At 47.0% G+C, this 144,179-nt stretch overlaps 2 protein-coding genes and 1 non-coding gene across 4 annotated transcripts in view; 1 reads left to right on the top strand and 2 right to left on the bottom strand.

The window, feature by feature from the left end:
* FRMD6 (FERM domain containing 6) overlaps positions 1–10,278 on the bottom strand; it is a 193,995-nt gene extending 183,717 nt beyond the window's left edge. For both annotated transcript variants that reach the window (XM_040332677.1, XM_040332678.1), the window contains exon 1: positions 9,918–10,278. The gene's annotated coding sequence lies outside the window, so the exon portion shown is untranslated. The remainder of the gene's footprint in view (positions 1–9,917) is intronic.
* A 77,871-nt stretch (positions 10,279–88,149) lies between these two features.
* Positions 88,150–141,744, bottom strand: TMX1 (thioredoxin related transmembrane protein 1). Its single transcript, XM_040333876.1, has 9 exons — positions 141,492–141,744; positions 138,019–138,134; positions 107,911–107,956; positions 104,755–104,883; positions 100,795–100,840; positions 97,779–97,880; positions 94,954–95,023; positions 92,441–92,611; positions 88,150–88,518 (listed from the first exon to the last, which is right to left on the bottom strand). Exons 1-8 carry the CDS (start codon positions 141,626–141,628, stop codon positions 92,463–92,465), a joined length of 795 nt encoding a protein of 264 aa, XP_040189810.1. The 5' UTR covers positions 141,629–141,744; the 3' UTR covers positions 88,150–88,518; positions 92,441–92,462.
* TRNAG-UCC lies at positions 135,179–135,250 on the top strand. Its single transcript has one exon. It is a non-coding gene; the product is annotated as a tRNA-Gly (tRNA).
* Positions 141,745–144,179: the final 2,435 nt, after the last annotated feature.

Below are 144,179 nucleotides of genomic sequence, written 5' to 3'. Positions count from 1 at the left end.
TCCACACAAGAACCTATCTATGGAGTCTGGCACAGCCTACTGCTGGGTAGACAGTGCTGGTCATACAGCAGAAAAACAATAGCCTTTTGATTTTTATCACACAGAAAAAGCAATCCTCTCCTCACCTCCTCAGAAGACTTTCAGTACTGCTCTCTTTCACTCAGAAAGCCTCAGCATGCAGCAAATCAGTGGTAATCCTCTGGACTACTTATAGAGGCCTTAATTGCCTCATTCTGAACAGCTGAAGTCTTCCAACGCCCTTAGACCATTTCTGGCTACATTTTTGCAGCCGACGCCTAATAACAATTGGTGTATTGTCTAAACAAGGCAGAAATGTATGTCCCGTCTGTGACAACACCCACATATTTACCTGACTTCCTGTCACACCATTCTTCCAGAAGTGCATTTGTGAGGTCATACACTGATGTTGGACAAGAAGGCCTAGCTCTGCTCTAATTCATATCAACCGGGGGTTACCCAGTGACGTGGACGGGTGACCCCATCCCATGACATCCCCTGCCCCGTGATGGAATTTGGGGGGGGGGCCCCCACGCTTTTTTTTTTTGTTCGGGGTTCCCCTTGATATTCATACCAGACCCAAAGGGCCTGGTAATAGACTGTGCCATTTTTTTCGATGACTCTGATCTGTATTGCCGGGACTGACAATTCATGAATAGCCGCGAGTAGTTTTAAATGACTTTTTCCCTTTAGAAATTACATTTTGTGCAGGGACAGTTCTAAATACGTGAAACATGCTCTACTTTACAGGCATACTATACACCCCCCCAGGTACAAAATTTAAAGGAATATTTCACTTTTATTGTTTCACATTAAGCATTATTAAAAAATCACTGCTCCCGAAAAAACTGAAATTTTTAAAACTTTTTTGCATTGATACATGTTCCCTGGGGCAGGACCCGGGTCCCCAAACACTTTTTATGACAATAACTTGCATGTTACCCTTTAAAATAAGCACTTTTGAGTTTTCATGTTTGTGTCCCATAGACTTTAACGGTGTTCGCGTGTTTGAACTAATTTATTGCCTGTTCACATGTCCTGGTGCAAACTGAACCGGGGGGGGGGGGGGGGGGGGGGGCGGGCGTGTTCGGCTCATCCCTATTGACCACCACTGGTTTAAATCCACTGTAACCATTCTTCCTGAACCTCATTACCATGATATTTGTACATCACACCATCAGCATTTTTCTTCCAGGAGTTCCTCGGAAATGCTCCGTAGAGGTAAGGTCAGGTTTGATGCTACGGGGAAGCCTATTTACGCATTAACCTGAACTAAATTCCAATAATTCAAGTAGCAACACAAGTACAAGTCTTTCCCTGGAGGCAGGCAGTTACATGTCGGTGTATTAACAAGAAAAAGCAGTGCTGTCAATATTTAACTCTTTCCTCGCAATCAACCTCTTAACTCGCGCCAAGGGCTGGCTGTTTGGGCTTGTTTCTTGTGTGTGGTGCCTGAATAACCCGACAGCCTAGATAATCCGATTGTTTATTTCATGTTTTCAATAAATTAAAAAGAGATAAGTCATGAGAAAATTACTCCCGACACAGCAATGAACCCACAGAAGAGAATTTGAATTTTTTTATGCCATGTTGGTAATTTTTTACAATGGTGCTTTTGTATATGTAAAGTGATTATGTAAAAAAAAAAAGTTCCAGCACAACAATCCTTAGTTTTCTGGCAAAGTCCAAAATTTGCTGCCTTCAATTGATCCCAAATGATACCCCCATAGGAGACTTCCATGCAACCATCGGCCTTTGGGGCCAAGCCCAATCTGGGATCCACTTCTCCCTTTAACTGGTATCAAAGCCTTGGTCGAACATTACTAGACATTTTATTTCAATAAACTTTATTAACATGAACTGAATTTATTCTCTATTGAAGAGAGAAGAGATATGATCAACGTGTATAAATACATAAGTGATCCATATAGTGAACTCAGTGTTAAGTTAATTACCTTAAGGTCACCACAAAGGACAAGGGGGCACTCTTTACGTCTAGGGGAAAAGAGATTTTATCTCCAAATATGGAAAGGCTTCTTCACAGTAAGAGCTGTGAAAATGTGGAATAGACTCCCTCCAGAGGTGGTTCTGGCCAGCACAGTAGATTGCTTTAAAAAAGGCCTGGATTCTTTCCTAAATGTACATAATATAGCTGGGTACTGACAATGATTAAAGTTGATGCAGGGAATATGTGATTGCCTGTTGGGGGATCAGGAAGGAATTTGTTTCCCCCGGGTGGAGCACATTGGATCATTTTTTGCCTTCCTCTGGATGAACTGTGGGTATAGGATTGTGTTGGTTGAACTGGATGGACTTGTGTCTTTTTGCAACCAGTTTAATTATGTAACTATGTTACATTACTATAGGACCATCATTCTTATCAGGTGTGGCTCCTCCTCTGAGCCCTTAATTAAGCCCTAAATCAGGGCCTAATCAAGGGGATCCTTATGAATAAGGCTGGGTTCACACTACTACACTACTTTCATCCTACTTTGCTCTGCTACATTGGTCCTACATTTATCCTACATTGGTCCTACATCCATCCTACTTTCATGAACAGGATACTACTTTGGTCCGACTTCAATGATATTCAATGGGCCTGAAGTAGGATCAATGTAGGACCAAAAGTAGTACAGGAAGCATTTTCAAAGTCGGACCGACTTGTGTAGGACGCTACAAGACTCTCTCATAGGGAAACATTGAACACAGAGCAAAGTAGGATGAAAGTAGTGAAGTAGTGTGAACCCAGCCTCAAGGAGTTCTATGATCACAGCCAGGGTTTCTTTCAGCGAGAACACGGGGGAAGTTCTGGCACCTCTCCCACTAAGTGTATGTAATGTCAAGGGGTGCTGGGGTGTTCTGCAGGGTATGTTGATGCTTACTGCTGAGGGATCTATTGTCGCTGGAGGTGATCTATTTTTTTCAGGTCAATATAGTGTTACTGGGAAGGTCTTTTGTTGCTGGTGGGGGATCTATTGTCGCTGGAGGTGATCTATTTTTTTTTTTTCGGGTTAATATAGTGTTGCTGGGAAGGTCTTTTGTTGCTGGTGGGGGATCTATTTTTGCTTGGGGTGCAGTGGTGGCAGGTGTCATTTTGTTTGGGGAGGGGCGGCAAACAACCACCCCTCTGCAGCACCTTAAACCCCCTCCCCCCCCCCGCTGTCTGCTAGTCCACAGGCATGTACCGCATGGAAGGGCGGGGTGCCTGACCTTACAAATGGGCTTCTGGAAGAATGGTCAAACATTCCCATATACACACTGCTAAACCTTGTGGACAGCCTTCCCAGAAGAGGTGAAGCTGTTATAGCGGCAAAGGGTGGGCCAACCCAATATTGAACCCTACGGACTAAGACTGGCATGTCATTAAAGTTCATGTGTGTGTAAAGGCAGGCGTCCCAATACTTTTGGTTATATAGGGAATAGGAGGATTATATTTCAGCTGCAAAATATAACTTCAGCTTTGAATAAAGGTAGCTATGGATTCTAGAGAATATTCCACTGATCTGATGGTTGGACCAGGAATTGTTCAGATGTCTCTAGGCCTCCTCCTCCTCCTCCTCCTCCGACACCCTCCAACTGAGCGAAGAGGATCCCGATGTCTTATTAACTACCCTTGATTAGAACATTAATTATTTCTTCATTAAATGACTAAAGCTGCTGACAAATCTCTATGTAGACATTTCTTTACTGGCGCTGGGAGGACTAAAATTGTCTTCCAGCTTTTACACTTAAATTGGTATTGAAGAATGATGCTAATAGCTTTCCTGAGGGTTACATGCCAAAGCTTTTATAAAAGGGAACTCGTCATTTACTTCCAGTGAGTGCTCATTCTGAGTTTTCATTCATTGTGATGTGATCATCAAATTTGTGCCTGGTAGCAAAGGGAGTCTCACTCCTTCTGCTTAAAACACACCGACCCTTTAAAGTAAACTCAACCTGAATGACATTTTTTTCCCCCAAAAATAGAGCTTTATTTTGGTGGTATTCAATCACCTCTGCGGTTTTTATTTTTGCGCTATAAACAAAAGAAGAGTAACAAGTTTGAAAAAAACGCAATTTTTTTTAATAATGTTTTCCTCAGTTTAGGCCGATACGTATTCTTTAACATATTTTTGGTAAAAGAAAAAAAAAATCACAATAAGCGTATATTGATTGGTTTGCGCAAAAGCTATAGCGTCTACAAAATAGGGGTAGATTTATAGCATTTTTTTTTTTTTACTAATAATGGCGGCGATCTGTAATTTTTATTGCGACTTTGACATTGCAGACACATCGGACACTTTTGACACATTTTTGTGACTATTCACATTTATACAGCGATTAGTGCTATAAAAATGCACTGATTACTGTATAAATGTGACTGGCAGGGAAGGGGTTAACACTAGGGGGCAATCAAGGGGTTCATTGTGTTACCTAGGGAGTGATTCTAACTGTAGGGGGAGGGGACTCACAAGTGGAGGAGACCAATCTGTGTTCCTCTGTACTGGGGACACACCATCGGTCTCCTCACCTGACAGGAAGTGGATCTGTTTGTTTACACACACAGATCCACGTCTTTGGCTGTGTTACCGGCAATTGCGGCTGTCCGGCGGACATCGCAGCTGCCGGGCACGTGCACCAGCTCCCGAGTGATGCGGCGGGCGGATGCCCCCTACACGGCAGGAAAGCCCAGGACGTCACATGACGCCCGTCCAGGATGTGAGATCCCTCCTGCGGACATCATTAGCTTGATTCACGTACCTGTGCCTAACGTTAGGCAGGTGTAGCGTATCTCATATACGCTACGCCGCCGTAAGTTAGAGAGGCAAGTGCTGTATTCACAAAGCGTAGCGTAAATCGGCCGGCGTAAGCGCGCCTAATTCAAATTGTGAAGAGGTGGGCGTGTTTTATGCTATTGAATCGTGACCCGACTTGATTGACGTTTTAAACTAACGGCGCATGCGCCGTCCGTGGACGTATCCCAGTGCGCATGCGTCGGATAGAATGCCTAAGATACGTCGAACACTGCCTACGACGTGAACGTAACTTACGCACAGCCCTATTCGCGTACGACTTACGCAAACGACGTAAAAAGATACGCTTGTTCCGACGTCCATACTTTGCATGGGCTGCGCCACCTAGAGACCAGCTTTATCTTTACTCCGGCGTATGTCTTACGTAAACGGCATAACTAATTGCGACGGGTGCACGTACGTTCATGAATCGGCGTATCTTGCTCATTTGCATATTCAACGCGGAAAACTATGGAAGCGCCACCTAGCGGCCAGCGTAAATATGCACCCTAAGATACGACGGCGTAGGAGACTTACGCCGCTCGTATCTTAGCCTAATTTAAGCGTATCTGGTTTCCAGAATACGCTTAAATTTACGACGGCATAGATTCAGAGTTACGACGGCGTATCTACTGATATGCCAACGTAACTCTTTGTGAATCTGCCTACATATGTCTATAGCTGGGATGGGAAGTGGTTAAAATGGCCATTTGTAGTCTCTGTCAGAAGCAGTGGCAGCCCTTATCCATGCGTCCAGCCCCTTGATCTACATGCAGGGACGCCGGTCGCATGGATTCCAATTTGAGGTACGTGATTAGAGCCAGGGGCTCTAATAGGCTTCAAAAAAGGGTGGTCTCGGGGGGCACAGAGCACTGCGCTTGGAGCCCACCCAGTTGTTTTACAATAGCAAATGAATATACGCTATTGTAACACTGAATCTCCTCCCGCCAATCAGGAAGCAGGTCATGAGACCCGTCACCGATATCCCGAAAAAAGGTCAGATCGGACTGGCCGGCTGGAGGAGGAGGGAGGAGAAGCACGGAGGAGAGGAGGGAGAAGAGGGAACTGAGCCAACAAGCAGCCCACAGCCCGCAGCCTGGAGAGAAGCTGACACCGCCCACTGCACATATTTACACTGTTTCTTTAAAAAAAAAAGAGAAAATGGAGAGATCTGGGGTCTTAAGCCCCAGAAGAATTTACCCCCTTCCTGACCAGAGCACTTTTGCGATACGGCGCTGCGTCGATTTTACTGACAATTGCGTGGTCGTGCGACGTGGCACCCAAATAAAATTGGCGTCCTCTTTTTCCCACAAAGAGAGCTTTCTTTTGGTGGTATTTGATCATCTCTGCGGGTTTTTATTTTTTTGTGCTATAAACATCCCCAAAAAAATATATAAAAGTATTTTTTCCTCAGTTTAGGCCGATATGTATTCTACATATTTTTGGTAAAAAAAAAAAAAAAAAAAAATCGCAATAAGTGTTTATTGATTGGTTTGTGCAAAAGTTATAGCGTCTACAAAATAGGGGATAGATTTATGGCATTTCTTTTTATTCTTTTTTTTTATTAGTAATAGCGGCGTTCTGTGATTTTTATCGTGACTGCGACATTATGGCGGACACTTTTGACACTATTTTGCGACCATTGTCATTTATACAGCGATCAGTGCTATAAAAATGCACTGATTACTGTGTAAATGACACTGGCAGGGAAGGGTTTAAACACTAGGGAGCGATCAAGGGGTTAAGTGTGTCCTAGGGAGTGATTCTAACTGTGGGGGGATGGGCTACCACTGACATGACAGCGATCACTGCTCCAGATGACACGGAGCAGTAGATCTCTGTCAGGTCTATAGGCAGAACAGGGAAATGTTTTGATCAATTAAGACGATCAGGGTGTACAATCAATCAATCAATTACCTAAACAAGCATGTATGACCAGCATAACGATGAATTCACATACTGTGCCTTCTATCTCTATCACCAAAAGGAAAGTGAACTGCTATTTTAAATGAGGTCCCCTGCTACATATCACCAGGAATGTGCGAAACGCGCTGACGCTCTCCCGACAATCCCCCAATGTCTCGCCGTTTCTCAGACACCATTGTCAGGCTGCAGAATGCGTTCTGGGGAAGAATTTTCGAAATCATTTTTGTCTCTTCCTGTGAATGTTTAATTCCGGATCTAAAAATAGCTCCCGGCCATAACGCGCTGCCACCTCTTGTTTCCATTTGAAAAGTCCGATCGTTCTGCTTGCCTTTCAGCGCCAGCGCAATTCTCTGGAGCAATTCTCTGCTATGGTGTCAACGTTTCCATCATTGTAAAGAGAAATAATAAATAATCTTAAATATTCTGTGCATCTCAGACCGCAATAATAGCGTGAAATCATAAATAAATCAATTTAAATAAACTGCTACATTGTAGTTCAGTGCCCACGCCCTGTTGGTACAATGAAGTAAAACAAACAGAAAACAATGTATCACTTTTACATCCAAATAAGTAAAACCACCTACAGTGATACTCAAGTAAAAACAAATAGAATCACAGTATGTGATGAGTAAGACCCCATTCACACCTAAGCGACAAAACGCCCAACGCGGGACGCTTCTGTCGCTAGAGGGGAGAATTCCCATTGCCTTCTATGGAGATGGTTCACATCTCATAGACGCGCAACGCCTGTCGCCTGAAAAAAAGTCCCGGACCCTTTTTTTCACGCGACAGGCGCGTTTTCCCATAGACAGCAATGGGAATACTTTAGAAAAAAAAAAAAAATGAAACATTTGTAATCGCGGCAAATCTGCCGCTACACGCGAACGCGGCTGTCGCTTAGGTGTGAATGCAGCCTAACATGCATAGATCTAGTTAAATTAACCCCTTCCTGCCCAACCTGGCATCCTTTTATTTGGGCTACTATTATGCCCAGGGAGCGGGTAGGTCTGCCTAATAATTTCACCGCTGTGATTGGCTGCCACTGTGTCCACATGATCGGAAGCTGGGCTCAGACTGAGAACTTTCTGGGAGTGGGTGGGCAGGGGGGGAAGCTGCCCCAGGCGTAAAGCTGCATTCACACCTGAGCGTCGGTCGTTTTTTTCGGCGTTTTTTTCTGGCGTTTTGTCGCGCGTATTCAGGCTGCATTCACACCTAGGCGTTTTGTCGCCTGAAGCGCGACGCTCAAAGACGCCAGAGGGGAAAAATAACATTATTCTCTATGGAGGTGGTTCACATCTCCACGCCGAACGCCTGTAGCTCAAACAAGTTCCGGACCCTTTTTTGTCGCGCGTATCGGGCGGTTTGGGTGTATTTGAGCGTTTCCATTTCCCATAGAAAGTAATGGAAACACTCGATTCCAGGGACTTGCGCGACAACGAGCGTTTGCTACGGGCGTTTTGTCGCTAATAGAACTTTTCACCCAGGCAGAAGATTAAAAAAATCTACCAACATAGCAACGAGTGATGAAAAGATGATAGTTTTTCCTATTGGCTAAAATAAAAAACGTTGAAGTACAAAAAAACGTCGGATAACGCTGTATGCAAACGCGCAAATAAGCATGAATACGGGCGACAAAACGCCAGAAAAAAATGCCTACAAAAGAAAACGAATACAGCCATCACATCTAAAAATTGGTCAACTGCAATATAATAAATGTTTGCTTTTGGGTTTAATACTGCTTTATACAGTTCTGAGCCCATGCTTTAAGAAAAAAAAAAATCCCTAAAAAATAAATAAATTGGTTTGCACCTTTTAAGGAAGAATTCCCCAAAAATGCAGAGGTGATCATTCACACCTTGGCGACAAAATGCCCGACGCTCGATACGCTGGAGGGGCGAATTTCCATTGCTGTCTATGAGATGGTTCACATCTCACGCCGAACGCCGTACGCCTGCCGCCTGAAAACAAGTCCCGGACCCTTTTTTTCAGGCGGCATTGGCGTTCAGCCATAGACAGCAATGGAAATGATTTGTTAAAAAAAAAAAAAAAAGTTAAACGAATCGCAGCAAAATACGCCGCGTACGCGGCGTTACTTGTCGCCTAGGTGTGAATGCAGCCTTAGGGCCAGATTCTCAGAAGAGTTACGCCGGTGTATCTACTGATACACCGGCGTAATTCGAATTTCCCGCCGGCATATCATTATTCACAAAACAAGATACGCCAGAATTAGGCTAGGATCCGACTGTTGTAAATCACTTACACCGTCGGATCCTAAATGCAATACAACACCGACCACTAGGTGGCGTTTACGTTCAGGTCTCATTTGTTTATGCAAATGAGCCTGATACGCCGATTCCCGAACGAATTTGCGTCGCGTAGCCGTCGCTTACGTCGTTTGCGTAAGCGTAGGGTTACCCCTGCTATATGAGGGGTAACCTTACGCCAGTCCGCCTTATGCCATGTTAAGTATGGCGTCGGGTCCGCGTCGTCTTTTCCCGTCGGGTAGGTCGTTTTCCTAAGTCGTTCTTGAATACGACTGTACGTCAATGACGGACACGTCGGCGTCATTGACGTTTTCCGTCGAGAACTGGAGCATGCGCACTGGGCTATTTTAAGCCCGGCGCATGCGCAGTTTAGATCGGCACGGGGGCGCGCTTAATTTAAATACAAGCCGCCCCCTTTGAATTACGCGGGGTACGCCGGGCCTTTTACACTACGCCGCCGCAAACTACGGAGCAAGTGCTTGAGGAATACGGCACTTGCTCCAGTAAGTTGCGGCGGCGTAGTGTAAATGGCTTACGCTACGCCCGCCGCAAAAGTACGAGAATCTGGCCCTATATGTGGGTGGAAAAAAAGGACATACATTTTGTTTGGGTACAGCGTCGCACAGCCGCGCAATTGTCAGTAAACATAACGCAGTGCCGATTCGCAAAAAATAGCCTGGTCAGGAAGGGGGTAAAATCTTCCAGAGCTGAAGTAGTTAAAGGGGGGCCCCCAAGTGCGGCCCCCGACATCACCAAAGGGACTCATGTAGCATGAGACTAATAGAGATCAATGCTATTACCCTAATCAATGTTTCCCAATACAGACTGCTGGGGTCCGAGGGCCGCACATCATCTACCAAAGGGTCCACAGGTTGGGCACCAGGGGTATAAACCCTAATAATATGATATCAATAACATGGGTAAAAGGGGGACTTACCTTTTCCTGGAGTGGCTCTGTGACAAGATAATATTCCTTGAGGGGTTCACAAACTTAATTCCACGGTTGGGTCCCAGCTGTCAGTATGAGAATAACCCGATGAGAGCTTCGCCTTCCTCTGGAGTGATGTGTAACAGAGGAGTGAAGAGCACCTGTTCAGCAGACAAGTCCAATCCCACTGTGTCAGCGGCCCCCTATGTTCCTATAGGATGGGTACGTTCTATAATACAGGCTGTCCAGAGGTACCGTCCACCATGGAGCATGCTGGATCTTCCACCATGGAGCATGCAGAATCTTCCACCATGGAGCATGCCGGATCTTCCACCACCTCCTACACACTGAATACAAGAGAACTGAGAGTCCTAATTGCTTGTGTAACATATCTGGTCCTTCCAAGCAGAATACATTGTGAGACTCAAGCCGGGACTTGTATTGGTGGAGATGGATTATTGGCAGAACAAGAATGCGGCGTTCCTAATAGGCGCTCCGACATTACATAACCCCAACCAAAGGAGGATCAGCACCTGTCCATGAGGTTAAAGCAGAACCCTAACCTCACCTTCATAGGTGTTGCATTAGGGCGTGGACCCCAAAGCTCAAACACATATGCATGTATGTGCATACTCTATATACTGACGGTGTCAGAAGGGCAGAGATTGGTGTAAGTGGGGCAGTGGGCAGTGTCAGTAATTTTTATTTTTACTATTTTATTTTTTATAATTTTTTTACAATTTAATTTTTATTACATTTTTTATTTTTAGGAGCTCCGTTGGGGGGCTTAGGTGAAATGGCCAGGGTCTAAACAAAGGGAATCTGCACCACACAGAGTGATTAGGGTGTGCCCAGGCGCAGGCCCGTTGCTACAAGGCAGGCAAACCAAGCAATTGCTTGGGGCCCCCGAATTGGCCTGGGGCCCCAAGCAGGGCCCTTGCCTAGGGTGACCGCGTGTCCCGGATTGCCCGGGACAGTCCCGCATTGTGCAGATCTGTCCCGGGCACCTTCATTCCAGGACAATACAGTGTCCCGGAATGAAACTGATACAGCCACCCCCGGGCCAAACGAATGCCCCCCAAAAAGGCCGCCACATCACCGCTTTACTCACTGACAGTACTTATCCTGGCCGGGAATGCCTGGAGGAGCACAGACCCCGCCCCCTGCTTGTGATTGGAGAAATCATAAATCCGGCCTCTTGTGTCCAATCACTGTGCTGTGATCCGTTACAGCACAAGCTGATTTTTGGGAAGAGGGGGGTGTCCCTGAATGGTAGTTTGGAAATGTGGTCACCCTACCCTTGCCGCGCTTCCTATATGCTGCAGCCGCCTGAGCGCTCTATAGAGAGCCTGCAGCACTGCTGCCTTGAGTCGTCACTTCCCCTTCTCTGTAGCGTGGCCGAGCTCCTCTTCCTTCCTCCTATCAGTCCGGACTCCGGCCGGGTACCACGCGGTACAGGAGATTCAGTTTCCTGTTCCCGGCCGGACTGACAGGAAGTGCACACTGAGTGCTCACTTCCTTTCAGTCCGGCTGGGAACAGGAAACTGAATCTCCTGCCACGTGGTACGGACCCGGTAAGGAGGGGGGGCCAGGAGGGGGCGTAAAAAGAACATAGGTAGGGAGGGGGCCTGGGAGGGAGTAAAAAGAACATGGGGGGGGGTTTTGCGTGCGTGCGCGGGGGGGGGGGGGGGTTGGGGGGCCTCTATGTCCATTTTGCTTGGGGCCCCCAAATTCCTTCAAACGGCCCTGCCCAGGCGCACCAGGCAAACCATGTGCACACGCCTAACCTTCAGTAGTCTTGCACAGCTGTGCACAGACTTCTCTGCTGGACTGAAATCACTTACTCTGATTTCACTGCACACTGTGAGCTTCAACCAACCTGACAGCCACCCCCCCCCCAAAAAACAGTTTACTATGTCTCAGTTATGAATGAACACATTGAGTGATCAGTACCGATCACTCAGTGTGTTTATTCAAGAAAGGATGGGGCTGGTAAATGTGACATATTTACCAGACCCCTCCCCCACTTGCCATCCTATTGTGTGCTTGCAGCTGCCAGTTGGAAGGAGAGGAGGAAAGCCAGCAGCACTGCAGGGGTGGGGGGAGAGCCACACAGGGGGGGGGGGGCTGTGCAGCAGGGCAAAGCATATGGTGCACAGGGAGGATGACTGGCGTTTTCATTTTTTGTCCGCGGTGGTGCAAAAACCTACAATGAAAAAATGCCTAAGTGTACAAAAAATGTGCATGTGAACACACAAAAAAAATGAACTTAAGGGTGTGCTTTAGTCCAACCCCCGAAGGAGTAGGACTTCTACCCTGACCCCCGGGGAGCAAGGCTCCTGATGGGGACATGGGTTTACATGGTGTGCCTGGCAGACCCTGTTCTTCTAGGACGGCTGAAGCCATCCTCGAATACTAGGTCAGGGGAGCTATCCCGAAGAAAGACCCCCCCCCCCAGAGAAAAGGGAGGAAGGAGCCGAGGGCCACACATCTTCCCCCTAGACGTCAGGGCAAGCCCTAGGGCTCACACCCTTCATCTGTGAAAAGCACGCACAAAAGTGAAAGGGACAAAACATTGGGAGAGAAATCGATCCCCTGCATGGCTCTCTGTGCAGAAGCTGAAAGCCGGCAGGAGCGAGAGGAGTAGAAGCCAGCTTTCAGCTGCTGCAGATAGAGTTATAGAGAGCGATCTTCTCTGCCGCTTCCGGGTATGGGCTGCGGGACTGGGCGTTCCTATTTGATTGACAGGCTTCCGACAGGCTTCCGACGGTCACATACATCGCGTCACGATTTTCCGAAAGTAGCCGAACGTCGGTGCGCAGGCGCCGTATAGAGCCGCACCGACGTTCGGCTTCTTTCGGCTACTCGTGATGCGATGTATGCGACCGTCGGAAGCCTGTCGGAAGACTGTCAATCAAAATAGGAACGCCCAGTCCCGCAGACCATACCCGGAAGCGGCGGAGAAGATCGCTCTCTAAAACGGTAAGTACTGCTTCGATTTTAAAAAAAACACCCGATTCCCCTTCACAAAATGAGCATCAATCTAATGTTAAAAATAGTTTTTCGGGTGAACTCCCGCTTTAACCTACACGGTTAAGGAGATATTTGCAGACAACTGCGCAGGCACACTGAGCATCCCGGTTTTATGAATGGGAATCATGCCGGGAATCATGCTGGCCCCAAGCGTATGCGCAGGATCTTGCCGGTCCCAAGCGCATGCGCGGGAGTGACGTCATCACTGCTCCAGCAAGTCACAGCACCTGAGCGGCTATACAGGAAAGAGACTATTAGGCAACATGGCGGCGTCTGCGGAGGGGAACGAGGAGCTCTTCAGGGGCTTCGATCTCAGGTAAGTCATTTACAATTAGCTAGAATGCAATGCATGCTAGCTCATTATGCCTTTCTCTTGTAGGGTTTTTTTTGCAGAAAAAAAAATGTTCCTGGACAGTTTTTGTGCCAGAATGAACCTGATTTAATCTTATAATTTAATGGAATAATTAACTAAAATAAAATAATGTTACACAAATAGTAATATACTAAATACAATGGCCCAGATTCAGCATAGCTTGCGCTTTATTTGCGCGGGCACAGGGCAACGATTTTGCCCTGCGCCCACGCAAATATTTTGCGCTGCCTTCGATTCACGGAGCAGTAGCTCCGTGACTTGCGAGGGCGCGCCGGCAAAATTTAAATCATTTAAATTAGGCGCGCTCCCGCACCGAGCGTACAGCGCATGCTCCGTCGGGAAACTTTCCCGACGTGCATTGCGGCAAATGACGTCGCAAGGACGTCATTTGCTTCAAAGTGAACGTGAATGGCATCCAGCCCCATTCACGAAGCACTTACGCAAACAACGTAACATTTGAACGTCGCGATGCGGAAGCGGCGGTATACTTTAGCACAGGCTGCCCCTGCTATTAGAAAGGGCAGCCTTGCGCTAAAGTAGCCGTACGGAAAGTCCGTACCTGGCTTGCGCGGGGCCCGCGCAAGATTGTGAATCAGTGGTAGTATGCAATTTGCATACTACACGCTGATACACAATGGGAGCGCCCCCTAGCGGCCCCCGCAAGAATGCAGCCTAAAATCTGCGAGGCATAAGAGCCTTATGCCGCGCAGATCTTAGGCTGCAGCCGGTGTAACGAGGTTCCTGAATCAGGAGCACTCGTTACACCGGAGCAAGTAAGCAATTGCGCCGTGTAACTTATGGTTACACGGGCGCAATTTCTTCTTGAATCTGGGCCAATGGACACTCACATGGTATGAATAAAATAAATAAATCAGTAAATAATAAAGGGGGAGGGGGGGTGAACAAGGAAAGGTAAAATATAATTCAGCTTTTAGGATGTCCTTTGGTGGTCAGAAATTTGCTTTCATTCGATGTGACTGTCAAATGACCTGTAACAATGTTAATCCAGAAATATCTTTTGTGTTAGACTGACTCATGGAAGCCTTGGGGAAAGTTTCTTGCGCACACGAATAATGTCACCTCGCAGTGTGTGAGTCACGGTGCCACTGGGCTCAGTGTTCTACCAGAGAAGCCATAAAACCGCCTTCTGCGGGGACGAATATAGCTCCTTCTCATTTCCTGCGCCCTCTATAACACACGATCGGAAAAATTCTAAGACCCATTCAGGGGGAAAAGCAAACGCTACAAACATCAAAAAGCCCTCACTTATCATAAACCAAACCAAAGACTTCTTTAAAGTGTAACTCAGGACAGTGATTAAAAATGTGAATTTTAAATGAGCCTTGTCTCCACCCCCCTGTGTGGTAATTTGAGATTTTCCTAGCTTGTGACGGAAAATATTGATTATATGAAGACAGGAGGCGAGTATCTTATGCATTATCTTTCCTTTAATAATGCTCACAGCAGAAAGTGTATTTAAAACATTCAGTGTAAAAAACTTAAACAACCACCACCCCCAGCAGTCCATATAGTCACTAACCACGCCCCAACGGGGGACTCCATAAAGAGGGGCTGCTTGTGGTGGATCCTCCTCTTTCTTGATGCGGCGCTTACAGGATAGAACGGCATCGGAGGAGAAACAAAATGTAGCCTTGAAGTCTGGACCGGCCGGTCGACGACGGGCGTCTTCTGTGAAGAAGAGATGACTTTCACCATGACCCAACAGGGGTCCGGGAACGAACGATCCCAACGGGGAAACTAAACCTGGTTGCGTTTCATCCATCGGACGGGATTCCATCATCCTTTAAACTGGATAATCCGTCTGTCGAACGCAGTTTGTCGGTCAATAGCCTGTGAAGGAGAGAGAAAAAACAACCGTAATAGGGAGGGCAGGGAGGGAAGATACTCGCCTCCTGTCTTCATATAATCAATATTTTCCGTCACAAGCTAGGAAAATCTCAAATTATATATCAGACAGGAGGCTCATATCTTATGCAAGTTCAAAGCTATTGTAGTAATCACAAACTAAACGTAATATAAGACATAAGATATTCATTAAGAGAGAACTGATCTGGAGATGTGATCTGAAGGTCTGAAGTAAAATTGACGGAACGTGGTCTCCGAGGACCAGTCCGCTGCTCTCAATAAGTCGTAAAGAGAGCCTCCTGAGACGAGCACCTTTGTGGCCATGGCACCCCTGGTGGAGTGGGCCCCAAAAAGTGTGACGTCGATCCCCGCCATGTCCATGGCGGTCCTAACCCAACGCGCCAGAGAGGCGGGGGAGACTGGAAAATGGGGTTTTACATAAGACAGAAGAAGCTGGGAAGAGCCCGCGGAGCGCAGAGCAGAGGTCTGGGATTCGTACGTCTGGAGACAGCGTACGACACAAAGGAGCGGATGATCCGGAAAAGATGGGTAAAAGACCGAGGTAATGCCGGTTTTTGTCCTACGTACAATGGAGAATTCCACTCCCTGTGGGGAGAAATGTCGTCTGGAGATGTCCAGGGCTCTGACATCTGACACTCTCTTGACAGAGAGGAGACAGAGAAGGACCGTCAGTTTTATGGATAGTAGTTTAAGCGGAAGGTTAGTGTTGTCCCCCCAACTGGCGAACATATCCAGCACCTTGGAAACATCCCAGGTCGCTTGGTATCTAGGCCTGGGGGGACGTTGGAATTTTGCACCTCTCAGAAGACGGCAAACCAAGGGGTGTCTGCCAATGGGTAACGAATCAACAGGTTGATGATATGCCGAGATGGCTGAACGGTATATATTAATGGAGCTATATGAGCTACCGGAATCCAGTTTAAAAACTTCCCTGTGTGCAAGAGCTTCCTGTAATGAAGACCGCTCACTGCTGCTCTCTCTTCTTGAGCAGGATGACTGGTCTTGTCTCCGCCCCATTCCTGACGTTTTCTGCAGGCAGTCTGTAGTGGGTGGAGCCTGCTGGGGCCCTCCCACAGCTCTGCTCTCTGCACAGGCGGTGTACAGAACAGTGGCCCGGATTCAGTAACAATTGCGCTTTTTTTACGGAGGCGCAGGGCAACGTTTTTGCCCTGCGTCCCCGCAATTTTTTTGCGCTGCCCTTGATTCACGGAGCAGTAGCTCCGTAAATTGCGTGGGCGCGCCGGCAAAATGCCCGGCGCAAGCGCGCGCAATTTAAATGATCCCGTAGGGGGGCGGGAATCATTTAAATTAGGCGCGTTCCCGCGCCGATTGTAGAGCGCATTCTCCGTCGGGAAACTTTCCCGACGTGCATTGCGGCAAATGACGTCGCAAGGACGTCATTTGCTTCAAAGTGAACGTGAATGGCGTCCAGCGCCATTCACGATTCACTTAGGCAAACTACGTAAATTTCAAATTTTGCGACGCGGGAACGACGGGTATACGTAACATTGGCTGCCCCTGCTAATAGCAGGGGCAGCCTTACGCAAAAACCGCCGTACGGAAACGACGTAAATTGCGTACGCAGGGCTTGCGCAACGTTGTGAATCGGTGTTAGTATGCAATTTGCATACTATACGCTGAGCACAACGGGAACGCCACCTAGCGGCCATCGCAAGAATGCAGCCTAAGATATGCGGGCATAAGAGCCTTATGCCGCGCATATCTTAGGCTGCAGTCGGCGTAACGAGGTTCCTGAATCAGGAGCATTCGTTACGCCGGGGCAAGTAAGCAATTGCGCTGTGTAACCTATGGTTACACAGGCGCAATTGCTTCTTGAATCCAGGCCAGTGATGATATCACTAGTGCTTTTCCAAAATGATATCTGGGTTTTCAAAGACATTTGGTGCACACAAAAGGAATTTATATCCTTTGGGGTTATTACCCAGAGCCCGCCCGGCCTAATGACGCCTGGGTGGGCCTTTCATCGATCCGGGTGGACGTCATTTGACGCTAGAGTTGATACCTCATCCCTTTAAAACTAAACACATATTAAAGTGGTTGTAAACCCTCAATGACAACTTTTACCTACAGGAAAGACTAGATTAGGGCTTACCTGTCGGTTACGGAGATATTTCCAAAAAAGATGGCACCGATGTCTACGGTGCATGCACGTCGTAGACAAGGGCGCAGGCGCACTGAGTGTGCTGCCTCCGAAGGCGATCCAAAGGGGATCATGCCATCACTGGGGGGCTCCTGCGCACATGCGAAGGAGTGACGTCATTGCGGCTCCGGCCAGTAACAGCGGCAGAGCCGTGATACCTCCGGGAGAGATGGCGGCGACGGAGGAGGGGAACGAAGACTGCTGCAAGGGCTTCGATCTCAGGTAAATAATTAATAATGAACTAGTATGCTATGCATACTAGCTCATTATGCCTTTGTCTTGCAAGGTGTATTTATTTATTTATTTTCTTCAGAGGGTTTACTTCCTCTTTATTTACACAGATTCTGGGGCTGATTAAGGAGGTAATTAAACTCACTTATTGCCTTATCTGCATTAAATTAGCCTTAGAACCTGTGTAATTCATATGTGTTCAGGGTTTAAAGGAATGAGGTGGCAACCCTATTTGACGCTGCAGTGTAATCTGTCACCGGCTGTATTCAACGGATCCATGTACTGGCTCACTGCTGGTACCATGTGATCACTGTAACCAATCACAGCAGATCACATGATAGTTGTAAACAATGGATGGTTTACTTTCATGCCATCCATTTTGTACAATTGTGTTGCTAGCTGTGATTGGTCACAGTGATCACATTGTACAGACAGGGCCAATCACAGCCCATCTGTACCATGTGATTAGCTGTGGCCAATCACAGCTAACCACAACAAAACAAACGGAATTAACCAATTGTCATTCAGTAAAATGCTTGTGGTTTAAGGCTACTTTCACACTGAGGCGGTTTTCAGGCATTTTAGCGCTAGAAATAGCCTCTGAAAACCGCCTCCCATTCATTGCAGTGTGTCTTTTCAAACTGTGGCGGTGCACTTGTGGGACGTTTTAGAAAAAGTCCTGCAAGCAGCATCTTTGGGGCGGGTTGGGAGCGCTTTATTTAGCGCACTCAAAAAGCCCTGCCAATTGCTCAGCATCTGAAAAGTGATCACCAAGTCAGTGTCCCTGATCACCGCCACACCTGTTATATGATGACGCTGTACTGCACTGGTGACAGTATGTAAAACAAAATTGAGAATTTATTTATTTATTCATTTACCAAAAATATTATGATAAAAAAGTACAACTTAAAAAAAACTTGCCATGCCTCTTACTAAATACCTTGGACTGTCTACTTTCCAAAAAGGGGTAATTTGGAGGGTATTTGCACTGTCCTGCTATTTTTGGGTCTCAAGAAATGGGATTGGCCATCAGTACATCAGGATTGATCGATTTTCAGATCTATCCCAAAGTTTGTGGACTCTATGGGGCAGATCCACAGACAGAGTACGCCGGCGTATCTACTGATACGCCGGCATACTTTCAAATTACCCACGTCATATCTTTAGTTTGAATCCTCAAACCAAGATACGACGGCATCTGGGTTAGATCCGACAGGTGTACGTCCTCGTACGCCTTCAGATCTAAGATGCAATACTTTGGCGTCCGCTGGGTGGCGTTCACGTCGTTTTCCGCGTCGGGTATGCAAATTAGCTATTTCCGACGATCCACGAACGTACGAGCGGCCGGCGCATTTTTTTACGCCGTCTCTAGTCGGCTTTTTCCGGCGTATAGTTAAAGCTGGTATTTTGCGACGTATAGTTAGAGTTGCCATGTTAAGTATGGCCGTCGTTCCCGCGTCGAAATTTTTTATTTTTTTTTGCGTAAGTCGTCCGTGAATTGGGATGGACGTAATTCACATCCAAGTAAAAAAAAAATGACGCCGTTGCGACGTCATTTAGCGCAATGCACAGCGGGAAATTTAGAAACGGAGCATGCGCACTTCATTCGGCACGGGGACACACTTCATTTATATTAAACACGCCCCCTAATCGGCGATTTGAATTCCGCCGCCAGAGATACACTACGCCGCCGTAACTTACGGCTCAAAATCTTTAAGGATTCGAAATTACGCCAGGTAAGGTACGGCGGCGTAGCGTATCTCTGATACGCTGCGCCAATCTATTTCTATGTGGATCTGGCCCTATAACTTTTCTGTTTGGCCTACAAATATTAAAAAAAGATTATTTATTTGCAAAATTTTAACAAAACAGAATTGAAGAAATACTCATTTAGAAAAAAATACATTAATTGTTTTTTTTTTCATTTATTTAACAAAAAATAAAAACCCAGTGGTGAGTAATACCACCAAAAACAAAGCTCTATTTGTGTGCAAAAAAAATGATTAAAAAAAGTTTAATTTGGGTACAGTGTTGCATGACCGCGCAATTGTCATTCAAAGTGCGACAGCGCTGAAAGCTGGCCTGGGCAGGAAGGGGGTAAAAGCGCCCAGTACTGAAGTGGTTAATGGATATAATTCTATGCCCTGAGCTCAGCTTTAGCTTATCCCATTTTCCAGAGGTAGGTGATCAGCACACACCGGTAAGTTGCCCGCGTTCTCCATGGTGTCCGGCACCTCATTGCCACCGGTTCAGTGCTCACTTTTTCTTTAGATTATATAATCAGAGAAAATCTGGTTTTCCTCTTTCTGACTGATGTATTATTCATATTGCAATTTGAAAAAAAATTGTCAGACAACTTAATTATTTAGAATTGTCTAAGTATGTGAAGATTAAAATAGGCTGAAACACGTTTTCTAGCGTCTGCAGAGGAGGAGCAGTCCACTTTAATGAAGGAAAGACAAAAAAAAGACAAAAGGAATCATTAGCTGGTTTTAGTTCTCACAGCTGAAACTGAAGCTAATAGTAAAACTTACAACAGTATTAAACAAGCATTTATCATATTGCAGCTTACCACCGGTTCTTAGATGTGATGGCATATAGCGTGACACTGTGAGGGTACCTCGAACAGGTAAAGATTTGAGAAAATGCATTCACATGAATGAAAGGACAGCGGGCATAAATCACAGTGGGTACCCTCACAGTGTCACGCTACATGCATTGCATATATCTTCTCTTTTCCATGACACACATTGGCCGCTGAGAGCTGTCTTAGGAGTCAGGAGGAGGTGTTTTATCAGCCCGCTCATCCAGCTGCCATCAGTATCTCTGTTAGCTGTTTGGACAAACAGCCGTGAGGTGAGCTGCTAGCACACTCAGAGGTGTCATCACTGAAGATTTCATTTGTGCACGTTGCATTTTGGGTGGAGGTGTTTCATCCATACGCTGTTCTGTGGAGGAAATACTGGACTGCTAGATTTATGGACAGGACTTTATCACATGTGTGATTTTTGATAGTTTTGCACTTTTTTCCCACTTATTTTATGCTAGATTTGGTGTTTGTATATGTAGTAGCCATTTTACTATGCATTTTCACTGTTAAATCTTTACAGGATTATAGGTGTTTGTTCACTTTCATCTGTATTGTTCATTGTAGTATCATCAGATACCTTATTTTTTTTACTGTTCAGTTTATCCACGATCCCTTTACTTCGCATTCCCTTTTCACTTCCCCTTTCCCTCCCCCACAGCGCAGCTACCATACTTCACATTATTATCACTTTTTCTGTTAGGATCAGATCCACAGGTGCTGCCGCAGTACCCTCCCCCCCCCCCCCCCCAGTCCATCAGACAGTGCCGGAGTTCTCTATTTCTATAACATGCAGGAAAAGCTAACCCAGGAGGTCTCAGGCATGGGGTCTGTGATAACATGAAAACCTGAACCCTACACAATGTGGTATATTTTACCTTGTATTCTTTTAATGATAAAGAGGTTTCCGAGAAGATGTTATAGATGTAACAGGCAGGGCATAGGGTGTCCACATGTCCCGGATTGCCCGGGACTGTCCCGTAATTGACATGTCTGTCCCTGGTCCCGGACACCTTCATTCCGGGACAATACAATGTCCCGGAATGAAATAGAGGACACAGCCACCCCCTACTAACTAATAACTACAGTTTCGGAACTGGTTGCTAGGGCCGGCGCTGCCTGGCATCTTGCAACCAATGACAATTTACTCTCAGACAGTGAGACCGGGAGAGAGGCCTGCGCCTAGTGCAGCACTGCTGTCCTCGCCCACCTCGGCTCCTCCTCCTTCTCCGGCACCCAGCGGAAAGCAGCAGGGACTGGTGTGATCTTCACTCTCCAGATAGTGACGCCACTCCTTTCCTTCTACGCATCTGGTGGCAGGCTATGGGTGGCAAGCGGCACTGCATCTGGTGTCAAGTGGCAAATTCACCTGACAAATAACCCGCCGCCAAATTCCCCATCAACCCACGAGACTACATTAACGCCCGCCCCCCCCTCATCTTTTTTTGGGGAAGGTGAGAGAGGGGGGGGTGTCCCTGAATGGCAGTTTGGAAATGTGGTCACCCTAGCAGGGCAGCCATCACAAATTTTGGGGCGCCCTACACAGCTTGGAGCAGAGAACTGGGGGGGGGGGGGTGCTGACGAAAAAAAAAAACAAGTGTAATCTCTTCTCTCCTGACGCAAAATAATAAGCGGGGGGGGGCCTGGAGACCCTGGGGCCCAAGGGAAATGCAAAAAAAAAAAACGGGAGGCCTGTAGGGGGCCCTGGGGACCATTAGGCCCCTTACAGATGTAATGCAAAAAATACATAAATAAAAAAAACAAAAAAAAAAACGGGAGGGGGGCTGTAAGGGGCCCCTTACAAGTGTAATGCAAAAAAAAAAAAACGGGAGGGGGGCCAGCTGGGCCCCCGGGGACCATCGGGCCCCTTACAGGTGTAATGCCTGTACCCACCTGATGGCGGCCCTGGTAACAGGCAAGAGAAAAGCCCTTAAACTAGAGAAGCGTTGAGGCTCCCCACTCTGCATACAGCTCTGCCTATCCATCACAAGCAGCAGGAACGTCCCGCACTACAATGGATGGCTTCCGGCGCCGCGTCTTATAAATAAATGATGCTTCAGTCATATTTATCATAAAAACAATATGCTCGCCATATGTTGGTCTGACAGAAAAGAAAGACAGCTCACTCTATTTATTCTGATGACCGCCCAGCGGAAAAATACACACAGCCAAAGATTTATTATTGGATGGAAAGCTCGTGCTGCACCAACTGACTATACTACGGCATGTTTACTCTGCAAAACATCATAGAGAGGAAAGGCATCTGTTTTTGCCGTTCTTGGTTTCACCGGATTCAGATAGCCTTTACGCCGGCGTATCTATTGATACGCCGCGTAAGTGCTACGAAGCGCCGGCGTATCTTCTTTCAGTATTCAGAAAGCTAGATACGCCAGAATTTCCCTGAGATCCGACCGGCGTAAGTGTCTTACACCGTCGTATCTTAGGCTGCATATTTACGCTGGCCGCTAGGTGGCGCTTCCGTAGATTTCCGCGAGGAATATGCAAATTAGGTAGTTACGCCGATTCAGAAACGTACGTCCGCCCGGCGCATTTTGTTACGTCGTTTGCGTTCGGCTTTGTCCGGCGTAAAGTTACCCCTGCTATATGAGGGGTATCCTATGTTAAAGTGGAGTTCCACCCATAAATATAACATTACATCAGTAGTTTTAAAAAAATGTCATTAGTCCTTTACGAAATTTTTTTTTTTTTTTAGATGCCTTCAAAGTGTTGTTGCTAGGCAGAATAGTTAATCTTCCCACTTCCTGCACCTAGGTGCTTAATGCTTCCTAACCAACACCGCACAGACTCCTGGGAATGTAGTGGGTGTAACTTTCCAGGAGTCTGTGCACTCCCCAGTCTCAAAGAATCATGTGACTTGGACAGCACAGGTGCTGAAACCTGATCTGACACTGCTTGTGCAGCACTGAGCATGTGCGAGATCTGCAAGGCTGAAATCCAGGAAGTCATACAGTCTGGCTTCATGATGCCCACACTTAAGATGGCCCCAGTCAATTTCTATTTTATAAAGTGTCTAAATGCTGTAACAACCTAACAAAACGGACCTTAGTTTACAGACTAACTTTACTAGAATACATTAAGCTTGTGTATTACAGGGGTATTTATATTTAAAAAGTGAAATTGTGGCCGGAGCTCCGCTTTAAGTATGGACGTCGTTCCCGCGTCGAATTTTGAACATTTTACGTCGTTTGCGTAAGTCGTTCGCGAATAGGGCTGTACGTAAGTTGCATTCACGTCTAAAGCATTGACGATTTGCGGCATAATTTCGAGCATGCGCACTGGGATTTTTTCACGAACGGCGCATGGGGTCACAGTGAATTAAAATAAAACACGCCCACATCATCCACATTTGAATTAGGCGGGCTTACGCCGGACCACAGACGTTACGCCGCCGTAACTAAGGGCGCAAGTTCTTTCTGAATACGGAACTTGCGCCCTAATTTACGGCGGAGATACGTTACGCCCCGCGGAAAGATACACCAATGTATCTGAATCCGGCCCACTGTGTCTGGGTTTCAGCCTGTGAAGGAATGGGGCTATGTGGAGGCAGCATGTCCTCTGAGCTCCCAAACCTCTCCTTTTCCCCTAACTTTAATTTCTTTGGCAGGAGCATTGCATGTTAGTTGCAGTTATGTACACTGCTCTATGCACACTAGAAATCCCATAGTTCAAAGTCTCAAAATTAACCAAGACACCCTTGAACAGGAAGTCGGGTTGCTGCAGTAAAAAAAAAAAATTGGATATTTGGGAGAAGCGAATAGCAATAGAAGGGACTTTTGAGTTAATACATATTGGGCCAGATTCTCATACATTTACGTTGCTCCTGGGCAGCGTAACGTATGTGATTTACGTTACACCGCCGCAGGTTTACAGGTTTACAGCCTGATTCTCAGAACACTTACCTGTAAACTTGCGGCGGTGTATCGTTAAATCGCTCGGCGCAAGCCCGCCCAATTCAAATGGGGCGGACACCATTTAAATTAGGCGCGCTCCCTGAATATCTGAACAGACGTCTCCCCACTGTAATATCAACAAACATCTCCCCCACTGTAATATCCACAGACATCTCCCCACTGTAATATCAACAAACATCTCCCCCACTGTAATATCCACAGACATCTCCCCCACTGTAATATCCACAGACATCTCCCCACTGTAATATCCACAGACATCTCCCCACTGTAATATCCACAGACATCTCCCCACTGTAATATCCACAGACATCTCCCCACTGTAATATCCACAGACATCTCCCCACTGTAATATCCACAGACATCTCCCCCACTGTAATATCCACAGACATCTCCCCACTGTAATATCCACAGACATCTCCCCCACTGTAATATCCACAGACATCTCCCCACTGTAATATCCACAGACATCTCCCCCACTGTAATATCCACAGACATCTCCCCACTGTAATATCCACAGACATCTCCCCACTGTAATATCCACAGACATCTCCCCCACTGTAATATCCACAGACATCTCCCCACTGTAATATCCACAGACATCTCCCCCACTGTAATATCCACAGATGTCTCCCCCACTGTAATATCCACAGACATCTCCCCACTGTAATATCCACAGACATCTCCCCCACTGTAATATCCACAGACATCTCCCCCACTGTAATATCCACAGACATCTCCCCCACTGTAATATCAACAGACATCTCCCCCACTGTAATATCCACAGATGTCTCCCCCACTGTAATATCCACAGACATCTCCCCACTGTAATATCAACAAACATCTCCCCCACTGTAATATCCACAGACATCTCCCCCACTGTAATATCCACAGACGTCTTCCCACTGTAATATCCACAGACATCTCCCCACTGTAATATCAACAAACATCTCCCCCACTGTAATATCCACAGACATCTCCCCCACTGTAATATCCACAGACGTCTTCCCACTGTAATATCCACAGACATCTCCCCACTGTAATGTCCACAGACATCTTCCCCCACTGTAATCCACAGACATCTCCCCCACTGTAATATCCACAGACATCTCCCCCACTGTAATATCCACAGACATCTCCCCCACTGTAATATCCACAGACATCTCCCCCACTGTAATATCAACAGACATCTCCCCCACTGTAATATCCACAGATGTCTCCCCCACTGTAATATCCACAGACATCTCCCCACTGTAATATCAACAAACATCTCCCCCACTGTAATATCCACAGACATCTCCCCCACTGTAATATCCACAGACGTCTTCCCACTGTAATATCCACAGACATCTCCCCACTGTAATATCAACAAACATCTCCCCCACTGTAATATCCACAGACATCTCCCCACTGTAATATCCACAGACATCTCCCCACTGTAATGTCCACAGACATCTTCCCCCACTGTAATCCACAGACATCTCCCCCACTGTAATATCCACAGACATCTCCCCCACTGTAATATCCACAGACATCTCCCCCACTGTAATATCCACAGACATCTCCCCCACTGTAATATCAACAGACATCTCCCCCACTGTAATATCCACAGATGTCTCCCCCACTGTAATATCCACAGACATCTCCCCACTGTAATATCAACAAACATCTCCCCCACTGTAATATCCACAGACATCTCCCCCACTGTAATATCCACAGACGTCTTCCCACTGTAATATCCACAGACGTTTCCCCACTGTAATATCAACAAACATCTCCCCCCATCCACAGACATCTCCCCACTGTATAGGTAGATTAGTGCTTGCTAAGTCTTACCAGAGAAGCCGGCCGAACACGAGCAGTTGAGGCCGGGTGATGACGTCAGTGCACCGTTCTAGGCTCACCCAGGCCGCCGTCGGGTGGACCAAGATGGCCGCCGCTCCGGGAGCTAGGCCAAAGCCGCAGCCTTTCCTATGGCCTAGGCAGCAGCGGAGCTCCGCGGATGACGTGGTGTGCCGATCCGCATATGGTGACCCGTTCGGATCACGGATCATTTACGATCCGTTGCACCACTAGTACCGATCAAAAGAATTTTGATCGATCAAAAAAATGGATGATTAATCGAGGAATTAATCTTTAATTTCCACAGCCCTAGATTATATATATATATATCCAAAAAAGAGGGGGGGGGGTGTACTATTGCTTAAGACTGAGTTTTTTTTTTTCCTGGATCTCCGAATATCGGTTTACTAGTCCCATGTACGTGTTCTGTTCTCTACATACCTGACATAGCTGAGTATTAAAACAACAATAATAGAGGTGTTGGAACCCAAATCAAACTGATAAGAAGTTGAAGCTCTGCAACCCGAAAACAAGACCTCCTTTCACAATTGTTGCGCCATTCCCTTTAACAAATGGATCATTAATAGGCTATTTAACAAAATGCCAACTTATTCTGGGCCAGTTTCCCAGCATACAAAGCCTGAGATAGAAAATATTGTCCTGCAGTCAGAAGAGATAAGTTATAGAATGCGGGATTTGTAGAAATAAAACCCCCGATTCAAGGCCGCTCCGTCGTAAAGTCATAGCGAAAATGTTGTGACGCCCTCTAGGGACCAACGAGAAGAGCTTCTCACCTTTGTCTCCCCAGCCGCCTTTTCTTGAAAAAGGTATTGGGGATATAGCATAAAGTTTCCGCCATGTTCATTCTGAAAACCAGCAATAACCACTTGCTGACTGCAACACAAATATACAAACATTGCGGCTTGCAAGTCGTTAATGGCTAAAGCTATCGGCCATAATTTCATAATTTTTCAGCCGACTATTGTCTTTCTAATGAAAGCGGTCCGAGCAGCTAATTAGTCGCTGGATCACTTTCAGAAGCAGCAGGAGGGGTCGGGGTCGCCCCCCCCCCCCCCCGCCTGTGTTTCTCAGGCACTGACGTGCCCGTCAGTGCCGCATATCAGTGCAGCCTCATCAGTGCCACCTCATCAGTGCCCATCAGTGAATGAGAAAAATTACCGTATTTATCGGCGTATACCGCGCACTTTTTTTCCCTGAAAATCAGGGCAAAATCGTGGGTGCGCGGTATACGCCGATACCCGCTTTCCCGTGCCGAGTTTGAATACTGCGCCGACATATACCAAGCGCAGTACACTCGGGTATAGTCGGGCAGTCTCGGCTCCTTCCGCGCTCACGTCCTGGACGTACAGGACGTCAGCGCGAGAGTTGCCGAGCATTGCTGACAATACACGAGTGTACTGCGCTCTGTATATGTCGGCACAGTATTCAAACTCGGCGCGGGAAACGAGCGGGGAGGAAGCCGCAGAAGGACGCCGGACCCGACGAAGAGGACACCCGAAGCCGCAGACGGACGCCGGACCCGACGAAGAGGACACCCGAAGCCGCAGAAGGACGCCGGACCCGACGAAGAGGACACCCGAAGCCGCAGAAGGACGCCGGACCCGACGAGGCCGCCAATGGACGCCGCGCAAGACACTGGATTCGGGGCAACTTTAGGGGTGCGCGGTATACGCGGGAGCGCGTTATACCGTGATAAATACGGTACTTATTTGCAAACTTTTATAACAGATGCAAAGAAAACTTTTTTTCCCCCCCAAATTTTTTGTCTTTTTTCACTTGTTTAGCAACACTTAAAAAAATCCCAGTGGTGATTAACCACTTAAGACCCGGACCTTTGGGCAGCTAAAGGACTCGGACAGTTTTTGCGATTCGGCACTGCGTCGCTTTAACTGACAATTGCGCGGTCGTGCGACGTGGCTCCCAAACAAAATTGGCGTCCTTTTTTTCCCACAAATAGAGCTTTCTTTTGGTGGTATTTGATCATCTCTGCGTTTTTTTTTTTTTGCGCTATAAACAAAAATAGAGCGACAATTTTGAAAAAAAATCAATATTTTTTACTTTTTGCTATAATAAATATCCCCCAAAAACATATATAAAAAAAAATGTTTTCCTCAGTTTAGGGCGATACGTATTCTTCTACCTATTTTTGGTAAAGAAAAAAGCAATAAGCGTTTATCGGTTGGTTTGCGCAAAATTTATAGCGTTTACAAAATACGGGATAGTTTTATTGCATTTTTATAATTTTTTTTTTTTTTACTACTAATGGCGGCGATCAGCGATTTTTTTTGTGACTGCGACATTACGGCGGACACTTCGGACAATTTGACACATTTTTGCGACCATTATCATTTTCACAGCAAAAAATGCATTTAAAATGCATTTTTTACTGTGAAAATGACAATTGCAGTTTGGGAGTTAACCACAAGGGGGCGCTGATGGGGTTATGTGTGACCTCATTTGTGTTTCTAACTGTAGGGGGTGTGGCTGTAGGTGTGACGTCATCGATTGTGATTCCCTATATAAGGGAACACACGATCGATGACGGCGCCACAGTGAAGAATGGGGAAGCTGTGTTTACGCACAGCTCTCCCCGTTCTTCAGCTCCGGAGACCGATCGCGGGAATCCAGCGGCGATCGGGTCCGCGAGTCCCGCGGTCACGGAGCTTCGGACCGGGTCGCGTCCACGCGCCCCCACGGCTGGGCTTAAAGGGCAACGTACAGGTACGTTGATGTGCCCAGCCGAGCCATTCTGCCAACGTATATCGGTGTGAAGGGGTCCTTAAGTGGTTAAATACCACCAAAAGAAAGCTCTATCTGTCTACGAAAAATGAAAAGGCTAGACAAGTAAAAAAAAAACAAAAAAACTCCTTTGCAGTAAAATAAAGGATCATCTTTTTCTTCTTCTGATTCCAAAACAAGAGCTGGATGGAAGCCCCGCCATGTAATGGACACGACACCATGCGGGCAACCCAGTCCTCCCCCCGGGACGTCCAATGTGAGAAGGACGCGCTCGGGCCGACGAGCGGCGAGGACGCCATCTCAATAGCCTATTGTTGCCGACATATTTAAATAATTAACAAGTGGCAGGTCTGAGCATTTCTGCCCTCAAACGGTTCCAATCCCAATCTGAAGGATTTCTGAACAGATGCCAAGCCTGGAACACAAAGATCTCTATTCAGAGACGCAGAGATCCTGGGGGCGCGGATGGTGATTGGTTACTGGTGGAGAGGCGCAGACATGGAACTCAAAGGAAATTCTATATTCTGCTGTAAAAATGACATTTGGATAAGTCTGCCATGTTTTTTTTTTGTTCTTCATTAAGCACACAGCAATTTTAAAGCCTTCCGTTATGCCTTGTACAGCCTCCTCTTCTCTCCTGTAATAACTTTGGTTTCACTGCACACTGTGAGCTTCTCACAATGTGCATTAGAAGCTGCAGTAAGTCAGGTAGAGCCCACCTCATTGCAAAACGTTGCTTTTTTTTTTGCTTTTTTGGACCAATAGACTTCAGCCTGGGTACACACTGCTGCGTTGCGAGACACTGCATGTAATTCGCACAGGAATCGCATCACATTCCTGTACAAATCACATGCAGAGTCTCTGGGGTTGCGACTTGAGCCATGGATTTGTATGGCTCAAATCACACCAATGCAATCCGATTCTGCAAATCGCACTGCATTTTGCAAACGAATTTCGGGGTACCGTTAACTTAAAGTGGAGGTTCACCCTCAAAACAATTTTTGACATCACACGGAGCCGCGCCATCCTACCAACAGAATGCCGGTGGTTGGTTTTTTTTCTCAGCACATACCTCTTAATCACGATTTTGACCTCACGGCGATCCCGCGGGAGTGGGCGTTCCCAAGCACTGCCTGTGATTGACAGGCTTCCGAACGGCGCATCACAGGTTGCCGAAAAAACCCGAACGTCGGTGCGGCTCTATACGGCGCCTGCGCACCGCCGTTCGGGTTCTGTCGGCAACCTGTGACGCGCAGTATGCGCCGTTCGGAAGCCTGTCAATCACAGGCAGTGCTTGGGAACGCCCACTCCCGCGGGATCGCCGTGAGGTCAAAATCCTGATTAAGAGGTATGTGCTGAGAAAAAAAAAAAAAACACCGGCATTCTGTCGGTAGGATGGCGCGGCTCCGTGTGATGTCAAAAATTGTTTTAAAGGGTGAACCTCCGCTTTAACATACGTCGGTTCGCATGGACGGGTTGGGATTTAGATACGGTGTCGAATCCGCAGCTAATTCGCTGTAAATTCGCATTCCAGCGTGAACCGAGGCTCAATCGAGAAGCTGCAGAAAAGCGTGTAGTGCGATTTTGCCACCATTTTCCCACAATTTGCGATTTTTAAACCTGCTCAGCAGCACATTTGTCTAAAAAAAAAATTCAAATAAAGCATAAAAACAGAAATCACGTTAAAAGATTGAGAAGCTCAATATTTTACCGTGAATTGTGTTTTTATGATTTTTTGCTTTTTTTTACACAAATTTGTTGCTGAGCAGGTGTGTAGTGTAGTGGTGTAGCGTGTAGTGTGTTTTTACCGTGATTTGGCCCAAAAAATCCACAATTTGTGTTATTAAACCTGCTCAGCAAATAATTTGTCTGAAAAAAAGAAAAGCATAAAAACACAAATCACGGTAAAAGATTGAGAAGCTTCAGAAAAGCATGTAGTGCATTTTTACTGCGATTTTGCCACAATTTTTTCAAAATTTGCGTTTTAAAACCTGCTCAGCAACAAATTTGTGTAAAAAAAACCAAAAAAGCATAAAAACACAAATCACGATAAAAGATTGAGATGCTGCAGAAAAATGTGTAGTGCCTTTTTACCACGATTTTGACACAATTTTTCCACAATTTTGCGATTTTAAGCTTGCTCAGCAGCAAATTTGTCAAAAAAAAAGCATAAAAACACAAATCACGGTAAAAGATTGAAAAACTCCAGAAAGGCATGTTGTGCTTTGTACCGCAATTTTTGGCACCATTTTCCCACAATTTGCGTTTTTAAACCGTCTAAAAAAAAAAACATAAAAACACAAATCGCGGTAAAAGATTGAGAAGCTGCAGAAAAGCATCTAGTGTGTTTTTACCGCGATTTTGCCACAATTTTTCCACAAATTGGGGTAGATTCAGAAAAGAATTACGCCGGTGTAGCCATAGATACGCCGCGTAATTTTAAAGCTGTGCCGGCGTATCTACTTTCTGTATTCAGAAAGTAGATACGCCGACATTAGCCTAAGATACGACTGGCATAAGTCTCTTACGCCGTCGTATCTTAGGGTGCATTCTGACGCTGGCCGATAGGGGCGCTTCCGTTGTTGTCGGCGTAGAATATGCTAATTACCTAGATACGCCGATTCACAAACGTACGTAATTTATTTACGTTAGGCTTTTTCGGCGTAACGTTGCTCCTGCTATTAGGAGGCGCAGCCAATGTTAAGTATGGACGTCGTACCCGCTTCGAAATTTGAATTATTTACGTTGTTTGCGTAAGTCGTTCGCGAATAGGGCTGGACATAATTTACGTTCACGTCGAAACCAATACGTCGTTGCGCCGTACTTGGAAGCAATGCACACTGGGATATGTACACGGACGGCGCAATCACGTCAGGTCATCATACATTTACATAAAACACGCCCCCCCTTCCACATTTGAATTACGCGCAACATGGAACTTCGCGTAGAATGCGACCCTGGCCTGGTAGGCCATCACCGGGGTCCGTTGGATGCGCACACCGTGAAGATGGGTGCCGCACCTGGAACATGGAACCCGCGAAGGACCAAAGAAAATGGCGTCTGCCACAGATATACTCCTCCCCAGCATGCTCCGCGAGGGAAAACTCCTCTAATTGGCTGCTGGAGAAAAGCGGCTCTGCCAGAACCCCTTTAGCGCCACCTGTCGCCCAAGGGTGGAACCGACACCCCTGGAGCGCAGACTGACCTACAGGACAGTTCAGGAATGACAGCAGCCCAAATTTAACAAATTGTGAATGGGAGCAAAAATAACTCTCCCATTCCCCACTAACTTTAGCGTAGTGCCCATACTGAAAGTAAGGGGGCGCTACACACAAAAAACAGAAATAAAAATCAGGGGCCAAATCCTCAAAAGGGATACGCAGGCGGAACTGCTGTTCAGCCTGCGTATCCCTGTGCCTATCTTTGGAACTGATCCTCAGAATCAGTTTTCCAAAGATAGGCAGAAGATCTGACATCTGTAAGACACTTACACTGTCAGATCTTAGGATGCAGTACCGCATCCGCCGCTGGGGGCATTTTGAGTGGAAATGCCGCTTTGCGTATGCAAATGAGGACTTACGGAGATCCACAAAGCTTTTCAGCTTTGTGTTTTTTGTGTAAGTTTACGTTTGCATACGTAAAATTAGTTCTGCTTTTACAAAGTGTAAACTAGTAACACCTTGTAAAAACAGATCTTTTTTTCGATCGCCGCGTTTTTTTTTAAATTTTGCATTTTTTTTCCCGGCGCGTAACTTTTTTTTTACCCGACGCAACTTTATTGTCCCGTCGCAATCCACAAAGCCCGACGTAACGTAATTTTGCGCGCTGCCCGTCGGGAAAATGACGTCACGAGCATGCGCAGTACGGCCGGCGCGGGAGCGCGCCTCATTTAAATTGTCATCGCCCCCTGCAGAAGAGGACCGCCTTGCGCCGGAGACATTTAAGTTACACGGCCTGAAATTTCTAGGTAAGTGCTTTGTGGATCGGGCACTTAGGTAGAAATTTTAAGTCAGTGTAACTTAAATGGGAAAAGTTAAGTTAGGCAGGAAATTTGAGGATTTGGCCCCAGGTCTCCTGCCGTGCTTCCTAGGTCTGTGCTGTGTGGCGGAGCTGTGTATTTCTCAGGACTGGATACAAAAATCCTTGGGCTTTTTCTTTTATATGTATTTTATGTGTGCATTTATCTGTTTGAATGGAGTTCAGTTTTAAAATCATTATTATACATCCAGTATGTAAGGAAATACTTCTGATGAAATGATTGGTGGCTCTGGCCGGTTAGAGCGGTTTTTTACTTCCTCCTCTTCATACAGAGAATTTTGGAGCTTGTTCATATAATTGATGACAATGTGCTCAGCCATGAACCTGTGTCACTCATTATTAATCTTTCCCAATTGTCCATAAAGCTGGAAGACAGACAATGAGATTGCACATAATAGTTTAACAACTTGTCGCTCCTCTGATCTTCTAATTGCCTCTCATTAAGACGTCTTCCTCCTCTCCTACCTGTCCCGAAGTTATTTCTAACGATTGTTTCTCTGAGTTTACAAGAAAATAAAAGTAACTTCAAATAAAAAAATAAAAAAAAATGAATTATACATGAATCCAATCATTAACATCCCACATAAGCAATTTTCATTAATTAAAATCTGCAGCTAACCACTTAAGGACCGGGCCTATTTTTTACATTTGGGGCCAGATCCACAAAGCGCGGCGCTTCTTTACGGCCGGCGTAGTGTATCTCAGATACACTACGCCGCCGTAACTTACAGCGTATTTCCCGTATTCTCAAAGAATTTGCGCCGTAAGTTACGGCGGCGTAGTGTAACTGTGTCGGCGTAAGGGCGCGCAATTCAAATGGATGAGATGGGGGCGTGTTTTCTGGTAATACGTCGTGACCCGACGTAAACAACGTTTTTTTTTAACGCCGCATGCGCCGTCCGTGGGGGTATCCCAGTGCGCATGCTCAAAATTTAACCGGAACAAGCCAATGCTTACGACAGGGACGTCATTCTACGCAAATCCCTATTCGCGAACGACTTACGCAAACGACGTAAACAATTCAAAATTCGACGCGGGAACGACGGCCATACTTAACATTGAGTACGCCACCATATAGCAGGGGTAACTATACGCCGGAAAAAGCCGAACGCAAACAACGTAAACAATTCAAAATTTGACGCGGGAACGACGGCCATACTTAACATTGAGTACGCCACCATATAGCAGGGGTAACTATACGCCGGAAAAAGCCGAACGCAAACGACGTAAGCAATTCAAAATTTGACGCGGTAACGACGGCCATACTTAACATTGAGTACGCCTCATATAGCAGGGGTAACTATACGCTGGAAAAAGCAAAATGCAAACGACGTAAAAAAAATGAGCCGGCCGGACGTACGTTCGTGGATCGCCATAACTAGCTAATTTGCATATTAGACGTGGAATTCGACGGAAACGCCACCTAGGGGCCGCCGGAAAAATGCACCTAGGATCCGACGGCGTACTAAGACGTACGCCTGTCGGATCGAGCCAGATGCAGTCGCATCTTGTTTTGTAGATACAAAACAAAGATACGACGCAGGAACTTTAAAATTACGTGGCGTATCAATAGATACGCCGGCGTAATTCTTCTGTGGATCTGGCCCAAGGTAATCACACCTCCTTGATTAGTGACCACAGAGAGAAAGCTCCCAGCACTGTGGTCATCAGGAAACAGACAACCAGGAAGTGTGGAGATCAGAGAAGAATTACAGCAACTTAAGAGCAAAAACGAACAACGAGGACATGAAAACAGCACTGCATTAAGGTAAAGGAAGCTATTAAGATAAAAAAATAAATTCCTTTACAAACCCTTTAAGGACCGGGCCTATTTTTTACATTTGGTGTTTACAAGTTAAAGCGGAGTTCCCCCAAAAAATAAAAAATTTAAGTCAGCAGCTACAAATACTGCAGCTGCCGACTTTTACTATATGCACACTTGCGTGTCCTGGGCGCCCGCGATGTCGGCACCTGAAGCAATCTGTCCCTCAGCCAATCTGTCCCCCGCTATCTTCGGTAAGGGAATCAGGAAGTGGAGCCTTGCGGCTTCACTTCCTGGTTCCCTACTGCGCATGCGCGATCCCACTGGTCCCTGCTGTCTTCTGGGACCTGTGTGTCTGCCAGAAGACAGCTTGGGGGACGAAGTAGGCACTTGACGTGGCGTACGTCACCGCGGTGACCTATGCCCAGAAGTGGGAGAAAATACCTGAATTACACAGGTATCTGCTACCTCCTCCCCCCTGAAAGGTGCCAAATGTGACACACCGGGGGGGGGGGGGGGGGGGATTCCCGAAAAGCGGAAGTTACATTTTTGGGTGGAACTCCGCTTTAATATAATTTTTTTTTTTTGCTAGAAAATTACGTAGATATAAAGTATTGCAATGACCGCCATTTTATTCTCTAGGGTGTCTGAAAAAAAATATATACTGTTCGATCAACTTGGGCACAACCAGCATGTCAGACATTACATGTGATTGTTGCTAGTGGCTGTTATAGCAGCTACCAGTAATCACTGTGTTTTTATGACCGGGGATGGCATAACCCCAGCCCCCCCCCCCCAACAGGAGAACATAATGGCTCCGTGGGAGGGAATCCTCCATCATTGACTGTGTTGATAGGGGAATATATCAAAGTTGCAGGAAAGAAAATCGCTCCATCTATGGCCGGCCTTAGACACACTAATGCCGCGTACACACGGGCTGAATTTCAGATGGAAAAAGTCTGATGGGAGCTTTTCATTGGATATTCCGACCGTGTGTATGACCCGACGGACTTAGGCCCCGTACACACGAGGGGATCTCTGCTGGAAACGGTCCGCCGGACCGTTCCCAGCGGAGATTCCTCCTCCAGATTTGGATCCGATGGCTTGTACTCACCATCGGATCAAAATCCGCGCGGAATTCATCCGCGGTGACGTGTCGCGCCGTCGCCGCGATGATGACGCGGCGACGTGCGCGACGCTGGAAGTCATTACGACGCATGCGAGGGAGGGGATCGGACGGATTGATCCGGTGAGTCTGTACAGACCACCGGATCAATCCGCTGGACCCGATTCAAGCGGATACATTTCTTAGCATGCTAAGAAATTTATATCCGCTTGGAATCGATCGGCCCGAGAAATCTCCGCAGATAAATATCCGCTAGGCCGTACAGACGGCCGGATTTATCCGCTGGAACTGATCCGCGGATCAATTCCAGCGGATAGATCCGGTGGTGTGTACGAGGCCTTAGATAGAGAGCAGGTTCTCTATTTTTTCTACAGAAAATCCGTTCGTCTGCATGGAATTCCGACGCACTAAAAACCACGCATGCTCGGAATCAAGTCAATGCATGCTCGGAAGCATTGAACTTCACTTTTCTCGGCTTGCGGTGTTGTACGTCACCGCGTTCTTGACGGTCGGAATTTGGTCTGACCATGTGTATGCAAGACAGCTTGAGCGCAATTACGTCGGAAAAACCATCCAAGTTTATTCCGACGGAAAAAGCCGGTCGTGTGTACAGGGCATGAGGAGACTTTTGCGCTCTCGCTTTTCCTGTATACCGCAGCTATTTAGTTCCCATACGGTGTCCCATTCCGAGTTGGACGCCCCCTCTCTTCGCATGTCGCCGTCACCTTGTGATTCTGGTCTTTACACTCTCGTAACACAGAACCAACGTGACGCTTTTCCTCCCTGCAGCCTATGGAAAATAAAAGTAGCAGCCAAACTGAAACTCTACAAGCTGCCCAAAGCAGAGTAACTTCAACGTAGATTTTTGGCTGAGCGGTGAAGACCACATCCTGGGATGAAGTAGGTTACGTTACGGAACATGGAATTTCTTCCATCTGTTCAACCCGTCCTGCTTGTTTCTAGGATGGGAATTCAATCTTTTCAAGAAATGAGGTCATGCACAAGAAAATTGCAGAAGGAACTATTTTGTTGCTGTGAGCCCTGGTTCACACTGGGTACGATTTGGAACGATTTGAGATGCGATTTGACATGTCAAATCGCATCTCAAATCGGCGGCAATTGTCGGCAATGGCACTGTCCTAATCAGTGCGATGCCGCATCTGCGATTTCAAAAAGTAGTTCCTGTACTACTTTTTGCAATTTCGGGCCGCGATTTACATTAAATTGCGGCCGAAATGGCGGCAAAATCGCGGCCGCGAAATCGCATTTTACCGCGATTTTGAATTCGCAGCAGTGTGAACCTAGGCTGAATATCTAAAAAAATACGTCCACGTCTCCCAACTCAGCTTTGGAGGTAGTTTTATAGAATACCAAGAATAATTCCTGATTTATGGAAACCGGAACAAAGGACAGACAGGGTCATTCTTCAGGAGTCAGCTCTGATGTAAAATGCACCAAGGATCGAAAACATGGCTTCCGATTGGCTGCCTTGGGTTACGCCTTCGTGTTTCCTTGCTCCATCTGGAGATTTTAGGAGAATTAGTAACTGAAAAGCATGGCATGGGATAGGAAAGGGGTATTCCCAGGACGTTATCTGAGCATGTTTGAACCCCTTCTGTTATGTGATTTTATTTTTATTTTTTTTATTTTTTTTAGAAGAAACAGCTGCTAGAGTTCACTATTGGAGTAAACAAGTTGTCTGATTTTTATTCTCATCTACATTTTACTGTGCATGCCAAGACCAGAGGTGGCTCTCTAAGTAGGCGGTCGCCTAAGGCCACGCACTCACAGGGGCCTAGCGACCGCCTAATTTGCCTGTGATCAATACTAATGTCGGCGCCATCGAATCGCTCTATCACCTGTCTCTCTTTCTCACCTCCCCCTCCCCTCCCCTCTTGCATTGGCTGAATATGTCTGATGGGTGAGGAGGGTGCCCTGGAAGTGGAGCTGATCACCTGCGTGCTAGATCCGTGCATTTTTTGCAGCCATTTTTCCCATTATGGGTGTGAGTGGGGCCTCATGTCTAAGTTTTGCTTAAGGCCTCACAAAGCCTAGAGCCGCCTCTGGCCAAGACAGAAAGTTTGTGATACCTTTGGCTTGCTTAAGCTATTAATGATGCAATATTTTGGGACCATCATGGGCATCCGCTCCATAGGGCAAGGGGGGGCAATTGACCCCTCCTGGAAAATGGAGGTGTTGAAGAGTCTAGTGGCCGCGGGCTGTCTGAGCGGTCTCGGCCCGGATGTCACACAGGCACAGCGAGCAGAGTGAAGCCGCCTCCCCCTCCGATGTTTATGTGTACACAGGGGGAGGGAACCTGCTGTGCCTGTGCCGTGCTGATGGCTGATCTGAGGTACTGAATGGGAGGGGGGTCCGTCTGTGCTGAAGGGAGGTCTGTGCAGAATGGAGGGGCCTGTGCGGAATAGGGGAGTCTGTGCTGAAAGGGGGTCCATCTGTGCTGAATGGAGGGGTCTGTGCTGAAGGGGGGTCTGTACATTCTCTAGGCTATATTTATATGGGCATGGAGTGAAGCTGAATTATCTCAAGAGCTATTTCACACTGCCAGCTGACCGCGTTATCGGTAAAGCGCCACTAAAAAGCGGCGCTTACCATAATTTTAGCTGCGCTATTCGGCCACTAGCGGGGCGCTTTTAACCCCCATTAGCGTTTTAAGAAAGGGTTAAATGCGACTGTGTATCACCGCTGCCGAAGCGCCCCCCTCTGAAAAAAATTCAGCGGACGCCCATGGGGACCATCCTTATGTCCCTTTCTTAGACAATTTACAATTCATGTCTGAAGAACAGATATTAATAAAGGTAAGAAATCTTGTTCCTTTAACAACTTAAAGTGGTTGTAACCCTTAAGACATGACATATGAACAAAGCATATTCCTCTATGGTGTGCGATTGTCTCAATCCAGAGCAAAGGGTAATTTCTGTCTGCTGCCTCGTTTCTCTACTATCAGCATAAATCACTTATGATAAGTTTTCCTGACACCAAGAGAAAAATGGTGACAGGGGATGGAACTCCAACACACTGCCTGTGATTGCCAGCCTCAACTCTGTTCCTGTGTGCTGTGTGAAGGAGGGAATGTCCTGTCCCTCCAATCAGCTCTCACTAAGTTCCGCAGAGTGTAACCTCAGCTGTCGCCCCCTGCATTCTGGATGCTTAGGCAAGCTGTACAAATTGTGGACTTTCAACAGCTGTTGAGAAAAGAAGACTACAGATAAACATGTACAACTCTGTGCATCAGCTGAGGCTAGTCACTTCACTGAATATATGTGTAAGGGTTTACAACAACTTTAAAAAACTATTACTTAATGTGGTTGTAAACCTCAGACATGAAATATGAACAAAGCATGTCTCTTTATAGTGAGAACTTGTCTCAATCCAGAGCACTAAGTGTCATTTCTGTATGCTGTGTAGCTCCTCTGCTATTAGCACGAGGCTCTTCTGACAAGTTTTCCTGACACCAAGAGCTAAAAAGGTGACAGGGGAGGGACCTCCAGCTGATTGACGGCCTCAGCTCTGTTCCTGTGTACTGTGTGAAGGGGAATCTGTGAAAAATCCTTTTCATCTTTGAGTTTTACAAGGATGTACCGGAGAAATGGTTGCATATATACAGGTACAACTTATGTAGGAGGATGTGTTTAATCTCTGTGTATCACCTGAGGACAGTCACTTCACTGGGTATATGTGAGGGTTTAAACCACTTTAAACAGAAGGCAGTATGGGATGTGCTGGGCTGATGGGTCTGTGCAGGAAGCAGGTACACAGGTCAAACACTTCAAAGGGGAACACTGATAGGGATACTGTCGTAGGGGGGCTCTCTGATACATTTACACTTATGTAAAAGGAGACACAAATGTAAAGGGGGAATATTTTGAATTCCTTCGCTTTGTTTTACTAAAGATGTTTTTATTTTGCTCTGAATCATATTATGCGAATTACAGAAAATAACGTATTCCTTTAAATTGTATTAATGTATTTATGTACCACCCTTTAGTGTGCCTGATATACATAGTTGTTAGTGTGGGTAAATTGGCATGGCTGAGAGCCAGACCTGGGCTGTGTCTAAGTCAGGAATGATTGACTCATCAAGCAGCACCTCTGGTAAATTCCCCTTCTCTCTGTAATATTGAAGAAGCTTCCAGAAGTAGAGGGTGGAGTCTATAGCCAAGCAAGTGAGCTGGTAGGGGCAGGCATATTTTAAATACTCTTGGATCATGCCAGCAGGGCAGTTGGGTGGGATGTGGAGAAGGAGTTCTGAAGAGGCTGACTGTAGCCCTTGAGGGTGCCCCCTAGTCTGGGGGGGGGGGGGTGACCTCAGTCCTGGAGCTCAGGTGTGAGAGGAACCCTCTACAACACACGGAGGATATCCTTCCCGGAGGCACAGGAGCAAAGAGAGGACAGCAGGAGCAGGTCAGCATGTCCAGAAGTTCTCCAGGAGACGTCAACTGGATGGGCTGGAGAGTGTACAGTCTGGAAAGACTGTGGAGAAGTTAGCCAGGGCCGGATTCCAGACAAGGCCAACAAGGCCAGGCCTCGGGGCAGCAGTGGGTGCAGGGGCGGCACTGCGGCTGAGAGGAGAGGACAAAAAACAGAGGGAAGAGGAGGTGAGATAGTTCTTGGCATTTTGTCATTTTTTGGCACCCCCCGCTTCTCAGTGTCCTGCATCATACTGCGCAGGCGGGGGCGGCATTGAAGGACCCGGCCTTGGGGCGGCAAAGGGAGTAAATCCGGGCCTGGCAGTGCCCGAAGAGGTGGTGCTGGGATAAGTAGCCACAGAGATGTAAGCTGGACATTGGACTTTGCTACACAACCAAAGGGTCCCGGGGTCCCTGCCTGTAAAGGGCTTTTGCTTGATCTGACTGAATTCTTTGTCAGAATTATTAAAAGCAAGCGGAGTCTTTGCTTTTCTGCAAGCAAGTGAGTGCTGGAGAAAGAGAAGGTGTGTGTATATAGCTGTATAAAGGAGAGTTATCCCTGAAGAATTTGAAGTGGGCATCCCATAATTACCTTATCCTTATTCAAGTTTTATCCCCTCAAATAAATACAAAAACAAGCACTGGGCTGTTTCCTGTCTCCACTGTGCCTGTGGAAATGCAGTGTGCCTGGCTGTGCAGTGTGGGGAATCGCAGTTCGATCAATGACTCGGAAAGAGCTAAGGCCATGATGGCCACGATTATCAGACAACTAGCCTTTTCTGAAGGGGGTCAGCAATGGCAGCCCACACATTGCTGAGAGCCTAACCTTGGCATACCCATAGCTCAGAGAAGCTCTCACTAGCTCCAGAGCCCCCTCCCCATCCATAGGGTCCCTTTAAACGATCGTCTGTAACGGCCGCCACAACAGCTGCTGAGTTTAGATGAAGGAACAAAGTTACTGTTTAGAATTTAAATGCCATCAAATCCCAAACATTTCTCTAAAGCAATAAAAAATGCTGCAAAGCATAAACACTGTAAATGTTGTATGTTTTCCTAAATTGCCATCAGTAGCCAAACAAATAACTGGAAAGCAGATGAGCAGATGGCAGCTACCGCCAGAGAAGTGGAAAACGCAGTCCTCGGCCAATGATTGCGCAAGGAGAGTGAAGACAGCGGAGATTAGCGACAGCGTCACTCCCTCTGAACTGGAGCCCCAATCTGGCACAATGTAGAGCTGGCCGTGTCACCGGCTGTAAGCGCTAGGGGCGCGGTTCAACCTGTCACCCAAGGAATGGGAGGAATGACAGATGGATCAGAGTTTGGGGGGAAAAAAAGTTATTCTACAGGAAATGTAAGTTGGAACTCAGCAATATTAAGGATTAATAATGCCTTTGGCCTCAAGAACATAAGCCTCTCCCCTAAAATTATCTAAGTCCTCCTCACCCTATTGCCCCCCCCCCAACACCTACATTAAAGAAAAAACCTCTGACCTTGTCCAGACCTTTGCCGGTGTTTTGTCGAGCTAGTTCCCCTATCGGATAGGGTCCGACTGCGCAGGCACAAACGAAGCCCACGGAAATCTCCGAACCTGATCAGCTGTTCTTCAGGTGTACACGACGCATGCAAGGCTCGTGGCGGCATCCAGGCTCATTCCTTACCATCCCCGCAAACTTGGAGCATGTTAAATAAAAAGAGCCAGGGGGCTGGTGAGAGGGGCCTGTCCGGGTGCGCTACGCCAACTCTGGCTGGAGTGGCAAAGTAAAGTGTTGTTGGAAGCAGGACTGTTTCCCCGTATGCAGTTACACCTGGTCTGCTGTCTCCTATTTGCTATCCCTTCATCTTTCCACTATTTAATCGTTTTTACCCGGCTGGGTAATAAAAGCACAGAAAAGACACCGGTTGTGTGGACATTCTCTTTACTGCAGCTCTCATCAAGTACCCTAGACGGCAGAGATACAGATGTAACATGCCACCCAAAACAAACCAGCAGCTCCTTCGGGGGTAGTGCTATATATATGTCGCGCTACCCCCTCAGGAGCCGCTGGTTAGATTTGGGACGGCATGATTATGTTACCTCTGTGATGTGTCTAGGGATGATGATGAAGGAGAGGATGGTGATGAGAGCGAATGACGGAATGTCCAGACAGCAGGGTGACGTTTTCTGTGCTTTATTACTGGTCCAACATGACCAACAGTCAACTCAAGGTAAATAGAATAGATTGGTGAAAGGAGAGAACTCGCAAATTCAGGCCTTTAGATAAGCGAAGCAGTCCTGCTTCAGGATAATAGCTTTTGCTTCGTCGCCACTCCAGCCGGAGTGGGTGTAGTGCCCCTGGACAGGTCCCTTTCACAGGCCTGGCAGCCAGGGTGTCACTTAGAACTTCTGGGAAAGAACAAGTCTCTGCCACCGACTTGGCTCTAGTAAGATTTAGGTTTGCAGTGAGACCTCTGCCACAGGCCCAATACTCATGAACATGGACGATAGAGCGAATCCTCCCAGTAAACACAATTTCGCCTGAATCTTCCTCAGGTAGACTTGTTAGCTTGGCGTCACCGACTGACAGTTTGCAGCATACAACCTGTCAGTGTCCGGTCACCCAGACCCCCGATGGATCGTCTGAGCCCTATTGGATCACCTGCCGCCGGGTTCACCTCAGACCGACTCCCCACCGAACAGCACAACTCGCTTGGGATCTTCTTATTAAGAGGTGGGGGACCCAGTAAGTCACTGGGGCCCCATGGCAGCATTAGTCGCTCCGGGCCATGAGGGCCCAGAGTGAGGAACTCCGCGTGGCACGTGCGCCCCGGCCTGGTAGGCCATATGGCCGGGGGCCTGTGATGTGCGCACACACAAAGGTGGGTGCCGCACCTGGAACGGGCGAAGAACCCCACACAATGGCCCGGATTCAGGTAGATTTGCCCCTAATTTACGGAGGCACAGGGCAGCGTTTTTGCCCTGCGCCCCCGCAAATTTACTGCGCTACCCGCGATTCACGGAGCAGTAGCTCCGTAAATTGCGTGTGAGCTGTGTAAACTTGCCCTGCGTAAGGGCGCCTAATGTAAATGATCCCGTAGGGGGCGGGAATCATTTAAATTAGGCGCGCTCCCGCGCCGAGCGTAGAGCGCATGCTCCATCGGGAAACTTTCCCGACGTGCATCGCAAGGACGTCATTTGCTTCAAAGTGAACGTGAATGGCGTCCAGCGCCATTCACGAATCACTTACGCAAATTACGTAAAATTCGAACATCGCAACGCGGAAACGACGGGTATACTTTAGCATTGGCTGCCCCTGCTATTAGAATGGGCAGCCTTACGCTAAACACGCCGTACGGAAACGACGTAAATTGCGTACGCAGGGCTCGCGCAACATTGTGAATCGGTGTTAGTATGCAATTTGCATACTATACGCTGACCACAATGGGAATGCCCCCTAGCGGTCATCGCAAGAATGCAGCCTAGATATGCGTGGCATAAGAGCCTTATGCCATGCAGATTTTAGGCTGCAGTCGGCGTTACGATGTTCCTGAATCAGGAGCATTCGTAACGCCGGGGCAAGTAAGCAATTGCGCTGTGTAACCTATGGTTACACAGGCGCAATTGCTACTTGAATCTGGGCCAATGGCTTCTGTCACAGAAATCCCCTACCCCAGCATGCCCCGCGAGGGAAACACTCCTCTCATTGGCTGCTGGAGAAAGGCGCTCTGCCTGGACCCCTCTGGCGCCACCTGCTATCCAAAGATGGGAAGGTATCCTTGGAACACACTCTGACACCACAGGACAGCCCAGGGCTGACAGAAACCCAATTTAACAGATCAAACCGGATGAGAGCAAGGTAACTCTCTCACCCCCCAACTAAATTTGACATAGTACATGTCCCTCATTTTGGTCCAATCTATAGAGTTGTATATAAAATGCACTATTTATCTTTCAAAAAGTGTTTCCCGGTGCTAAACCTTTCATCTGATTACTAAATTGCTGCATTTGTACACTTCAATAGCCAATATAAAGGAATAATAGTGGTAAAAAAAACAAAACACTTGTGGGTTTAACAATTTTTTTTTGTATAATTCTTCTTTAAGGGGGCGTGGCAGAGGGTGTGCCCTATGCCTGCATGCCTTTGCTGATAGGTGTCCCTCGCTCCCATCTCAAAAAGTTGGGAGATATGATGTCATCATGATTACAGCACTGCATTGCTTTGCGTCTTTTATATCTGCCTAGAGTTCAGCTTTAATCTATTGATTGCGCTCGGCATGACAGAAGCTTTTCTCCTCCTATGTGAAAATGTCAAAAATAGTTGTGTGCAGCACAGGACGAGGCCACGTTACCTCCCGTAATGAGATTCCTGAGATGATCCTCCCTCGCACTTCTGCCTGAATTTCTGCAAGGTTAACAATGACTAATACGGGTCCACACCTAGACTTTAGCAGAAGTAAAGGCTGCTGATAAACATAATCAGATTTGCGTTGGGGAAATCGGGCTTTGGGTGTAGTTGTATTGTTGTTCCGAGCAGGGGCATGTAGGCGACCAGCAACTTGTAGCATCATGCATGTGTGGGCCTTGATGGAGGTGTCACCACGTCCTGGGACAAAAGCTTCATTGAAACTCGCTTGACTTGTCTGGACTGATAAAGACACCCGCAGTAATTTATAAATCTGCCTCCATCCCCGTGATGTGTGACCATACACAACATTGAAGCTCCACAATCTGTTATTCTTAGCTGATAAGGGTTACAGTATATGGATTTTATTGGATGGTAGAAGATACGTAGGACCTACTCCAAGCAGGGGAGGGCTGGCAGCCTTAGGCCTGGGGGGCAAGTTCAGTCAAGTGGCCATTGAACCGCCAAATCAGCTCACCATCTATGGCCTATCTGGTTTTTCAATGCAGCCTCATCACTGAGGCAGGTTACATGGGGTGTATGGGGGGGATGACGGGTCAGATATGGGTTTCGGGGTCCCACCTCAGTGATCTCAGCAGTTCCTTGTATGTCACAGCCTCCTGGGGGGGTAATGCTCCTGGCCCTGGGGGCCAAGTTTCAGTCAGCACCCAGCCCTGCGTCCCAACTCCCTAGGACACCCTGCCTCTGCCTGCTTCCAAAACTCCGGTCTCCGGGAGTTGTAGTTTCCTCTGCGCTGCTTTGTTTTCCACCCACCGGGAGCTTGAGTGTGGACTACTACATCCCCCGAATGCAACAGCTAGCAGTCGGCCGCTGTGGCCATGCCCCCGGCCCAACTTCCTAGACCAGAATAAAAAAAATGGTAGCAGGCAGCGGCTGCCGGCCATTTTTAACATAAGTCAGGGCGGTCTGGGAGGCAATTGCCACCCTGCCCCCTGGCCCAGCCCTCCCCTGACTCCAAGTCAAGCCTCAACGAGGAGAACCTGTACCCAACCATTGCTCTTCCTGCCACATAGCATACACCTCAAGACCATTCATTTCACATTTTTCCCATAAGATTACATGTGCATTTATTGTATTCTTATACATGTAGCTGTGGAAGCCTTCCTTGTGTAGACATTCAAAAGCCTTAGGACAGCTGCTGGGTGCCACCACCTTGAATGTGATGTTAGTAGCCCCAGCGGACACTGAGATGTCACTCAAATTACACTCTATAGTAGCGGTCTCCAAACTGTGTCCCGCGGGCTAAATGTGGCTCTTTACTTGCCTTTATCCGTCCCTTGGGACGCTATTCCTCCCACTGACACGAGTGATGGGGCACTATTCCTCCCACTGATACCAATAATGTGGCACTATTCACCCTACTGACAACAACGAGGGGGGCACTATTTCTCTCACTGACACCAATGGCGGGGCACTATTACTTCCACTTACACCACTGATGGGGCACTATTCTTTCCACTGACACAAATGAAGGGGCACTATTTCTCCCACTGACACCAATGATGGGACACTATTCTTTCCAATGAAACTAATAATGGGGCACTTTCCTCCAACTAATATCAGTAATGGGGCATTATTTCTCCCAGTGACACCAACGATGAGGCAGTATTCCTTACACCGACACCGATGATGGTGCACTATTCCTACTGCTAATACCAATGATGGGGTACTTTTCCTCCTCCTATTGACCACAGTTCATATGTGTAGCACCCACTAGTCTTGCTAGTTTGCTACAGCAGTTAGGTTTTCTGTGGTGTAGGTAAATTTTAGGTTTGGCTGGCAGCCATGCCTGTTTGTTTTGATCTGGATTGGGAGTGACTCAGGCAGAGTTCGGGTGAGTCACAGGCAGCAACACTGAGACCTCCCACTTCTTTCCAGGATATGCTGGAATCTTCTGGAAAGGAGGGAAGAGAGGAGAGGTGGAGCTGCCTGGAGTATTTTGAGGAGCCCTGACCAATCCCCAATCTGTTTTGGCAGGGGGCAGGCCTCCTCAAATACCCAGGGTCAGCCTAGCTGGGGAGGAGTGGTTTGGAGAGGAAGCTGGAGATGGAGTGCTAGGCTGTCCTGGCCTTTGAGAGAGCTACTCAGTCTGGGGGGTGGCCTTGGGCCTGGGCTCAAATGTGGATAGGACCTTCTTACAACACACGTAAGTTTCTTGGACGGGAGGCGCGGGAGCAAGGAGAGGACAGCAGGAGAGCACTGCCAGGCAAGTCTCCAGGGAGGAACAACAAGTCGCAGCCAGGGGGGCTGATGAGTGACACACAGTCAGGAGGACTGGGAGGCATGGCTGGGAGGACTAGGAGATTGAAGTCTGGGGTGGGTTTCAGAGCCAGTGGAGTGGACTGTGGTGGCATGGCCAGGGGAGAGAGGCAGCTGCAGCCAGGAGGGCTGACAGGGCCTTTGTAAAGAGCTGATGACTAAGGATGAGCTCAGGCATGTTCGGAAGCCACTCAGCTTAGCCGTAGTGTGGTGTGCGGCGAGCCCAATGCCCATCATCACAGCAGGCAGCCAGTCGCCGAAATGGGAGGAGAGGAGAGCCACCCGGGCGCCGATCAGGCATGAGGTGCAGCGGCCGCATTGTAATTTCCGCCTTCTGGGGCCTGCAACGCCTATGATGGACATCACACGCCCTGCAGTCCCGGCATTGGACCAGTGGGACGTCCATCATAGGTGCTGCAGATTCCTGAAGTCGGGACCTGCTATGTCACTCAGCAGCGCTCGAGATCAGATCGGTCCCTGCGCATTACACGGAAGGTAAATGCATCTGCCGCCGCTGCTGCACAAAAAGCTGGACCCCCACATTTGGGGCTCCAGCCTCAATAGCCCCCCCTTAACGACGCCTATGTGCGACAGTATTGAAATCTGAAAATTGGCCTGGAAGGGGGTGAAACTGCCCAGTATTGAAGAGGTTAAATAAAAGTTTTTGTGGAGTTCAGCTTTAGTTCTGATAATTAATTTCCGAAGATGAATTTGCTGCTGTAGCAGACCTCTGCTTTCTAAAACAGAAGGCACTCGCATATTAAATCTTCCACACAGTGCAGGTCAGGGAAATCATTCCAAACCTTATATTACGCACAACAACTGGGACACGGCTTTCATGGCTTTGTAGCTCCAGAATTATAGTGTTGGCTCTCCGAATCCCACATTTGCATCATCTGCACAATCCACAAAGCCTCATACGGCGTAAATGCTGTGCAGGGAACATGAAATTACTGGGAACTAACGCATGCACTGTCCACAGAAAATAACAGTCCTTCCAGGAATTCGCCAACACATCATTGCAATACAGCCGGCTCCTTAAAGCCTAATGCCGTGTACACACGATCGGTTAAACTGATGAGAATGGTCTGATGGACTGTTTTCATTGGTCCAAACCGATCGTGTGTGGGCGCCATCGGTTAAAAAAAAGCCAACTTGTTTTAAATTTAACCGAAGGATTCCTAACCGATGGGAAAAAAACGTTCGTTAGTAGGCACAACCATCGGTTAAAAATCCTTGCATGCTCAGAATCAAGTCGACGCATGCTTGGAAGCATTGAACTGTATGCCATGCATACTAGCACATTTTGCTATTGTCTTGCAGGTTGTTGTTTTTTTTTGCAGTTTACTACCGCTTTAACCACTTCCGGACCACCGCATGTACATTTACGTCGGCAGAATGGCACGGACAGGCACATTGGCGTACCTGTACGTCCCTGCCTAGACGTGGGTCGGGGGTCTGATCGGGACCCCCCCCCCCCCCCCTCGGTACATGCGGCGGTTCCCGTGGCTTCAGGAGCGATCCGGGACGACGGCGCGGCTATTCGTTTCTAGACGCCCCGTCGCGATCGCTCCCCGGAGCTGAAGAACGGGGAGAGCCGTATGTAAACACGGCTTCCCCGTGGCGGCTGCCACGGGGAAGGCTGCATCGATTGAGTGATCCCTTTTATAGGGAGACTCGATCGATGTCAGACCTACAGCCACACCCCCCTACAGTTGTAAACACACACTAGGTGAACCCTAACTCCTACAGCGCCCCCTGTGGTTAACTCCCAAACTGCAACTGTCATTTTCACAATAAAGAATGCAATTTAAATGAATTTTTTGTTGTGAAAATGACAATGGTCCCAAAAATGTGTCAAAATAGTCCGAAGTGTCCGCCATAATGTCGCAGTCACGAAAAAAATCGCTGATCGCCGCCATTAGTAGTAAAAAAAAAAATAATAATAATAAAACTATCCCCTATTTTGTAAATGCTATAAATTTTGCGCAAACCAATCGATAAACGCTTATTGCAATTTATTTTTTACCAAAAATAGGTAGAAGAATACGTATCGGCCTAAACTGAGAAAACAAAAATGTTATATATGTTTTGGGGGGGATATTTATTATAGCAAAAAGTAAAAAATATTGAATTTTTTTCAAAATTGACGCTCTATTTTTGTTTATAGCGCAAAAAATAAAAACCGCAGAGGTGATCAAATACCACCAAAAGAAAGCTCTATTTGTGAGGAAAAAAGGATGCCAATTTTGTTTGGGAGCCACGTCGCACGACCGCGCAATTGTCTGTTAAAGTGACGCAGTGCCGTACAATTTTTTTCCCCTAAATAGCTTCCTTTACCTTAGTGCAGTCCTCCTTCACTTACCTCAACCTTCCATTTTGCTTTTAAATGTCTTTATTTCTTCTGAGAAATCCTCACTTCCTGTTCTTCTGTCTGTAACTCCACACAGTAATGCGAGGCTTTCTCCCTGGTGTGGAGTGACGTGCTCGCCCCCTCCCTTGGACTACAGGAGAGTCAGGACGCTCTCTACGTTGCAGATAAAGAAAGGAGCTGTGTGTTAGTGGGCGTCCTGACTTTCCTGTAGTCCAAGGGAGGGGGCGAGCATGACACTCCACACCAGGGAGAAAGCCTCGCATTACTGTGTGGAGTTACAGACAGAAGAACAGGAAGTGAGGATTTCTCAGAAGAAATAAGGACATTTAAAAGCAAAATGGAAGGATTAGGTAAGTGAAGGAGGACTGCACTAAGGTAAAGGAAGCTATTTAGGGGGGAAAAAATGTACCTTTGCAACCCCTTTAATAAAGTGAAAAGTTAAAGTGGAGTTCCAACCACAATTAGCATTTTTTAAATGTATGTCCTTTCATCCTGCGTTTTTATAATATAAATCCGGTCACTTACTATTTTACAATCCGCCGCCGATCCGCATAGATATTCAAAAAAGATAGTTTATAAAACTATGTCTACACCGTTGTCATTTTGCTTGTGGGCATTGTGAAGCCTACAAGCACTTACTTCCTGGAAGTCTTGGATGGGGAGTGATAATTGGACAGCGCACTGCATCCTGGGAAATGATGATACACATTTCCCAGGAGCATTAGAGGGAGATGATGTCAGAATCCTAGGTGATTTCAAAGGCAGATTTTGTGGGACCGCATAAAAACAGGCATTTCCAGATGAGTAAAAAAAAACATTTATTTTTTTACTTTTTTAGGTCTAATAAACACAATAATAAAAAAAAAAATTTGGTATCGAAACTCCACTTTAATGAACAGAAGAGAAATCCAAATCAATATTTGGTGTGATCACCCTTTGCCATCAAATCAGCATCAATTCTTCTAGGTACACTTGCACACAGTTTTTGAAGGAACTCGGCAGGTAGGTTGTTCCAAACATCTTGGAGATCTAAGCACAGATCTTCTGTGGATGTCGGCTGCCTCAAATCCTTCTGCCTCAAATCCTTCTGCCTCTTCATGTAATCCCAGACAGACTTGATGATGTTGAGATCAGGGCTCTGTGGGGGCCAAACCATCACTTCCAGGATTTCTTGTTCTTCTTTATGCTGATGATAGTTCTTAATGACATTGGCTGTATGAGTGGGGGTCATTGTCATTTGGGGCCAATTACATGCCTCCCTGATGGTATGGCATGATGGATAAGTAATTGCCTGCATTTCTCAGTATTGAGGACACTATTGATCCTGATTCCTGACCAAATGTCCAGCCCTGTTTTAGCTGTCAGTCTCTCCCCCTTGCCTGGTCCTTGCACCATGCTTGTCTACTCACTGTCTCTGCTTGATCCTTCCCGCTGCCTCTCTGGCAGGAATCCCTCCAAATGCCTCTTGTGGTGGGATCCTTCCAAGTCAGCTTTCCTGAGCTCCAGCACAAGGTAACCCCTCCCCCCAGAAAGGGGTCCCTCAAGGGCCACTGACAGACTCCCTCAGCACTGCTTCTCCATCATCCACCCAACCTCCCTGCTGACATGACCCGTGTCTATTTATGTGATCTCCTTTGTTCCCTGCCAAGGGATTGGCCAAGGGCCCATAAATATTCTACAATATATAGAAGACAGCTCCTCCCTCTCACCCACTAGTTCCAGAACATTCTCCAATGCTCTGGAAACAGGGGGGAAGGTAACAGAGCTGCCAGGATGAGTCATCCAGACCTGGCCTCTAGTAGCTCTGACCCAATTCAATGTCTCAGGTCTAACCCAGAGCCAGCTATATTTTCTGTACACTGCCACTACTTGGGTACTACACCTACAAACCCCTGACTTGTGCAAGTGTAAGAATTGATGCTGGTTTGAAGGCAAAGAGTAGTCACACAAAATTTGTTTCAGATTTGTTTGTAAAAAATGTTGTTTCACTTTGCATTTTGTACATTAAAGTGGAGGTTCACCCGGAAATGAAAATTTTTAACATTAGATTGATGCTCATTTTGTCTAGGGGAATCGGGTAGTATTTTTAAAATCGAAGCCGTACTTACCGTTTTAGAGATACATCTTCTCCGCCGCTTCCGGGTATGGGCTGCGGGACTGGGCGTTCCTATTTGATTGCCAGTCTTCCGACAGGCTTCCGACGGTCGCATCTATCGCGTCGCGATTTTCCGAAAGTAGCCGAACGTTGGTGTGCAGGCGCCGTATAGAGCCGCACCGACGTTCGGCTTCTTTCGGCTACTCGTGACGCGATGTATGCGACCGTCGGAAGCCTGTCGGAAGACTGTCAATCAAATAGGAATGCCCAGTCCCGCAGCCCATACCCGGAAGCGGCGGAGAAGATCGCTCTCTAAAACGGTAAGTACTGCTTCGTTTTTAAAAAAACTACCCGATTCCCCTAGACAAAATGAGCATCAATCTAATGTTAAAAAAATGCTTTAAGGTGAACTCCCGCTTTAATAAAAATTAACAATTAAAATACCAGTACGTTTTTGAAAGCATTCTTACTTTACAGCATTTATTTACACCTACCTAAAACTTTTGCTCTGGTTTTCTGTCTCTACATGCCCCGAGTCATCCTAAAACAACACTTCTTATATCTGACGTGAAATCTTCTCTTTTATCCCTACAAAATCAGATTAAAATAGCCCAGTTCAGGAATTCCATGGAGCCCTCATCTGCCACTTCCAGCCCCCACTGAGACTACATCATATAAAAAAAGAGCCGCCGATGAAGACAGAAGACAAGAATAGCCGACAAACAGGAAATCCGCATCGAATATTTCACTGGGAATGTATTTTGATGTTTCATGCGATATGTGGAAAATCCCAGCGAGGGCTGCCGAGCCTGAAGAATTTCGCCTTTGGGGCAGAGAAAAGCGTAGGAGCCAAGGGGCCTAGCAGGCGGCCAAAGAAAAAATCCATCCTGATGGAAGAATTTGATTTTTCACCGCACAACAATAAAATCCATTATGACCTTAATATATTCCTTCAAGGTTTCTGTTGAGGTCCATATGGATGAAACTAAAATGCATTCAGTGGCCCAGATTCAGCATAGCTAGCGCTATGTTTGCGGGGGAGCAGGGCAAATATTTTGCGCTGCCCTCGATTCACGGAGCAGCAGCTCCGTGAACTGCGAGGGCGCGCCGGCAAATTTGCCCGGCGTAAGCGCGCACAAGTTAAATGATTCCGCCGGGGGCGGGAATCATTTAAATTAGGCGCGCTCCCGCACCGAGCGTACAGCGCATGCTCCGTCGGGAAACTTTCCCGACGTGCATTGCGGCAAATGACGTCGCAAGGACGTCATTTGCTTCAAAGTGAACGTGAAGGGCGTCCAGCGCCATTCACGAATCACTTACGCAAACGCCGTGAAATTCAAATTTCACGGCGCGGGAAGGCCGGCTATACTTTAGCATTGGCTGCCCCTACTATTAGAAGGGGCAACCTTGCGCTAAAGTTGCCGTACGGAAACTCCGTACCTGGCTTGCGCGGGGCCCGCGCAAGCTTGTGAATCAGTGGTAGTATGCAATTTGCATACTACACGCTGATCACAATGGGAGCGCCCCCTAGCGGCAAGCACAAGAATGCAGCCTAAAATCTGCGAGGCATAAGTGCCTTATGCCGCGCAGATTTTAGGCTGCAGTCGGTGTAACGAGGTTCCTGAATCAGGAGCACTCATTACACCGGAGCAAGTAAGCAATTGCGCCGTATAACTTATGGTTACACAGGCGCAATTGCTTCTTGAATCTGGGCCATTATTTCCTTTTAGGCTGATCATATTAAAACATATAAAGACGACTTTAGTTTTCCTCTAATGATTTTTCTTCTCCAACATTCAATGCTTCTTTATTCTTAATTTTTTTAACAATAGCTGCTGCATTGCAAACCAGTCACACACAATGCAGCTCACAGAAACCTCAGGAGAGAAGCATTGAATGCATTTTGGTGGGGTGCAGAATCGGAGGCAATAATTCACACAGGCAGGTGCAATAGAAGACTTGTATAGAAGTAATGCAGTAACGGGTCACAACAAACCCAATGGGAAGACTACCCAGCCAGGTGCACCCGGTTTCCAGCTACGTGGAAGAAGCAGATTCCAATCGGATTAACAGCATCTGTTGAGAGGGGACAGAATGGGGCCTGGCCATCTAGTGCCTAAACGGGAAGTTGTCCAGAAGAGCTGTGACCCTCCCCTCCCGTCAGAAACCTTTCCCTAATACTGTCCCTAACAGAAGGGGTGTCCCTACTCTGCCAACTTGCAAGATGCACACCAAGCCTGGGAGCCAGGACTTAAATAGGCTCTGCCTGATCCAAGATGGCTGCTCGGTTAACATGGGGCAGCAGCATGCAATTGGTTCGCTTTCCCAGCAGCCCAGGAAACCATAGAGGAACCATGTTCCTCTTGACTTCCAGAGTGATGCTGCAGAATAGCGCCACCAGCAGGGGACACATTCGATTCCCCCTCCTACACTCATGAGAAATACTGTAAAGTTATAGAGACCAGTGTTGCCAACCGCCCGTATTTTTACAGGCAGCCCGTAAAAATAAGCCATTTTTTCCCTCTCCGTAAATATCCGTGATAGGACAAAAGTGCCCGTAAACATAGCCATGACCTGGTCGGCTTTGAACTGCGCATGTGCAGTTCCGGCGAGCTGCCCGACTCCCAAGCTGATCCGATCCTGTATTCGGCCAGCACCGGCGGGACCGGCCAGGGGGGCGGATTTGACAGAGGCTGTGCGGCGTGCTACTGGCGGCGATGCGAGTGATGTCATAGCGCTTCCCGCCAGGCGCGCCAGCCTTTAAAAATAGTCACCATGAGGCAGGAGCTGAGCAGGCAGAATGGAGGAACCTTGCCTGCATGGTACCGGCGGTGGTCTGTTAGACAATCCAGTGATAGCCCAGCAGCTGCCCAGGCATCCAGAGCACAAGCGGACCAGCTCAGGGCAAGCCTGCATTCTCAGACTTCCTTACTTTAAGGTAATAAAGAAGCTGGTGGTGGCAGGAGGTGATGGTGGCAGGAGGTGGAGTGGTGGGGGCATGAGTTTATGGTGGCAGAAGGTAATGGTGGCAGGAGGGGATGGTGGCAGGAGGTGATGGTTGCAGAAGGTGATGGTGGCAGGAGGTTATTGTGGTAGGAACTGGTGGGCGCAGGGGGTGATTGTGGCAGAAGGTGGTGCTGGTTCACCATCACTAATGTAAGGCAGCAGTGGGATCTAGGGGGAGGGGGCAGAGACCCGGAGCATTGTGTGTATAAGGCAGCAGTGTGATCCAGGGGGAGGAGGGCAGAGAGCCGTAGAATTGTGTGTATAAGGCAGCAGTGTGATCCAGGGGGAGGAGGGCAGAGAGCCGTAGCATTGTGTGTATAAGGCAGCAGTGTGATCCAGGGGGAGGAGGGCAGAGAGCCGTAGCATTGTGTGTATAAGGCAGCAGTGTGATCCAGGGGGAGGGGGGCAGAGACCCGGAGCATTGTGTGTATAAGGCAGCAGTGTGATCCAGGGAGAGGAGGGCAGAGAGCCGTAGCATTGTGTGTATAAGGCAGCAGTGTGATCCAGGGGGAGGAGGGCAGAGAGCTGTAGCATTGTGTGTGTATAAGGCAGCAGTGTGATCCAGGGGGAGGGGGGCAGAGAGGTGACATTTTATGTTAGTCAATTAAGGCAGTCTTAATTAGTTCCAAGTGGCGTTAAAGTAGTACTTAAGTTGCGTCAAGTCGCCTGGCAATGTCACACCATAAGTCGCACGCCTTTCATGTCACAGTAGCGTGAACCGAGCCTTATTCCGCCGTTCACACGATCATTTTTCAGCATGAAAAAAAAACGTTGTTTTTCAGCATTTCCAAAAAATGTAATTTTCCCAACTTCATCATTAAATTGACGTTGCCTACACACCATCATTTAAAAAAAATGATCTAGCAAAGCGCGGTGACGTACAACACGTACGACGGCACTATAAAGGGGAAGTTCCATTCGCCTTGGGGCTGCTTTAGCTGATTCCATGTTAGTAAAAGACGGTTCGCGCTTTTCTGTCTGTTACAGTGTGATGAATGTGCTTACTCCATTATGAGCGGTAGTTTTACCAGAACGAGCGCTCCCGTCTCATAACTTGCTTCTGAGCATGCGCTGTTTTTTTACGTCATTTTAGCCCACACACGATCATTTTTTACAACCCGAAAAACGACATAGTTTAAAACGACGTTAAAAAATGCAGCATGTTCGAAAAAAAATGTTGTCGTTTTTCAGAACCTGAAAAATTATGTGTAGCCCACACACGATCATCGTTTTTTTCATGCCGAAAAATGATCGTGTGTACGCGGCATTAGAGACACTTTGATGATTAGATACAGTTTTATTTTCATACTATACTACACTATACTATACAATTTGTTTTCAATTCTACTATACTATTCTATAATTTTTTTATTAGTTTATGTAGGCTGAAAGGTGCACTTTCATTATGGGAATTTTAGTTATTAAAACAAGTAACCTGATATTATTGATGTACACAAGTTTATGGATCATTTCTTCCTTGATTGAGAAAGACAAGACAGCCAGTAGGTTCACCAAGTACAAAGGCTCCTAATAGACACTCAACATACCTTTCCATCTGTAAGGATAATGTATACAGGACTATTTCTGGCGTGTGTCACTTCCAGGGCCAGGTGAGCTTGGGTTAGTTGTAGTCTAAACAAGGACAGCAGTCTCTGCAGATATTGTACTATATACAGCAGTCTCTGCCGATATTGTACTATATACAGCAGTCTCAGCAGATATTGTACTATATACAGCAGTCTCAGCAGATATTGTACTATATACAGCTGTCTCTGCAGATGACAGAAAGTCTGCACTAAGCAGATCTACAAAATCTCATATTATTAAGCAGATTCAGAGCGAGTTACGCCGGCGTATCAGTAGATACGCCGTCGTAACTCTGAATCTACGCCGTCGTAAATTTAAGCGTATTCTGGAAACCAGATACGCTTAAATTAGGCTAAGATACGAGCGGCGTAAGTCTCCTACGCCGTTGTATCTTAGGGTGCAATTTTTCCGCTGGCCGCTAGGTGGCGCTTCCGTTGAGTTCGACGTAGAATATGTAAATGACTAGATACGCCGATTCACGAACGTACGTGCGCCCGTCGCAGTAAAGATACGCCGTTTACGTAAGAGGTACGCCGGCGTAAAGATAAAGCTGCCCCTAGATGGCCTAGTCAATGTTAAGTATGGCCGTCGTTCCCGCGTCGAAATTTGAAAATTTTACGTCGTTTGCGTAAGTCGTTCGTGAATGGGGCTGGATGTAATTTACGTTCACGTCGAAACCAATACGTCTTTGCGGCGTACTTTGGAGCAATGCACACTGGGATATGTACACGGACGGCGCATGCGCCGTTCGTAAAAAACGTCAATCACATCGGGTCACCAATAATTTACATAAAACACGACTCCTCATCTTCATTTGAATTAGGCGCGCTTACGCCGACCCCATTTACGTTACGCCGCCGTAACTTAGGAGGCAAGTGCTTTGTGAATACAGCACTCGCCTCTCTGACTTACGGCGGCGTAGCGTAAATACGATACGCTGCGCCGCCGTAACAATGCGCGGATCTACCTGAATCCGGCCCTTATGAGTTTTTTTGTTTAATATGGCAGCTCAGAGAGCAGAACCCACGCTGAGCCCATTAACACTTCTCGCCATTCTCGGGCTTTGTGTTGTGACATCACTGACATGCATTAACGTATTTTGTGTTACAGGCAGCCCATTCCAAATGTTGTCTCGTCTAGTGTTGCCAACCTACCAGATTAAAATTTACTGACACAACAACCAAAATTTACTGGCACAGCCAAGTTTTTCCTGGCATTTACAACATTTACAGTTTTAGACCTAGTTGACATTGATGTGATTTGGCATGCAATTTCAATCGCATGCCAAATTCGGCGGAAATTGACGGCAATGGCATCATCTGAATCAGTGCGCCGCCGCACCCATTCCAAAAAGTAGTTTCTGTACTACTTTTGGCGATTTCGGGGAAACCCGCACAGATGTCTCTGAAATTACCCCCAAAGTCGGGACTGACATGCGGGAACGAAATTGCGCGAGTTCAGCTGAACTCGCACAATTTTATTACCGCAGTCAGTGTGAACTTGGGCTGAAGTGCAGATTTCAGTATCTAGGCTACAAAAAAAGGACAATATGCAATTAGCAATGTCCATGTGCATTAAGGTGAAGAACACCTCGCTGTTACGGGCCCCCCCCCCCCCGTTTTACTTACCTGAGCCTGTTCACCTGCTCTGCTCGTCCCTCGGCGTCCTCTTCTCCACAGTCTCGGCATTGATTGGATAGATTGAAATCAGCGCGGCCATTGGCTCCCGACTGTATCACACGGAAGTGCGCCCACAAGCTAACCCCCTTGGGAGAGCGCTTCCCAGAGGGGGTTAGCTATTGCGAGGAGGAGCCGAGACAGCCGCCGAGGGACCCCAGAAAAGGAGGATCGTGGCTCCTCTGTGCAAAACGAACTGCAAAGTAGAGGTAAGTATGACATGTTTGTTATTTAAAAAAAATAAAAAATAAACCTTTACAACCACTTTAAGGTAGATATTGAGCTTGATATAAGTGATATTAACCGATTGCCGACAGCCGCACGCCGATGTACGTTGGCAGAATGGCACAGCTGCGCATATTGGCATACAGGTACGTCCCCTTTAACTGGTTAACGCCCACCGCATGTACATGTACGTCCACAGAATGGCATGTACAGGCATATGGGCGTACATGTACGTCCCCGCCTTTCTGCGGGTCCGATCGGGACCCCCCCCCCCGGTACATGCGGCGGTCGGTAACCCGCGGGGAGCGATTCGGGGACGACGGCGCGGCTATTCGTTTATAGCCGCCCCATCGCGATCGCTCCCTGGAGCTGAAGAACGGGGAGAGCCGTATGTAAACACGGCTTCCCCGTGCTTCACTATGGCGCTGCATCGATCGAGTGATCCCTTTTATAAGGGAGACTCGATCGATGATGTCAGTCCTACAGCCACACCCCCCATCAATTGTAAACACACACTAGGTGAACCCTAACTCCTACAGCGCCCCCTGTGGTTAACTCCCAAACTGCAACTGTCATTTTCACAATAAACAATGCAATTTAAATGCATTTTTTGCTGTGAAAATGACAATGGTCCCAAAAATGTGTCAAAATTGTCCGAAGTGTCCGCCATAATGTCGCAGTCACGAAAAAAAAACGCTGATCGCCGCCATTAGTAGTAAAACATTTTTTTTTTTATAAAAATGCAATAAAACTATCCCCTATTTTGTAAACGCTATAAATTTTGCGCAAACCAATCGATAAACGCTTATTGCGATTTTTTTTACCAAAAATAGGTAGAAGAATACGTATCGGCCTAAACTGAGGGAAAAAAAATGTTTTATATATGTTTTTGGGGGATATTTATTATAGCAAAAAGTTAAAAATATTGAATTTTTTTCAAAATTGTCGCTCTATTTTTGTTTATAGCGCAAAAAATAAAAACCGCAGAGGTGATGAAATACCACCAAAAGAAAGCTCTATTTGTGGGGAAAAAAGGACGCCAATTTTGTTTGGGAGCCACGTCGCACGACCGCGCAAATTGTCTGTTAAAGCGACGCAGTGCCGAATCGCAAAACCTGGCCTGGGCATTTAGCAACAAAATGGTCCGGGGCTTAAGTGGTTAATATGCACAGCCGTGGGTCACACGCGCGCCGGTCGTGACCCCGGTTGGGTACTATGTGCCCGCACCCGCGGGACCCGATCGCCGCCGGTGTCCCGCGATTGGGTTAGAGAGCTGGAGAACGGGGAGAGGTGAGTGTAAACAAGCCTCTCCCGGTGCTTCCTAGTCAGACTGTCACTGATCGTCTGTTCCCTGTTATAGGTAGTGCCATGGTTGGGATTAGAACCAATGACCCCAGTGCTGCCAGGCAGGAGTGCCAACCTCTAAAAACGCATTATGGTTTTAAACAGGTTTGACTCTGCAAAATCGCACAAGTTTTCACTGGTGCGTGCAAACCACGGCAAATCCAAACCTCATTAAGTATCATTTAATGCGCACTTATCTTTTAAATATAATATTTAAAAAAATGAAGACAGTACATCTGCAATGATTGAAGAATAAATAATGAGGGGGGAAGATGAAAGTGAAGAAAATTCCATGGTATCACATAGGACAGGACAGATGTGTACCAACACTTGAAAGAGGTTGTGAAAACAATACAGGGCAATGCCCTCTGGCACAGTATAGAATTATAGAGCCACATCAAACAGGGCGGCATATGGTGAGGATTCAGTTCTTCTTCCTATACATTCCAAATCTTACTTCAGAACGTCTTCTGCTCTGTGAGATCCGGAGTTGTTCCCGTCAGACTTTCCTGTTCACGACGTCCCTGCTGGCAATGTTTTATGTATAGAATGAAGAAAGTTCCGAGTTTGATACTAATATTGGATAATCTATGTTACTAAAGAAGAGCACGCATTTACATTTTATTAATTTTTTTCTGTTCCCTGGGGGAACAAAGTACATGTTTTCCTTTGTCTCATGTTTCCATGCGTTTCCTAAGTGCTTTGTAAGCCTATCCACGCAGTTGAAAAGGTCACCCCCCCCCCCCCCCCCCCCCCCCCCGGCCACCCAAAAACAAAGCTAGCAAGGAGATGGCTGCTTGAAGATAGGATTGCCACCTTTTCTTCATGCCAAACCCCAACACTTCAGCCGCGTATGGAAAAATCTTATTTTTAAGGGGGAACCAGGGCCGTCCTTAAGGAAGGGCAAAAGGGGAAGCTGCCCTGGGCCCTGTCATTGTTCGGGGCCCAAAGCAGCTGCCTCATACTTTCCAACTATCCCAGTTTTAATTCCTTTGTCCCTTGAAGTTTTAGTCCTGTGCTGTGTCCTGATATCTTAGTGTGATGTGCTGCTACTAATGCTGCCCAATTGTTGTGTACAGATGACTCATCTGCAGACCCTGGGCCAGATTCAGGTAGGAGATACGACGGCGTATCTCCAGATACGCCGTCGTATCTCTGAGTGTGAGGCGTCGTATCTTGGCACCTGATTCAAAGAATCAGATACGCCAGAATTTCTCTAAGATACGACCAGCGTAAGTCTCCTACTCCGCCGCAACTTTGCTTTGTGAATACTGCACTTGCCTGTCAAAGTTGTCAAATAGGATATGTTACGCCCACACACAAATACGCGCTCCCTACCTGAATCTACCCCCCTGTGTTTACATGTAAATAACCGCCATCCATTTGTAAATAACGTGAGCATTCAGTAAGTGGTAATGATATGCTGTAACCTCTAGCAACCAGTCAGTAAGTGGTAATGATATGCTGTAACCTTTAGCAACCAATCAGTGAGCAGTATCACTGTACAGTAATCTCTAGCAACCAATCAACAAGAAGAAATCATGTGCTGTAACCTCTAGCAACTAATCAGTGAGCCGTAATGTGTGCTGTAACCTCTAGCAACCAGTCAGTAAGTGGTAATGATATGCTGTAACCTCACCAGCGCCCATCAAATGCAGCCTCACCAGCGCCCATCAAATGTAGCCTCACCAGCTCCCATCAAATGTAGCCTCACCAGCGCCCATCAAATGCAGCCTCACCAGCGCCCATCAAATGCAGCCTCACCAGCGCCCATCAAATGTAGCCTCACCAGCGCCCATCAAATGCAGCCTCACCAGCGCCCATCAAATGCAGCCTCACCAGCGCCCATCAAATGTAGCCTCACCAGCGCCCATCAAATGTAGCCTCACCAGCGCTCATCAAATGCAGCCTCACCAGCGCTCATCAAATGTAGCCTCACCAGCGCCCATCAAATGCAGCCTACCAGTGCCCATCAAATGCAGCCTCACCAGCGCCCATCAAATGTAGCTTCACCAGCGCCCATCAAATGTAGCCTCACCAGCGCCCATCAAATGCAACCTCACCAGCGCCCATCAAATGCAACCTCATCAGCGCCCATCAAATGCAGCCTCACCAGCGCCCATCAAATGCAGCCTCACCAGCGCCCATCAAATGCAACCTCATCAGCGCCCATCAAATGCAGCCTCACCAGCGCCCATCAAATGCAACCTCACCAGCTCCCATCAAATGTAGCCTCACCAGCGCCCATCAAATGCAGCCTCACCAGCTCCCATCAAATGTAGCCTCACCAGCGCCCATCAAATGTAGCCTCACCAGCGCCCATCAAATGCAGCCTCACCAGCTCCCATCAAATGTAGCCTCACCAGCGCCCATCAAATGTAGCCTCACCAGCTCCCATCAAATGTAGCCTCACCAGCGCCCATCAAATGCAGCCTCACCAGCTCCCATCAAATGTAGCCTCACCAGCACCCATCAATGAATGTTTTCTTGCTTCCATTTATTAGGGAGTCAGGACACAGACACAGTCCTTCCCTGCCGCTGCGCCTCTGACACTATGTGTGAAATGAGAGACGGCTGCCTGCTGATGCTGAGACTTAGTTGCTTGCTGCAGAGAGAAGAGAGTAAGAACCCCAGTGGCTGGGCGCCCTAGGCGGCTGCCTAGTTTGCCTAGTGGTAGCACCGGCCCTGGTTGAGCAGGAGTGGCCACACATGGATCAAAATTTGGCCTGTCGGGCATTCAGCAATTTCGATCCATCTTTGGCCAGCTTTAGCATGCCGCGCATTGTGCCAGAACGCAACCTGACGCAGGTGGGGCTCAGACAACTTCATCCACACCAACCCTTCCATTCATCACAGCTCAGTGGGGATAATCTGGACAAGGCTGAGTGCAACACATCAACAAAGGAATTTAACAAGTGAAGTGCTGTCACTAGGGGGGGGTCCAAATAAGATGTCTGCGGACAGCAGTGGGGGGGCTCCGGAGATCAGAGGCGAGCTTTTATCCTGATCACAGAAACAGACCTTTCTCCTAATGTAAACTAATTCTCCGATGACAAAGAAGGTCTGCACAGTGTTTGTAAACAATGCGACCTGTTGGCCTTTTATTCATATAATGTGTCCCCATTTATGTCAGTAAACACAGGTCATCCTGGATCTTCAAACGCACACGCCGGCGCATAAATGTCTGACCAACTCTCATAAAACGCACATCAAAGAGAGCAAAACAATTTAGAAGCTAAATGATAAAAATCAATTCTTCGGATCTCTGCAGGCTCAAGGGGGCTTGGAAAGGTAACAAAGCAAATCACACGATGAAATCACACTATGAAATCACACTATGAGATCACACGATGAAATCACACTATGAAATCACACTATGAAATCACACGATGAAATCACACTATGAAATCACACTATGAAATCACACGATGAAATCACACGATGAAATCACACTATGAAATCACACGATGAAATCACACGATGAAATCACACTATAAAATCACACGATGAAATCACACGATGAAATCACACTATAAAATCACACTATGAAATCACACGATGAAATCACACGATGAAATCACACTATGAAATCACACGATGAAATCACACTATAAAATCACACGATGAAATCACACGATGAGATCACACGATGAGATCACACGATGAAATCACACGATGAAATCACACGATGAAATCACACTATGAAATCACATCGGTGAAAAAAAATAGAACATGTTTTACATTTTTCCTATGGATAAAAAAGCGATAGAAAAAAAACGATCGTCTGTGTGGAAGTCCATCGGTCAAAAATCCACGCATGCTCAGAATCAAGTCCACGCATGCTCAGAATCAAGTCCACGCATGCTCGGAAGCATTGAACTTCATTTTTCTCAGCACGTCGTAGTGTTTTACGTCACGGCGTTTTGGCACGGTCGGATGTTGTGTAGGCAAGACTGATGAAAGTCAGCTTCATCGGAAATCCGACGAAAAAATCCATCGAATTAGATTCCATCAGATATCCCATTGTGTGTACAGGGCTTAACAAAGTAGCACAAGCCGGCGGGGACTCTTTCCGTGCTGCCCCCCCCTGCAAAGTGCTGCCCTAGGCCAGGATACAGCCTTGGTGTTACCCTCCCCCCTCCATGCTGCCCCCCTGCAAAGTGCTGCCCTAGGCCAGGATACAGCGTTGGTGTTACCCTCCCCCCTCCGTGTCCTTATTATGCTTTGCACCTTTTTGTTTTGTTGTTTTCTTTTTAACAAGGCGTTAGTCTCTTTTATTGCCCCAATTGTTCAATTGCTGTTTAGTTTGTTTGCTGACACCCACCCTAATAGTGTCATTACTGTAAATCCAACACATTGCTCCAAATTGCTTCCCATTAACACTAATTGATTTATGGCCGATACAAGACCTTGTCTAATAGTTAGATGGGAACCAATGTTCATGGCTATGGTGTAAAGCTGGGTGTAGTGACTGGAGGGATCTGTGCCAGATGGACCGTCCTATTGGACAAAGACTTTACAGCAGGGTGGGGGAAGGTTTCTGAACGTCAATGGGAAACAATAGTGGTTGGGTAAGGCTTTATAACTTGGCTGATGAATGGCCCCCAAATTAGCCAAGGATGGTGGTGTCGTTGGTGACACATCACATTGTTGCCCTGGCTGGAGACTGTTGGATAGAGATGTTGTCACCTACTATTCATAGGGATCTAATGGCCAACAAATGATTTGCTACAGTTAATGTAGTACAGGAAAGCCTTCCTAGAACAAAAAGTATTCATGTCCTCGCCATCACACATCCCATCAATAAAAGGATTATTCTTCATTTCCGGACAGTGGGCAGAATTATGTCAATTATTATTTTAGGCCACATGTGTCAAACTCAGGGGTAGATTCACGTACGGGCGCCTAAAATTAGGACGGCCTAGCCTACTTTTTTTAGGCTACACCGCCTTAAATTATTTAGGTTAAAAGTGATTCTCAAACCACTTACCTTCAAATTTTAGTCGGCGTAGCCTAAAACGAGCGGGCGTAAGCGCGCCTAATTCAAATGACTGGGAGGGGGGCGTGTATTATTGAAATGAGGCTTGACCTCACGTTTTTTGACGTTTTTTACACTGCGCATGCGCCGGGCGACTACATTTCCCAGTGCGCATTGCGGCTAAGTAGGCCGTACGGGCCTATTGATTTCGACACGTACGTAAACGACGTAAATCCTGATTCGCGGACGACTTGCGCAAACGACGTAAAAAATTCGAACCTCGCGGCGGGAACGTTGTTATTCCACCTCATAGGTGGACTAACTTTAGGCGGCCTATCGCGTATGGAAACGATGTAACTCGACAGTGTAGGCCCGGCGTACGCTCGTAAATCGTCGGGAATCGGCGTAGACCCTCATTTACATAATCTAGACCGGCCGCAATGGCAGCGCCATCTAGCAGGCAAAAGAAACATTGCAGCCTAAGATAGAATGGCGCAAGCCAGCCTATCTTAGGTATGTTTAAGTGTATCTCTGTTAGAGAATATGGCCGGCTAGAGATTCAGAGTTAGGTCGGCTTATCTGTAGATAAGCCGGCCTAACTCTTTGTGAATCTACCTAAAGGCCCGCAGGCTGAATCCGCCCCTCTGGGCCATTTCATGTGGCCCTTGCACCTCTCCTACAGGTGCAGCATCCTCCTCATCTCTGGCCCTACCTTGTCTCAGCAGTTGGCAGCAGAGAGGAGGACAGAACTCCTCCTACAGATCTTGCACCTCTGTGCAGCCACAGCACCCCCTGGTCTCTTCCTCCCATGGTCTTGGCATTCATTAGATTCCGGTAGCCGATTTCAGCCCTCATCTGGTCCTCCTCCAAACCCTGCACCTTCTGCTTCCAAGCTCCTCCCGCCTAGTATACAATGTCTGACTGATGTGTTTTATCATAGATAGTGAGACCTGTTCTTTTCAATCATCCCTAAGTGTGTCCTGACGAAGCGAAATAGCGAAACACGTTGCTCACAGGGGCTCACTGCTGTCCATTTGGTGTCAATCTTCTGTTCACATCATAACTCTTTCTATACTTGATCTGTTTGTGAGCGATTTGTTGTTAATAAAACATTTTTTTTTATAATACTCTCGTCCATCTTACCTACAAAGTCTGACCCGGAGTCTTTGACTGTTCATTTGTTTCACAAATTCTGAGGAAGTCGCACACATGTCCGTTCAAGTCGCACCATAAAGTGGATGTAAACCCCAAATAATTTTTTTTGATGTCACAATGTAGAGTATAAGATTTCCTATCATCTGTGCCCAGTCTTGCCACACAGAGTTAATCCAGCTCTGAGCAATCCATTTTTATTGTTCAGTGAAAATAAACAGACTTTCAGATAAAAACTTGCCTAAATAAAAAGTCCTTTCCGTCCCCTTGCTTCGAGTGACAGGTTATTTACATACCTGTATCGAGCTTGGACATGTTTATCATATGTTATGTTTATCATAATATGAGGTGATCCACAGTATAACAAGTGAAAAATCCACCCCTCCCCCACATAACACATCCTGGTAATATACAATGAACTGTGGATCACCTCATATTATGATAAACATAACATAACATATGATAAACATGTCCAAGCTAGATATGTAAAAAACCTGTCACTCAAAGCAAGGAGAGAGGAAAGGACTTTTTATTTAGACAGGTTTTATCTGGAAGTCTGTTAATTTTCACTGAACCTATCCCCGAAGACGTCCTTTTGATGACGAAACGCGTAGATGTTGCCTAGCTAAGTGACATCATCACGCATCGTACGGAGACATGCAACGACGGAGTCGAGCAGACGAAGGAAGCCCTGAGGAGACGCCGCTTCCCTCTCTTATGTTATTGCGCTCACACATTCATCACTCATTATTAAATCTGTTATCATAACAGTTTTACACTATGTGGTATCCCCTCGGTTTTTATTCCATGGGAGGCTGATTGGGTATTGATCAACTGGAGCGTATACTATTTGGAACTGTTCCCTGCACCTTCCATACTCAGAGATAGTCCGATTGGGAAGACTCTAAACATCCCTGAGCCTTATGAGACCGCTGCAATTACGGTCAATCCATCTGGTAAGGAGACTAGGGGCCAGATTCACATAGAACTGCGGCGGCGTAACGTATCGTAGATACGTTACACCGCCGCAAGTTTTCATCGCAAGTGCCTGATTCACCAAGCACTTGCGATGAAATCCTACGCCGGCGGCCTCCGGCGCAAGGCGGGCCAATTCAAATGGGCGTGTGCCATTTAAATTAGGCGCGCTCCCACGCCGGACCTACTGCGCATGCTCCGTTTCGTAATTCCCGTCGTGCTTTGCGCGCCGTGACGTAATTTTTTAGAACGGCAACGCGCGTAGCGTAATTCCGTATTCCCGGACGGCTTACGCAAACGACGTTCATTTTTAAATTTCAACGCGGGAACGGCGGCCATACTTTATACAGCAATACGATTGCTGCGTAAAGTTAAGGCGACAAAAAAATCGACTAACTTTGCGACGGGAAAGTAGACTAGCGGCGACGTAGCGAATGCGAAAATCCGTCGGGAATCGCCGTAACTCCTAATTTGCATACCCGACGCTGGTTTACGACGCAAACTCCCCCCAGCGGCGGCCAAGGTACTGCATCCTAAGATCCGACAGTGTAAAACAATTACACCTGTCGGATCTTAGGGATATCTATGCGTAACTGATTCTATGAATCAGTCGCATAGATACTCTGAGAGATACGACGGAGTATCTCAGCTTTGAATCTGGCCCAATATTCTCACTAAATTGGATGTTCTTTCCGGTGAAGGATTTTCATCTCACCTAAAACATTCACCAGCACTCCATGAAATTTCTTCTCATCCATTCAGCTGGTTCTGGATCACGTTTATAGACTTTTTTTTTACTTTTCATATATGTCACGGTTTTTTATACCAATATTTCTCAATCACATATTGGCTGTCATTGTTTATCATACCAATATTTCTTAATAGTATATTGGTTGCCTTGGTTCACTGAGCGCTGTACTTTTTTGTTTTTATATTTTCTTATTTACTTTGGTATCTTAAGTAATAGTACTATATCGGACCATATTGCACCTATACGGAAAAAATTGTCCACCACTGCCATCAGCAGGCATGTGGGACATGAGCACAATTTCGAGCCTACTATGGTGAAATTTACTGCCCTGGAACATGTGCCCACACACGTTAGGGGTGGGGGTATTGATCGCAGTCTTCTGCAACTTGAAACCAAATGGATACAAATTCTAAACGCCACCCACTATCCAGGACTGAATGAATACATCAGTTTTAAATCTTTCCTGTAAGGGCTACCTAATCTATATGTCCCAATCCCATTATTCCTGTGCTCCACTGTTGGGCTTGCCATGTTTTTCCATCAGGCGACCGCCTGGGCTGTTCCAGCATGAAATATGTGATGCTTGTCATTCTGCATCTTTTGTCTGTCTTGTTCTACATTCCCCTGCCTTTTGGTATTTGGCTCCAATCCCTCCTTTTCTTCTTTGTTTCCTGCCCCCCTTCTCTTTCTTTTTCCCCCCCTCCTTCCTCCTTTTCTTTCTTTTCCCTATCTTTGTTTTCCCCTTCTTCCTTTCTTTCCTTTATCACCTTCCCCCTTCATATGTCTTCCCCTTTTCTCTTTATTTTTCCTTTGTTCTTTTGTTCTTTTTCTCTTTTTCCTGTCTACCTCCGTTCTCTGGCTACTCTGGCACTTTGCTAATCAATATGTATACAGGTAATACTATATTTATATATATGACTGCCCCATATATGTTGGATCTTAACTATATAATTCTTCCTTTGATCTATGAATACTGTCTATTTGTTTAAACTTCGTTGTGAATCGCTCTGCTATTGTATATATGCCTCTGCCAACCTGCCTACATCCATGCTGGTTTTTTTCAATGACCATGCTTTTTTTAAGGTACGGGCCTTGACATATCCTTTTGATCTACCGAGTTGCTATTTCTTTGCCCATTGGATTATCCTATATCACTCCGCAGGATTTATGATGCTGCTGCGGTTGATTTTTCACCTTCTGTCCCCTTCCATTTGGACACTCAAGGGCTTTACTTTGTGAGCCCGTTTTTGCCAGTGCTTTTCTTTCCCCCTCCTGTTTGCTGACTCTCCTCCCTCTCCATCGGCGATTCGGCCACTCCCGGCTCTTGGACTTGGGTTATCTCCTTGCCTAGGGGCCGCTCCGTCGCACGGCGGTGCCCCTCCCCCGGCGCGCTGTGATTGGCCAATTACCCGGCCGTCCACGCCTTCCAACCCAGGGGTTGCTGGGGATTGTAGGCCGTTTGTCCAGCACCAGTTTGGGTGTCGGTGCACTGACACTCTGTGTCCGCTCACGCCCGACCGCGCCTCTTATGACGCACGGACGTGTGGGAGGGGCTGAGGGGTATATCTGGACTCTGTCTTGCTGTGGAGCGTCAGTGTGTTGTGCACTCCTGTGGAGCTAACTCGTGCTGCTAAGACAGACTAACCAGGTACTTTCCCTACCATACTTAACAGTTGCTTACTAGATAAATATGTTTCCTATGCAATCTCTTGGCTCGCTATTATTCTTCACTATACTTTTTCTTCTTTAGTGGATCTTCTTACCCTACTATGGAACAGCCTTACTGCTGATGATTATGACAACTGTATTATTTAAATATATAATACAGAATTAAAGTAAATTATATGTTTTACTTAATTTTTCTTGTCTTTCGTTTTTCCTCCTTCTCTTTTTCTTTTATTCATTTTGTCCGCCTGATTCCTAATGGCTTTCTCTTTTTTACTCTTTGACATAATTTTTGGATCAGCTTGTCACAAATCTGACTAGCCTCCGGTCTCAAGCTAGGCGCTAACCTCCACAGATGCTATACCTGTATACCTAAGCACTGTGAGTGTATAGTATATCTTATTACTTTTTATAAATAAATATTTCTTTTAAGTATTCTACAATAGATACTTATATTACTACTCTTCTCCACAGTTGGCCACTTTGTTTCTGGGTGCTGCCCCTTGCCTCTCCGATGGTTGGGGACTGTGTGAATCCCATCTGCAGCGGTTTCTTACTTTTTCCTGCCTAGGGTACCCTTGTGGCTGTCAACTCGTGTTCATCCGGCCTGATCTTTCAGGCATGTGATGGTATCAGGGTATTACACACCCTGTTGTCTTCTTACTTCCACTACGGACCAGCAGGTGGGCATTATGTGATATACACTGACAGAGCGACTTTATTTATTGTTTATGTATATCTAATGTATCTGTGTACAAATGATTAACTTTCTTTTTCTCTGTATGTCATTATCAGAATCCAAACTCTGATCTCAACCACCCCTGAAGAAGCCTAACCAGGCGAAATATATAGGGTTTACCAACCGGGTTGTGATCTCTGTTACAGTACCTATGTCTGTTATGGAAACCTTTTAACTTTGTTACATTTGTTCAGGTTATTGATTTATGTAGTGGGCTCCTGTAGAGTCTATGATATGTCCTTCAACCTGACACTACGTTGTCTTTTAATAAATTATTAAAATTTACATTATTTGTTCTATTTTCCTTTACTGTTCTTGCATGCACCGCTATAGTCCCGCCATTGTTCGACATTCCCATATATAAATTTGGGATGAGGTGCTTTTGTTAAAGATACTATTTTTCAGTCTAGACCAGCCAGATCCTATCCCTCTCTTTCTAAGTAATAGTACTGTCAGCTTTTCATACACTCACGTGTGTTTTTTTCACTTATTTTGTTAGCGCAGTGTTTTTTTCCTTCCTCTTGTAGGAAATAAAAACTTGTTTTAATAAAAGAGGATTGCTCAGAGCTGGATTAACTCTGGGTGGCAAGACTGGTCACAGATGATAGGAAATCGTATACTCCACATTGTGACATAAAAAAAAATGGTTTACATCCACTTTAAGTCCCTGTGACTTTGAAATTGCGCATGAAGTCGCACAAAGTCGGATTCGGTGTGAACGGGGGGCTGATACTTCTTTCATCTCCGTAGCTGAATGATCTGAATGATCTGTACCTTAGTTCAGATCTGAGCTGGAGGAAGAGTCTGCAGGAGCCAGAGCATTGCACCAGTGATTGATTGATCGATCACGGTTGCAATGCTTTGCAGACTCCAATGAAAAGAGATAATAAATTAACATTTTTACTTTTCGCAATACCGTGACATTTATAATATATATATTTTTTTTAAGGTGGAATTCTCTTGTAAAGGGTGTAATTGGAATTAACAAAAGGGAATAATAATTACATTATGACACCATGCTTTGGTATGTTTCTGTTTTTATAAATAGAGATCATGCTTGATCTTGCTCTGCGCCGTGGCCTGGGTGGTGGGAAGTGACACTGTGACTGCATGGAGCCGACACTTGTCCCAGCCTGAGATTCTTCTGTCTTATCAGCTGCAGTGTCACATCCTGAGCGATGACACTGATAAGCTAATGGAATCTATGTTTTTATATGGGGAATGTGATGGGCAACCGAGACACTGGCATTCTTCACCTTCCAGGCCCAAGGATCAAGGAGGAAACTCACTGAACCAATAACTGGTATTATCAGGGCTTTTTTTCAGGGGGAACTTGGGGGAACTCAGTTCCACCACCTCTGGCTCAGACCCTTTGGTGCCTGCTCACCACAATCACTTAAACGTAAACATAGAAGTCTGGTTTCTGTGTTTACAAGTGACAGCGCTGCACTCTGTATGTAACCCCCCTGAACTCTGCACTCTGTATGTAATGCAATCCTGGTATTTAATGCCCCTTGAGACCCTTCTACTGTTTGTGAAATATGAACAGGGTAGTGGTTGAGTTCCTGCACCTATTTTCTGAGAAAAAAAGCTCTGGGTATTCTAATCATCAGATTAACGATCACAGAGATTCTTCTACACTCCGCCTCCAAGGCAAAAAAAATAAGAAATGACAGTAAAGTTTAGTTAAACCCAGGAACAAAAATGTACTATATTACAGTTTACCCGTCCTTGGATGTGGTGGCTGAATTCGTTTTCCTTTTGCAGGCGTTTATTCTCTTTATTTTGACACTTCCTGTGCTAGGGGATAGGAAGTGATGAGGTCATGGACGATGTAAATTTCTTTCCTGCAACCACGGGTTGCAGGAAAGAAATTTGCACGATTCCCCCATCAGCTCAGACAGCGGTGAACGGGGGAATCCCTCCTGCCGAGCTATTGTCTGCTTCCAGCAAGGGGGCAGACAGGGGCGGACAGACCATTGAGTCACTCGGGCACTGCCCGAGGGCCCCATGCCACTAGGGGGCCCCATCAGGGTTGCCAGGCTCAGTAAAACCAGGGACAGTATGTAAAAATCTATGTATCTGTCCCTGATATGTCCGAAACCGCTTTTGATGTGAAAATCCCGAGATTTTAGCTGCCCCGCCTCTGCTTTATCAGGCCTAAAGTTATTCCAACAAATAGTTGGAATAGTAATGTTAAAGTATGACCGCCGTTCCCGCTTCGAAATTCGAAAATTTTACGTCGTTTGCGTAACTCGTCCGTGAATAGGGATTTACGTCATTTACGTCCACGTCGAAATCAATAGGCCGTGCGGCGTACTTAGCCGCAATGCACACTGGGAAATGTAGGCGGACGTCGCATGCGCCGTTTCAAAAGAAACGTCAATCACGTCAGGTCAAAGCATATTATCATAAAACACGCCCCTCAGCCTATTTTGAATTAGGCGCGCTTGCACCCGCCGCATTTACGCTACGCCGCCGTAAGTTAGGAGGCAAGTACTTTGAGAATACAGTACTTGCCTCTCTGACTTAAGGCGGCGTAGCGTAAATACGATACGCTACGCCGCCTTAAAGTAGCGGCAAACTATGTGAATCTAGCTATATAGCAGAATACATTTTGGTCTAAATCTATGAAGAAATATTATTTATTTACAGAAATAAAAACAATTTTTTTTTTTCATTTTTGCATTTATTTAGCAACAAAATAAAAAAAGGGGTAAAACCTTCCAGAGGTCAAGTGGTTACTCATTCCTGTAATGTAAGTGTATATAAACACACACTGTGACAAACATTTACATAAATAATGTCCACAATGTGAATCCATCGTCAATCATGCCGTCCAGAAAAGTGTCAATCAAGATGACCTGATGTTGTCCCCTGCTGTCCAATGATCTTGATCAAAATGACAGATCCCTGTCACCTGCTTATTGTAAATAAACCAGCAGGGGGTGCTGTGTGACGCCATTGGCCACAGACGGTCATGACTATACTTGGCCAAAGACATAGCCTGGGATCCCCGACCAGTTTGTGTACAAACAGAAATTGGGATTCATGAAGAGGAACTGAAATAAGGAATAGAAATGTATTGGACTACAGAACATTTCCACTTCTCCATAACATAAGGTGAGGGGGTTTGCAGTTCAGAGGTAACGAGAACTAAGGAAATTCCTGGATGAGCTAAAAGCCAGAATTTTAGCTAACAAAGATGCCGATTTCTGACCTTTCTCCCTCTTTCCTGCGGACTTAGCAAAGCAGGAACAAAAATTGTTTCTGGACAGCCGCACTCTGAAAAAATTGTAGCCTTTATTAAAAGAAGGACAGCACTACAAATCACAGCAACATAAAATAAAACCCGACCCTGACGCGTTTCGCACTGAAACTAGTGCTTAGTCATAGCCTGGGCCAGTGACTCGGAAAACTGGCATTTTCAGAAGGAGGTCAGTCTAGTGCCTACCTTTTCTTCCCTCCTCTTTCAATACATTGGGCCAGATTCTCGTACATTGCGGCGTAGCGTATGCCATTAACACTACGCCGCCGCAACTTACTGGAGCAAGTGCCGTATTCTCCAAGCACTTGCTCCGTAATTTGCGGCGGCGTAGTCTAAATGGCCCGGCGTATCCCCGCGTAAATCAAAGGGGGCGGCTTGTATTTAAATTAAGCGCGCCCCCGTGCCGAACGATCTGCGCATGCGCCGGCCTTAAACGTAGGCCACTGCGCATGCTCCGTAGTACGCCGCAAATACATTGGTTGCGACGTGAACGTAATTAACGCACAGCCCTATTCGCGACGAGTTACGTAAACGACGGAAAAACCCGACGCTGTCCCGACGGCCATACTTAACATGGCATACGGCGGACCGACGTAAGGTTACCCCTCATATAGCAGGGGTAACCTTACGCTTACGGGAAACAACGTAAACTAAGGCGAAGCGGCTCAAAAACGTTCGGGAATCGGCGTATCGGCTCATTTGCATATGCGACGCTGAAATTGACGTAAAAGCCACCTAGCGGCCAGCGTAGTATTGCATTTAAGATCCGACGGTGTAAGTGACTTACACCAGTCGGATCCTATCCTAATTCCGGCGTATCTTGTTTTGAGAATACAAAACAATGATACGCCGGCGGGATTTTCGAATTACGCCGGTGTATCTGTAGATACACCGGCGTAATTCTTTTGAGAATCTGGCCCATTATGTTTACTATTTAAGACGGGGGGGGCACTTTAAGTAAAATTGCTTGGATAAGCCCACTTCAGGGAGTTTATCTGTTATATATTTTCAATGATGGCTCAGCAAGATCCAAATGACTTTAATTAGTGCAGTAATTAGCTGTGCACTTATCTCTACACACCAATCAATTTGCTGCCTAATTGTAACTATTGAGGCGGCGGAGAGTGACGCCGAGTCCATTTTTCCTTTCTGGAAATCGTTTTCCTACTACCTGCTGGCTTCTCTAAGCTGCCACAGTTGAATTACTTAAAATCTAAGAAGTCATTGTTTAATCAAGTTATGGATTATAAAGAGAAATATTCATATACAGCTAATAAAAAAATAACTGAATACTTATCGGATTGTTGCAGGGCCGGGACAAGGGGTGGGCAGAAGGGGAAGCCATCCCAGGTACAATGGAACAGGGAGTGCCGCCTCACCCAGGGTTGGGACAAGTGTTGGGCAGGAGGGGAAGCCGCCCCGGGTGCAGTGAAACAGGTAGTGCCCCCTCACCCAGGGCCAGGACAAGGGGTGGGCAGGTGGAAAAGCCACCCCAGGTGCTGTGGAACAGGGAGTGTCCCCTCATCCAGGGTCAGGACAAGGGGTGGGCAGGAGGGGAGGCCACCCCAGGTGCAGTGGAACAGGGAGTGCCCCCTCACCCAGGGCCAAGACAAGGAGTGGGCAGGAGGGGAAGCCATCCCAGGTACAGTGGAACAGGAAGTGCCCCCCTCACCCAGGGTCAGGGCAGGAGGGGAAGCTGTCCCAGGTACAATGGAACAGGGTGTTCCCCCTCACCCACGGTCAGGACAAGGGGTGGACAGAAGGGGAAGCCATCCCAGGTACAGTGGAAAAGGGAGTGCCCCCTCACCCAGGGCCAGGACAAGGGGTGGGCAGGAGGAAAAGCCACCCCAGGTGCAGTGGAACAGGGGGTGTCCCCTCATCCAGGGTCAGGACAAGCGGTGGGCAGGAGGGGAAGCTGTCCCAGGTACAATGGAACAGGGAGTTCCCCCTTACCCAGGGTCAGGACAAGGGGTGGGCAGAAGGGGAAGCCATCCCAGGTACAGTGGAACAGGGAGTGCCGCCTCACCCAGGGCCGGGACAAGGGGTGGGAAGAAGGGGAAGCCATCCCAGGTACAGTGGAACAGGGAGTGCCGTCTCACCCAGGGCCGGGACAAGAGGTGGGCAGTAGGGACAGCCACCCCAGGTGCAGCAGAAGAATGAAAGCAGGTCTGAAGGCAAAAGGGGGCCAACCCGATACTAGCAAGGTGTACCTAATGAAGTGGCCGGTGCGTGTATGTATGTGCTCTTTCTATGTCACTCTCCAACATAAGTCCTCTTCATAGTCGTAGTGTGTGTAAGCCTTGCCTTGGGTTCAGGGGGACACGGAGTGTTATTGGCATGCCTGGTTAGGTGATTATAATAGCACATGTCATGACTGGAGCAGATCATCAGATCCAAGACACAGGCAGAGGAGACTTGCCGCCTTGTATTATTACGTGAAACAGAGCTGAGGATTCTATTTCTGGGGAAACAAAGGATCAGTAGCTGGCAGAGCCGCCATTAGGATATTATGACAGGTGGAGAGATGAAACAGATTGGTGAGATCAAAGATCTGAAGTCATACTTGAAAGATGACAGTCTAATGACTAAATTACAGGTTACTAAGGAGGAGGAGCTTACAAATACTTTGAGGAGAAAAGTGTTAATTGACTAAATTTCCCAGTATGACAATACAGAGCAAGTCCCTATTAATCCTCCTTATTGTATAATCCTAGTTACTCTGGGTTACCGCAGTGCCAATCGGTTATAACCAATGTTATCCTATCAGACTCTTCACCTTTCACTTTTTTTTACTACAGTGCCTTGAAAATGTATTCATACCCCTTGAAATTTTCCACATTTTGTCATGTTACAATCAAAAAATGTAAATGTATTTTATTGGGATTTTTTGTGATAGATCAACACAAAGCAGCACATAATTGTGAGGTGGAAGGAAAATGATAAATGGTTTTCAACAGTGGCAGCTGGTGCTCAAAATTTTTAGGGGGGCGCAAACAAATGAAGAAAAAAAAAGACAATTGCAGCCTCACTGTGCCCATCAAAGGCAGCCACTGTGCCCATCAAAGGCAGCCACTGTGCCATGCCATCAATTGTCGCCACTGTGCCATCAATTGTCACCACTGTGCCATCAATTGTCACCACTGTGTCATGCCAAACGCAGCCACTGTGCCATCAAACGCAGCCACTGTGCCATGCCATCAATTGTTACCACTGTGCCCACATCAATTGTCGCCACTGTGCCCACATCAATTGTCACCACTGTGCCATCAATTGTCACCACTGTGTCATGCCAAACGCAGCCACTGTGCCATCAAACGCAGCCACTGTGCCGTGCCATCAATTGTTACCACTGTGCCCACATCAATTGTCGCCAATGTGCCCACATCAATTGTCCCCACTGTGCCCACATCAATTGTCACCACTGTGCCATCAATTGTCACCACTGTGTCATGCCAAACGCAGCCACTGTGCCATCAAACGCAGCCACTGTGCCATGCCATCAATTGTTACCACTGTGCCCACATCAATTGTTGCCACTGTGCCCACATCAATTGTCCCCACTGTGCCCACATCAATTGTCCCCACAGTGCCCTGTAAAATGCTGCCAATCAGATTGTCCCCCCCCCCCCTGCCCGGCACTTACCTTTCTGGGGTTCGCCATCCACCTTCCACGGTCCCTCGATGTCTTCTGCCGCCCTCGATGACGCTTCAGCCAATCAGGTTACTGATAACCAGAATCAGTGAACCTGATTGGCTGAGACGCCCGTCAGTCTTATCCAAGGGACGTAGCCCACTACGTTCCGAGGATAAGACATCCGGGAGCTGAAGGGCTGTACTGGGAAAGCCGCTGGCTTTGATAGGCACTTCCGCACAGCCAACCAGCTGTCCTTATTCAGATAATCGGCGCCCAATGTCCGGTTATCTGAATAGGCTGGCCACAATAACATACACTCATGCATGTATGTTATTTGCGCGGCGCTGCAAAACAAATTTTTAAAAGCCTTAAAGGGCCCGTTTTTTTTTTATGACTACAGGAGGGGGGGCGGCGCCCGGGCGCCCCCTATGGACGGGCCGCCACTGGTTTTCAACATGTGTTTCAAATAAATATGTGAAAAGTGTGGTGTGTATTTGTATTCAGCCCCCATGAGTCAATACTTTGTAGAACCTCCTTTCACTGCAATTACAGCTGCAAGTCTTGTTGGGGATGTCTCTACCAGCTTTGCAGATCTAGAGAGGGACATTTTTGCCCATTCTTCTTTGTAAAATAGCCCAAGTTCTGTCAGATTGTATAGAAAGCATCTGAACAGCAATTTTCAAGTCAAGGAACATTCTTCCCACTGACAGTGACCACCAATGTAAGGAACATTCTTTCTACTGACCTCCAATGTAAGGATCATTCTTCCCACTGATCACCAATGTAAGGAGCATTCTTCCCACTGATCACCAATGTAAGGAGCATTCTTCCCACTGATCACCAATGTAAGGAGCATTCTTCCCACTGACCATCAATGTAAGGAACATTCTTCCCACTGATCACCAATGTAAGGAGCATTCTTCCCACTGATCACCAATGTAAGGAACATTCTTCTCTCTGATCACCAATGTAAGGAGCATTCTTCCCACTGATCACCAATGTAAGGAACATTCTTCCCACTGATCACCAATGTAAGGAGCATTCTTCCCACTGATCACCAATGTAAGGAACATTCTTCCCGCTGATCACCAATGTAAGGAGCATTCTTCCCACTGATCACCAATGTAAGGAACATTCTTCCCGCTGATCACCAATGTAAGGAGCATTCTTCCCACTGACCATCAATGTAAGGGGCATTCTTCCCACTGATCACCAATGTAAGGGGCATTCTTCCCACTGACCATCAATGTAAGGAGCATTCTTCCCACTGATCACCAATGTAAGGAGCATTCTTCCCACTGATCACCAATGTAAGGAACATTCTTCCCGCTGATCACCAATGTAAGGAGCATTCTTCCCACTGACCATCAATGTAAGGGGCATTCTTCCCACTGATCACCAATGTAAGGAACATTCTTCCTACTGACCTCCAATGTAAGGAGCATTCTTCCCACTGACCACCAATGTAAGGGGCATTCTTCCCACTGATCACCAATGTAAGGGTCATTCTTCACACTGATCACCAATGTAAGGAACATTCTTCCCACTGACCACCAATGTAAGGGGCATTCTTCCCACTGATCACCAATGTAAGGAGCATTCTTCCCACTGATCACTAATGTAAGGAGCATTCTTCTCACTGACCACCAATGTAAGGAGCATTCTTCCCACTGATCACCAATGTAAGGAGCATTCTTCCCACTGATCACTAATGTAAGGAGCATTCTTCTCACTGACCACCAATGTAAGGAGCATTCTTCCCACTGATCACCAATGTAAGGGACATTCTTCTCACTGATCACCAATGTAAGGGACATTCTTCCCACTGACCACCAATGTAAGGAGCATTCTTCTCACTGATCACCAATGTAAGGAGCATTCTTCCCACTGACCACCAATGTAAGGAGCATTCTTCTTCCCACTGATCACCAATGTAAGGAACATTCTTCTCACTGATCACCAATGTAAGGGACATTCTTCCCACTGACCACCAATGTAAGGAGCATTCTTCTTCCCACTGATCACCAATGTAAGGAGCATTCTTCTCACTGATCACCAATGTAAGGAGCATTCTTCCCACTGATCACCAATGTAAGGAACATTCTTCCCACTGATCACCAATGTAAGGAACATTCTTCTCACTGATCACCAATGTAAGGCGCATTCTTCCCACTGATCACCAATGTAAGGAACATTCTTCTCACTGATCACCAATGTAAGGCGCATTCTTCCCACTGATCACCGATGTAAGGAGCATTCTTCCCACTGACCACCAATGTAAGGAACATTCTTCCTACTGACCTCCAATGTAAGGAGCATTCTTCGCACTGACCACCAATGTAAGGGGCATTCTTCCCACTGACCACCAATGTAAGGAGCATTCTTCCCACTGATCACCAATGTAAGGAGCATTCTCCCCACTGATCACCAATGTAAGGAGCATTCTTCCCACTGATCACCAATGTAAGGGACATTCTTCCCACTGATCACCAATGTAAGGAGCATTCTTCCCACTGATCACCAATGTAAGGGACATTCTTCCCACTGACCACCAATGTAAGGAGCATTCTTCCCACTGATCACCAATGTAAGGAGCAATCTTCCCACTGATCACCAATGTAAGGAGCATTCTTCCCACTGATCACCAATGTAAGGAGCATTCTTCCCACTGATCACCAATGTAAGGAGCATTCTTCCCACTGATCACCAATGTAAGGAACATTCTTCCCACTGATCACCAATGTAAGGAGCATTCTTCCCACTGATCACCAATGTAAGGGTCATTCTTCCCACTGATCACCAATGTAAGGAACATTCTTCTCACTGATCACCAATGTAAGGAGCATTCTTCCCACTGATCACCAATGTAAGGGGCATTCTTCCCACTGATCACCGATGTAAGGAGCATTCTTCCCACTGACCACCAATGTAAGGAACATTCTTCCTACTGACCTCCAATGTAAGGAGCATTCTTCCCACTGATCACCAATGTAAGGGGCATTCTTCCCACTGATCACCAATGTAAGGGACATTCTTTTACTGATCACCAATGTAAGGGTCATTCTTCCCACTGACCACCAATGTAAGGGGCATTCTTCCCACTGATCACCAATGTAAGGAGCATTCTTCTCACTGATCACCAATGTAAGGGTCATTCTTCTTCCCAATGATCACCAATGTAAGGAGCATTCTTCCCACTGACCACCAATGTAAGGAGCATTCTTCCCACTGATCACCAATGTAAGGGGCATTCTTCCCACTGATCACCAATGTAAGGAGCATTCTTCCCACTGACCACCAATGTAAGGAGCATTCTTCCCACTGACCACCAACGTAAGGAGCATTCTTCCCACTGATCACCAATGTAAGGAACATTCTTCTCACTGATCACCAATGTAAGGGACATTCTTCCCACTGATCACCAATGTAAGGGACATTCTTCCCACTGATCACCAATGTAAGGAGCATTCTTCCCACTGATCACCAATGTAAGGAGCATTCTTCCCACTGATCACCAATGTAAGGGACATTCTTCCCACTGATCACCAATGTAAGGAACATTCTTCCCACTGATCACCAATGTAAGGAGCATTCTTCCCACTGATCACCAATGTAAGGAACATTCTTCCCACTGATCACCAATGTAAGGAGCATTCTTCCCACTGATCACCAATGTAAGGGTCATTCTTCCCACTGATCACCAATGTAAGGAACATTCTTCCTACTGACCTCCAATGTAAGGAGCATTCTTCCCACTGATCACCAATGTAAGGGGCATTCTTCCCACTGATCACCAATGTAAGGGACATTCTTTTACTGATCACCAATGTAAGGGTCATTCTTCCCACTGACCACCAATGTAAGGGGCATTCTTCCCACTGATCACCAATGTAAGGAGCATTCTTCTCACTGATCACCAATGTAAGGGTCATTCTTCTTCCCAATGATCACCAATGTAAGGAGCATTCTTCCCACTGACCACCAATGTAAGGAGCATTCTTCCCACTGATCACCAATGTAAGGGTCATTCTTCTTCCCAATGATCACCAATGTAAGGAGCATTCTTCCCACTGACCACCAATGTAAGGGGCATTCTTCCCACTGACCACCAACGTAAGGAGCATTCTTCCCACTGACCACCAATGTAAGGAACATTCTTCACACTGGCCAAAAAATTTTTTTTTTGTAATGGTAAAACATAAAGTGTAGGAAAAAGGGCAGCGGTGTCAATTGACTCGAATTGCCATAGTGACAGATTCAAGTCAAACAATTTGAATTTATAAAATCCTCTAGATGTTTATTATTCATTACGAGTAATAGGTGACATTTTACTGTCACAGGTCCCTCTCTCTGCAACAAGTGACAGAAGTTCAGATTCAGTGCACATGGTTTTAGAAAAGACATGACTGCCCTCTAGTGGTCTGATGCAGTTATGTTTAGCCGATACACTGCCAAAGTTAAAGAAAAAGTTCACAAACTGAGCACTGTGCATAATTGGGAATGGCGAGACTTGTATCACATGTATTGGTCATTTTATTATTTTAGGTTTGTTCTTTATACTATTTATAATTTATATTATTTCACACATAAGTGGACTTGAAAATAATACAGCGCTGTGAAAGAGTGTCTAGTATCTGTTTACTGAGCTTTGTGCGACTTACAAACAGCAGCTGTCTGATGGAGTTATTCATTATAATTGGTATATTCATGGGCTTCAGCTGAAATTTTTTCAGGGGGGGCGCGCTTCGGCAGCGGCGATACACAGTCACATTTTACCCTTTCTTCAACCGCTAGCGGGGGTTAAAAGTGCCCCCCACGTTAAAATGTAAAAACACCCCACTGTGCCCCCTGCATCCTAAATATCCCTTTGTCACTACTGTGTACCCCCTCTCCACAACTGCACCTCTGGACCCCTTTACATTACACAGCACCCCACAGCTCTGGACCCCTTTACATTACACAGCACCCCGCAGCTCTGGACCCCTTTACATTACACAGCACCCTGCATCACTGGCCCCCTTTACATTACACAGCACCCTGCATCACTGGCCCCCCTTAAATTACACAGCACCCTGCATCACTGGCCCCCCTTAAATTACACAGCACCCTGCATCACTGGCCCCCTTTACATTACACAGCACCCTGCATCACTGGCCCCCTTTACATTACATAGAACCCTGCATCACTGGCCCCCTTTACATTACATAGAACCCTGCATCACTGGCCCCCTTTACATTACACAGCACCCCGCAGCTCTGGACCCCTTTACATTACACAGCACCCTGCATCACTGGCCCCCTTTACATTACACAGCACCCCACAGCTCTGGACCCCTTTACATTACACAGCACCCCGCAGCTCTGGACCCCTTTACATTACGCAGCACCCTGCATCACTAGACCCCTTTACATTACACAGCACCCTGCATCACTGGCCCCCTTTACATTACACAGCACCCTGCATCACTAGACCCCTTTACATTACACAGCACCTTGCATCACTGGCCCCCTTTACATTGCACAGCACCCTGCATCACTGGCCCCCTTTACATTACACAGCACCCTGCATCACTGGCCCCCTTTACATTACACAGCACCCTGCATCACTGGCCCCCTTTACATTACACAGCACCCGGCATCACTGGCCCCCTTTACATTACACAGCACCCTGCATCACTGGCCCCCTTCACATTACACAGAACCCTGCATCACTGCCCCCCTTTACATTACACAGCACCCTGCACCACTGGCCCCCTTTACATTACACAGAACCCTGCATCACTGCCCCCCTTTACATTACACAGCACCCTGCACCACTGGCCCCCTTTACATTACACAGCACCCTGCATCACTGGCCCCCTTTACATTACACAGCAGCCCTTTCCCTTGACTGAAACACTACACTATATTGACAGTATATTTATTTTAGGTCTATAAGAGGAACCTTTTGGAATGAGGGACAAATGGATTTGATTCCACAATTGTCCGTTAAAGCGACGCAGTGCCGAATCGCAAAAAGGGGCCTGGTCTTTAACAGCAGGCACGGTTTACCCTCTGTTTTCAGAGGAAAAAAGTGCGTGTTATACGCCGATAAATACGGTACTCCATATTTAAATGTATAGTATATGTACTAACGCTAGCAGCATAGAGATTCAAAATAGTGAATGTTAATTGAGGGAGTGAATGTCGGCTTTAATTTTGACGTCAGATCCTCCTACAAAACCAGATAAATAAATACTGAAACACGGAAACGTGAAAGCAAAACAAAAAGGTTTATTAATTGCATTTCAGCCTGTTACAAAAATACAAAAAGGTTTTCGGTTGAACTATCTTACACGGTGTGTACATCTTTTCTGATAATCTAAAAACATAAAATATTCCCATTAACACAGACAAGCTGCCGCACATCCACCCCCCTCCCCCACCCCAAATATATTACACCCCGTTGTTACTACAGATCCAATACCAACACATCAACCCCGGGAGGGCAAGGACATCCCTACCAATGTCTTCTTTAAGGTTTCCTTGCAGCACTTTGCGTCTCAACTACCTCCAACAAAGCCATTGTGTGATTGGTTCCCCCAGATTTTTATGTTAGGAGGAGGATACTTTCACATGGATTGGGAAATGTGGGGGGGATTTCGGTGGTCCCCAAGAGACCGATGGATCCAATATGACAGTAGACACTTATGGGCTTGTTCACATTATGGTAACTACAACAAACCTTAAAGTGGCTGTAAACCTCAGACATGAAATGTGAACAAAGCTTATCCCTCTAGCATGGGTGCTCAACCTGTGGCTCTCCAGCTGTTGCGGAACTACAATTCCCATGAGGCATTGCAAGCCGCTGACAGGTACAAGCATGTCTCCCAAAGGCTGAGGCATTATGGGAATTGTAGTTTTGCAACAGCTGGAGAGCCACAGGTTGAGCACCCATGCTCTATAGTGTGAACTGATCTCAATCCAGAGCACCAAGTGTAATTTCTGTCTGCTGCTTCATTCCTCTGCTATCTCAATGAGTCACTTCTGACAAGTTTTCCTGACACCAAGAGAAAAAAGATGACAGGGGAGGGAGTTTCATCTGATTGACAGTCTCAGCTGTGCTCCTGTGATTTTTTTTTTATGGGGCTGGGGAGGTGTATTTTTCCTCCAATCAGCCCTCGCATCTCCTCACTGAGCTCTGCAGAGTATAACTACAGCTCTCCTGTAGTTATATACTCTGGTCTGAGGGTTTTCTGAACCCTCAGACCAGCTTTATAGATTCTGGACTTTGAACAGGTGTAGAGAAGGCTGCAGATAGACAGGTACAACTTATGTGGACAGATTTGTTTCATCTCTGTGTATCGCCTGAGGCCAGTCACTTCACTGGGTATATGTAAGGGATTACTACCCACTTTAAAGTGGAGTTCCACCCTAATTTGAATCTACGGCTGCATTTGTTGCCGATGCCTTCTCTATTTATTTTTGGATAGTGACATTTTTTTATTTTACATGTAGTAACTTTTGTTGTGTAAAATCGTTCCATTTCCCTCCACCCTCACCACGGCAAGGCATGTCATTTCCCTTTTCCTATTGGCTCCTGGGATACCAGTGTATTCGATCCCAGGAGTCGATGGGCATCCTCCGCTTCTAGTGTCGTGTTAATGATGTGATGCTAGGCGGAGGTAGGTGACATTTTTTGAACGGGGAACTCTTTTGTATTGTTACTTGAGCGGTGGACCCCCAGATATTATTGTTGCGGGGCCGACTGAATCCCCCGAGCACGCTCGCCCTCCAGGTTGGAATGTGATTGACAGATTGGTTGCCAAAACAATGGGGCGGGTACTTCCACTGCCTCAGCCACTGCTATGGCAACCTGTTCTGGAGCTGTCGGTAAGCCCAGATGCAATCCGATGCAGTCGTTTGCTGGGCAGGAAGTTGACTAGGGAGCAAGATGGCCCCCACTCGGCTCTATGCCCTTGGGGGACCGGAGCGACCTCCGACGTCACTACTGGTTCTCGGGCATAAATACATGAATTTTTTTTTTTTTTTTAAAGTCATTTTTTTTATATATATTTTTTGCTTTTCAAAGGTAAATGAGAGATCTGGGGTGTTTTTGACCCCAAATCTCTCAAAGAGGACCTGTTATTCTTATTTATATTACAAGGGACATTTACATTCTGCTGCCCGAATGCTTCCACGCACCCTGCTATGTATCCCATGTTCTACTTGCCCATCTCCGGGCCCAGGACTGGCATAGCAGGTGTCACCGGGTAGAGGGGCGGGAGGAGAGCCGACACGCGTCCGCTCTCTTCCCCTTCTTCTTGCTAACTGGAAAGTGATGTGTGAAGTCACTTGCGGGTCTCCGCTGACAGTTTTCCCAGCAATCAGGGTCGGGAAAGGTTTTCCCAGCAATCAAGGTTGGGAAAGGATGTAATGCAGTGCGATGTGCATTGTATTACATTCAGTGGAGACATGAAGGGTGTTTTAGACCCTGGATGTCTCATTAAAGAGGACTGGTCACCAAAAAAAATCATCACATAAGGGACTTTTTGATGTACCGTATTTTCCGGCGTATAAGACGACTTTTTTACCCCTTAAAATCTTCTTAAAAGTCAGGGGTCGTCTTATACGCCGGTAACCTAACATCCCTTACCTTATCCTAAGACATGCAGAATCGCGGCCGTCCATTTTTCAAAGCCGCGCCTCCTACTTCTTCTGTTCCGTGATAGGCGGAACACTAAGCTTCGCAGGAGACACTGTGTTGAGTGTCCGCCTATCACGGAGGCCCTCTCGTCCTGTGTTTAGTGTCTGCCTATCACGGAGGCCCTCTCGTCCTCGGACAAGAGGGCCTCCATGATAGGCGAACACTGAACACAGTGCCTCCTGGGTAGCTGAGTGTTCCGCCTAGCACATATAAACCCCCCTCCAAAAACTTGAGGTCCCCCCTACATATAGTAAACGCACACATCGGGGCGCCCACACCTGAAAACATTGATTGCGATACACAGGTTACATAAGGCCGCTCCCACCAGAATGAGAACAATATTTCTAGCACCAGACCTCCTTCGTAGCGCTAAATTGATGACCTATAAAAGGGCTTTAAAGCATCGCCTATGGAAAATACTGTATAGGGTACTGAAGTTTGTCGCCATTTCACAGGCGTACGCGGATTAAAGTTTGACATGTTGGGTATCCATTTACTCCTTTTACTTGACTTTTATATTTTACCAACAAATTGGATAATTTATTGCGTTTTTCGTGCCCTCGAAGATTAACTTTAATGTGTTTTTTTACCTTTGCTGTAATATTGCAAGCCATAAAAATAATTGGAACTACCACTATTTTATAATCTAGGGGAAATTGCTTTCAGAAAATATGTAAATATTTTTTTTTTTTTATGTAACCTTCAGGTCTAAATTTTTGTCAGCAAAAAGAAAAAAAAAACCTGCAAAAAACGACAGGGTTAAAAGGATAAGTTGACCTTCGGGAACATGTTACATTTTCTACCTGTAAACTTTTTTTTTTTTTTTTTTAACAAACAAACTAACTGGATCCCAACTTTTTTTGGAAATTTGTCAAGCCCTGACATATGATGCGTTTTCCGTGGCTCCCCGGGCACAGGAAAATGGCAGGAGGTTTACGCTAGAGCCGCCTCGTGCCTGTATCCAAATACCCCAACGGTGAACACGACAGGTACACTTTAAGAACAAAGCACACCAAAAACGTTATGAAGACTTAATACTGTATGATGACGACTATATAAATACTAGTTTAGGTCAGGAGACACAATCAAAGAGCCAATTTGTCTTAGGCCTCATTCACATGGGCCTACCCATCCATACCCACATGGGATGCACATATTTCAGTTTTGGTGGGTCGCCCACTGGCCTCTTAAGTCTCAAGGACTCTACAACTGAACATCCATTCCAGCAATTGGTGATCTCCCACTCTCACCAATGGGTTACACAAGAATTCTACAACACTGAAAATTACTACAACAGGAGTGAGACTTCCCTTTTTTTGGCAGAGTGATGGCTCTGAGTGAAAATGGGTATAGAATTATGCCGCTGAAATCCAGAGAAATAATATGGAACCACCATCTACCCAAGTGGACTTCATTTCATAGAGGAGTTACAGGAGAAGTACAGCCAAAGCTCCCTAGCAGTTTTCCCATCAGAAAAAACAGCTGAGAATCCCGACAGGAAAATACAGAACCCTGATCTCTATTTTCCCGTCGGGTTTCCCGGCAGAGTGTTTCCTGCCGAGAAAACCGGTCGTCTGTATGCTTACCTGCAGGGTAGAAAAACCGTGCATGCTCGATAACACTTTGACGCATGCGAGGTAGCATACGACGATGGTGTGGGGCGTAGCAAGATGGCGGCGAAGGAAATTGAATGCGACGAGACACCGGCCCGTCGTAGTCGATGACGTCACCGCGTTCTTGCCATTCAAAAGAAAGGCGGGTTTTTGTGTGGCCGTGTGTATACACGGCTTTTCAGGGCAAGCCTGTCGGGAGAACCAACGTTTTTTTTGCCCGACGGGATTCCCGGTTGTGTGTACAGGGCTTCAGAGTAATCTTGAGTGATCTTAGCAAGGTACTAAGTTGCAAACTTGTCTGGCTATATAAAAGATAAGGTGCATTAAAAGTGCACATCATTCCAACTCAGATTTGAGTGGAGTACCCTACCAAGATTCCACTACCACAAAGGGTAGATACACAAAAGAGGACAGCTACTTGACTGCAGTGAGATAATAAATTGTTCCCTGTTGTTCTCGGACTTATCTAAAGGGCCACCTCCACCAGGCACTTACGCAACACCGGTTCTTCTCCAGCCGAATAACCCTGAGAGCTATGCTGGTGGTAACACAACTATCAGTAGGGCCATTCCTGCCAGGATGGTCTTCAGAATTGACCCAAACATAAAAACACAAAAGGAATACCCTGGTCCTCGAGGTTGGGGGCTCGTACGGCAGGGCTCGACAAATCCCGGTCGCCAGGTCACCATGGCGACTAGAAATAGGGTCCTGGCGACTTGGCTTGGAAGGGTGAGCTGGAGCCATCTGGTGGTGAGCCGTTGGTATTACAAGTTATTACCACCAGATGTGTAAGCTGGCGCCATCTGGTGGTGGCCGTTGGTATTACAAGTTAAGCATTACAAGTTAAACAGCAATTCTAATGTAATTTTTCACTGCCATCTTCTTCCCTCTAATTAGAACCCCCAAACATTATATATATTTTTTATCCTAACACCCTAGAGAATAAAATGGCGATCGTTGCAATACTTTCTGTCACTTGTCATTTGCGCAGCGGTCTTACAAGCGCACTTTTTTGGGAAAAAATTACACTTTTTTTAATTAAAAAATAAGACAACAGTAAAGTTATCCCCATTTTTTTTAATATTATGAAAGATAATGTTACGCCGAGTAAATTGATACCCAACATGACACGCTTCAAAATTACGTCCGCTCGTGGAATGGCGACAAACTTTTACCCTTTAAAATCTCCATAGGCGACGTTTAAAAAAATTCTACAGGTTGCATGATTTGAGTTACAGAGGAGGTCTAGGGCTAGAATTATTGCTCTCGCTCTACCAATCACGGCGATACCTCCCATGTGTGGTTTGAACACCGTTTACATATGTGGGCGCTGCTCAAGTATGTGTTCGCTTCTGCGCGCAAGCTCGTCGGGACGGGGCGCGTTTTCTGGCTCCTAACTTTTTTAGCTGGCTCCTAGATTCCAAGCAAATTTGTCAAACCCTGTCGTACGGGATCCTCACCACCATCCTAGACAAAAAGAAGGGACTGTTGTGAAACCTAAAAGGAAAAACGACTGAATCGGGAGACCAATGGTTAAGTGCTGTGGAGTAAATATTGTTACAAGAAGACAATATGCCCACAGCTCTCTAATGAGGGTTATAAGCCCTCACCCTTCACATTATATCAAGTTATTGGTTACCAAGCATACAACCTCTGGAATATTAGAAGTGGAGAATTTATGTCTACAAGCTCTACAGACAAACCGCAAAGTAGCCAGAACCAGCTTGGGTAGAGGGAAATACATAGTCCATTATGTACAGTAATACTTTACGACGGGTGTCGAGGGTTGCATAATATACAGTGTTTTCACCGAAGAAATTACAGTCTATTGAAAAAGAAAATGTATGCAAAACTCCCAAAAAAAATTCTTTAGCAAGCGCTGTGTCATCCCAGGCCTCCATTTTGTAGAGCAAAGTCTGCAAGTCTGACCAGGAAGACAGAGAACTGGATTCTGGACCCAGGTCATGTGGAGGAACTGGATCTGGAGCTAGGTGGTCATGATCGTTCTTCAGTAATGTCTTTTTCTGGCTGAAAAGTGAAAAACAAAAAGATCAGTAAAGTCCTGTCACTGTAATGACAATGAGGAATGCAGAATATAAAGAGATCTCCAGCCAAAACATTTTATGTATTTTTCAACTGAGTGGGGGAAGGTTATAGCCTTTGTTACCATATGTGCACCTATTGCGGGGGGGGGGAACAAACACACACACGAACTGCACGCCTGTGATACCCAGGCAGAAATATAACCAAAATAGCTAGGAGGGGAGGACGATGATGGAGGCACTTAAAATGACCACGGTGTCAGGGCTCAGCAGCCATGATACACCGTGGTCAGCTTGCAGGGGGGGGAGGACATAGCCAGGAAGGATCAGACAGTTTTTTTAGATGATAGAAGGAGCCAAATGACACAGCACAGGCACGGAGTTACATGCTTTAAGGGAACAGGATCCGTTTTTTGGGGAATAACAAACACTTTAAAAAAGGAGAAGTCCAGACTGATCTCATTCAGCTGGGCTTCTCCTATTGGTCACAGGAGTGCAGTGCAGTTTGTTTTGCACTCCTGTGTCCCGTTTTCAGCGGAGAGCAGTCTGAAGTCCTTAGCATAACAAATGACTCTGTATAACAAAGTTATCGTTAGATAAACAGATGCCAATCTAACAGGGTGAAAATATTTCTCAATCAGTGTATTCTGGCACTGCATGGTGCAATGTCCTGGCAAAGAAGGGGAGAGGGCATGGTTCCTACATCCACCTTGTTTGTGTAGATAAAGGAATCTTTTTTTTTTTTTTCCTCAATCGGCCCACTGGATGAACAAAAATAAAAATCCACAACGGTTTACAGGTACAAGAGCTGAAGTGGTTAAAAGGTGTCACCCATTTTAACCACCTCACGCCATATTGACAAATGATGGGTACGGCGGCTTTCTCATTCTGGGACATCGTCATATGATGTATTCCCACTATCACCACTCTTGTGCACTGTCCCTGGGACACGGCGCATTACACCGATCTTGGTAAGGAGCTGATGATTAAACTCTTTACCCATGTGATTAGCTTGTCTAATCACAGCTGATCACATGTAAACAATGACATGCCGGTTATTGGCATTCCTCTCCTCACACTGACAACGTGTTAGGAGAGGAAAGCCGATCAGCGGAATTTCCTCAAAGGGGAGGGCTGGAAAGATAAACAAAGCACTGATTATCAGTGCAGCCCCAACAGTGCCCAGCAGCGATGTCAGTCAGTGCTCATCAGTGATGCCAGTTAGTGCCACCTATTAGTGCCCATCAGTGCTGCATATTAGTGCCTCCTCATCAGTAAAGGAGAAAAATTACTAAGGCCTCACACTGCAGCTTGAAAATTAGTCAGTACAGCTTATTTTTTTACTGAGCTAAAATACAGCCCATTAATTGTAATGTGCCTATGCACACAGGCGCGTAAACAAGCGCTGTGTATTTTTCAGTAAAAAAAAAATATATATATATAGAAAATCCGCATTTTTGGTCAATAAATTACTCCTATATGCACACAGGCGCATAAACAAATGTTGTGTATACTTCATAAAAAAAAAGAAAAAAAATCTGAATGTTTGGTCAGTAAATTACTCCTATATGCTCGCGAATGCACACAAATGTGCGCTAAAGGTCATTATTTACTATCTGTAGAAGACAAATAAGTTTGTGGGAAAATATATGCAAATACAAGAAGAAAAAAAAAAAACGCACATCTGAAAAAGTTGATGCTCAAACAGGAGTATCATGTGCAAGAGGCCTTGGGGTCAATTCACTAAGGCCCCTCTCACACTGGGGCGTGCAGTGCGCATGTAAAGCACCGCTATTTTTAGCGGCGGTTTATCGCTAATTTCGCGGCGCTATTCGGCCGCTAGCGTGGAGGTTTTACCCCCTGCTAGCGGCTGAGAAAGGGTTAAAACCGCCCGCAATGCACCTCTGCAGAGGCGCATTGCCGGCGGTATAGCCGTGGTGTCCAATTGATTTCAATGGGCAGGAGTGGTATACACACCGCTCCAAAGATGCGTCCTGCCAGCGCACCGCTCCAGTGTGAGTAAAATATTGAATTTCAGGTAAATATCGCAAAAATAAAAACATGAGATAAATCAATTCACTAAAAAACAAACACACTCATTATTTAGAAAAGTACAAAATAAGAGGGACTCTGCACTGGCCAGGAAGTGAAAAGTATAAAATGTATCAGTGTGAAGATGTTCTCTTCTGAGCTCAGGAATGAAAATAAACTGTAACATTTCATCAGAGGGAGATTGTTTTGTGAATAAAAGCACACTAGAATGTTTTCTTAGAGCCGGTTCACACTGGGGCGGCACGACTTCGGGGGCGACTCGGCAAGGCGACCTGAAGACGACTTCAGAGGTGACTTGCAAAATGACTTCTGTATAGAAGTCAATGCAAGTCGCCCCCAAAGTCGTACAAGAACCTTTTTCTAAGTCCGAGTGACTTGCGTCGCTCTTATTAGAACGGATCTATTGAATAGAATGGGACGCGACTTGTCAGGCGGCTGAGTCGCCCCAGTGTGAACCGGCTCTTAGTTTCACAATATTGCCGTGTGCCTTGTGGTGCAGTGCTAGCCTGCACAAAAAAAAAAAAAAAAAAAAAAAAACACACACACCACACCAAAAGCAACAAAATTATTTTCAAAAATAGTTATTCTCGAAAATTAAAGCGGGGGTTCACCCTAAAAAAAAATTCTAACATTGCATGGAGCCGACCTATGAGACCGACAGTATGCTGCGTTTTTTTTTTTTTGCGTACATACCATTTTAGGGCTATTTTCACCCCCGGCTTTCCCGCGGGAGTGGGCGTTACTAATCACAGGCTGTGATTGACGTGCTTCCGACCGGCGCATACTGCGCGTCACGAGTTGCCGAAAGAAGCTGAACATCGGTGCGGCTCTAAACGGCGCCTGCGCACTGACGTTCGGCTTCTTGCGGCAACTCGTGACGCGCAGTATGTGCCGGTCGGAAGCACGTCAATCACAGCCTGTGATTAGTAACGCCCACTCCTGTGGGAAAGCCGGGGGTGAAAATAGCCCTAAAATGGTATGTACGCAAAAAAAAAAAAAAAACAGCAGCATACTTTCGGTCTCATAGGTCGGCTCCATGCAATGTTAGAATTTTTTTTTTAGGGTAAACCCCCGCTTTAATGCAGTATTTATCTTTAAGTGAATTGACCCCTTATTTACATGATTTTATATAAGAAACATTTATTTTTATTTTAGGGTTTTTTTTAAGAGAAAAAACCCAGTGGTGATTAAATACCACCAAAAGAAAGCTCATAAAAAAATGTTGTTTGGGTACAGTGTTGTGTGACCGCGCAATTGTCCTTCAAAGTGCGATAGCACTGAAAGTTTAAAATTGGCCTGGGCAGGAAAAGGTGTAAAAGTGCACAGTAGGCAATTAGTTAAAGGGAAAGTATAGCCAAAGCTTGTTTTGCTGTACTTCTCCTGTGACCCACTTTTGCGCAGAGCCGGCTGAAGTCCGCTCTCTGCCGACATCAGTGTCAGTCCAGGCACCGCGTAATCCCGACCACGGAGTGTGGATCCGCTGGGTGCCTGGACGGACACCCCACTGAGAGCCTGAGACTGACGCTCCGCCCCCTCCACAGCCCAGCACTCCAATGAGCGAGGAGGGAGAAGAGCAGAGAGCTGTGACTGACAGTCTCAGAAAACCGAGCGATCTGTTGGGTTCGATCGCTCGGTTCTCAATGTAGAGGCACCGGGGGACAGATGCTGCATCCACCTAGGCAAGTATGAATCTGCAAAAAAAATAAAAAAATTCCTTTACTTCTCTTTTAATGCTGTAATTGAATTTTGCTGTCACACCCAAATCATGGCACAATCTTTGCAATATGTGAAAATATTTTACACGGTACAGAACACGAGATGAGGTTTCTTCTGGAAAGTTACAGAAAAGCACATACCTGTTACACAGGGTGGTGGGGTTTAGGATTTCGCAGTGCGTTTCCGGATACTTTCCCTGGAGAGGTTGTTCTCTGGCGATTCTTCATTGTTCGCCGTGTCAGACTTTGCCTCCTTCTCCCGTTCTTCCTCCATCTGTTTCAGTATTCTGACAGCCTCAGGGCTCAGTTTTTCTGAAAAAAAAAAAAAAAAGAAAAGAAAAGAAAAAGGTACAGCAATAAGGATTAGTAAAAAAAAGTGGACACCTTTACGAGCGACACTCAAGCAAAGTGGCCACTCAAACCTATCAAGTGCTTCAGATGTGGATATGGCCTCAGTAACACTACTCTAGCCACTTCCCCTGACATGTTTCGTCCCGTCTGCCGGGGCTGGGTAGACGGGGAGAAACATGTCAGGGGGCGTGGCCAGAGCAGTGCTGCCATAAACAACCATATCTACATCTGAAGCACTGGGTCAGTTTGAGCGGCGTCTTATCCCACACTTCTGAATTAGTGCCCGGTGCCTACTGCCAATTTCTGAACACTGGTAGGGACACCTACTATCCTCCTGCTTTGAGAAGCACTCCAAGTTTACACCTGATCACTCACGCAAAGTCACTGGAAATAGAGCATTAAAGGGTAACTATGATTTTCTGTCAGCTGATATTGTAATTTTTACTTTACAAAAACCTTTAACATCAGGTATTCCAACGATGCCCAGCATGCCCAGGATGCTGGGCTTACTAATAAGAAAGCCCAGCACTGCTGGCACACTGGTTAACTGCTTCTGCAGACTGAAAATCCTTATAGGTTCCATCACTTCTAGAAAACAATAGAGAGGAAAGTTTTCCTCGTCTGTTTCATTCAGGTGTATGTGCATAAGTGAATAAAAAATTGGATATAAAGTGATTGTAAATGATCACCTTGTAAAACAACCCATTGAGTTTAAAAATAGAAATGCAAGGCAACACATGTGTATAGAGGTATACAAATAAAAACAATAAAAAAAAACACCTTTTTCTCCCTTTTTTATAAGTGATCACATTCCCTCTGTTCTCAGCTGCATAAGAGCTGGGGGAGGAGAAGTAGCAGCACACTGAGCTTCCCAGTGAATAGCTGTGCAGTGGGAGGGGGGGTGTTAGGACAAGGCTGATCATTGGAGGAGAGCACACTGAGTTCCCAGCAGAGCTAGAGACAATGGGCTAGATTCAGCATTGATTTACGCCGGCGTATCTATAGATACGCCGTGTAAATTCAAAGCTGCGCCGGCGTATCTTCTTTCTGTATTCAGAAAGCAAGATACGCCGAAATTAGCCTAAGATCCGACTGGTGTAAGTCTCTTATACCGTCGTATCTTAGGGTGCATATTTACGCTGGCCGCTAGGTGGCGCTTCCGTCGTAGAATATGCAAATGACCTAGATACACCGATTCACAAACGCACGTGCGCCCGGCGGAATTTTTTTACGTCGTTTGCGTAAGGCTTTTCCAGCGTAACGTTGCTCCTGCTTCTATGAGGCGTACGCAATGTTAAGTATGGACGTCGTTCCCGCGCCAAATTTTTTATTTTTTACGTCGTTTGCGCAAGTGTGTTCCTGCTTAGTATGGTCAGTTTGTAATATGAAAGCAGAGGGACTGGCAGGAACACAAGAAATTCCCTACAAAGGAAGCACGACTAAGAGAACAGGATACTTTCTCATACAAGTACAGCAGACACATATCAGGAATATGGAATGTTGGGGTAACAAACGCTTTGAGGCTATTCAGGACTGTTCAGTAAACAGTAAGTGACCCTTTGTTTAGAGGGTTTGGAGACCCCTGGTTTAAACTAGGGTTGTCCCGATACCAGTACTTGTACTCCCGCAAATGCCCCCGATGCCTCACCCGATACTCGCCCCCGCCGCAACGAATGCCGACGCATACCGCAACAATGCCGCCGCATGGTTAAACAGCGTGCGGGGAATATCACAGCTTTCATTTGAATAGCTGTAGTGTTTCCCGCTGCGCCGCGTATAGACACTCCCCCTTGCTCGGGATTGGACGGATCTGTCCAATCCCGAGCAAGGGGGAGTGTCTATACGCGGCGCAGCGGGGAACACTATAGCTATTCAAATGAAAGCTGTGATGTTCCCCGCACACGGATCAACCATGCGGCGGCGGCAGCATCTAGGTATGGGGGGACATGGCTGGATTTATGGGGGACATGGCTGGATTTATGGGGGACATGGCTGGATTTATGGGGGACATGGCTGGATTTATGGGGGACATGGCTGGATATAGGGGGGACATGGCTGGATATAGGGGGGACATGGCTGGATATAGGGGGGACATGGCTGCATATGTGGGGGGACATGGCTGCATATGTGGGGGGACATGGCTGCATATGTGGGGGGACATGGCTGCATATGTGGGGGGACATGGCTGAATATATGGGGGGACATGGCTGCATATGTGAAAAAAAAGCCCAAAAGACCCTTCAGTAGATTCCCCCCCAAAAAAGAAGAAGGAGTGGATTTTTATTGCACACAAAGGAACTCACTGTGCTGTGGGTATCCCTGGGGTCGGTGCCTCTTTGTCGGACACAGGTAATCTGCCAAAAACACCAGAAGCTGCAATAAAGAAAGAACGCAATCAGAGCGGACATACAGTACAGTCTTGTGTAATCCACAAATGCAATCCGACACAAACCGTACAATGTTCCGAGGAATAACCCCCCCACCAAAATATTAAGGGCGACGTTGAATACCTTCCCTCTCCCCCATCAACATGCTAATGAAATTAAAGTAGAACTATAAGCAAATCTTTTGTTTCATTTTGGATAGTGTAAGGGAGGGTTATATATTTTTTTAGCCATCTGTGTCCCATTGTGGAGATTTCCCTTCACTTCCTGTCCCATAGCCAAACAGGAAGTGAGAAGAAATCCCTGCAAATTATAAAATAATTCCTTGCGGACCCCCAGGTCACCAGAACTAGTGTCCCCATTGGAAGATTTCCCCCTCTATTACTTTTCTGGGGACAACTCAAAATCTGTGATTTCTTTCACTTTCAATAATAATGGTAAACAGGACAAGTGGAGAGGGTGAATCTCCATAAGGATCGGTCTACACTAGTGCGCTGTGCGATATCGCATGTGATTTGCACCGCACTGCAAACCAAATATTGGTGATATCGCACCGCATTCGGACCAAACGCTAACCTTTTTTTGGTCCCCTTCACAGCCGGTTCCACGTAACCAGTGTGGAACGCAAATGGCGCCGATATCGGAACCGACGTCAGCAGCCTGCGCCGCTGGATGGATGCCTGGGCTTCTCTTGCAGATCTGTAGTGTGTATCCATGCGCCACCCAGTGGTTGCCGGCGGTACTACTTCTGATGTATTAATCTTTCTCACAGTTCTGTACAACTGTGTGTATCCATGCGCCACCCAATGGTTGCTGGCGGTACAGCTTCTGATGTATAAAAAAAAATAGACCAGTGATATGTCTATAATGTTAACCACTTAAGGACCGTCTCCTGCACATATATGTCGGCAGAATGGCACGGCTGGGCACATGTACGTACAGGTACGTCCTGTACTAGTACCCAGCCGTGGGTTGCGGGGGCGCTCCCGCGACCCGGTCCGCGATTGGTCCCTGGAGCTGAAGAACGGGGAGAGCCGTATGTAAACACGGCTTCCCTGTGCTTCACTGTGGCGGCTCATCGATCGAGTGATCCCTTTTATAGGGAGACTCGATCGATGACGTCAGACCTACAGCCACACCCCCCTACAGTTGTAAACACACAATAAGTGAACCCCAACTCCTACAACGCCCCCTGTGGTTAACTCCCAAACTGCAACTGTCATTTTCACAATAAACAATGCAATTTAAATTTATTTTTTGCTGTGAAAATGACAATGGTCCCAAAAATGTGTCAAAATTGTCCGAAGTGTCTGCCATAATGTCGCAGTCACGAAAAAAATTGCTGATCACCGCCATTAGTAGTAAAAAAAAAAAAAAAATAATAATAAAACTATCCCCTATTTTGTAAACGCTATAAATTTTGCGCAAACCAATCCATAAATGCTTATTGCGATTTTTTTTACCAAAAATATGTAGAAGAATACGTATCGGCCTAAACTGAGGAAAAAAAAAATTTGTATATATATTTTTGGGGGATATTTATTATAGCAAAAAGTAAAAAATATTGAATTTTTTAAAAAATTGTCGCTCTATTTTTGTTTATAGCGCAAAAAATAAAAACCGCAGAGGTGATCAAATACCACCAAAAGAAAGCTCTATTTGTGGGAAAAAAAGGACGCCAATTTTGTTTGGGAGCCACGTCGCACGACCGCGCAATTGTCTGTTAAAGCGACGCAGTGCCGAATTGTAAAAACCCCTTGGGTCATTTAGCAGCATATTGGTCCGGTCCTTAAAGCGGGGGTTCACCCTTAGAGGGCACTTTTCCCCCTTCGCTTCCTGCTCGTTATTACTAGGGGAATCGGCTATTTATTTTAAAATATGTGCAGTACTTACCCGTTTACGAGACGCATCCTCTCCGTCGCTTCTGGGTATGGGCTTCGGGAATGGGCGTTCCTTCTTGATTGACAGGTTTCCGAGAGGCTTCCGACGGTCGCATCCATCGCGTCACGATTTTCCGAAAGAAGCCGAACGTCGGTGCGCAGTATGGAGCCGCACCGACGTTCGGCTTCTTTCGGCTACGAGTGACGCGATGGATGCGACCGTCGGAAGCCTCTCGGAAGAATGTCAATCAAGAAGGAACGCCCGCTCCCGAAGACCATACCCGGAAGCGACGGAAGAAGATGCAGCTCGAAAACGGGTAAGTACTGCACCTATTTTAATACAAATAGCCGATTCCCCTAGACCGAACGAGCAGGAATCTAGGGGAAGAAAAAAAAAAAATTTAGAAATGGGTGAACTCCCGCTTTAAGTGGTTAAAGACCATAAAACTCCTATGAAAAAAGCAGAATCAAAGTTTGATTCTGCTTTTTTCATAAAAGTTATATGGTCTTTAACATTATAGACATATCACTGGTCTGTTTTTTATATAGTCATATTTTCAGATAAATCACAGGTTTATTTATTTATTTGGGGGGGGGGGTTCTGGCATTCAGTTTGAGAATCGTGATCTTTAGTCTAAGCAAACGAATCGCGATTCTCATTTTGACCAGAATCGTGCAGCTCTAATAGATGTCAATTTAGACGCAACGCGGCCAGCAAAAAAATCCAAATCTTCTTTCAAGCTGGAAGATTCAGAATGAATATAAATAAGAGACATTTATTTAGAAAGCAGAGAATGAAGGTCACATTGATGGCTGTATAAATACACCCCTAAGGTTCCAACACAGAACATCTCGTCTACTCACCAAGCCCAGAAAGAGACCTAGAAGTAGAGTGAGGAATCCAAAGATGACATACGATCCCCACACTGGAATACCCAGATCCTCCACAAAGTATTCATGACAGTACTGAAAATACAGAGAACATCCTCCATTACCGACAGCCCAGCCAGGGGAGCCGAATGACTCCATATACAGGAATAATCAGCATATAAAGTCGTTTAAAATAGAACTTCACTCTCCCAATCAACAATGAGGATTTGTAATCCTTATGCTGCTAGTATTAGTCAACAGATAGCAAAGTATATCATATTTACTTGTTTTAAAGTGGAGTTCCACCCATAAATATAACATTACATCAGTAGTTTTAAAAAAATGTCATTAGTCCTTTAAGAAAAAAAAATGTTTTTTAGATGCCTTCAAAGTGTTGTTGCTAGGCAGAATAGTTAATCTTCCCACTTCCTGCACCTAGGTGCTTAAGCTTCCTAACCTACACCGCACAGACTCTTTCCAGGAGTCTGTGCACTCCCCAGTCTCGAAGAATCATGTGCCTTGGACAGCACAGGTGCTGAAACCTGATCTGAAACCTATTACACTGCTTGTGCAGCACTGAGCATGTGCGAGATCTGCAAGGCTGAAATCCAGGAAGTCATACAGTCTGGCTTCATGATGCCCACACTTAAGATGGCCCCAGTCAATTTCTATTTTATAAAGTGTCTAAATGCTGTAACAACCTAACAAAACGGACCTTAGTTTACAGACTAACTTTACTAGAATACATTAAGCTTGTGTATTACAGGGGTATTTATATATAAAAAGTGAAATTGTGGCCGGAACTCCACTTTAAAGAGGATTTTGCTTCAGTTACTTCCTGGTTTCTTGCCTAGGCAAATGATGTCATACATCCCAGGAGTCTTCAGGACGGGAGGAGGGGTTTTCTCAGCCGAGTACACTCTCTCCTGCATGTGTGCCTGAGCGAAGGGCAGGTGGATTCCAGGGAGTAAATGATGGGGGTGTTTTTCAATGTGAATTCTCAACAATATAAATCATAGAGACCTGGACGGATGGGGGAGTTTGCGTTGAATATTAAAAAATGAATTAAATAGTTTTTTTGGTTTGTGGTGCTCAGATGCAGTGATGCAGGGTATCCGCTTTAACACTTTTAGACTAGTCACACAGGTGCGGCTGTTAAAATGTCACTATTACTACTGCTAGAACAGAAGGCTATACAGAGACATTTGTTTGTTAGGATTTTAAATATATGTATTTGCCAAAAGTATTGGGACGCCTGCCTTTACACACACATGAACTTTAATGGCATCCCAGTCTTAGTCCGTAGGGTTCAATATTGAGTTGGCCCGCCCTTTGCAGCTATAACAGCTTCAACTCTTCTGGGAAGGCCGTCCACAAGGATTAGGAGTGTGTCTATGGGAATGTTTGACCGTTCTTCCAGAAGAGCATTTGTGAGGTCAGGCACTGATGTTACAAGAGAATGTCTGGCCCACAGTCTCTGCTCTAATTCATCCCAAAGTTGTTCTAACAAAATACTTTTTTTTTTTTTTTAGTACATATGATAATGAAACACAAGGGGGGGGTGGGGAGTGAAAGCTCTAAGTGATGCTGCAGCCATACCATGTTGTCTCTAAGACCCCTTTCACACTGAGGCACATTGCAGGCGATAGAACGCTAAAAATAGCATCCGCAAAGTGCCCTGAAATAGCCGCTGCTGTCTCTCCAGTGTGAAAGCCCCGAGGGCTTTCACACTGGAGCGGTGCGCTAGCAGGACGTTAAAAAAAGTCCTGCTAGTCGCATCTTTGGAGCGGTAAAGGAGCGGTGTGTATACCGCTCCTGCCCATTGAAATCAATGGGGCATGGCGGCTATATCGCCGGCAATGCGCCTCTGCAGAGGCGCTTTGCGGTGGTTATAACCCTTTCTCGGCCGCTAGCGGGGCGCTTTTACCCCCCCTTAGTGGCTGACAAAGGGTTAAAACCACTGCAGAGGCGCATTGCCGCCGATATAGTCGCCATGCCCCATTGATTTCAATGGGGAGGAGCGCTATACACACCGCTCCTTTACCGCTCAAAAGATGCGACTAGCAGGACTTTTTTTTTTTTAACGTCCTGCTAGTGCACCGCTCCAGTGTGAAAGCCCAGAGAAAGGGTTAAAACCACCGCAAAGCGCCTCCGCAGAGGCACATTGCCGGCGATATAGCCGCCATGCCCCATTGATTTTAATGGGCAGGAGCGGTATACACACCGATCCTTTACCGCTCCAAAGATGCGACTAGCAGGACTTTTTTTAACGTCCTGCTAGCGTTAGTCGCATCTTTCGAGCGGTAAAGGAGCAGTGTGTATAGCGCAGCGGCTCTTTCAGGGTGCTTTGCCGGTGGTATAGCCATGGTGCCCCATTGATTTCAATGGGCAGGAACGATGGAGGCGCGGTATACACACTGCCGAATAGCACCGCAAAATTGACAGTAAACCTTAACCGCTGACGCCGTCCCCATGTGAAAGGGGCCTAAGGCTAAGAACTGATTGCTCAGCGCTCTATCTGCTCAGAGTGGAAAGCAATGACTGACAGTCACCGCTCTCCACTCTCCTCCTCTAGCACACTATGAAGTGCCAGGCTGGAGAGGATGCAGTGCAGCTGGCTCTGGCTCCTAGTCCAGGAATTCGAAATCCCTGCTCTTTTCCCACTTACAGGGTTTCCTGGACAGATCAGAGTTCTTCTGATTGATCAGCGGCGGCACAGTGAATCGCTCTGATCCATCCTGGAAGCACTGCAGAAAGAAAAGGGGAGAAGAACTGAGATTTCAAATCTCTGGAATACCACACAGGCTGCGTGGGCACCCACAAAGGTACGTAAAGCAGGGACCAGGGGTGAAGGTGGTGGGTAGGGTGTCCAGGGTTAGTCATGTTTTCTGAAAAAGAGTTCATCGTTGGGATTTACATACACCTTAACAGGTACATTGATCCCCAACCCGATCTTCTGGTAGAACAGAGAGCAGTGAGGATACAGTATACAAGGAGTGATCTTACTTACCCGAATATACATTGATAGATGGAATAGCGCTGACATGCCGCTCATTCTAGAACAAAACATAAAAAAAAAATCTATTAAATACAATGAGGTTATTGATAAACAGACAAGGTAAATGACTTCACACTGAATATACAGATACAACTTCTACATGTAAAATGAATCCTTCACCTGCTCGGCAGCCGGTTTCTTGTCGATCTAGTTCCCCTATCGATATGGTTCCTTGATTGACAGACGAAGCCCACGGAAATCTCCGAACTTGATCAGCTGCAAAAAAGGTGCAAGCAGGTGTCTCAGAGCCGGAGTCCCTCCTTGCCAGCTGTGCATGCGCGGCATCCAGGCTCATTCCTTAACATTCCTGTGGACTTGGAGGATGTTAAAAAAAGAGCCAAGAGGCCGAGCGAGCGCAGCGAGCGAAGCAAGGACGAGAGGCCAACTGGCCACTTACAGCGAATTCCTCGTCGCACTGGACCTGTTGCTACCGCTGATCAGGTTCGGTAATTTCCGTTGGTCGGAACCATATAGGCAGATCACCGGCCACTATAGAAGAGAAAGGGCAGAAAAGGTTTTACTGGCACCGCACTGCCCCGCCCCCTCCCCCGGCGAGCTGTAGCAGAGGAACAATACATCATTAAAGCGGGGGTTCACCCGAAAAACAAATTTTTAACATTAGATTGAGGCTAATTACGGGAAGCAGAATCGGGTGTTTTTTTTTTAAATCAATACAGTACTTACCGTTTTAGAGATAGATGTTCTCCGCCGCTTCCGGGTATGGTCTGCGGGACTGGGCGTTCCTATTTGATTCACAGCCTTCCGACTGTCGCATACAGCGCGTCACGAGTTGCCGAAAGTAGCGAACGCTGGTGCGCAGGCGCCGTATAGAGCCGCACCGACGTTCGGCTTCTTTCCGCAACTCGTGACGCGCTGTATGCGACGGTCGGAAGGCTGTCAATCAAATAGGAACGCCCAGTCCCGAAGACCATACCCGGAAGCGGCGGAGAACATCTATCTCTAAAATGGTAAGTACTGCATTGATTTAAAAAAAAACACCCGATTCTGCTTTCCGTAATTAGCCTCAATCTAATGTTAAAAATTTGTTTTTCGGGTGAACCCCCGCTTTAAAGCGGTGGTTCACCCTTATTAACATCTTTTTAGCATAAAATTAGGCATAGTAGCGCGAGCTACAGTATGCCTGTCTTTATTTTTTTATCCCCGTACTCACTGTGCACTCGTAGATAGAAGATTACGACTCCCCGCGGGGAATGGGCGTTCCTATGGAGAGGGAAGGTGATTGACGGCCGGCTCTGGCACGTCACGCTCCCCGAAGACAGCCGGAACAGGTCTCGGCTCTTCACGGCGCTATACGGCGCCTGCGCAGGCGCCGTGAAGCGCCAAGTCCTATTTCGGCTATTTCCGGAGAAGCGTGACGTGCCAGAGCCGGCCGTCAATCACCTTCTCTCTCCATAGAAACGGGAGTCGTAATCTTTTATCTACGAGTGCACAGTGAGTACGGGGATAAAAAAAATAAAGACAGGCATACTGTAGCTCGCGCTACTATGCCAATTTTTTTTTTTATCAATAGGGTGAACCCCCGCTTTAACATGTCACAACAAGCCCGAGCCTCTGCCGCCTGACTAGTAACTCCCCCAGCAGGAGATCGTGGCCAGCACTAGCTAAGCTCCTCTTCCTTCCCTGCCGAGGTGGAGCCTGCTGGCAGCTTGTATTTTGATATGCGATAGACGCTGATGAGCCGACCAACCAATCTGCATGCACCTAGCCCAATCAGGTGCATGCAGATAGATACCAGAAGACAGCATGGATGGAGGGTAAGTCCTAACAATTGAGTGTTACTGGGCCCCTGCAGACTTTATTTAAACTCCTTTTAAAAAGGGAAACCTGGCTGGGGCTGGCATTGAAAAAATGGATGAGGATGACTCTGGGTGGATATGAGAGTTACATTGTGGAGATCCTCTTCACAATGTAACACTCATCCCCACACAGAGTCATCCTCATCCATTTTCACAATACAATGCAACGTAATTATCTTCATCCCCACCTAGTACCATCCACCCCTCTCCAACGCATCCCCAGCACCATCCCTCCACAACGCATCCCCACACATGCCCAGCACCATCCATCCCTCTCCACAACGCATCCCCACCCACCCCTCTCCAACGCATCCCCAGCACCATCCCTCCACAACGCATCCCTACACATGCCCAACACCATCCATCCCTCTCCACAACGCATCCCCACCCATGCCCAGCACCATCCATCCCTCTCCACAAGGCATCCCCACCCACCCCTCTCCACAACGCATCCCCACCCACAACCAACACCATCCATCCCTCTCCGCAACGCATCCCCACCCACACCCAGCACCATCCATCCCTCTCCACAACGCATCCCAACCCATCCATCCCTCTCCACAACGCATCCCCAGCCACCCCTCTCCACAACGCATCCCCACCCACACCCAGCACCATCCATCCCTCTCCACAACGCATCCCCACCCACACCCAGCACCATCCATCCCTCTCCACAACGCATCCCAACCCATCCATCCCTCTCCACAACGCATCCCCAGCCACCCCTCTCCACAACGCATCCCCACCCACACCCAGCACCATCCATCCCTCTCCACAACGCATCCCCACCCACACCCAGCACCATCCATCCCTCTCCACAACGCATCCCAACCCATCCATCCCTCTCCACAACGCATACCCCAGCCACCCCTCTCCACAACGCATCCCCACCCACACCCAGCACCATCCATCCCTCTCCACAACGCATCCCCACCCACACCCAGCACCATCCATCCCTCTCCACAACGCATCCCAACCCATCCATCCCTCTCCACAACGCATCCCCACCCACAACCAACACCATCCATCCCTCTCCACAACGCATCCCCACCCACGCCCAGCACCATCCATCCCTCTCCACAAGGCATCCCCACCCACCCCTCTCCACAACGCATCCCCACCCACAACCAACACCATCCATCCCTCTCCACAACGCATCCCCACCCACGCCCAGCACCATCCAACCCTCTCCACAATGCATCCCCACCCAAGCCCAGTACAGAGAGGTGGTTGTAGAGCAGGGGGGTACAAAGAAGTTGCTGTAGAGGAGGGAGGGTACAGAGAGGTTGCTGTAGAGAAGGGGGGTACAGAGACGTTGTTGTAGAGGAGGGGGGTGCAGAGAGATTGCTGTACCCCCCTCCTCTAAAATGACTAAGATTGTATTTTTTTTCTTTTTTTAATAATTATGAGGTGGCACTGATGGACACCGATAGGCTGCACTGGTGAGCACTGATAAGGTGGCACTGATGGGCTAAACTGGTGGGCACTAATGAGGTGGCACTGATGGACACCGATAGGCTGCATTGGTGGCCACTGATGGACTCTCATAGGCTGCACCCCACCTCTCCACCCTAAATGATAACCTCCTCCCCCCATCCTAGATTTTCTGAGATGATGGGAAAAAAAAAAATCGGCCTAAAATATCGGCCGCAAAATCCCAATTTCAAAATATCGGCCAGAGAACAACCCATATCGGTCGACCTCTAATATTAACATTTAGAAGTACCGTGGAACATTGGATTACAAGCACAATCCGTTCCAGGAGAATGCTTGTAATCCAAAACACTTGCATATTTACGCGAGTTTCCCCATAGAAGTCAATGGAAAACGAAGATAATTTGTCCAGCATTGACTTCAATGGCATGCAATGCCGCATGTGCCAGAGGTGGGGGGCGCCGGAGAGCACTCGAAAATACTCCGGGACAGCTCGGCTGATCTCAAAAACCCTTGGAAACTGAGTATTTCCGAGTGATTCCGAGTATTTCCAAATGGCTCCGAACTGTTCCGAGTGTCACCGGCGCCCCTGGTGTTATGGATCCTTTCTATTCCAGCTGCTTTTTGTTATCAGAACAAAATTTCCACCAGCTTCACTTACAGTAGCGAGTCCGGGCTGAACCACGACGACATGGGTTCCAGCCCCTCCCACTCCTTCTCGTTCACAAAGTTTATGAAGTCTTTATTTGTTCTGGCTCCTTGGTACTTCCGGAAAATTCCATCTTTACAGCTGATTGAAAAAGACATGAAAGAGGAAGTGCGTCAGCCGAAAGCTTACAGATAAAACAAAGCAATCCATTTTCCCGGAAATACTTATAATACATCAAAACGGTCTGGGAGTTTTTTTTAGCTGGCTTTATATATATATATATATATAAAAATTATTCTTAAATATCTATATGCAATGGTAACTATAAATAACCAACTATATGGATTCGGGAGCAAAATCTCCAATCCACTCTGAGAATAACAGACAGAAGAGATATACTGTATATCAGGGTTTGACAAATTTGCTTGGAATCTAGGAGCCAGCTAAAAAAGTTAGGAGTCAGAAAACGCGCCCGGTCCCGAACAAGCTCGCACGCAGAAGCGAACGCATACGTGAGCAGCACCCGCATATGTAAACGGTATTCAAACCACACACGTGAGTTATCGCCGCGATCGTTAGAGCGAGAGCAATAATTCTAGCCCTAGACCTCCTCTGTAACTCAAAACATGCAACCTGTAGATTTTTTTAAACGTCGCCTAAGGAGATTTTAAAGGGTAAAAGTTTGTCGCCATTTCACGAGCGGGCGCAAATTTTGAAGCGTGACAGGTTGGGTATCAATTGACTCGGCGTAACATTATGTTTCACAATAAAAAAAATTGGGATAACTTTACCGTTTTATTTTTTAATAAAAAAAAAGTGTATTTTTTTCCCCCCAAAAAAGTGCACTTGTAAGACCGTTGCGCAAATACGGCGTGACATAAAGTATTGCAACTATCACCATTTTATTCTCTAGGGTGTTAGAATAAAAAATGTATATAATATTTGGGGGTTCTACTTAGAGGGAAGGAGATGGCAGTGAAAATAGTGAAAGATTACACATTAGAAAGCTGTTTAACTTGTAATGCCAACGGCCACCACCAGATGGTGCCAGCTCACAGAAGGTCACAGCTCACAGAAGGAAGAGCTTGGGACTTCACAAGACCACAAACCCGCGGCCTCAATTACCGGCCGTCACGGGCCCGCCGCGCGATGTGGGGGCGCATGGAGACACAGGATTCTGTGTCTCCGTGCACCCCCACCTCGCCCGGCAATTGAGGCCGCAAAGCCACGGCCTCAATTACCGCCCGCCGCGGGCGCCAGGTCACAATTTCTTGTCGCAATTGCGACCTGGCACCCGGATTTTGTCGACCCCTGCTGTATATACTATTAGAGAGTGAATCTGATAAATATTCAATCAACCGCTTCAGCCCCGGACCATTTTGCTGGTCAAAGACCAGGCCATTTTTTGCAATTCGGCACTGCGTCGCTTTAACCGACAATTGCGCGGTCGTGCTAAGTGGCTCCCAAACACAATTGGCGTCCTTTTTTTCCCCACAAATAGAGCTTTCTTTTGGTGGTATTTGATCACCTCTGCGACAATTTTGAAAATAATGCAATATGTTTTACTATTATATAAAAAAACGATTTTTTTCTCAGTTTAGGCCGACACGTATTCTTCTACATATTTTTGTATATTGGATTGGTTTGCACATTAGTTATAGCGTCTACAAAATAGGGGATAGAATTATGGCATTTTTATTATTATTATTATTTGTTTTACTGGTAATGGCGGCGATCTGCGATTTTTATCGTGACTGCGACTTTATGGCGAACACATCGGACACTTTTGACACGGTTTTGGGACCCTTCACATTCATACAGCGATTAATGCTATAAATATGCACTATTACTGTGTAAATGTGACTGGCAGGAAAGGGGGTTAACGCTAGGGGGCGCTGAAGGGGTTAAATATGTTCCCTAAGCCCCCATTCACATTGTAACGCCGCGTACGCGGCGCATTTTGCTGCGATTAGGTTACTTTTTTTTTTTTTCACAAAGAATTGCCATTGATGTCTATGGCCGAACGCCAATGCCGCCTGAAAAAAAGGGTCCGGGACTTGTTTTCAGGCGACAGGCGTACAGCGTTTATGAGATGTGAACCATCTCCATAGACATCAATGGCAATTCTCCCCTCCAGCGGCACGAGCGTCGGGCGTTTTGTCGCCAAGGTGTGAATGGAGCTTTAAGTGTGTTCTAACTGTAGGGGGGAGGGGGACTCACAAGGGGAGGAGACCTATGTGTGTTCCTCTGTACTGGGAACACAGCATTGGTCTCCTCACCTCTGACAGGAGGTGGATCTGTGTGTTTACACACAGATTTTCCTATAGCTTGTACCGTGATAACATCTACGGATCTGACAGGACCTGTAGAGGAGGCAGGTCCCGTCAGCTATGTAAACTACTAACTTATGCACACAGCTTTTCCTATAGCTTGTACCGTGATAACATCTACGGATCTGCCAGGACCTGTTGCCCTGGAGACACTGTAGAGCAGCAGCTGGCTTTGTCAGTGAACGGCTCCTTCCTGCCTGGATCTTGGAGGAGAGAGACTGTCCCAGCTTTGTGTACAGGTCAGGGGAGGCTTCATCATCTGTGTGTGATCTCCTCCATCACCTCCTATTGTCCTGCCATATGACCCCCTCCTATGTGTACTCTATACCTCCTCTGGTAATGATGGCCTCCTCTCTATCCAATGCAGGTTATTGTTCAGGAACAAATGGTTGTATTTAGGGTTGTCCCGATACCAGTATCGGGACCGATACCGAGTATTAGCGGGAGTACTCGGGGGAGGTGACCGATCTGTGTCCCTATGTACAAGAGACACAGATCGGTCTCCTCTCTCCCTGACAGCACCGCTGTCTGCGAGAGCCGGCAATGAGAAATGATCTCATATGTAAACATATGAGATCATCTCTCATTGGCCGCACAGAAGGGACACATTGGCCGTCCAAGGGACACGGCCAGCACAGCAAGAACGCGGAAAGGGGCGGACGTCAAATGACGACGCCCCAGAGAAGTAGAACCACCCTGCGGTCGTATATAGTCGTACGGCCGTCGGGAAGTGGTTAACATATGACCCTTTGACAATCTGACTGCGGTGAGGTCATAGACTGACAGAGAATCCAGTGTTATAAGTGATGTGTGAGAAGGTGTATACAGAGATACTTACTGATATATGGTAGGCAGGGCTGTTATGATAAAACGGCCGCTCAGTCCTGTAACACAAAAGAGAACAAATTAGTGAGAAGGTGAGAATATGGTACAGAGGGCATCTATTCATGAAAGCACTAGTCCACCCAACACCCATATTTCAGTTGTTGGTGGAAATTAGACAACTTAATCAACCACCCATCATCTTTTTTTCAGATGCAGCAAGAGTAGTGAGACTCCACGACAGGGAGAAAAACAATGGTGCGCTTGGTTTTAACGTAACTTTATTCTTTCATGAGTTTTTTACAAGTTTCTGTGTGCTCAATGTGCTCTCCGGTGACATGCGGCGAGTGCTACGCTGTGGGCTCTTGCTGAATGAAGCTAGGACAGCCACTGATGTTTCTTCATTAGACCCCTTTCACACTGGAGCGTTGGAGCTATAGCGGAGCGTTAAAATAGCGGCAAAACACCGCTATTTTACAGCGTTTTCAATTCATTTCAATGGAGAGGGGCTTTTTTGGAGCGTTTTAAAAGAGCTATTTTTACCGCGAAATGCGGCAAAAACGCACCAGTGTGAAAGGGATCTTAGTGACAGATTTCATGCGTCCACATTTTGGCAAATCCAACACTGAACCAGTTTCACGAAACTTAGCAAGCAGTTTGCTAACTGTAGCATGGGAGGTGGGTGGTCTCGTAGGCTGTCTTGCATTGAAATCTGCTGCAATGACCCGGTTACTGCGTTCACCAGACATCAACACAATTTCTATCCGCTCCGCACGTGTTAAACTCGGCGACATGTCAATGGCTGTAAACAAAGAGAAACTTGTAAATAACTCATGCAAGAATAAAGTTACGTTAAAACCAAGCACACCATTGTTTTTCTTGTGAAATTCCCAATAAGTTTGATGCGTCACATGACCCTCTTCCTATTGAAAAAACAAAAGTTGGATAAAAAATGGCCGACTTCAAAATGGCCGACTTCAAAATGGCCACCATGGTCACCACCCATCTTGAAAAGTTTCCCCCCTTACATATACTAATGTGCCACAAACAGGAAGTTAATATCACCAACCATTCCCATTTTATTAAGGTGTATCCATATACCGTATTTATCGGCGTATACCGCGCACTTTTTTGCCCTGAAAATCAGGGCAAAATCGTGGGTGCGCGATATACGCCAATACCCGCGCCGAGTTTGAACACTGCGCCGGCATATACCGAGCGCAGTACCCTCGTGTATAGTCGGGCAGGCTCGGCTCCTCTCACGCTCACGTCCTGGACGTACAGGACGTGAGCGCGAGAGTAGCCGAGCCTGCCCGACTATACACGAGTGTACTGCGCTCGGTATATGCTGGCGCAGTGTTCAAACTCGGCACGGGAAAGCGGGGATCGAGTGGGGAGGTCACCGCAGAAGGACGCCGGACCCGACGATGAGGACACCCGAAGCCGCAGACGGACCCCGGACCCGACGAGGCCGCCGAAGACACCAAAACTGTAAGTACTAAAATGCTTTTTTTACAGAAATGTCGGGTCCACTTTAGGGGTGCGCGCTATACTCCAGAGCGTGCAATACCCCGATAATTACGGTAAATGGCCCACCCTGTACTAAGGATAGTGATCGATACAAGAAGTACTCTGGATAAGTCACCTACACTCAGATCAAAGGCACCTTCACCCCAAATCATCTGTTTTCATAGAATTCATAGAACAGAAGGCGATTTTATTGGCGCCAAAACACACAATGAATGTTGTTGACATTTCATAAAGACAATTCCGTGCACATGTACAATACACACATAAAGGAGTTGAGATTTTTTTGGTGTCTTTTGGCACCATTAACCTCTTCAATACCAGGCACCTTCACCCCCTTCCTTCCCAGACCAATTTTCAGCTCTCCGCGCTCTCGCAATTTCAATGAGAATTGCGCGGTCATGCTACGCTGTACCCAAATGGAATTTTTGTTGCTTTGTTCACACAAATAGAGCTTTCTTTTGGTAGTATTTATTCACCACTTGATTTTTTATATTTCACGATATAAAACGGAAAAAGAGCGAAATATAAAAAAAAAAATATATATATATATATTTTCTACCATGGACAATGACAATGGACATGGCTTTAAAAATCATCAGATTGCTGTTTACAGGACAACAAACAGCAAACAGAAATTCTTGGCGCCGTATACAGGGAGCCAATTCCACCAACTGACAGCTGCCAACCAATTTGTTGTTTAAACAAGCTTTGCACTCCCCTTATTACAGGCTGGGATTATTTACTGTCTTTAGGGCAGGGGTTGACAAATTTGCTTGGAATCTAGGAGCCAGCTAAAAAAGTTAGGAGCCAGAAAACGCGCCCCGTCCCGACGAGCTTGCGCGCAGAAGCGAACACATACGTGAGCAGCGCCGCATATGTAAACGGTGTTCAAACCACACATGTGAGGTATCGCCGCGATTGGTAGAGCGAGAGCAATAATTCTAGCCCTAGACCTCCTCTGTAACTCAAAACATGCAACCTGTAGATTTTTTTAAACGTCACCTATGAAGATTTGTCGGCATTCCACGAGCGGACGCAATTTTGAAGCGTGACATGTTGGGTATGAATTTACTCGGCGTAACATTATCTTTCATAATATTAAAAAAATGGTGATAACTTTACTGTTGTCTTATTTTTTAATTAAAAAAAGTGTAATTTTTTCCCAAAAGAGTGCGCTTGTATGACCGCTGCGCAAATACGGCATGACAGAAAGTATTGCAATGATCGCCATTTTATTCTCCAGGGTGTTAGGATAAAAAATATATATAATGTTTGGGGGTTCTAATTAGAGGGAAGAAGATGGCAGTGAAAATAGTGAAAAATTACATTAGAATTGCTGTTTAACTTGTAATACCAACGGCTCACCACCAGATGGCGCCAGCTCACAAAAAAAAAAAAAAAAAAAAATTTTTTTTTGCCCCCCTTCCAAGCCAAGTCGCCAGGACCCTAATTCTAGTCGCCATGGCGACCTGGCGCCCGGGATATGTCGAGCCCTGCTTTAGGGTGCAAGTGGCGTAATCTGCAGTGCTGGATTTCCCAACAATTACTATTCAAGCCTGTCCCTGATTGGTTAATATAGAAGAGGCCAAAGCTTACATTTAATTATGGGGAACTGCGGTGCAGAAGATCACTTTGTATGCACCCCACAGGCAATAAATAGACCCTTTATGCCCCCCCCCCCCCCCCCGCTGAACAAATGGGGCCTCAGTAAGTTGCTGCAGGGCTCCCACAGACAGTAACTATTTCATCATTTGCCTGGAATTCTGCCTTAGACCCCGCCCACAATTGGCGATTTGGAATGGCCGGCAGAAGTGATAGGATTCTGCCTGCAATTCTAAATCATGGGAAAATGTGAAGCAAGCATTCGGATTATTCTTAATGGGCCCCCCAAAGATGGCAAGATTTTGTCACATGACAGAATCGCATGGCAATCGTTCCAAAACGTGCAGGGGACTATTTTTTTCCACTTTGAGGTGTGGCGGAGTAATCTGCAATGCAGCGGTTCCAGGTCCCGGCCTCTTCTGTATCATTCCACCGCAACAATTCGAGGGATGACAATAAGAGGCCGGGCATGAACCAGTGAAGAACCAGTCCCCTTTCTGACTCCATTCATTTTAGTGCCAGGCAACCAGAATTTTATATGAAGGCCAACATTAGTCATTTTGGAATTTTGAACTTTTCGCTCTATAATTTGATATAAGAAATGTAGGTGAAGCTAAATCTCATTCTTCTTTTTAATTGCAGATGTACGCGGTATTTACTACAGACAGCTCACAAGGCAGGTCTGCCCCAGTGAGCGAGAAAGAATGTGACGTTCATACGGAGACAGCCCCAGACATGGCCGCTGCAACAGAGTGCGCCCCAGGCGAGGCCGCTGCAACAGAGTGCGCCCCAGGCGAGGCCGCTGCAACAGAGTGCGCCCCAGGCGAGGCCGCTGCAACAGAGTGCGCCCCAGGCGAGGCCGCTGCAACAGAGTGCGCCCCAGGCGCGGCCCCTGCAACAGAGTGCGCCCCAGGCGCGGCCGCTCCAACAGAGTGCGCCCCAGACGCTCCAACAGAGTGCGCCCCAGACGCTCCAACAGAGTGCGCCCCAGACGCTCCAACAGAGTGCGCCCCAGACGCTCCAACAGAGTGCGCCCCAGACGCTCCAACAGAGTGCGCCCCAGACGCTCCAACAGAGTGCGCCCCAGACGCGGCCGCTCCAACAGAGTGCGCCCCAGACTCGGCCGCTCCAACAGAGTGCGCCCCAGACTCGGCCGCTCCAACAGAGTGCGCCCCAGACTCGGCCGCTCCAACAGAGTGCGCCCCAGACGCGGCCTCTCCAACAGAGTCTGCCCCAGACGCGGCCGCTCCAACAGAGTGCGCCCCAGACGCTCCAACAGAGTGCGCCCCAGACGCTCCAACAGAGTGCGCCCCAGACGCTCCAACAGAGTGCGCCCCAGACGCTCCAACAGAGTGCGCCCCAGACGCTCCAACAGAGTGCGCCCCAGACGCGGCCGCTCCAACAGAGTGCGCCCCAGACTCGGCCGCTCCAACAGAGTGCGCCCCAGACTCGGCCGCTCCAACAGAGTGCGCCCCAGACTCAGCCGCTCCAACAGAGTGCGCCCCAGACTCGGCCGCTCCAACAGAGTGCGCCCCAGACTCGGCCGCTCCAACAGAGTGCGCCCCAGACGCGGCCTCTCCAACAGAGTCTGCCCCAGACGCGGCCGCTCCAACAGAGTCTGCCCCAGACGCGGCCGCTCCAACAGAGTGCGCCCCAGACGCTCCAACAGAGTGCGCCCCAGACGCGGCCGCTCCAACAGAAGAGTTCGACTTCCACAAGGTGACTCCACCAGAAGAACCCTCGATCATCACAGAACCGGACAAAGGAAAAAAAAACAGAAAGAGAAACAAAAATAGAAAAAATAAAAGACAGTATGAGTGTGCCCCAGGCGAGGCCACTGCCCCAGAGTGCCCCCCAGGCGAGACCACTCCCCCAGAGTGCCCCCCAGGTGAGATCACTCCCCCAGAGGGCGACTTCCACAAGGACACTCCACCGGAGGGCGACTTCCACAAGGACACTCCACCGGAGGGCGACTTCCACAAGGACACTCCACCGGAGGGCGACTTCCACAAGGACACTCCACCGGAGGGCGACTTCCACAAGGACACTCCACCGGAGGGCGACTTCCACAAGGAGACGCCACCAAAGGGCATATTCTACAAAAAGAAACCAGAACGTCATGTTCGCTTTACGCTTCCTCCAGGAAGGGAAGATGAAACTGGTCCTCGACGAAAACATAGCCGTCTATTTCAGAAAGCATCAAAGAAATACCTCCACCCAAGGATTCCACTAAAACGTCGTGATCGCTCTACACTTCCTCCAGAAAGCGACGATGACACCGAGACTCCACAAAAAAGTGTCACTCCCTGTCAGAAAGAAAACAAGTACGAAAACAAGAAATATAACAAGTACGAAAGCAAGTACGAAAGCAAGAAAGAAATTCAAAGACCAGAAGTGTCATCAGCTCCCCCCTGCAGAAGAACCCTTGATCACCATGGACAAAAGAAAAAGAACCAGAAAAAGAAACAAAAATAGAAAAAAAAAAAAAAAAGACAGTATGAGTTGGACCGGCTGTGAAAGGAGGTTGGAAGCCAGTAGATTTTTTCTTTCCTGCAGGCGTGCGTTTGACTGGTCGAGCTGCACGATTCTGGCTAAAATGAGAATCACAATTTTTTTGCTTAGAAGATACATCACGATTCTCGCGGCGTAACATCATCTTTCACATTAAAACAAAAAAAAAAACATTGGGCTAACTTTTTACTGTTTCTTTTTTTTATTCATTAAAGTGTATTTTTCCCCCAAAAAATTGCACTTGAAAGACCGCTAGGCAAATAGTGCGACATAAAATATTGCAGCAATTGCCATTTTATTCCCTAGGGTCTCTGCTAAAGTATATATAATATTTGGGGGTTCCAAGTAATTTTCTAGCAAAAAATATTGATTTTTAACTTAAGAAACAAGTGTTAGAAAAAGATTTGGACTTTAAGTGGTTAAACGTCCTGCTTTTACACACAGAAGTTTGCCCAAGAAGGAAGTTGGTTACATGAAGGACCTCACTGGTGGGAAGAGTTCTCATTTCCCCAGCAGAGAAAGCCTAAAGAAAGCTGGAAAGACTCCTCCCACCTCCTGAAGACAAGAAGAGTTCCAACCTCCCCTCATAGCTGGTGCAACACATGCCTGAAAAACATACTGGCCTCCAACCTCCCCTTATAGCCAGTCCAACACACGCCTGAAAAACATACCGGTGACTTGTCCTCAATGTTCCCCTATGGGGGAAGTTCCACAACCGACTGCGCAGTCTCCGGGCATGCGCAGTAACATTCTACGGGCAGGCTACGGAAATAGCCGAACAAAACAGCTGTTCGTCAGCTGTGGAACACTCTGAAGAGAAGACGCGGCTTTGAAATCATTCACGCTCGCGCTCGCCGTATGGAGACTGTCACCGCTGGGGAAAAAAAAGTGAGTGCATTTTTTTGCATCCAGAAAGTCGTCTTATACGCTGGAAAATACGGTATCTGTTGCACCACTAGTCCAGACTGAAGGTTTTCCCCCGCCAGACACAAGGGTAGGGGGTCGCCATCGCATATTCGCGGCTCGGTGGTCTTCGCTACTTTCTGACCGGTGGGTTTGCGAAGTAGTTTCCTCAGGGTACAAGATAGAGTTCCTCCCCTACAAACAGTTTTTTTTCCCTCAAACCTTCAGCTCCCCCCACCTCGTCCCTGATCTTCTGTCTGTAACTCCACACAGTAATGCAAGGCTTTTTCCCTGGTGTGGAGAAAGCCTCTTGAGGGGGGAGGGGGCGAGCAGGATGCCTAATAACACACAGCTCCTTTCTCCATCTGCAATATAGAGAGAGTGTCCTGACTTGCCTGGTCGCCCCTCCCCCCTCAAGAGGTTTTCTCCACATGAGGTAAGGGAGGAGGACTGCACTGAGGTAAAGGAAGCTATTTAGGAGGGAAAAAAGACCTTTACAAACGCTTTAATCCACACACCAAATGACTGAGAGAACCCATCAAACAAACCTTAATAAATCCACAACCATAGATGCTATCGAAACAGCGACTTCAACGTTAGAAACACAAAGCCTTTGTGAACGTATCGGTATACAATTTATGTTGATAATCTTAAAAATGTGGGCATGGCAGCGATTTAAAAAAGAGGTTCTGTGTGCGTTTTGCTGGAAGATATATAGATTTTTTTTACATGACAGTCAATGGAAGAGAATTTGGAACTTTTGTCATTTAGAACCAAAAGTAAAATTCGTATCACAAAACTAAACACATTGCCTGAAACCAGACAAAAATACCTACGTTTTGATATATAAATTGTGTATGACAAGTAGATCTTGCGGGCGTGAGAGCAATTTGTTCCCCCTTTATAAAGATCATTTTTTTATTTTTAACGCTCCGTGCTCTAATGATGTCATCATCCACTCTAAGGCCCCGTTCACACCTAGGCGTATATACGCCTGTAGTGTGAACGCCGCTGCCGCCCCGACACGCCAGAGGGATGCTTTAGCATTGCCCTCTATAGAGATGGTTCACATCTCCACGCCGGACGCCTGAAAAAAGGTCCCGGACCTTTTTTTCAGGCGTCTTTCGGCGTTCGGCTAGGAGATGTGAACCATCTCCATAGAGGGGGTCACAGGCTGCATTCACAATCGCCGCGAATCGCGGTACAAAACGCCGCTATTTGCCGCCGCAATTCGCGGGACAAAACGCTGCGATTCAGTACGCTATAGTGTGAATGCAGCCTAAATCAGCCCCATAGAAGCACATTATAATCGATAACATTTTCTGAAAAAAATTACTAAACTTGAACCGCTTTTTCACAAAAACTGTAAAAGATATCAAACTGAAAAGTCATAGCCGGATAGCTAAATATTTTGTGAACGTTTTAAAGTTTGTTTGGTGTCTGTAGGTGAAAGTATGAAGGAGCTGAAACTTTTGGTAGCAGAGAAGCTTTTAAAGCGGAGGTTCACCCGTATATATGACCTTTTCCCCGTTAGATTCCTGATCGTTTTGTCTAGGGGAATCGGCTAGTTGTTTTAAAATATGAGCCGTACTTACGGTTTACGAGATGCATCTTCTCCGCCGCTTCCGGGTATGGGCTGCGGGACTGGGCGTTCCTATTTTGATTGACAGTCTTCCGACGGTCGCATCCATCGCGTCACGATTTTCCGAAAGAAGCCGAACGTCGGTGCGCAGGCGCAGTATAGAGCCGCACCGACGTTCGGCTTCTTTCGGCTACTAGTGACGCGATGGATGCGACCGTCGGAAGCCTCTCGGAAGACTGTCAATCAAGAAGGAACGCCCGCTCCCGAAGACCCATACCCGGAAGCGGCGGAGAAGATGCATCTCGAAAACGGGTAAGTACGGATCATATTTTAAAACAACTAGCCGATTCCCCTAGACCAGGGATATGCAATTAGCGGACCTCCAGCTGTTGCTGAACTACAAGTCCCATGAGGCATAGCAAGACTCTGACAGCCACAAGCATGACACCCAGAGGCAGAGGCATGATGGAACTTGTAGTTTTGCAACAGCTGGAGGTCTGCTAATTGCATATCCCAGCCCTAGACAAAACGAGCAGGAATCTAAGGGGAAAAGGTAAAAAAAAAAAAAAAAATGGGTGAACTCCCGCTTTAAGGGGTAAAAAGCATGTTCTCATTGACTTCAATGTTAAAAAAAAGTGTCTAAAAGCGTAATATTTATAAATAGTATAAATAGTACAAAAAAAGTTGAAGAAGTCCCATCATTAGCTGAAAGAGCTGAACATTTTAAAAGTTGAATGGTCTTAATAGCTGAAAGTATGCAGAAGTTCCGGAAACTTCCGGAAATAAAAATAAGAATAGCGGTTTAGCATTCCCACTAATAACAACATGTTCTTAAAGGAGCCGTATACTGAGCCTACAGGCTGAATTCACAAACAAGGACGAGGCTCCTTTAAGAAAAATTGGCAGTTGAGATTTAAAAAAAAAACACACACATACTCAGATGCTGTGATGTCATAGCAGCAGAGCCTTTATAAGGAGGTGCAGAGAGGGGAGAGAGGGAAAGCATCAGAAGCCGAGTGTTCACTGACCAGTGAAGACGTGTTTTTAATCTCTCCTGAGATTACTAGCGATTTCATCGGATTTTAATTCATTCGATTGGATTTCATTGCGACTTCTATTTTTACATTTAAAGTGTGTTTCTTTATTCTTAATAATGAACCAACTTAAATGTAATCAGCTTTCTTCTCTGAAAAACACCGAAGAGAAATCTAGCCAAGGAAGGGCAGCTATGGAAGGAGGTATCAGTGACCAGCCTGCAGGTACCCCCAAAAAGCCCTCCAAAATGAAGAAGACCCGAGCGGTTGTACGCGGCTGCCTCAGAGCCGTTGTTAGATGTTTCGGATCCGGCTGTAAAGCCAATGGACATCACCCGGACACAGACACCGAGATTTGTAAGTACTATGGATAGTGATCGATACAAGAAGTACTCTGGATAAGTCACCTACACTCAGATCAAAGGCACCTGGGGGGGGGGGCTGCTGCGAATTGAGAAGCGGGGGGGCCCTTTACAAAAAAAAGAAATAAAGAAAAATATAAAAAAGGGGGGTAGCCATCCGGGGCCCTTTAATAATAAAAAAAATGATATATATATATATATTAGCTGAATACCCGGCGTTGCCCGGTCTTCCTATCTTAACCTTTTGGGGAGGAAAATCATAGTAATATAAATATACCCATCTTTTATATAAGGGTGTAGGTAAGGGTTAATTTAACTGTCATATATTTTTATTTGGCAAATAAGTAATATGTGTACCAGGTATTATTGAAATATCTCCAGGCGTACAGAAGTTATGTGGGAACATACATTTCCCATTGATTTGCATGGGACTTTAAACAAAAACCCCGACCCTCACAAATGGGGGTAGTTAAGGGATAAATTAACTATCCTATAGTTTAAGTGGACATATAAGTAACATGTGACCAAGTGTTATCGAAATATCTACAGCCGTTTGGAAGTTATGAAGTAACATGTATTTCCCATAGAGTTGAATGGGACTTTAAAGGAATACCCGACCATGGTATATGCTGATATATATATATATATATATATATATATATATATATATATATATAAATATTTTTTTTTTTTTATTAAAGGGCTCAGAGGGCCCCATGTGAAAAATCCCCCTTTTTTTTGTTTTTTATAAATGTTTATTTTTTTATTTTTGTTTATATATATATATATATATATATATATATATATATATAACAAAAATAAAAAAATAAACATTTATAAAAAACAAAAAAAAGGGGGATTTTTCACATGGGGCCCTCTGAGCCTAATAAAAAAAAAAAAAATTATATATATATATATATATATATATATATATATATATATATATATATATATATATATATATATATATATATATATATATATATATATATATATATATATATATATATATATATATATATATATATATATAAAAATGAAAAAAAAAGAAATAAAATATAAAAAAAAACAAATGTATTTTTTTTTATAAAAAAAAAAAAGGGGGGGTTGCCATCCGGGGCCCTGGGGATCTCTGGGCCCTTTAATAATAATAATAATATATACATATATATATATTATTATTATTATTATATTTTCCACATGGGGCCCTGGGGACCTCTGATTCCTTTAAAAAAAAAAAATAATAATAATAAATAATAATAATAATAAAAATATATATATATATATATATATATATATATATATATATATATATATATATATATATATATATATATATATATATATATATATATATATATGAAAATGAAAAAAAAAATATATAAAAAAAAACGGGGGGTTGCCATCCGGGGCCCTGGGGACCTCTGGCCCCTTTAATAATAATAATAATAAATATATATATATATATATATATATATATATATATATATATATATATATATATATATATATAAAATAAATAAAAAAATATTTTTTTTAATACAAAAAGGGGGGGTTGTCATCCGGGGCCCTGGGGATCTCCGGGCCCCCCATACCCCTAAAAAAAAAAATGGCCATTTAATAAAAAATAAAATAAAAATATATTAGAATTTTTTTTTTTTTTTTATAAAAAATAAATAAAAAAAAGGAGGGGGTTGCCATCCGGGGCCCTGGGGGCCTTCGGGGCCCTGGGGACCTCCAGACCTAAAAAAAAATAAAAAAAATTGTCCCTATAATAAAAAATAAAATAAAAATATATGTTTTTTTATAAAAAAAATTAATAAAAAAACGGGAGTTGCCATATGGAGCCCTGTGGGCCTCCGGACCCCTAAAAAAATTATATATATATTCTACCATGGACAAGGACAATGGACATTGCTTTAAAAATCATCAGATTGCTGTTTACAGGACAACAAACAGCAAACAGAAATTCTTGGCGCCGTATACAGGGAGCCAATTCCACCAACTGACAGCTGCCAACCAATTTGTTGTTTAAACAAGCTTTGCACTCCCCTTATTACAGGCTGGGATTATTTACTGTCTTTAGGGTGCAGGTGGCGTAATCTGCAGTGCTGGATTTCCCAACAATTACTATTCAAGCCTGTCACCGATTGGTTAATATAGAAGAGGCCAAAGCTTACATTTAATTATGGGGAACTGCGTGCAGAAGATCACTTTGTATGCACCCCACAGGCAATAAATAGACCCTTTATGCCCCCCCCCCCCCCCTGAACAAATGGGGCCTCAGTAAGTTGCTGCAGGGCTCCCACAGACAGTAACTATTTCATCATTTGCCTGGAATTCTGCCTTAGACCCCGCCCACAATTGGCGATTTGGAATGGCCGGCAGAAGTGATAGGATTCTGCCTGCAATTCTAAATCATGGGAAAATGTGAAGCAAGCATTCGGATTATTCCGGCAAGATCTTGTCACATGACAGAATCGCATGGCAATCGTTCCAAAACGTGCAGGGGACTATTTTTTTCCACTTTGAGGTGTGGCGGAGTAATCTGCAATGCAGCGGTTCCAGGTCCCGGCCTCTTTTATATCAATCCACCGCAACAATTCGAGGGATGACAATAAAAGAGGCCGGGCATGAACCAGTGAAGAACCAGTCCCCTTTCTGACTCCATTCATTTTAGTGCCAGGCAACCAGAATTTTATATGAAGGCCAACATTAGTCATTTTGGAATTTTGAACTTTTCTCTCTATAATTTGATGTTGTATAAAAAAATATAAGAAATGTAGGTGAAGGTGCTAAATCTCATTCTTCCTTTTAATTGCAGATGTACGCGGTACTAACTACAGAGACAGCCCACAAGGCAGGGCTGCTCCAGTGAGCGAGACAGAATGTGAAAGCTACATTGAGGCTCAACCAGCATGTGACGTTCACACGGAGACAGCCCCAGACATGGCCGTTCACACGGAGACAGCCCCGGACGGGGCCGCTCCAACAGAGTGCGCCCCCGACGGGGCGGCTCCAACAGAGTGCGCCCCCGACGGGGCCGCTCCAACAGAGTGCGCCCCCGACGGGGCCGCTCCAACAGAGTGCGCCACAGACATGGCAGCTCCAACAGAGTGCGCCACAGACATGGCAGCTCCAACAGAGTGCGCCCCGGACGGGGCCGCTCCAACAGAGTGCGCCCCCCAAGGGGCCGCTCCTACAGAGTGCGCCCCCCAAGGGGCCGCTCCTACAGAGTGCGCCCCCCAAGGGGCCGCTCCTACAGAGTGCGCCCCCCAAGGGGCCGCTCCTACAGAGTGCGCCCCCCAAGGGGCCGCTCCTACAGAGTGCGCCACAGACATGGCAGCTCCAACAGAGTGCGCCCCGGACGGGGCCGCTCCAACAGAGTGCGCCCCGGACGGGGCCGCTCCTACAGAGTGCGCCCCCCAAGGGGCCGCTCCTACAGAGTGCGCCCCCCAAGGGGCCGCTCCTACAGAGTGCGCCACAGACATGGCAGCTCCAACAGAGTGCGCCCCCGACGGGGCCGCTCCAACAGAGTGCGCCACAGACATGGCAGCTCCAACAGAGTGCGCCACAGACATGGCAGCTCCAACAGAGTGCGCCCCGGACGGGGCCGCTCCAACAGAGTGCGCCCCCCAAGGGGCCGCTCCTACAGAGTGCGCCCCCCAAGGGGCCGCTCCTACAGAGTGCGCCCCCCAAGGGGCCGCTCCTACAGAGTGCGCCCCCCAAGGGGCCGCTCCTACAGAGTGCGCCCCCCAAGGGGCCGCTCCTACAGAGTGCGCCCCCCAAGGGGCCGCTCCTACAGAGTGCGCCACAGACATGGCAGCTCCAACAGAGTGCGCCCCGGACGGGGCCGCTCCAACAGAGTGCGCCCCGGACGGGGCCGCTCCTACAGAGTGCGCCCCCCAAGGGGCCGCTCCTACAGAGTGCGCCCCCCAAGGGGCCGCTCCTACAGAGTGCGCCACAGACATGGCAGCTCCAACAGAGTGCGCCCCGGACGGGGCCGCTCCAACAGAGTGCGCCCCCGACGGGGCCGCTCCAACAGAGTGCGCCCCCGACGGGGCCGCTCCAACAGAGTGCGCCCCCGACGGGGCCGCTCCAACAGAGTGCGCCCCCGACGGGGCCGCTCCAACAGAGTGCGCCCCCCACGGGGCCGCTCCTACAGAGTGCGCCCCCGACGGGGCCGCTCCAACAGAGTGCGCCACAGACATGGCAGCTCCAACAGAGTGCGCCCCCGACGGGGCCGCTCCTACAGAGTGCGCCCCCCACGGGGCCGCTCCTACAGAGTGCGCCCCCCACGGGGCCGCTCCTACAGAGTGCGCCCCTGACGGGGCCACTCCTACAGAGTGCGCCACAGACGTGGCCGCTCCAACAGAGTGCGCCCCGGACGGGGCCGCTCCTACAGAGTGCGCCACAGACGTGGCCGCTCCTACAGAGTGCGCCACAGACATGGCCGCTCCTACAGAGTGCGCCCCCGACGGGGCCGCTCCTACAGAGTGCGCCCCCGACGGGGCCGCTCCTACAGAGTGCGCCACAGACATGGCCGCTCCAACAGAGTGCGCCCCGGACGGGGCCGCTCCTACAGAGTGCGCCCCCCAAGGGGCCGCTCCTACAGAGTGCGCCCCCCAAGGGGCCGCTCCTACAGAGTGCGCCCCCCAAGGGGCCGCTCCTACAGAGTGTGCCCCCCAAGGGGCCGCTCCTACAGAGTGCGCCACAGACATGGCAGCTCCAACAGAGTGCGCCCCGGACGGGGCCGCTCCAACAGAGTGCGCCCCGGACGGGGCCGCTCCAACAGAGTGCGCCCCCGACGGGGCCGCTCCAACAGAGTGCGCCCCCGACGGGGCCGCTCCAACAGAGTGCGCCCCCGACGGGGCCGCTCCAACAGAGTGCGCCCCCGACGGGGCCGCTCCTACAGAGTGCGCCCCCCACGGGGCCGCTCCTACAGAGTGCGCCCCCCACGGGGCCGCTCCTACAGAGTGCGCCACAGACATGGCAGCTCCAACAGAGTGCGCCCCGGACGGGGCCGCTCCAACAGAGTGCGCCCCCGACGGGGCCGCTCCTACAGAGTGCGCCCCCCACGGGGCCGCTCCTACAGAGTGCGCCCCCCACGGGGCCGCTCCTACAGAGTGCGCCCCCCACGGGGCCGCTCCTACAGAGTGCGCCCCCCACGGGGCCGCTCCTACAGAGTGCGCCCCCCACGGGGCCGCTCCTACAGAGTGCGCCCCCGACGGGGCCGCTCCTACAGAGTGCGCCCCCGACGGGGCCGCTCCTACAGAGTGCGCCCCCGACGGGGCCGCTCCAACAGAGTGCGCCCCCGACGGGGCCGCTCCAACAGAGTGCGCCCCCCACGGGGCCGCTCCTACAGAGTGCGCCCCCCACGGGGCCGCTCCTACAGAGTGCGCCCCCCACGGGGCCGCTCCTACAGAGTGCGCCCCCGACGGGGCCGCTCCAACAGAGTGCGCCCCAGACGTGGCCGCTCCTACAGAGTGCGCCCCCTACGGGGCCGCTCCTACAGAGTGCGCCCGGACGTGGCCGATCCAACAGAGTGCGCCCCGGACGGGGCCGATCCAACAGAGTGCGCCCCGGACGGGGCCGCTCCAACAGAGTGCGCCCCGGACGGGGCCGCTCCAACAGAGTGCGCCCCGGACGGGGCCGCTCCAACAGAGTGCGCCCCGGACGGGGCCGCTCCAACAGAGTGCGGCCCGGACGGGGCCGCTCCAAAAGAGTGCGCCCCGGACGGGGCCGCTCCTACAGAGTGCCCCCCGGACGGGGTCGCTCCTACAGAGTGCCCCCCGGACGGGGTCGCTAATACAGAGTGCGCCCCGGACGGGGTCGCTCCTTAAGAGTGCGCCCCCGATGGGGTCGCTCCTACAGAGTGCCCCCCGGACGGGGTCGCTCCTACAGAGTGCGCCCCCGACGGGGACGCTCCTACAGAGTGCGCCCCCGACGGGGACGCTCCTACAGAGTGCGCCCCCGACGGGGACGCTCCTACAGAGTGCGCCCCGGACGGGGACGCTCCTACAGAGTGCGCCCCGGACGGGGACGCTCCTACAGAGTGCGCCCCGGACGGGGACGCTCCTACAGAGTGCGCCCCGGACGGGGACGCTCCTACAGAGTGCGCCCCGGACGGGGACGCTCCTACAGAGTGCGCCCCGGACGGGGACGCTCCTACAGAGTGCGCCCCGGACGGGGACGCTCCTACAGAGTGCGCCCCGGACTGGGACGCTCCTACAGAGTGCGCCCCGGACGGGGACGCTCCTACAGAGTGCGCCCCGGACGGGGACGCTCCTACAGAGTGCGCCCCGGACTGGGACGCTCCTACAGAGTGCGCCCCGGACTGGGACGCTCCTACAGAGTGCGCCCCGGACTGGGACGCTCCTACAGAGTGCGCCCCGGACTGGGACGCTCCTACAGAGTGCGCCCCGGACTGGGACGCTCCTACAGAGTGCGCCCCGGACTGGGACGCTCCTACAGAGTGCGCCCCGGACTGGGACGCTCCTACAGAGTGCGCCCCGGACTGGGACGCTCCTACAGAGTGCGCCCCGGACTGGGACGCTCCTACAGAGTGCGCCCCGGACGGGGCCGCTACATTAGAGTGCGCCCCGGACGGGGCCGCTACAATAGAGAGTGCGCCCCGGACGGGGCCGCTCCAGGGTTCGACTTCCACAAGGTGACTCCACCGGAAGAACCCTCGATCATCACAGAACGGGACAAAGGAAAAAGAACCAGAAAAATAAACAAAAATAGAAAAAATAAAAAAGACAGTATGAGTGCCCCCCAGGCGAGGCCAGTCCCCCAGAGAGCAACTTCCACAAAGAGACGCCACCAGAGTGCGACTTCCACAAAGAGACGCCACCAGAGTGCGACTTCCACAAAGAGACGCCACCAGAGTGCGACTTCCACAAAGAGACGCCACCAGAGTGCGACTTCCTCAAAGAGACGCAACCAGAGTGCGACTTCCACAAAGAGACGCCACCAGAGTGCGACTTCCACAAAGAGACGCCACCAGAGTGCGACTTCCACAAAGAGACGCCACCAGAGTGCGACTTCCACAAAGAGACGCCACCAGAGTGCGACTTCCACAAAGAGACGCCACCAGAGTGCGACTTCCACAAAGAGACGCAACCAGAGTGCGACTTCCACAAGGAGACGCCACCAGAATGCGACTTCCACAAAGAGACGCCACCAGAGTGCGACTTCCACAAAGAGACGCCACCAGAGTGCGACTTCCACAAAGAGACGCAACCAGAGTGCGACTTCCACAAAGAGACGCAACCAGAGTGCGACTTCCACAAAGAGACGCAACCAGAGTGCGACTTCCACAAAGAGACGCAACCAGAGTGCGACTTCCACAAAAAAAACGCAACCAGAGTGCGACTTCCACAAAAAAAAACGCAACCAGAGTGCGACTTCCTCAAAGAGACGCAACCAGAGTGCGACTTCCACAAAGAGACGCCACCAGAGTGCGACTTCCACAAAGAGACGCAACCAGAGTGCGACTTCCACAAAGAGACGCCAGAGTGCGACTTCCACAAAGAGACGCCAGAGTGCGACTTCCACAAAGAGACGCCAGAGTGCGACTTCCACAAAGAGACGCAACCAGAGTGCGACTTCCACAAAGAGACGCCACCAAAATGCGACTTCCACAAAGAGACGCAACCAGAGTGCGACTTCCACAAAGAGACGCAACCAGAGTGCGACTTCCACAAAGAGACGCAACCAGAGTGCGACTTCCACAAAGAGACGCAACCAGAGTGCGACTTCCACAAAGAGACGCAACCAGAGTGCGACTTCCACAAAAAAAAACGCAACCAGAGTGCGACTTCCACAAAGACGCAACCAGAGTGCGACTTCCACAAAGACGCAACCAGAGTGCGACTTCCACAAAGACGCAACCAGAGTGCGACTTCCACAAAGACGCAACCAGAGTGCGACTTCCACAAAAAAAAAAACGCAACCAGAGTGCGACTTCCACAAAAAAAAAAGGAACCAGAGTGCGACTTCCACAAAGAGACGCAACCAGAGTGCGACTTCCACAAAGAGACGCAACCAGAGTGCGACTTCCACAAAGAGACGCAACCAGAGTGCGACTTCCACAAAGAGACGCAACCAGAGTGCGACTTCCACAAAGAGACGCAACCAGAGTGCGACTTCCACAAAGAGACGCAACCAGAGTGCGACTTCCACAAAGAGACGCAACCAGAGTGCGACTTCCACAAAGAGACGCAACCAGAGTGCGACTTCCACAAAGAGACGCAACCAGAGTGCGACTTCCACAAAGAGACGCAACCAGAGTGCGACTTCCACAAAGAGACGCAACCAGAGTGCGACTTCCACAAAGAGACGCAACCAGAGTGCGACTTCCACAAAAAAAAAAACGCAACCAGAGTGCGACTTCCACAAAAAAAAACGCAACCAGAGTGCGACTTCCACAAAAAAAAACGCAACCAGAGTGCGACTTCCACAAAAAAAAGACGCAACCAGAGTGCGACTTCCACAAAAAAAAGACGCAACCAGAGTGCGACTTCCACAAAAAAAAGACGCAACCAGAGTGCGACTTCCACAAAGAGACGCAACCAGAGTGCGACTTCCACAAAGAGACGCAACCAGAGTGCGACTTCCACAAAGAGACGCAACCAGAGTGCGACTTCCACAAAGAGACGCAACCAGAGTGCGACTTCCACAAAGAGACGCAACCAGAGTGCGACTTCCACAAAGAGACGCAACCAGAGTGCGACTTCCACAAAGAGACGCAACCAGAGTGCGACTTCCACAAAGAGACGCAACCAGAGTGCGACTTCCACAAAGAGACGCAACCAGAGTGCGACTTCCACAAAGAGACGCAACCAGAGTGCGACTTCCACAAAGAGACGCAACCAGAGTGCGACTTCCACAAGGAGACGCCACCAGAGTGCGACTTCCACAAAGAGACGCCACCAGAGTGCGACTTCCACAAAGAGACGCCACCAGAGTGCGACTTCCACAAAGAGACGCAACCAGAGTGCGACTTCCACAAAGAGACGCAACCAGAGTGCGACTTCCACAAAGAGACGCAACCAGAGTGCGACTTCCACAAAGACGCAACCAGAGTGGGACTTCCACAAAGACGCAACCAGAGTGCGACTTCCACAAAGACGCAACCAGAGTGCGACTTCCACAAAGAGACGCCACCAGAGTGCGACTTCCACAAAGAGACGCCACCAGAGTGCGACTTCCACAAAGAGACGCAACCAGAGTGCGACTTCCACAAAGAGACGCCACCAGAGTGCGACTTCCACAAAGAGACGCAACCAGAGTGCGACTTCCACAAAGAGACGCAACCAGAGTGCGACTTCCACAAAGAGACGCAACCAGAGTGCGACTTCCACAAAGAGACGCAACCAGAGTGCGACTTCCACAAAGAGACGCAACCAGAGTGCGACTTCCACAAAGAGACGCAACCAGAGTGCGACTTCCACAAAGAGACGCAACCAGAGTGCGACTTCCACAAAGAGACGCAACCAGAGTGCGACTTCCACAAAGAGACGCAACCAGAGTGCGACTTCCACAAAGAGACGCAACCAGAGTGCGACTTCCACAAAGAGACGCAACCAGAGTGCGACTTCCACAAAGAGACGCAACCAGAGTGCGACTTCCACAAAGAGACGCAACCAGAGTGCGACTTCCACAAAGAGACGCAACCAGAGTGCGACTTCCACAAAGAGACGCAACCAGAGTGCGACTTCCACAAAGAGACGCAACCAGAGTGCGACTTCCACAAAGAGACGCAACCAGAGTGCGACTTCCACAAAGAGACGCAACCAGAGTGCGACTTCCACAAAGAGACGCAACCAGAGTGCGACTTCCACAAAGAGACGCAACCAGAGTGCGACTTCCACAAAGAGACGCAACCAGAGTGCGACTTCCACAAAGAGACGCCACCAGAGTGCGACTTCCACAAAGAGACGCCACCAGAGTGCGACTTCCACAAAGAGACGCCACCAGAGTGCGACTTCCACAAAGAGACGCCACCAGAGTGCGACTTCCACAAAGAGACGCAACCAGAGTGCGACTTCCACAAAGAGACGCAACCAGAGTGCGACTTCCACAAAGAGACGCAACCAGAGTGCGACTTCCACAAAGAGACGCAACCAGAGTGCGACTTCCACAAAGAGACGCAACCAGAGTGCGACTTCCACAAAGAGACGCAACCAGAGTGCGACTTCCACAAAGAGACGCAACCAGAGTGCGACTTCCACAAAGAGACGCAACCAGAGTGCGACTTCCACAAAGAGACGCAACCAGAGTGCGACTTCCACAAAGAGACGCAACCAGAGTGCGACTTCCACAAAGAGACGCAACCAGAGTGCGACTTCCACAAAGAGACGCAACCAGAGTGCGACTTCCACAAAGAGACGCCACCAGAGTGCGACTTCCACAAAGAGACGCCACCAGAGTGCGACTTCCACAAAGAGACGCCACCAGAGTGCGACTTCCACAAAGAGACGCCACCAGAGTGCGACTTCCACAAAGAGACGCCACCAGAGTGCGACTTCCACTTGTTTAATAAAAGAATCCTCAAACTCTACATTGGAGATTGTCAGGGGGGTTGAAACCAGATAAAAAAAAAATAAAAAAAATAATAATAATAAAAAATAAAAAAAATATAGTTATTTTCAGGCGTGTGTTGGACTGGCTATAAGGGGAGGTTGGAGGCCAGTATGTTTTTCAGGCGTGTGTTGGACTGGCTATAAGGGGAGGTTGGAGGCCAGTATGTTTTTCAGGCGTGTGTTGGACTGGCTATAAGGGGAGGTTGGAGGCCAGTATGTTTTTCAGGCATGTGTTGGACTGGCTATAAGGGGAGGTTGGAGGCCAGTATGTTTTTCAGGCGTGTGTTGGACTGGCTATAAGGGGAGGTTGGAGGCCAGTATGTTTTTCAGGCGTGTGTTGGACTGGCTATAAGGGGAGGTTGGAGGCCAGTATGTTTTTTAGGCGTGTGTTGCACCAGCTATGAGGGGAGGTTGGAACTCTTCTTGTCTTCAGGAGGTGGGAGGAGTCTTTCCAGCTTTCTTTAGGCTTTCTCTGCTGGGGAAATGAGAACTCTTCCCACCAGTGAGGTCCTTCATGGAGAAGTCCAAGGCCTCACTCACATGATGTGTATGAATCTGTACCCTGTGTGGGGGCTGCGTTTACCTCAAAAAGGACATCCATGCAGGTATCGTTTTGTGGACGCACCCTGGGTGCATTCAGGGCCGTACACCGGCACCCACACAGGGTTATTTCGGTTATTTATTAATTATTTTTAACTACCATTGCCCTGGTCAGTGTGGTTTTGCACATTAGTTCCCCCTGTCTGTACATACTTGCATTAGATCTATATTACTTGTGCAGCAAACCATGGAGGTATTTGGATTCCTAGAGAATAGGGCAATAGATATTGAGAATATCTTTGAAAACCCAAAAGAGAACCCTACAGGGAATATTGAAAATTGTTTTAGAAAATTGGGTCACCTGATGGAGAAAAAAATCAATGCTTGGTGGGACATTGCAACCCAAGAGAAGTATATCAAGGATAGACTAATACCACGAAGACTGAGATGGGATGTACCCATTAATGATGGTCTAAAGGATAAAGAGTCCACTGATGAGTGGTTTCAATTTTTCAATGATAAAGGCCTAGAATTATTGGTGTTGCTAATTAAGAGAAAACAGCGAAAAATTAGAGCGTTGCATCGGACCATTTTAGAGCTGAAAACTAATTTGGAGAGTAGTAAGGAGTTACCTGAATTCATAGCCTTATCCAATCAACTACAGCGAGATATGGAACAAAAGGATAAAGAGACAATTGCCAGGAAAAAAAGAAAATACCAGAGGGATATGAAAGATTATGAGGATGATCTGGTATTCAAGTGGCAAAGTAAATTGGAGGAATCTGGGACCACTTCCAATAGGAGCACGCCTGAACAGGATGTAAAACAAAACACTACCAATGAGAGAGAGAACAATCAGAACGCCAACACTATGGGGACTAACCAAGTGATTAAAACCCTGAATCATAAGCCCAAAAAAATGGGAACCACAATGGATGGAAACCGTTCTGGAAAAATAATGGACATAATTAAAACACCTATAATGCACCTAGACCGTTCCATAAGATGCCTAATAGGGGAAGATCACAGACACCCCCTTAGAGAAATCAAACCAACCAAAATGGGAACAATTATTACGAAAACCAAAGACGGGAGGATTATTATTACCAACAGGAAGGCCCAAGAGGTTATGAAAATTCCTATAATGTCCCCAATTATAATCATTATGACCATCTAAGAAGAGAACATGGGGGAGGAAGAACTCCAAGACATTATGAAAATGGGAGAACACCTAATCGGTACTCGTATGGGAGGGATAATAGAAATGGATCACTGAGGCATTTTTTTAGATCAGAGACGCCAAGAATCCCAGAGGCGTTATCAGGAGAACGGGGCACAGAGGTCAAGGAGTTGGAGCCCGGAACTCAGATCAGTAGGAATGATGAAAGGGGGTCCCAGGAACCAGGATCCTCCGAGAAATCGAAACAGGGAAGAAAGAACGCCAGGAAGGACCCAAGAAAATCGATCTGGAAGAAACGGAAATCAAGGAGAGGATGCAGGGCGGGAGCAAAGAAACAGAAGAAGAAGAGATTAATAGGAGAATGGGTCATACACATTAGTGGAGTGGAACTTACAAAAGAGGAAATCAAAGTACTTGACAAGGGCCTCAAATTTGCCCCAAAGAAAAATCTGAATAAATTTGATGCCTATGTTGATATCAAAAAAATTCGCTAGAAGCCTCCATATCAAAAAGTATATGATGAACAAACCTGGTGAAGGCTTAGTAAGAAACAAAACTGTAGAAAATGATGTTCAGTTCAGTAATCTAAGAAACAAATCTGTTTTTAATCCGCCAATAGGTAATGAAGGACACATTGAAGTGTTTAGAAGAATGGTATTGAAGGACCTGCACGATATGAAGATAAAGAAAATGCATGATCCAGGAGATATTAAGAGTGGTATAAGAAAACTGGAAGAAAGGAAGGATGTAGTAGTGAGACAGGCAGATAAAGGTGGGGGGGGGGGGCTATTGTCATCCAATCCAAATTGGCATATAAAAAAGAAATCGAACGCCAATTAAGTGACAGTACCACCTATTTAAAACTACCAGGGAACCCTGTAGTTCGTTACAAGGATGATCTGGCAAGCCTCATAAAAAGAGGAATTAAAAAAGGCCTGTTGAATAAGAAGGAAGGTAAATATCTACAACCGTTGGGATGCAGGATCCCGGTAATATATACTCTCCCGAAAATCCATAAATCCAGAGAAGATCCCCCGGGGAGGCCAATCGTCAACGGAATAAATTTGGCGGGGGCGAGAATTGGAGAGTATATTGATTGGTTCCTTCAGCCTTTAGTAAAGAAAACTGAATCATACCTTAGAGATACGAAGCGTTTGATACAGTTACTCGATACCATTGCACTTTGTACACAATTATCAATCATAAGGAGGCCATACAAGCAACTATTTGGGCATTAAATGGTCTGAGTGACCTTAAAGATGCACAAAAAAAGTTTATTGCTAAGTGCCTGGAATACAGTCTAGAACATAATTATTTTTGGTACGAGAACAAATATTTTAAACAAATTTGTGGCACAAAATATGCGCCAAGTGTGGCCAACCTATACATGGCAGAATGGGAAGCGGATGTTTTATACAATAGAAAACCACAACAGTTACTTTTGTATAAACGTTTTATTGATGATATTTTAAATATCTGGTCTGGAGACAGAGAGGGCCAGAGCCTCAAACGAATTACGCTGGCCTGTCTATAGATACGCTGCGTAATTTCAAAGTTCCCGCGTCGTATCTCTGTTTTGTATCCACAAAACAAGATACGACGGAATCTGGGCTCGATTGGACAGGCGTACGTCTTAGTACGCCGTCGGATCTTAGGTGCATATTTACGCTGGCCGCTAGGTGGCGTTTCCGTTGAATTCCGCGTTGAGTATGCAAATTAGCTAGATACGGCGATCCACGAACGTACGTTCGGCGCATTTTTTAACGTCGTTTGCGTTCGGCTTTTTCCCGGGTATAGTTACCCCTGCTATATGAGGCGTATCCTATGTTAAGTATGGCCGTCGTTCCCGCGTCAAATTTTGAAAATGTTACGTCGTTTGCGAATAGGGATTTGCGTAGAATGACGTCACCGTCGTAAGCATTGGCTTGTTCCAGTTTAATTTCGAGTATGCGCACTGGGATACCCCCACGGACGGCACATGCGCGGTTAAAAAAAAAACGTAATTTACGTCGGGTCACGACACATTAACATAAAACACGCCCCCATCACATAGATTTGAATTGCGCGCCCTTACGCCGGGAGAATTACGCTACGCCGCCGTAACTTTGGAGGCAAATGCTTTGTGAATACAGCATTTGCCTCTCAAGTTGCCGCCAAAGTTGCGGCGGCGTAGCGTTACTAGGATACGCAACGCCTGCATAAAAATACGATCCGCTACGTGGATCTGGCCCAGAGAGTCTAGTTGATTTTGGTTTTTATCTGAATACAAATGAAAAAAAACATCAAGCTTACGTGGGAGATAAGTGATGAGAAATTTTTTTTTCTTGATCTGGAGATCACTAAAGAAGGAGAAAAATTGAGAACACAGACGCACTTTAAAACAGTTGATAGGAATAGTTATGTGCCTCTGGATAGTTGCCATCATACCCCCTGGTTGGATAATATACCAAAGGGTCAGCTCCTACGATAAAGAAGAAATTGCACCAAAACTGATGTATTCCTGAAACAGGCAGATTTCATTGGCAAGAGGTTTGTGGAAAAGGGCTATAAACAAGATTTCATTAAGAAGAAAACACAGGATGTTTCTTCCCTAGAAAGAGATGTGTTAATACAAGACTCCACAAGGAATAACACCTTTTCTGGGGGAGTCCCCTTAATAATGGATTACAGTGTGCAACATAAACAAATCGAAACAATTTGTAGGAAATACTGGCACATTGTGAAAGCTGATCGTCATCTTGGATCGATACTCCCAGAAAGACCATTGTTCACATACAGGAGGGCTCCCACTTTAAGAGATATGATTGCAAAAAATGTATTGGACCCTCCTGAGAAGAAAAGCTTTTCATTTTTTAATGGAAAAGGCTACTACCCATGTAAGACATGTTATACATGTAGGCACACCAAAGAGAGTAAAAAGAAGAAGGAAACATTCAAGTCTTGCTTCACAGGAAAGGAGGATAAAATGAAAGAATTCATCTCCTGTAAGACAGAGGGGGTGGTTTATCTCTTGGAATGTCCGTGTAAGATACAGTATGTGGGAAGAACAAAAAGGGAGCTCTGGAAAAGATTACGTGAGCACACACAAAATATAAAAAAACGGATTTCCTAAGCATAGCTTATCCCTCCACTATGACCGCTGTCACAACAGAGACCCCTCCACATTAAGGGTATGGGGTATAGAGAAATATAAACCTCATTGGAGGGGTGATAATGGGGTACAAAAGATTAGCCAGGCAGAATCCCGCTGGATACACAAACTTTGCACTTTAGTACCCCATAGGCACAACATTGAGTTTGACCTTAATTGTTTTATTTCCAATTATTAACTTTTATCTCTTTCTTTTTATTAGATGTTTTATATATCTTATTATGATTATTATATTAAAAAATACCCTTAGCTCCACTTGGTACATTTTGAATATACATCCGTCCTTGTTATTACATTTTTAACTGTGGATGCCGTTGTTAGGCCTGTGTCATTTTATTGTATTATCAGGCCTTTTGCCATTTTATTTATTAGGCACCAGGTAAATACAGTTATTGGTCATTATGCCAAAAAACTATTTACGCCCCAAATAATGTTTTGTTGTTGGTATAAATTTCCTTACCATTTATTTTCCTATTTGGCCTTTCCCATTTATGTTGGTCATGCCTTGATCCACTTACCCCTTATTTTTCTATTTTATTGTAGCTCCCTTTTTTATCCAGCAGGGGGGGGGGGGGGGTGTTTGCTTATTGTTTTACTGTGAGCTAATTTTGAGCTTACAGTATTTTACCCGTTCACCACCAGAGTGTGTAATTGTTTACTCCTGTTTTTTGTTCTCAAATGATTTTAATTAATGTTTTATTATTAAAAATATCCATATGGTTTATTGGCATGGTGATCACTGTGTTGAAAAGAAAAGTTTGCCATTTTTAATGCCCGCCGTCTCGTTGCTATGTAGTCCTGACGGCGGAGCTGTACTTAAGTCACCTCACAACCGACAGCTCCCTATCCTATGACTAAGTGGCGTGCACAGCCATGCAACGGGTCGGTGACGTCATCCGCTCGTGGTGGCAATCTACACACTCGCTACATGCCTATTTTACAGCGGTGTCTGTAAGTGTATTTAATTATATATTTATTAACCACTTGCTTACTCGGCACATATACCCCCTTCCTGCCCAGGTGAAATTTCAGCTTTCAGCACTGCGTTGCTTTAAATTAAAATTGCGCGGTCGTACAACGTGCCTCCCAAACAAAATTTACGTTCTTTTTTCCCCACAAATAGAGCTTTCTTTTGGTGGTATTTGATCACCTCTGCGGTTTTTTATCTTTTGCGCTATAAACAAAAATAAGCGACAATTTTGAAAAAAAAAAAAAAAAAAGAAAAACACAATATTTTTTACTTTTTGCTATAATAAATATCCCATTTTTTTTTTTTAAAAACATTTTTTTCTCAGTTTAGGCCGATACGTATTCTTCTACATATTTTTGGTAAAAAAAAAAAAAAAAAAATCGCAATAAGCGTTTATCGGTTGGTTTGCGCAAAATTTATAGCGTTTACAAAATAGGGGATAGTTTTATTGCATTTTTATTAATTATTTTTTTTTTACTACTAATGGCGGCGATCAGTGATTTTTTCCGTGACTGCGACATTATGGCGGACACTTCGGACAATTTTGACACATTTTTGGGACCATTGTAATTTTCACAGCAAAAAATGCATTTAAATTGCATTGTTTATTGTGAAAATTACAGTTGCAGTTTGGGAGTTAACCACAGGGGGCGCTGAAGGCGTTATGTTTCACCTAGTGTGCGTTTACAACTGTAGGGGGGGTGTGGCTGTAGGTCTGACGTCATCGATCGTGTGTCCCTATAAAAGGGATGACACGATCGATGCAGCCGCCACAGTGAAGCACGGGGAAGCCGTGTTTACATACGGCTCTCCCCGTTCTTCAGCTCTGGGGAGCGATCACGAAGGGGTGGCTAGAAACGAATAGCCGCCCCCTCATCCCGGATCGCTCCCACACGATTTCTGACCAGCGCATGTACCGGGGGGGTTCCGATCGGACCCCCGACCCACGTCTAGGCAGGGACGTACGGGTACGCCCATCTGCCTGTACGTGCCATTCTGTGGATGTATATGTACATGCGGCGGTCGTTAAGTGGTTAATACTACACTTGGAAAGGAACGCATTATTTTATTTGCAGGAATTGTCAGTTTTTATTATAGAGCACTTTAAATATTAGCAAGCGCCGACACACCCCTCCCCCCCCCCTTCTTCAAATTCTTAGAGAACAGAGGTTGTTTATGGGCAGCACAGAGGCCTAGTGGTTAGCCTTGCAGCACGGGGGTCCTTGGTTCAAATCCTGACCGGGACACTATCTGCATGTTCTCCCTGTGTTTGCATGGGTTTCCTCTGGATACTCCGGTTTCCTCCCACACTACAAAGACATGCTACCTTGCGTTGGTGGTGCAGTGGTGAGCATAGCTGCCTTCCCAGCAGCTGACCCGGGTTCAATTCCCGGCCAACGCCATCTCCAAGTACTTGGAGTCCCCAGAGGGAAAAGCACTATACAAGGTCAATGCTGAGTATTTATTAGCGGTGGAATACAGACTGAATGCATCAAAAACACACCAGAGAGCATCTAAACGCATCAAAAATACACCAGAGTGCATCTAAACGCATAAAAAAACACCAGAGTGCATCTAAACGCATCAAAAATACACCAGAGAGCATCGAAACACATCAAAAAAACACCAGAGTGCATCTAAACGCATCAAAAATACACCAGAGAGCATCGAAACACATCAAAAAAACACCAGAGTGCATCTAAATGTATTAAAAATACACCAGAGGGCATCTAAACGCATCAGAGACACACCAGAGGGCAACCCCTTCACTGCCAGTCACATTTATACAGTAATCAGTGCATATTTATAGCACTGTTCGCTGTATAAATGTGAATGGTTTCAAAATAGTGTCAAAAGTGTCCGATATGTCCGCTATAATATCGCAGGCCTGACAAAAATCTCAGATCGCCGCCATTACTAGTAAAAGAAAAAAAATCATAAATCTATCCCCTATTTTGTAGGCGCTATAACTTTTGCGCAAACCAATCAATATACGCTTATTGCGATTTTTTTTACCAAAAATATGTAGAAGAATATGTGTCGGCCTAAACTGAGGAAAAACATAAAAAAAAAAAAAAAATTGGGATATTATAACAAAAAGTAAAAAATATTGTGTTTTTTTCAAAATTATCGCTCTTTTTTTGTTTATAGAGCAAAAAATAAAAACCGCAAAGATGATCAAATACCACCAAAAGAAATCTCTATTTGTGGGAACAGAATGAGAAAAATATAATTTGGGTACAGTGTTGTAGGACCGCACAATTGTCATTAAAAATGCGTCAGCGCTGAAAGCTGAAAATTGGTCTGGGCAGGAAGGGGGTTTAAGTGCCCAGTAAGGAAGTGGTTAAACTGGACCAACATGTGCCTGTTTACCGAAACCTCCATGTGAGTTTTTATTGCACTTTTATACTCTATTAAATGCTTACAGTCTATATTTAGAGGCACCTGTTTTTCTCTTCATCAATTTAGGCCAATATGTATTCTTCTACACATTTTTTTTTTTTTTTTTTTGTTTTTACTGGTAATGGCGGCTATCTGCAATTTTTAGAGGTGAACAAATCTGACCCCAAGACCCCTTTCACACTGAGGGCGTATTGCAGGCGCTATAGCATTAAAAATAGCGCCTGCAATCCGCCCTTAAACAGCTGCTCCATTGTCTCCAGTGTGAAAGCCAGAGGGCTTTCACACTGGAGCGTTGCACTAGCTTAGCAGGATGGTAAAAAAAAAGTCCTGATAGCCACATCTTTGAAGCAGGGAAGGAGCGGTGTGTTTTACCGCTCCTCCACCGCTGCTGCCCAATGAAATCAATGGGATAGCACATTGCGGGGGGTAAAACCGCCCCGTTAGTGGCCGAAATGCGCTGCAAATCTGCCCATAGCGTCGGCGGTAAAAAGCCATGTCCCCCCACAAATGCAGCCATGTCCCCCCACATATATGCAGCCATGTCCCCCCACATATATGCAGCCATGTCCCCCCACATAAATGCAGCCATGTCCCCCCACATAAATGCAGCCATGTCCCCCCACATAAATGCAGCCATGTCCCCCCACATAAATGCAGCCATGTCCCCCCACATAAATGCAGCCATGTCCCCCCACATATATCCAGCCATGTCGCCCCACATAAATGCAGCCATGTCCCCCCACATATATCCAGCCATGTCGCCCCACATATATGCAGCCATGTCCCCCCACATATATCCAGCCATGTCCCCCCACATATATGCAGCCATGTCCCCCATACAGTATATGCAGCCATGTCCCCCCATATATACAGCCATGTCCCCCATACAGTATATACAGCCATGTCCCCCATACAGTATATGCAGCCATGCCCCCCATATATCCAGCCATGTCCCCCCATACAGTATATGCAGCCATGTCCCCCCATACAGTATATGCAGCCATGTCCCCCCATACAGTATATGCAGCCATGTCCCCCCATACAGTATATGCAGCCATGTCCCCCATATATGCAGCCATGTCCCCCATATATGCAGCCATGTCCCCCCATATATGCAGCCATGTCCCCCACATATATCCAGCGGCCATGTCCCCCCATACAGTATATCCAGCGGCCATGTCCCCAAACATATGCAGCCATGTCCCCCATACCTGATCATGATGCCGATGCCCCACCCGCCGCTGCCGCCGCGTTAATCATTGTGCGGCGAACATTACAGGCAGCTTTCGTTTCAATAGCTGTTTTCCCTGCCACGCCGTGTAAAGGACACTCCCCCTTGCTCGTGATTAGACAGATCCGTCCAAAGATGGAGTGTCTATACACGCCGCGGCGGGCAAAACAGCTATTCAAACTAAAGGTGCCTGTAATGTTCGCCGCACAGTGATTAACGATATACGGCGACGGCGGCGGCGGCGGGGGGGTATTGGGGGTATTTGCGGGAGTACGAGTACTCCCGCAAATACTCGGTATCGGTCCCGATACTGATACTGGTATCGGTATCAGGACAACCCTACTTTTTACTAATGCCTGTAAATATTTACTTTAAAACCTGTCCTGACAACGATGACCAATAGTGAGCAGTAACCCTTGTCAGATTTTAGTTCAGGGAAAAGACAGGACGTGATTGGCTGTTTTGCTTTCCTGAACTCTGAACCTGCCCCTTCACCTTCCAGCTCCCCCCTGGCTGAGTCACAGAGACCCCATTACCTGGCTGAGCCGTCACATCCACTTTTGCAACGTTGACATTGAGGTCTTCTCCCCATTCAGAAAATTCCTTCCACTCTGGCTGCAGTTTCTGGCAGGCGGGACACCAGGGAGCGTAGCTGGGGGAACAAGAGAACCATTACCATCTGAGAAGTGTACACAGCACTGTATACAGATCACATATATGTAATATACAGATTACAGGGCTACTGAACAATACACATGGGAGCCGATGACAGGGAACCTTCCATTGCTCACATATTAAGGTGCAGGAATGGGGACGTCACCCTGACCCGCTCTTCACCGCCGAGGGGTCCGGGATCGGGAACACGCCAGCAGGGCGGAGCTCAGACTTTTCTACCCTTCTCTCCATCTTTTTATATCTTTTCTGGATGGATCGGCACAGCAGACACTCCGGTGCCCTCACCATATTTTGTGAGCCCATCGATATGAAGGCCTCCTACAGATGGGTGAGAAGGCTGCTACATCTGGATGTGTTCTATGGATTGGCTGCATACACACGGCAAGATCAGCTGTGACCACAAACACCGGCCTGGAAGATCTCCCGTGTGTCCGGAGTCAGTCCGAGCGCCCAATCAGATGTAACCAGAGGAGGAGGACTGATTACATGGGAACAATGGAAGCTTCAGCCATTCATTTATACAGGGTACAAATCTGAGCATGTAGCTGCTGCACGGAACCCCTGAGATTTCCGCATGGAAATCAGATCTCCATATGGAACCCAGAGATCTCCGCATGGAACCCCGGGACATTCATATCAAACCTGGGATCTCTGCAAGGAGCTCCGCATTGAACCCCCGAGATCTCTGCAAGGAATCCTGGGATTTCCTCATGGAACTCAGATATCTCTGCATGGAACCTCTGGGTTTTTCATATTGAACTCCAGGATCTCTGCAAGGAACGCTGGGATCTCCATATGGAACCCCGAGATCTCTACAAGAAACTCTGGGATCTCTGCATCGAAGCCTGAGATCTCTGCAAGGAACGCTGGGATTTCCGTAAGGAACCCAGAGATCTCTGCAAGAAACTCAGGGATCTCTGCATGGAACCTCAAGATCTCTGCATGGAACTGTGGGATCTCAGCATGGAACCCCAAGATCTCCACATATATCCCCAAGATCTTTGCAAGGAACTCTGGGATCTCCACATGGAACCCCAAGATCTCTGCAAGGAAGGTTGGGATTTCTGCAAGGAACTCTGGGATTTCCGTATGGAACACCAAGATCTCTGCAAGGAACTCTGGGATCTCCGTATGGAACCCCAAGATCTCTGCATGGAACTCTGGGATCTCCACATGGAACCCCAAGATCTCTGCATGGAACTCTGGGATCTCCACATGGAACCCCAAGATCTCTGCAAGGAACTCTGGGATCTCTGCATGGAACCCCGAGATCTCTGCAAGGAACGTTGGGATTTCCGTAAGGAACCCAGAGATCTCTGCAAGAAACTCAGGGATCTCTGCATGGAACCTCAAGATCTCTGCATGGAACTGTGGGATCTCAGCATGGAACCCCAAGATCTCCACATATAACCCCAAGATCTTTGCAAGGAACTCTGGGATCTCCACATGGAACCCCAAGATCTCTGCAAGGAAGGTTGGGATTTCTGCAAGGAACTCTGGGATTTCCGTATGGAACCCCAAGACATCTGCATGGAACACCAAGATCTCTGCAAGGAACTTTGGGATTTCCACATGGAACCCCAAGATCTCTGCATGAAACTCTGGGATCTCCACATGGAACCCCAAGATCTCTGCAAGGAACTTTGGGATTTCTGCATGGAACCCCAAGATCACTGCAAGGAACTCTGGGATCTCTACATGGAACCCCGAGATCTCTGCAAGGAATGTTGGGATTTCTGCATGGAATTCCAAGATTTCTGCAAGGAACTCTGGGATCTCCGCAAGGAATTCTGGGATCTCCAAATGGAACCCTGAGATCTCCAAATGGAACCCCAAGATCACTGCATGGAACTCTGGGATCTCTGCATGGAACCCTGAGATTTCTGCATGGAACCCCAAGATCGCCGCATGGAAGTCTGGAATTTCTGCATGGAACCCCAAGATCTCTGCAAGGAACTCTGGGATCTCTGCATGGAACCCCGAGATCTCTGCAAGGAACATTTGGATTTCTGCATGGAACCCCAAGATTTCTGCAAGGAACTCTGGGATCTCCGAATGGAACCCCAAGATCTCTGCAAGGAACTCTGGGATCTCCGAATGGAACCCCAAGATCTCTGCAAGGAACTCTGGGATCTCCGAATGGAACCCCAAGATCTCTGCAAGGAACTCTGGGATCTCCGAATGGAACCTCAAGATCTCTGCAAGGAACTCTGGGATCTCCGAATGGAACCCCAAGATCTCTGCAAGGAACTCTGGGATCTCCAAATGGAACCCCAAGATCTCTGCAAGGAACTCTGGGATCTCCAAATGGAACCCCAAGATCTCTGCAAGGAATGCTGGGATCTCCAAATGGAACCCCAAGATCTCTTTAAGGAACTCTGGGATTTCTGCATGGAACCCCGAGATCTCCGCATGGAACTCTGGGATTTTTGCATGGAACCCCAAGATTTCTGCAAGGAACTCTGGGATCTCTGCATGGAACCCCGAGATCTCCGAATGGAACCCCAAGATCGCTGCATGGAACTCTGGGATTTCTGCATGGAACCCCGAGATCTCCACATGGAACTCTGGGATTTTTGCATGGAACCCCAAGATTTCTGCAAGGAACTCTGAGATCTCTGCATGGAACCCCGAGATCTCTGGGATCTCCGAATGGAACCCCAAGATCGCTGCATGGAACTCTGGGATTTCCGAATGGAACCCCGAGATCTCCGCATGGAACTCTGGGATTTTTGCATGGAACCCCAAGATTTCTGCAAGGAACTCCAGGATCTCTGCATGGAACCCCAAGATCTCTGCAAGGAACTCTGGGATCTCCGAATGGAACCCCAAGATCGCTGCATGGAACTCTGGGATTTCTGCATGGAACCCCGAGATCTCCGCATGGAACTCTGGGATCTCCGAATGGAACCCCAAGATCGCTGCATGGAACTCTGGGATTTCTGCATGGAACCCCAAGATTTCTGCAAGGAACCCCAAGATTTCTGCAAGGAACCCCGAGATCTCTGCAAGGAACCCCAAGATCGCTGCATGAAACTCTGTTATCTCTGCATCGAACTTTGGGATTTCTGCATGGAACCCCAAGATCTCTGCAAGGAACTCTGGGATCTCTGCAAGGAACTCTGGGATCTCCAAATGCAACCCCGAGATTCCCGTATGGAACTCCAAGATCTCTGCAAGGAAATCTGTGATCTCTTCATGGAACCCCACGGCTCTACAATGAACTGTAGTATCTGCTGGGAACTCTGGGATCTCCACATGGAACCCTGTGCAGCTGTGCAGATAAGCCCGGGCTCCCGGAAGGGGGCGCTGTCACACCTGGCCCAGAACTTACAATTTGATCATCCACTCCCCGGTGAGGATTTCCCTCCAGTTGTTGTCGGTGATCTCTATGACGTCACCTTTCCTGCTCCGCACACCCGCCGGGAGGCCGAGGAGGAGCCCGAGGCAGAGGAAGCAGAGCGGAGTCATGTCAGAAGATCGCCCCGTGTACAGTTCAGGCACAGAGAGGAAGAGAACCACCGGCTACTACCGGGAGGAGGAGACACACAACCCGCCCTCACACCCCTTCCTTGCCGGTGTTTCGTCAGATTAGCCAAACTGTCAGAATGTGTAGCGGAAGTGACGTTTCGCCGCCGCCATCTTGCTACACCCTGCACTCCTCCACAGTCAGGATACACTGAGAAGGGGGCAAGCGGACATCTTGTTACACCCACCGAAGTTTTGCATTCTACACTGATTTTTAACAGTAAACTAAGTTTAGATTGTTTAATACAGTATTTAGAACTCCGTCTGACTGTTTAGATGTTGAATTTTAAAAGCAGCGGCGAGCCTGCTGATCTCATAGGTTTGACAATTGGACAGAAGTTCGCTGCTTTTAAAAATTCAACATCTAAATATTCACACAGATTTGTAAGTACTGCATTTCACTATATAGACTCAGTTTACTGTTAAAAATAAGTGTACAATGCAAATCTCCAGTGGGTGTAACAAGATGTCCACGTGCCCCTGTTTCGTCAGATTAAGCGACCCGTCAGAAAGTGTAACAGAAGTGACGTTTTGCCGCCGCCATCTTGCTACACCCTGCACTCGTCCATAGTAAGGATACACTGAGAAGGGGGTAAGCGGACATCTTGTTACACCCCACCAAAGTTTTACATTTTACACTTTTTTTAACAGTAAACTGACTTTATATAGCAAAAGACAGTACTTACAACTCCGTCTTACTGCTTAGCCCCCATTCACACCTAGGCGTTTTTACGCCTGTAGTGCTACGCCGCTGCTGCTAGAGGGCTGGAAACACATTGCCCTCTATGGAGATGGTTCACATCTCCACGCTGAACGCCGGACACCTGCCGCCTGAAAAAAGGTCCCGGACCTTTTTTTCAGGCTGCTTTCGGCGTTCGGCTAGGAGATGGGAACCATCTCCATAGAGGGGGTCAATCTGGGGCACATCTAGGTGGACAATACCGGCGTTTTGTCGCCGCAAATCGCGGTACAAAACGCCGCTATTTGTACCGCGATTTGCGGCGACAAAACGCCGCGAATTTGTCTGCCTAGGTGTGAATGGAGCCTTAGATGTTGAATTTTAAAAGCTGCAGCAAGCGTGCGGATCTTACAGGTTTCTCAATCGGACAGAATGTAAACGGCCACACAGAGTTATAAGTACTGTATTTCACTATATAAACTCAGTTTACTGTTATAAAAACTTGTGGGATGCAAAACTCCGGTGGGTGTAAAAAGATGTCCGCCTACCCTCTTCTCAGTGTATCCTTACAATGGACAAGTGCCTGGTGTAGCAAGATGGTGGCGACAAAATATCACTTCTGTTACACTTTCTGACGGGTCGCTAATCTGGTGAAACACCCCCTTCTCAGTGTATCCTTACTGTGAACGAGTGCGGGGGTGTAGCAAGATGGCGGCAATGAAACGTCACTTCTGTTCCAAATTCTGATGGTTGCCTAATCTGACAAAACACCGGTGTTTCGTCAGATTGGGCGACCCGTCAAATTGTGTAACAGAAGGGACGGTTTCGTCACGGCCATCTTTGTACACCCGCAGTCCTCCGCAGTAAGGATACACTGAAAATGCGGCAAGCGGACATCTTTTTACACCAATCGGAGTCTGTCTTTTTACAGTAATTTTTACCAATAAACTGAGTTTAGAATACAGTATTTAGAAATCTATGTGACTGTTTTGATGTTGAATTTTTTAAAGCAGCGATGTTCTGTTCGATAAGCAAACGCGTGAGATCAGCAGGCTTGCCGCTGCTTTTAAAACTCAACATCAAAACTTTCAGACGGAGTTCAAAACACTATATAAGCTCGGTTTATTGGTAAAATTAAGTGTGAAATGCAAGACTCCGGTGGGTGTAAAAAGATGTCCGCTTGGCGCCTTCTCACTGTATCCTTACTGTGGTCGACTGTAGGGTGTACCAAGATGGCCACGACGGAACGTCAATTCCGTTACAAAATTTGATGGGTTGCCTAATCTGACGAAAACACCAGTGTTCTGTTAAAGTAGCCAACTCGTCAGAAACTCCAACCACCTCACTTCCGGTTTCCTTAAACCTTCAGTAATTGGAGATTTCGAGGAATTGCAGTTTGAACACAACACCGATGTCCTGTCAGATAGCCGATACCCATCAGAATATGTAACAGAAGTGACGTTCCGACACAGCCATCTTGGTACACCTCGCACCTGGCCGCAGTAAGCCTACAGGACATTATTTTTACATCCACTGAAGTCTTGCATTTCACACTTAGTTTTACCAGTAAACTGAGCTTATGTATTCAAATACAGTATTTGGAAGTCCGTGACACTGTTTTGATGTTGAAATTTAAAAGCATCGGCAAGCCTGCTGATCTCACAGGTTTGCTAATCTGACAGAACACCGCTGCTTTTAAAATTCAACATCAAAACAGTTTGATGGATTTCTAAATACTGTATGAACATGCTATAAGAGACTTGGGGACATGCTATATGAGTTTAAGGAGATTAGGGACATGCTATATGAGTTTTT

This window comes from Rana temporaria, chromosome 13 (genome assembly GCF_905171775.1).
Source record: "Rana temporaria chromosome 13, aRanTem1.1, whole genome shotgun sequence".
NCBI lineage: Eukaryota > Metazoa > Chordata > Amphibia > Anura > Ranidae > Rana > Rana temporaria.
This window is presented reverse-complemented; position numbering and strand designations above follow the sequence as displayed.

Bases quoted from the DNA above. Each gene is read 5' to 3' on its own strand.
- TMX1 (XM_040333876.1), bottom strand. From the start codon at position 141,628: ATGACTCCGCTCTGCTTCCTCTGCCTCGGGCTCCTCCTCGGCCTCCCG. The intron at 107,957-138,018 runs GTAATGGGGTCT...TTTGTGTTACAG, and splicing joins GGATGTGACGGCTCAGCCAG to GACTGAGCGGCCGTTTTATC. The intron at 97,881-100,794 runs GTAAGTAAGATC...CTGTATTTTCAG, and splicing joins ATCTATCAATGTATATTCGG to TACTGTCATGAATACTTTGT.